At 44.7% G+C, this 141,396-nt stretch overlaps 8 protein-coding genes across 16 annotated transcripts; 3 read left to right on the forward strand and 5 right to left on the reverse strand.

Moving 5' to 3' along the window:
- The first annotated feature begins 21,363 nt into the window (after positions 1 to 21,363).
- Positions 21,364 to 32,733, forward strand: nocta (nocturnin a). Its single transcript, XM_070836591.1, has 3 exons — positions 21,364 to 21,961; positions 30,848 to 31,141; positions 31,565 to 32,733. Exons 1-3 carry the CDS (start codon positions 21,751 to 21,753, stop codon positions 32,431 to 32,433), a joined length of 1,374 nt encoding a protein of 457 aa, XP_070692692.1. The 5' UTR covers positions 21,364 to 21,750; the 3' UTR covers positions 32,434 to 32,733.
- A 2,063-nt stretch (positions 32,734 to 34,796) lies between these two features.
- Positions 34,797 to 43,956, reverse strand: elf2a (E74-like factor 2a (ets domain transcription factor)). 2 transcript variants are annotated; one of them, XM_070837055.1, is made up of 9 exons: positions 43,683 to 43,956; positions 42,319 to 42,402; positions 40,974 to 41,253; positions 39,361 to 39,468; positions 37,071 to 37,184; positions 36,833 to 36,916; positions 36,552 to 36,744; positions 36,206 to 36,460; positions 34,797 to 35,684 (listed from the first exon to the last, which is right to left on the reverse strand). In XM_070837055.1, the coding sequence occupies exons 2-9, from the start codon at positions 42,391 to 42,393 to the stop codon at positions 35,135 to 35,137; spliced, it is 1,659 nt and encodes a 552-aa protein (XP_070693156.1). In that variant the 5' UTR covers positions 42,394 to 42,402; positions 43,683 to 43,956; the 3' UTR covers positions 34,797 to 35,134. The 2 variants fall into 2 exon arrangements, with proteins under 2 accessions (XP_070693156.1, XP_070693155.1); XM_070837054.1 differs by having other exon boundaries at positions 37,071 to 37,187.
- A 1,248-nt stretch (positions 43,957 to 45,204) lies between these two features.
- mgarpa (mitochondria localized glutamic acid rich protein a) lies at positions 45,205 to 60,666 on the reverse strand. 6 transcript variants are annotated; one of them, XR_011585005.1, is made up of 9 exons: positions 60,517 to 60,666; positions 58,272 to 58,372; positions 58,025 to 58,130; positions 56,397 to 56,414; positions 51,140 to 51,532; positions 47,531 to 48,555; positions 47,251 to 47,297; positions 46,611 to 47,057; positions 45,205 to 46,509 (listed from the first exon to the last, which is right to left on the reverse strand). XR_011585005.1 is itself a non-coding variant. In XM_070836287.1 (9 exons), the coding sequence occupies exons 1-8, from the start codon at positions 60,590 to 60,592 to the stop codon at positions 47,262 to 47,264; spliced, it is 1,521 nt and encodes a 506-aa protein (XP_070692388.1). In that variant the 5' UTR covers positions 60,593 to 60,666; the 3' UTR covers positions 45,205 to 47,057; positions 47,251 to 47,261. The 6 variants fall into 6 exon arrangements, 5 of the variants coding, with proteins under 5 accessions (XP_070692388.1, XP_070692387.1, XP_070692385.1 ...); XM_070836287.1 differs by having other exon boundaries at positions 45,205 to 47,057; positions 47,531 to 47,821; positions 48,056 to 48,555; XM_070836286.1 differs by having other exon boundaries at positions 45,205 to 47,057; positions 47,531 to 47,821; positions 48,017 to 48,555.
- A 2,449-nt stretch (positions 60,667 to 63,115) lies between these two features.
- ndufc1 (NADH:ubiquinone oxidoreductase subunit C1) lies at positions 63,116 to 65,156 on the reverse strand. The gene is made up of 4 exons (XM_070837212.1): positions 65,049 to 65,156; positions 64,379 to 64,482; positions 63,397 to 63,464; positions 63,116 to 63,228 (listed from the first exon to the last, which is right to left on the reverse strand). The coding sequence occupies exons 1-3, from the start codon at positions 65,092 to 65,094 to the stop codon at positions 63,405 to 63,407; spliced, it is 210 nt and encodes a 69-aa protein (XP_070693313.1). The 5' UTR covers positions 65,095 to 65,156; the 3' UTR covers positions 63,116 to 63,228; positions 63,397 to 63,404.
- Positions 65,157 to 65,835: 679 nt separating this feature from the next.
- LOC139207060 (N-alpha-acetyltransferase 15, NatA auxiliary subunit-like) lies at positions 65,836 to 79,803 on the forward strand. The gene is made up of 20 exons (XM_070836692.1): positions 65,836 to 66,072; positions 67,241 to 67,325; positions 69,695 to 69,799; positions 70,079 to 70,236; positions 70,425 to 70,559; positions 71,976 to 72,129; positions 72,299 to 72,418; positions 73,026 to 73,121; positions 73,973 to 74,079; positions 74,159 to 74,231; positions 74,383 to 74,552; positions 74,672 to 74,824; positions 75,500 to 75,628; positions 75,727 to 75,940; positions 77,499 to 77,692; positions 77,822 to 77,930; positions 78,017 to 78,115; positions 78,229 to 78,372; positions 78,928 to 79,025; positions 79,155 to 79,803. Exons 1-20 carry the CDS (start codon positions 66,019 to 66,021, stop codon positions 79,362 to 79,364), a joined length of 2,607 nt encoding a protein of 868 aa, XP_070692793.1. The 5' UTR covers positions 65,836 to 66,018; the 3' UTR covers positions 79,365 to 79,803.
- Positions 79,804 to 85,103: 5,300 nt separating this feature from the next.
- ugl (ureidoglycolate lyase) lies at positions 85,104 to 97,602 on the reverse strand. Of its 2 annotated transcripts, none has more exons than XM_070837157.1 (15): positions 97,530 to 97,602; positions 95,900 to 96,028; positions 95,596 to 95,814; positions 94,032 to 94,122; positions 93,806 to 93,882; positions 93,241 to 93,351; positions 92,787 to 92,846; positions 91,964 to 92,120; positions 91,621 to 91,819; positions 89,468 to 89,546; positions 89,294 to 89,386; positions 89,085 to 89,157; positions 88,554 to 88,621; positions 86,888 to 87,012; positions 85,104 to 85,275 (listed from the first exon to the last, which is right to left on the reverse strand). In XM_070837157.1, the coding sequence occupies exons 1-15, from the start codon at positions 97,551 to 97,553 to the stop codon at positions 85,104 to 85,106; spliced, it is 1,677 nt and encodes a 558-aa protein (XP_070693258.1). In that variant the 5' UTR covers positions 97,554 to 97,602. The 2 variants fall into 2 exon arrangements, with proteins under 2 accessions (XP_070693258.1, XP_070693257.1); XM_070837156.1 differs by having other exon boundaries at positions 97,509 to 97,557.
- A 936-nt stretch (positions 97,603 to 98,538) lies between these two features.
- hars (histidyl-tRNA synthetase) lies at positions 98,539 to 110,329 on the forward strand. 2 transcript variants are annotated; one of them, XM_070837110.1, is made up of 14 exons: positions 98,597 to 98,695; positions 100,044 to 100,463; positions 100,605 to 100,694; positions 101,484 to 101,603; positions 103,476 to 103,571; positions 105,803 to 105,928; positions 106,070 to 106,177; positions 106,260 to 106,358; positions 106,736 to 106,829; positions 107,304 to 107,431; positions 107,748 to 108,020; positions 108,173 to 108,289; positions 109,306 to 109,452; positions 109,571 to 110,329. In XM_070837110.1, exons 2-14 carry the CDS (start codon positions 100,353 to 100,355, stop codon positions 109,628 to 109,630), a joined length of 1,569 nt encoding a protein of 522 aa, XP_070693211.1. In that variant the 5' UTR covers positions 98,597 to 98,695; positions 100,044 to 100,352; the 3' UTR covers positions 109,631 to 110,329. The 2 variants fall into 2 exon arrangements, with proteins under 2 accessions (XP_070693212.1, XP_070693211.1); XM_070837111.1 differs by lacking the exon at positions 100,044 to 100,463 and having other exon boundaries at positions 98,539 to 98,695.
- A 3,094-nt stretch (positions 110,330 to 113,423) lies between these two features.
- dnd1 (DND microRNA-mediated repression inhibitor 1) lies at positions 113,424 to 119,305 on the reverse strand. The gene is made up of 5 exons (XM_070836996.1): positions 119,276 to 119,305; positions 117,429 to 117,534; positions 115,642 to 115,967; positions 115,323 to 115,455; positions 113,424 to 113,986 (listed from the first exon to the last, which is right to left on the reverse strand). Exons 1-5 carry the CDS (start codon positions 119,303 to 119,305, stop codon positions 113,424 to 113,426), a joined length of 1,158 nt encoding a protein of 385 aa, XP_070693097.1.
- Positions 119,306 to 141,396: the final 22,091 nt, after the last annotated feature.

Raw genomic sequence — 141,396 nt, forward strand, 5'->3', positions numbered from 1 at the left:
CAGTATCTCAAAGCACCACCAGCCATCCCACAGGGTTCCACTCAATAACCAACGTTCACGTGTGATCTGAAGGAACAAAGACCACAATGTTTGCTCAAGGATCACATCCAGTTTTCATTGTTGCAGTTTGTTTTAGTCCAAGTGAACTGATTGAAGCGCTGGATCACTTACAACTCAACCATGAGCTGCAGTCTCACACACACACACACACACACACACACACACACACACACAGCACCACACACATCAGTTCCAAAGGCATGTAATAACTCCCAAGTCGTGCCAAAGAGAGGACATGGGTGTACTTACCCTAGTGATGGTGGTATGCCCATGTTCCTGAGCAGTAAACTTATCAATTAATTACCTGTCCCACATAAAATAAGAGAATCATAGTCATTTTGTAAAGTTCTTCACTATGTGCAGGTAGATGTTATTGTCCAACAATAATGTTGATAAGGCACTGACTCAGAGAAAACAATGAGACATTCAGAATAAAAGCAAACTGGTGAAGGTGTGAGCAATCATTGTGCTAGTTTGTCGGTCTGGATCTGGAAGTCCCTCAGGATCTTAGCTCGGTCATTCTCAACCACTTTGGGAGGTGTCTTCCATTCTGACCTTGGGACTTCCAGCCCACACTCAGTGTAGATGTTCCTGTACACTGTGCCAGCCACTTGGTCATGGCCTCCAATCTACTCTGTTCCTGCCTGCATCTGACACCCTGATATTATGTGCTGGATTGTTTCAGGAGCATCTTTCCACAGCCTGCACCTGGGGTCCTGTCTGGGGGTCCTGTCTGTAGACCCCAGCCTCTATTGATCTTGTACTAAGTGCCTCCTCTTGTGCTGCCATGATTAGTGCTTCTGTGCTGTCTTTTAATCTTTTCCTTTTCCAGCCACTGGTAGGATTTCTTGATATCAGCCTCCTCTTCTATCTGTTGGTGGTACATGACTTGTAGGGGCTTGTCCCTCCAGGAAGGTTCATCCTTCTCTTCTACTTTATCAGGCTTCTGCTGCCAGTGGTATTCACATAGCAGCTCATCTCCGGGGGCCATCTTCCTGATGTATTTCTGGATCTTGGTTGTTTCATCCTGGACAGTGGCTTTGGCGCTCACCAGTCCTCGGCCTCCCTCGCTCAGCTTAGTGTTCAGTCTCAGGGTGCAGGACTTGGGATGAAACCCTGCATGCATCGTGAGGAGCTTCCTTGTCTTGATATCAGTGGCCTCTGTCTCCTCCTTTGGCCAGCTTATTATACCAGAGGGGTATCTGATGACTGGTGGGGCGTACGTGTTCATGGCTGTGAACCTTTGCTTGTCAGTCTCCAATGCCTCAGGTAGGGCAGTTTGTTGTATTTCCAAGGCACATCTTTCTTCCTCACATCTTTCTGTAGCTCTGAGAGTTGACAAACTTCTCCTTGATTTTTGCTTCCTTTCCATGAGGCCACGCACCTCTAGGATCACTGTTGCTGTGATGTATATCAGCCGATTGGTTATGGGCCTAGTAGGGATAGGCGATAGCACTGCATTCACATCTTCTAGCAGACTTTCAGAGGGTACTTTGTTACTTAGTCTTGGTAATCTGCTTCAGGAGTTACTGATGATCTGCAATCTCAGGTTAAAGAGACAGTCAACCACTTGTGCTCACACTCACACCTATGGACAATTTAGTGTCACCAGTTAACCTAACCTGCATGTCTTTGGACTGTGGGAGGAAGCCAGAGTACCCGCAGAGAACTCATGCAAGCATGAGGAGAACATCCTAACTTTACACAGAAATTGTAAACCACATTTCTGCCTGCCAGCAGGATTGAACCTGGAACCTTCTTCCTGTGAGGCAGTAGTGCTAACTACTGTCAATGGAGTTAATAAAGGCTTTCTCAGTTGATGTCCACTACTCTTCAGTCGCTGCTAAACTATGAAAAACTACACCAATATCACAGTATAATATTTACAGTTACAGGTCAAATGATTTGAGGGTGCAGAAGTTTACTAATAAATATACAGAATAATAGAAGCTTATTATTTGCCGATCTCATGTATTTGCCTATTAAACAGGGTCCAAATGAGAGCATGCTTAATGGCTTAAAGCCACCCCACCAAATATCAGAACTCAAACATGCAATGTCCATGCAAACCTGCAATATTCTAAATGAAATGGGTAAACAGCAGGTGATAATACTGTAAGTGTTAGTTTTCACATGTTGTCCTCCTAGTCACTGATGGCTGGGGGGTGTGGTAGCGTGAAACCACCAGCTTACTGCAGAGTAGCTGCTCAATCTTCCTAATAGTCAGTTAGCTAGCAAACTATGGTGATAGTGCAGGGGAGACTAGGATCCCATGAGGATGGGCTGTGTTTGAAGACTATGTGGGCATATCTAGACTGTGCTTGACTTACATCTGTTGGGCTATCCTATTAGTTTTAATGCACCTGCTCGAGTGGGAGAGGTTGTGTCTTTCTTATTCTAATTGGCTCATAAAGTTTGGTGACCTCACACAATTCCAACATCACTCCGCATAGCTTTAAACTTCTAATTGGCCAGAGTAAGTGACAACACCGGCGTGCAGGACGTCAACTCGACGTCAATGTCAAACTATTCTTTATAGGATGTACACAAACTGGAGTTTATAGCCATGAGAATACGCTGGCTTTGGTGTTTCCCTCTCTTTCTATCTTCAATGATTCATCACTCAATCTCACACACAAAGGGCTGTTTGAAAACAATTCTCAAAAAGCATTAATGTCACATTTGTGTTACTTAACCAAGATTATTCTTGGTTAAGTTTCTTCAAGGGCCATCACTTTGGTTTATGACTAAAAACCTACAAACCTAAGGACACTCCCTTCAGCCACACCTGTGCCTTGTGTGGTATCAGTTTGTTAATTAGGTTGCTAAGATTTTATCAATCATTAATAAGCTGTTGTAAAAAAAAGAGAAACAGTGACCTGTTGCTTGCCAAATAGTGAGCCCATATTTATCTGTACTGTTTAGCCTCAGATCTCATTGCTTACTCAGCTTACTGTGTCTTCTCTATCAGCCAATGTTGAACCTGTCTTTGTCTGATATTTGTTAATGTGTCACTGGCATTTACCATATTCTGCATAAGTTTCATTTGGCAATTTGGCATCAAATTAAGGCTCATCAGATGACCAGATTCATACTCCAAGGCTTTGGCAGTATTGTTTACCTTTCAGCACTCTATGAGCAGCCCTCCTCATTCTACCAGTTATAAATGGTGGTAAGGCACTGATAAATGGTAACATGGAAATGGTATACTTGTACACAATAGAGGTCCCTTTTGCCAGATAGAAATGTCAGTAACTCATTATTAAGATTAACGAGCAGTAATGAGTAAGTGGGTCTTGCCAAATAGTGTGCATCAATGTATGAAAACTGTGTTAACCTAACTAATAAATAAACTATTTAAAACGCTCAGAAATGAGGATTATCTTGTTATAAAGCGGCACCCTCTGTGTTCACTGCTCATTACAAAATGTGATCAGTTCAGTTCAGGTGCTTTATACAATGTAAAGGTAGATTTAAAGGTCAGTTAAAGCAAAACTGAAACAAATCAAAATATGTTGCACTTTCAACACAATGAAGTGATATGATGACTTCCACTTTAGTTGAAAAATGTTCAGCTCGAGTCAAAATGTGTACAGTGTTTACTCCATGTGACTATGACTGTATAAAAAGATGGGAGCAGAATGGAGGTTGTGAAGTAAACAAATAAAAATAGTTTATTTTCCGATCCATTTTCACCTCCAAAGTGTGTGTTGTCACATTTTCATATCTTGTAATACTGTGCGATAGTTTGTTACACCTTTTACAATTTAGTATCAGGCCCTGACGCCTAGGAGAGACAACATCTTTGAAGTGTGCCTTTGTGAAATGTTCTTTTACAGTCTGGACCTCTGAAAATCTAGAAAAATGTAGTGGTTAATTGGAAGGTTGAGTAAAGTTGATCTTTTGTTTGTGATAAAAAGATACACCTTTTTCAGCACCTCTCTTCACACATATCTTACAGACAATGTGAGGAATCCACCTGAGGCCTTTCAGTCCCACACTTTCAGCTACCTGCAGGCTTCAATAAGCAACCAGCTGTGTGTCTCTTCATATAACGTCTCTTATTTAATGTCTATTGTATGTATGTCTCTGATTTGGTTTCTTCTAATTGCCATTTCCCTGAATGCTCTCCCCGCTGCAAGGCCATATTCTATGAGAAGCTGTCGTAGAAGTGGGTATGAGGTAACAATATGGTAAAAGTGTGAGTTTCAGAAATACTTTTTTCAGTATTTCAGTTTATGATTATCAACAACACACTTTACAGATAACTATTTCAATAAATTCTGACTTGCATGCACTGTTTGCTCGTGTGTGATTTTCTTCTATATGTATTTCAGCATGGCTTGGTGCCATGAGTGAAGGGGGGTGTTCCAATAGTTCTGTCAAAGAAGACCTACGTAGACCTACTGGGTTATTTTTTACCTCCAGTCGTGTATATCACTGATGAGAACATGTATCTCCTCCATACAGGTTTATTGTTCTAAAGAGCTACTAATGAGGGTCAGCTAGCTATTAATGGAAAGCTGCTGTGCACTAACCATCCAACACGTCCTCATATGGAAACAACAGAGTAGGCCAATTTCCAATGAATCCCTCACTGACATATAAGTGAGTTTTTTCAGTGCCCTCTATAGGACTGATGGGGTCCAGCCACAAGCAAGTAAATAACTAAGTTATGTTGTGTATGTGACAGAAGTTAACGCTGTTAAACAGTTGCAGCCTGGTTATGTTTAGCCAACAAAACTACTTGGTTAGGTTGAGGAAATAAATATATTAGCTATGGAAGTGAAGTTCCATTACATATGTGATGTAACTTAAGGTAACTTAGATAATGAATGATAAAAGTTGGTAAAAGGTAATGCTCAGTACACAAGACCCAGAGTGAACTGGAACCAGAGACTGCTCTACCAACAGCACACGTTTGATTTACAATGCATGAATTAAAAGTTCCAGAAAAACAACCTCATTCAACAAGGTAACGGCAAACAATGTCAATCAAAGGCCTCAATGCAGACCAATTTGTACCAGATCCAAACTGTTACACTCTAATTTTCTTATTCTCTGCAGGCTAAGGTGACTCGAACCACACAATAGACACACATGCAGGGTAGCTACTCTAATGCCGCGTTTCCACCGGCTCGACTCGGCCCTACTCGACTCGGTACTCCGCCCCCCCCTCCAGCACAACATGAAGCCCCACAAACAAAAGAACACAAGAAATGGCCCATTCAACTTATAACTAGAGAAAAAACAGTGGTAGGCTTTGTCCTTCCTGACCAGACTGGAACAGGTTCACCTCCCCCAGACATGCAGATGAGTGGAAACATGAAACATCCAATCAAGCACCAAACAAAGGCTGACCTCAGCTTTTCCCTCAGGCGCATCCCAGACCAGGAAGAAAGGCCTGGCTGAGCTTCCCACCCCTGGATTGAGTCGTAGCGGTAGACTTCCTGTCACCTTCCCTTCCACATATGATATTACTTAAAATTACTCAACACTGACTTTTGGTTTCACAGAGGACGCAAACAGCAGTCATGTGTATGACCCATTCCTCCATGCCTGCGTTCTCCCAGTGCACCTGAACCCTTAGAAAGAAGAGCCACTGATGGTATGAGGATGGGCTGGATTCTCTTCTATATACAGTATATAGGTGCCATGAGTGAAGGGGGATGTTACAATAGTTCCATCAAAGAAGACCTATGTAGTCAAAGGTGAAATGTATCTCCTGTGTACAGTTCTGTTGTTCTGAAGAGCTACTCATGCAGCTGGTCAAACAGCAGTCAAGGAAAAGCTACTGTATGTTTCTGTATGACTTGAGTTTTCTTTTTGTAGCTCTGACCTTCGGTTCTATCATCTGAGAAACATAGCAGTTTCACTAAGAATAGGTCCAATGAGCTGCAGCCTTTCCATTTTATCTCTTTGTCTGTTTGTCACAAACGTACTAATATGGCTCTACGTCATCCTAAGCATGCAGGAAGTCAGTGGGTTCAGAGCGAGCCTAGAATTTAGCCTTCCAAAACCACGACAGCCTCAAGAAGCCTGAAAAACTTTCTGTGGCTTCATGTGAGCTACTTTCTGTTACAACGTGATCTCCTCTGCTATTTCTGTTTGGACTTTGCTTGAAAGCTTATGTATGACTGTTTCACCAATGAATCACTGATCTGTTTCTGTGTGTTACCTGCATTTAGGACCTTTACCCCGCTGCCTTGCAGACACCCCATGCCAGTGAGTGAATGACATATGAATGCTCATGCATTCACTTTTTAGAATGAGTTACCATGTTGGAACATGGTTTCCACTTCTCTTAACTGAAAGTGAGTATTAGAATGTAAGAATCCCATCTGTGTGTCAAATCATTTGAAAAGGAGGGTTGTATTTTTTATTGCCTCCACTTTATACAAGTTTTCTAATACCGTATACAGTATGCCTGAAATTAGGATCAAGGCCTGGACTATGTTAGTTTTGCCCATAGACCCTCCTCTTCCTCCTGCCAAAAAATGCTGCCGTTGTGCTGTTGATGTCATTTGGCTTGCACAGCAGTGAACGCAACAATATCGATGTCTTGCCCATACATCGTGCCAACTCAATCACAGGTTAGGATTAGCTTGCAATCATGATGTCACACTTCCTTTTTATAACATCAAACATCAAACATCAAATAACTAATTAAAACCCAACATAATTTTTTGGAGGATTTGACATGTACTGTACAGCCTGTGTCTTTGCCTAAAATAATACCTGATTACTGTGTTGCTTTTGTCATTTGTTTGTGCGCAGTGTGCCAATGTTGACACTCATATTGAGTTTATTTAACCATGACTGAATGAGTGAATGAATGAATGAACGAATGAATGAATGAAGTGACTCATCAACAGCCAGACAACAGATGATATAACATCCTCAACCAAATTTTGGCAGACTCAGTGTCTCCAAATGTCATTAAAAAGACATTAACACCACACACCAACTGTGACTCCCCGTTTCAGGAGAGGGCGCAGTTGTGTTTAAACTCCCAGCCCTGACTTTCCATTCCATTTAACTTGATCAGTTCATTAAGAAAATGAGGCATGGGGCCCAATGAGGCCTTGTTAACGAGTGAGATCAAATTGGCTCCACAAGCTCAGTGTTTAATTAGGAAGGGAGAGAGGTCAAGCTGGCAAAGAGAGAGAAACGGGGAGAGAGCAGCGAAATGAACCTTCGAGAAGTCTTTGGTTGAAATACCGATGCCATGGACTTAATTTTTTTAGATCAGTTATTTAACTTGTGTTGGGCGCTGAGAGGAGCAGGTTTGGTTATTAGCAAAGAATAGAATGATTATCAATAAGATCGAACACTTATCAGTGTACTCATTCATATCAGTAGAATTATTCATGGGAATGAATATCGGGGCACCACTCTGGGATCAGGGGATAATAACCAAACTGTGAAGTCAGTCTCAGAAGGGATTCACTTAAAAATGTTGATATTCATACACATTATAAAAGTGAAGAGGAAGGCTTGAATCCCAGCACTGACGATGATGAATGATAAATGATCAGCAATTAATACTTCGTTTGACAAACATCTACTATTCAAATAAGCTACAAGCAGCTATTGGTACAAATTACTAATAAGTCTAAGAGATACAGGCAAGCATACAGCGTGTGTGTGTGTGGGTCGGTGTGTGTCTGCCCCAAATAGACCGATGATCCGTTTCTGGAGATTGTCAATGATTGTGATGTTGGTAGGAACTAAAGAGGTTGGTCCATGATGACTCTGATCTCAGCTTGCTTGATGTTCACAGAAACACAAAAACAGCTTTCTGCTCACTTTGTTATGTTCGAGTTTAACCAGCTGCTGTTTGGCTCGTGTAACACACCAGGTACGTGTTAGCGGTTCATGAATAGATACCCCAGCTACTACAGGTGGATTGTGGAAGGTTTTGCTGAACCGCCCCGCTGCATCAGTTGATGACTGAGCTGGCTGGAAAGAAAAGGCCCAGTGTAGGAAGATGGCATGTTAGACAGTAGATAGGCTTTTCAGTCCTTGCTATGAAGTTGGTGATGAACGAGAAGTTGGGCGAGTATTTGTGGAGTCATTGTGCGGTTTGGACTGACAACAGTCCCTTGAGCCATTTGGACACTGCCAAGCTGGGTCCATTATTGACCAGGCCGCATTTGAAAAAATGCCAGCGCCACTGCAAGTCAGTCAAATGCGGAAGCCCCCCCAGCCCTTAAACAAGTGCTGTCTTTGACGGCCACACCAGCAGCCGTTCAATTTGGCTAATCTCTGAACTCACAGTCATTTCACTCAAGCACTCTTTCTTTAAGACCTACATGGGCATTCATATGTCACTGTTTAATTCATTCCACCAGCGAACAAAGTAAAGCAGAGAACAGTACAGTACAGGTTATAGTGTGCTTGGTGTGCTTCAGCATACAAACCGTTCATTTGTGCTATTAGTCCAGCTTTTTAGAGGACTCCGTTCCATTAGAGAGATGCAGAAGAATAATGAACTCATTGGAGTGCAACTTTTTCTACTTGCACAGTGTAATCCATCTTTCTTTCTTTCTCTTATTTTTCTACTCCTTCATGTATTTTCCAAGCAGTTGGTTGATAAACAGCTTCTCATGCACAGGCTGAGGAGAGGAAGGGAAGGAATGAAAAGGCATGGTGGAACCACGCACACATGCATGGACCAAATGAGAGAGAATTCTCACCTTTTACACCAGGAGAAGTCTGAAGGCTCATATTTCATTAAGTCCTCATTATGAAGCTCTGTTGTCAGCCCAGCAACCTGCTATAATCTGTAAGCCATTACTGGAGCCTAAAAATAACCAAGTTAACACGCACAGCTGCCGAGCAAACCGGCACAATTTTAATAAATGTCATGTAACTGCCGCAACAATCAAATTTAATGGGCCTGAACCGTTGCAACAATGCTTCGCCCCTCAGAGCAGTTTGCATAAAGAAAATGACAAGCAAACCCAATAAGAGCAGAATATTTGTTTCTTTTACATATTTAATTCATAAGGCTGTTGAGCTTACAGAGCTTTACGTTGGGCTCAATAGACCCTTACGCTCCGCAGGTGGAGGCAGGTGGAAAAGTGTTATAGGAGATAAGGGAGGAGACCAATCCCCCCAGGAACACCGCTGGACCATCTGATGATGTGGTTAGGTAGAATTGCAGGTTGTATAATGGCCCCTTCAGCCCCTAATAGCCATTTCAGTAAATTACTTTTATGCCACTGATGTGTGCAGGGACTATGTAGCCATCTATAGTCAGATTGTTATTATTATAGTTAGCATGTGAGGCTAATTAGCTAACCACCTACAGTAGCTACTTGGCATTTCTGCCAAAGTAGTAGCCTTCATAGGATTACATTTTAGTTTACAGTTTTCAATGGATTGCCTCTGACAACATGGACGGCCCAACCAACCAGCATCTGATCCGTGCACAATATAATACTATGCAAACCCTAATCCATGCTGGTTGTGTGTGCGCGTCCTCGCTTCTGGTCCAAAGAAACTTGAGTGACTCAGAGAGACTTGGAAGCTGGCTGAGAACATCCATGACCAAGAAGAGTCTGAACCACGGTTTTCTCATTGAACTGGAGGAAGGGCTGTTTCTTAGAAATTCAAAATACTATCTGGAATTGAAATGTAAAATACAGTACTGAAGATCACTCAAAGCAAAGGTAGTGAAGGACAGAAACAAATGCAATATATATCTATCAGAAACTATCAAGTAAAGAAAACTTTAAAGTGGTGTTAATTCATAAATAATACTGCAAGTTACAGGTACTTTTATTAGACTACTACTAACTTTATTTATGTATTTTGGTCTATTTTTTAAATTTTTGAACAACTGCACTTGAAACCAAGCCTCCACCGCTGATGCACACACATCTGGTGCCACATCTGCAGTAAGACTATTGGGAGGAGAAAGATGAGCATGAGAGGAGGTAAAACAGGGTGAAAACATGCTTGTTATTTCTTTATCTGACATTACCTTGACCTGTTTAATGCTTCTTTTTTTGCAGGAGTGCTTCATTGGAGTGTTTTCTTACTGACTTTGTACTGAATGTGTGCATGTGTGTGTGTGTGTTTGCCTATAGCAAGTATGTTCTGCCCTGCACTTGTAAAATAATCAGCAACCACTTATGAAGGCCAAACAGCTTAGAATGTTATTCTCTGGGGGAATCTAAGTGTTAAATAGCACCACAACCCTGGATGATTGCATTCACCGTCCTCAGCATAACCCCACTCACACACACACAGGCTATTACTGCCCTCCCCTGACACTCCCTGACAGCGCGTCACCCCCACTTCTTCTCCGGCATAAAGGAATCTAAACAGCACCTTGAAATGCATCTTCAAAGCTAATCCACTCGGCACATTGATTTGAGCAGGGTTTGTTGCCACGGGCCCTCGCGGTAGAGGCCAGGTGGAGGGAAGGAGAGGAAGCAGAGGGAGAAAGCAACACAAAAAAATAAATCAAACAATGAATTAAGAGATGTGAAGGGTGGAGAGGTGATGGGTTGAGTCTTACGAGCACCAGCGTCACGCCGGAGTAAATAGCCAATGGAGCACGGAGCAACGCGTGAATCTTATCAGAGGCAAATAGAGGGAAAAAAAACAAGGCCACGAAGGAGCAAATAACTGAGCTGGAGAGCAGTGACATGCAGGTTCACCCCCCCTGTGGCTTCCATGTGACACTTTTAGAGAGCTCAACCTTCATCTGGAGATGTCAAGCGGAAAAAAACCCAGTGATTATAAAACCCTATCAGGGGCCAGAGAGAGTGGCTCCACCACTGGCTTTGTCATGAGAAGACATTGAGCCACACCAGGTCCTCGGAAAAACACACACAGCGCTCCGGTGCTCTTTAACAAGACCACAGTCAGCAGCCCCAGAGAGGAGAAGGGTCCCATCCCATTATCTGTACAGTGCCTGGTCTCAGAGAAACACATTTAAAGCATTTTAAACATTACCTCAAACTGAACTGAGGAGAAAGAAAAATGGCATCTGAGTGTGTAGGTGAGCAGCTCATCAGTTCTGAGGCTATAAATGAGTATGAAAGCTTTGGGACCTCATTCAAACACTGAATTGCCCCAAAAGCCAAAAGAAGTAATTCTTCTTCTTCTGTATTTACGCCTGGATACATTATCTGGATAAGGAAAAGCACATGCATGTTAATGCACTGCTACCAATGTGTTAACATTTTCCTACCGGCCACCATCACCCCAACAAGTTTTTACCAATACCTTTCGCGGCCTCGCTGTTTCGTGGATTTTTTTAGTGCAATTTTGCATGCTTCTTTTTTTACAGTGTATGAACGCGCATTGTGTTCTGCGTCCTGATTGGCTAAGGGACTGTAGACCGATGTCAATCAATCTCCTCCGTGCCGTGTCTCTGTACAGTACAGAATGCGTTCGGCTTGCCAAATTTACATAAATGTTCAATCGCTAGCAGTGTGACTTTTTAAGTGCTGCCTGTTTGTAAGACAAACAAACAAGTCAAACAAGAGATAAATGTGAGAAAATGTTAATGCCTGTCTGAGAAAAGTGTATAAACTGTATGGTGAGGGGTTTTACAGCCTTAAAATATATAGAATAATTGTAAAAAATTAAGCTGACTACTTCGCGGATTTCGCCTATTGCGGGTTATTTTTAGAACGTAACCCCCCCAATAAACGAGGGACCACTGTATATATGTTCAGTGTGTGTGTGTGTGTGTGTGTGTTGCACAAGGAGGGCGAGGGAGTCTCCACTTCCCACTCAAAAAAAGTAGTACGACTAGCACAGTGAAGCCTTACACTTAAATTGAAGCTTTATTGTTCGCTATTGTCACTACTGCATTGCATTGTGGGTGATTTTTGCCAGCGTAGTGTCCAGTGCTGCATACTATGATATGCTGGTAAAGCTCCAGAAACAAAGTAAGTTGAGCTAAGGAAATTAAAAGTCAGAGTTATCCTTTGAAAATGTCCTCAAACAGAGTGATGTTCACATTCGGTGTCGCTCACACAAAGAAAGGACGTGTATCCTCGAGCTCTAACAATTGGGTTTCATGCATTTCCATTGCATTTGCATCCATGTTTGCCAGCTTGCAGTCTTCTTTGCTGCATGTCGTTGTCACGTTGCTACATTTCTTCTTTCGCTGATGTACTGGATCGATCTAAGATGAGAAATGCAAACTGTGACACGCTACAACTGGTCAGGCCCAATCAGTGCATTCGATCATGTAAAAGCATATTAGAATATATTACGGAAAAGTTAATCATGTATGTTTGTGTTTCTCAGATAATCACGATGGAGAGTGTAGGTTGTTTCACTCATGGACGCGTGTGATTTTCACTATGTACACAACAACGGTCTTTTTGTCTTCATGGATATTTTTTGGTTCATTTTCAGTGATTTTTTTCCTGTGCCATTGTTTTTTTTTGATACGAACAAGTAGGCTCACTCCGGTTTGGCCAGTTTGGCTTTCTGCCAATGAGTACTGATAACTGATAACTTAATGGAAGTAAAAGAACAAGAAGCAGACGAAGATCATTTGCAAGCATTCAATCAATCTCAGTCAATCAATCAATCTTTAGTTATAGAGCGCCAATTCACAACAGCGTTATCTCAAGACTCTTTCCATAAAGAGCAGGTCTAGACCAAACTCTTTAATTAGAGAGAGACCCAACGATTCAGGAATTAAACATTAAGGATTCAAGAATCCCCACATGAGCAGCATCAGATATTATATTAGGAAACAGTGGAGGAAGAACTCCCCTTTAACAGGAAGAAACCTGGAACCTGGAAGTGGCTGTAACACAGTGATTCAGGCATAATGTAATATGTATTAAAGAGTGGGTAAAACCTGACCCCCACTCAGTGAGCCCCCTGAGGCCTGTATCTACATTAGTGATACTAATTGCCAGAGTGTTAAAAACAAATTTCCCCACATACAGATGTATGGTGCACCAGGCTGAAAGCAGAGGATTCTCTGTATGTAAAAAAAAAAAAACAGGTTACCCATCTGTGGTCTAACCTTCTTCTGGGGGAAGAAAGGAGCCTATCCATCACTACCACCTGTCTCTGAAGTTTTTTTAGATCAACTCTGAGCCATGAAAGGTTAGGAACATACCCCAGATGCCGGAACAGATGGGTAGAGGGTCTGTTTGAATCCTCCTGCAGGTCAGGGCTGCCTCGTAGCTGCAGGCGGAGTCAGGAGAGCAGGCAGGCAGCCACCTCCACCACTACTATCTGCTTCCCTCTCTATCTTTCACCCTCCTCTTGGCCTCTCCTTTCCCCTTTTTTCTTCATTTTCACTTTTCTTCCACTCCCTCAGGCAACACCTTCAGTCCATCAACACCCCCTCTTCACAGAGAGAGAGAATCAATAGCGCACAGGTCTGAGCAGTGGAGGAGGCATCGATCGCTCGGTCCCGCCGACTGCCCTTTCTATGTCTGTTCAGTAAGCTGGAGGGCAGGAAGTTTTAGAGCTGTTTTCATGTCAGGCGGACATTTATCTAATTTTGGATCTCCAGAGATGCGGCGAGGCAATGTTACACACTCTTTTCTTAATGTTGACTTTATCTACTGGACCACCAGAGACACACGCCGCCCAAAAACAGCAGTGAAATCACACTAAAAGAGTAAAAGTGATTTAAATAAGAACATCTCATGCTGCTAGTTTGCTAATATGGATCGTTGCTGTGTTGTCAGATCATGAGAATGTGTAAAGCAGCAGGTTCATTTGGCTGTAATTTGAGCCCAGTGGAGAAATGGCTAGAGCGGTCAGGATGAAACTGCAGTGCTCTCTGCTCAGGTGGGCGAGTGCCGTCATCACATGTCCTCCTGGAGCTCAGACCAGTGTGTGGAACAGTCACAGTGAACTGCACGACAGATGCCTAATGGTGTGGTCCATTCTTTAAACCGGGCCTCTTTGCAATGTTCTTGTGTAGCAACTAGTCAAAGCCACTACAGTCACACTGGAGCAAACAAATCATTCACACACATTAAAGATTCAAAGCGTTTAGTATCAAGTGTACAGTGCAGAAACGGGTTTCCCTGTACAATGAAAATCTTACTTTGCCATCCACACTGAATGCCAAAGAGCCAAATAAAATATTAATATAAACTACTATTGCTAAATAAACTGCTATTGCTAACATATAAATATATTTACAAAATGTGCAACTTAACATGAGGTAAAGTGAATGTGCAGACTGGCTCCTCTTGGCTGTTAAGGAGCCTGATGGCGGAGGGAAAGAAGGAGTTCCTGAGTCTGGACGTCCTGCGCTTCAGACTCCTGTACCTCCGGCCTGAGGGGAGGAGAGTGAACAGTTTGTGTTGGGGGTGGGTGGGGTCCTTGATGATGGAGGCAGCCCTCCGGTGGACTCTCACATGCACACACTGAGGCGAAAGCAATTTGAGGTTCAGTGTCTTGCCCAAAGGCACTTCAACATGCAGACAGAAACATCATCCCTTGAAGGTGAAGCCTGCTGATTTTCCCCTCTAGCGCCACGCTGAGGTTGACATGGGTTAATCATTCGGTCCGGACATTCGTGGTGCTCAGAGGATGAATCCCAGAGACTTTGGTGATCCCTTGGCCGTCTGGCATCACTAGCAGGTCAAAGTTTTTTTAAAAGTTTGCAGTTTCCAATGCGGAAGCAGGTGCTAACAGGGTATGTACCCTCTGGGAACAGGCTCCATTTCTACTGAGAGTGATGAAAGGAAGTCTGACGGAGTGATTGCAATGAGTCACAGAAGCCAGCGGGGCACAGGCCGACCTGGACCCGATGTCAGGACTTCAGCTCTGTACAGGCGTTTTTCTCTGTGGAGAAAAAGGGAGACCATCTTTCACATAACTCGTCCAGCAATTACTGATTGTTACACGCTCTCATGAATTGCTTGCACACACCAGTTAAGAATTCATAGCTCGCATAAGTTATTCTAGTATGAGGTCCATTGTACATCTAGTTCAGCTGTCAATCAATGTGGCCCACACACTCTGAGGCAAGAGAGTAAAGGAACATTTCTCATATATCCCCGAAGACCTTTTCTTCTTTTTCAATGTTTAAAAATCACTTTGGAATGACTGTATAATTACTGTGCTGTGATGTCAGTAACTCAAGTATCTTTCCAGTTCCGACTTTTTATTGTTTTTTAACAGACAATTAGACACCCAGGTTAAAATATCTGGAAAAGAAAATGAAGGTGAACTGTGAAATTGTTTCCTAATCTAAACATCCCGCACTGTTTACAGACCCAACTCCTGCTTCAGCTTAGTCCAGATAGCTGAACTCTTAAATGTCACGTAAACAAGAGCCCAGAGGGGTGGACTATGAAGAGGGAGTGGTGAGTTTGTGAGGTATGTTAAGCCTAAAGCCAGAGCCGCCTGTCACAAAGGTGGCTCTCTTTTAACACGGTGAGATCACCATGGTAACTGCTGCAGGCTGCGCACCCAACCTGGCCATGTTCAGAGTCTGGGATTATGTTTTTATTCTGATCTTGATGCCTTTATACGGGTCCTGATTGGCTGCCGAGTCCATCTCACACTGTTGGATTTCCACTTCTCCTTCATTACAGGACAGGGTCAGACTTGAATGCACTTCTTGAGTATAAAGTGATGGAATGTTTGCTACGTCAAGTTTAAAGTTTCAGAGCGCTGAATGTGCAGCTGCCATTTTATAAATAAGTGGGAGGCCTGGAGAGTCACTGAGTGGTAAAATAAATATACTAATCTATCCTTCCAGCAGTCCCCTCTCGCCTTATTTGGAGCTACAGTGTTGCTTTTTGCTGTAGTATTTTTTGATGTTATTCATTTCTCATTGGCTCAGAGGTAGAGCGGGTCGGCACGGAAGGTCGGCACTTCGATCCTCCTCCAAGTCTGCGTGTCGAAGTGTCCTTGGGCAAGACGCTGAACTCCAACCTGCTCCTGAAGCAGCTTCGGTGTGTGAAAGAACAGTCTCCTCCTGCTTAGATTCCTCCTGAATGAATGATGAGTGAATGGGTGAATGAGGATGTGATGGAAAAGCTCTTTCAGTAATCGAAATGACTGGAAAGGTGCTGTACAGATACAGATACAGAGCATTTACCATTTACCGTTTACCACCCATTATAACGACCAGTTCCTCTCGACACAAACGCACGGTTTTGTGCTGAAGAGGAATCAGATGATGCACCCGCATCCTCTCCCTCATGGGAACGTGCACAGGGTCACAAAGTGGATAACCACCATCGTGATAAGCTGTTGTCTCATCTTAGGGTTTGACGAATACAAAGAAAGCCTGGATATGTTTAACTTGCTTTGCAGTGCACCCCTCTGTTTTCCGTCATCGAGGTTGGGGGCAAAGACTTCAGTGTTCTGTTTTCCCCCAAAACACTGAATTCTTTGTCATGAAGACCAGGATGCGAACCGCAGACGGACAGAGTAACAGCTGGAGAGAATATTACACTTAGTATAACAGCTGAAACTAACACACAGCGTCCTGTAGAAGTCCACAGGTTAGTTCCCACCTCTGCTCAGGACAAGCTGTGCTCTGTGTGTCTGTCTTTCATTCACACATTTAGAATCAAAGCTTCCATAATCAGGCTGGGGAAGAGGAAGGAGTCTGATAAGTGGCTGATCGTGGTTTGTTACCCTGATGATTTCTGTCTCCCAGATTTCTGTGTTCTAATAACTGATGATATAAAAAGGGAAACGACATGATGACCAAAACCACAGAAACAAGACTGAAGTTGTATTAAACCTGATTTATCCCTCAAAGTGTGACTCCACCCAAAAACGCTTGGCCCCCCTGCTGACTTAAAGCCTGTTAAAAGTTGGCTCCGTCATCCTCCACAGAGAACAGCTGTTGGATTCACTTACTATGGATTCCAAAACATCCACCCGAATCTCTCCAACCTCCTGCAGCATCCTCCACTCGTCTGCTGTCCTTCAGTCCGCTCCATATGTTACACTTTAACACGGGTTCTGCCAACATTCTTAAAAACTCACTAAACACTCTGCTGCTGCTTGTAGCTTTCATTCCTGTATGAGTTGTTGGTTGTAAACACCACCACCCCCTCCCCCAAATCCCATTCCCACCAACATCTGGCATTTCACACTCTCCCAGCGCTCAGCATCTGGATTATACCAGAGCTACATAACCACAAGAGGCTAAAAAAAATCTTCTCTCCTAATAGAGATATGAAGCCTCTTTAAACTGTGGCTTGTTTAGCTCTTCTCTGTGTTCCGCTGTGTGATATGACCCCAGAATACCACAGTCCCTGGTAGATTATCAAACCGTCTGGATGTCTGAATGTGTGAAATGACAGATTTGCATAGGCAAATAAAACCACTATTTGATATGAATGTCATCTGGAGAGGGTTTAAAACTTTGGGGATTTTTCCCCCTGGTCCTTATTAGCATGGGGTTGGCATCCGCAAGCTCCCCTGACCTCTTGAAGACCTGAAGATGAAATAAAGGCAAAGGACACAACGTAAAGATATGAAATATAGTATTTATTCAACTAGAAACATATCCTGATGTGAATGTCTTGCAGTTATTCACGCTGATTGTTGGACTACGGCTCAGTACAGATCAGCATGGAGCTTTAGTGCCACCTAGTGTCCAGACTGAGCCAGGGCACCTTAAACCCACACTAACCAAGGCCTGGATGTGCACCCCCCCCCCCTCTTTACATAAATAACCAGCACTGTTGAACATCATTAATTCATCATGAAATTTCATTGCTATTGCCTTTTTTTAGACAGAGAAGGCCTTTCATTAATTTGAGATTTTGTTTTGCCCTTATTCAAATGAGTGCTAAATTCCCCTGTCTAATCCGTCTTAGCTAATATTAGCACACAAGTCCAAGCACTAAAAGTGTATGCTTGAGGAAACACAGCCTAGATCCCTGCTTAAACTACGTTCAGGAGGATAAAAGCCCTGCTATGGGTAATAAGCCAGAAATATTACTGAGACTGGACAAATTAGCCTCTCGCTAAAAATACACACACACACACACACACAAGCACAAACATTTAGCACACTTGCTTTTGCTTTCTCAGCAAGACTTTGTCAAATGAGGTACAAAAGTGCTGAGGAAATGGTGCGCTGTGTTTCAGGTCTTATCATGGCTCATACATTATATGTCGATGGAAGCAGGAGTCATAACCTTTCCTCCTCACATCTCCGTGGAGTGTGATATCAGCACTGAGCAGCAACTTCTATTTCTGCTCTTCATCACCGAGCCACGTTTGTGCAGCTCTCTGTAAAACCTCCACATTTACACATTATCAACTCGGTATGAAGATTAATTACACCCCCCCCACCCCACCCACCCCCCGCCCTCAGTTACTGGAGAAAGTAGAGTTCATTCAGTACATAGATTAACCCATGTACGGCTGGTTTATTCACTGGAGGAGGCTATAAGATGAATAACAAAACACTTTGACTATTCCAAAGGCAGTTATACTTGTCAATCATCCAGTCTAAAGGCGTCAGTATGTTTCAAATGAACCAGCCACGGTTTTCCATGTGAAAAGCATGTGTCCCGTTATGCATCCGTGGGCCAGGTGTACTGCTGGGACAGTCATTTGAACTTTTTCTACCATGCTCTCTTTTTTCATTCCTCACCGAACTTCCAGATCACTTATTCATGCACACAGACAAACAGACAACGTCGGTGAGAAGAATCCGTTGTTGCCTTGGGCCATTTGGATGCCAACAAGAAAATATAGAATGCCATCAGACCGGTCCTTTAAAAGGAATGTGCATGGGCTGCTGGCAGTGGAGGAAGTATTCAGATTCTTTACTAAGCAGCCACAGAACAATCCAAAAACACTCCATTACGAGTCACCCCAACTCCTATCAGAAAAATGTGTTTGCACTTCTACTCCACTCAAACTTGACAAGAACAAGATCAGACAAGATGAACCTTTATTGATCCCTTGAAGGGAAATTCAGGTGTTACAGCAGCACAAAGAGATAAAATATACAGAGGAATAGAGAAACTTTCAAAGTAGGTCGATAGTATAGGTGTATAAAGTAAAACTAATCATAGAATAAAACACTCTGTACAAGGGGAAGGACACTCGAAACTCCAAATTACACATAGAGTACTCACAACCAGTGTTGTATTTGGATTAACAGTAATTCTGTCTCAAGCAAAATGACATATGACAAATGAGATCAGTAGCTGCAGTCATCAAGCACAGTATATGTAAGAGTAACATGACATTACATCAGAATATTATAGATGATTACGTAGTCATACCTGAAGCTGTCTCTCTGAGATATGATGTAGTGTATTATGTGAAAAACAGTAGCATAAGCTTGGAGCTGGCAAAACAAAATACATGAACAATAAGTACACTGTAACGCTTTATGAGAGGCTGAGATTCCAGCAGCATGTTCTGAGTTCTGCATTGAAGAGACATTAAATAAATGTTCATTTTGCTGGTGATGCCCCAGTAAAATGTGTGAATGCAGGACTTTTACCTTTAACACGGCGCTGTGGTGTCAGGCAGGCTTCCCCAATCCCTAAATCCTCCCCGTTCAGCTGAGTGCACACACACAGCGTGATCAAAGAATGACAAAGGAGCCTGCAGGAATAAAACGATAAAAACAATTTGATTGGTTAAAAAGCTGTCAACTTTTGTAAGCTTAACGTGGAAACCATGCATTTTCATAAGATGGCCACCAGATAGTAGCACAGAGACAGGTACCAAAGACATGGGACTGCATCCCAGCTAAGGGATCATATGGGAGCAGAATGTGTTGATGTGCAAACAGATCACTAAACCAAGCAGAAAGAAATACCCTCAGAAGAAAAGCGATGAGGGGGGGGGGGGGGGGGGGGGGGTTAGATAGTGTATCATTTATTAGACATAATCACTGAATGAAAGACGTGTGTCAGCTCCTGTGTGGTGTACATCACAGAGTGATGTTCGCCAGTCAGCAGCATTTGATAATTGATACACCAATCATATGTGGAGATAATGTCCAGGCCAGGAAAAGGTATTGTGACAGAGAACACGTCTCAGAACAACAGCTTGTGCTTGAATTCATCAGGTACGTCAATTAAATACATCATCGTTTATCAGTGTGGGTGCTGTCTTTCACGTAACAATGGTAATATTAGTATTTGGCCTTAATATCTTCTGCCTGATGCTGAGAGGTTTGCTAATGTGAGCTAGTATTTATTTTAAATTATTCAAAAATAGCTGATCTGATTTTTTTTTAAAAATAATAAAAATGTGATCAATAAAAAGAAAAGGGACACCAGTGAAAAATAAATACAGAGATGTATTTATTTACATAGTATTTTGCAGATGGTGTTTCTGTCCAAAGTAACATTGATAACATTTGTTACCTTTGCTTCTGTTTTCCACAGTTATGACGTACAGTATATTATGTATACCGTGACTTTTTGTACTTTGTTGTTCCAGTTAATTTATAATTAACAGAAGAGATCCTGACACTACTGACCCTTCAGCTGGTTGTGTAACAGCTTCAGAACATTCGCCTGGCCTCAACTCCACATCAGATCGAAAAAGTAAAGCAACGTCACAGTCACAGCTCACAGTCACAGTCACAGCTCCTCCTTGTGTTTCTGTGTGTGTGTGTATGTGTGTGTGTAGCCTGGGTTTTGTTATTATGTCTAACACTCAGTTTTGATGCCTCAGTGGTATTATTGGAAATCTGTAGTTCACAAGAGAGGATGCTGTGCATTTAAATACTTCCTTTGAGTTGAGTATACATTAATTCTTTAATGTTACATTTAAATATCCATCAATACAAACTTCACATCAAATTGTGCAATTAGGTTGGGTTTTTTTTATTGACAGCCCTAATTACATTAAAATATCTAGTAAATTGTTATAAACCGTTTTTGTAAATTCATTTTCATTTGTATAACCACAATGTGAAAACCAAGACCTCATTGGCAGTGTAAATACACAGCTGACACCTGTCCTAAAATACAAATAAAACCTTTGTATGTGGAAAAAAAGAAGATATAATGATGGATTGATCCTGCTTATTCCTTGGGTGGACTAGCTGGCAGCGTGATGGCTGATCTGGGCCAGGCTGTTCTTATGGATTTACAGGACTACTTTTCAGGTGAAGGTGACAGCTTATTGTTTCAGAACACTCTGCGCAGTCAGCGCAGGGAACATGCGTGTGGGGCGTGCTGGTGACGTCACAGCTGTCATTCCTGTCCAACAGGCGCACTGAACGCTGATTGGTTTATTAATGGAAAGTTGACGCCCCACTCCCGCCCCTTCCGTACAAATGTCAGTGCGGCTCGTACCACTGTTGATATGAAGGGATGGAAGCACGTAGCTGTTATTGACTTGGACTTCCATTTTCCTTTGTTAACGAGTACAGCAGTGAGATACACTAACGGGGAGCAACGCGTATTCACTTGTTACAGGGAAAAGTGACGTCTAGCGTACCTTCGTGTCCTCGGTAAAACATAATGGACTAGCCCATCGTTCCCCGACCCCTCCGTAGCCGGTGTTCAGTGACTCACTGGAAAAATGATGTAACTTTTGCCGGCTTTCTGTTAGCTTGAACAGTACAAAGAGAAAAGGAAGTTTGTGCTGTCAGAGCGCGTGTAGGGGAACATTCTCAGGCACCGTGCTGAACAAATGGCCTGGTTTGGTTAGTGGGGGTGAAAAGACAGCCAGTACCTTACAGCTGCTTCTCTCTGGGACTCGGTACAGTGAATAATGAATCCAGCTCGTCGCTGCTCGGCGTTATTGAGCCAGCTGTGTGTGTCCTCGCGGGGGGGACCGGCAGCCGGGAGAGCCTTCTCACCAGCACCAGTGTCAGCCACGGCGGGTGCCCGCTACTGTCACCCCGGTGTCGGAGGAGGGGGAGACGCGGGGACCTGTCCCCAGCTGAAACCGAGAGGAGCACCCACCACTGGGGGGGCAACAGGTACTGTACACAAAAGTTTCTCACCTCAGTATTCACCACCAGTGACAGCAGGTCGAGTTAGCCTACAACCAGACCACGTTCAAAAAACGACCGGTTTACGAGCACTTAGTCACCAGTATCGGTGTCGTCCTCCATGAATCAGCATGTGGTTTGTGAAGTGATATCAGTCACCCGACCATTCATCAGTGTAGTCTACGAGCTAATGGCTACCTCTGTGACACTTTAGTGTGACATGTTTGAGGTAAAGCCATCTGATATTTCATTAAAAACAGCTTTGACCAGATGAAGATACCACTATTTGCTTTTCTTGACAAAAGCCAACGAAGAGTAACTTTTCACTTAAACTACAGACCTGTCATTTAAGTCAGACTAAAACCAGGCTAATGTCTCCTCACTGATGGACAGAATGTTTCTTAAAACTGTTTCCTGATCTGCTAACGTCACCTTCTGAACGAGATCATGGCTCTGTCAAAATGGGGCTGCAACTATGAGTTATGTATTTATTTAACCTGCAGTTCCACAGAGTGGATCTGGTGAAGTCTTTCCCAGAGTACAAGGCATAATATCTGATGCTGATGCTCATGTGGGGATTCTTGAATCCTTAATGTTGAATTCCTGAATCGTTGGGTCTCTCTCTAATTAAAGAGTTTGGTCTAGACCTGCTCTTTATGGAAAGAGTCTTGAGATAACGCTGCTATGAATTGGCGCTGTATAAATAAAGATCGATTGATTGATTGATTGATTGAACATCTTGAGCTGTGTTGTATCATCTGACCAGTAGTCCAGAGCTCAGAGAGAGTTGATAGACTATGAGCGAAAACAGAGGAAAAAAACAGCAAAATCCTCATATTAAAGAAGCTGGAAGCAGCACGTGTTTGGCAAACCTAGAATCAATGAATCCAGTATGGATGATAGATTTGTACCTCACTACAAGTTTCAGACATTCCTGCCAAATGTTGCAAATGTCTGGTGTCGCTTAAAACTGCCAAGATATTCAGCGTGCAGTCAAAGAAAAGCAGCAAATATTCAGTATAGTCAATATTCATATTGAGTGACAGTGACTGAAAAATGACTGAAATATCAATTAATTGTCTATACATGGACTTACCGATGAATCAACTCAGTACTTCCATTCTAATTCAATTTAGAAACCCCAATTCCAACTGACTGTGGGTGAGAGGCAGGGGTCACCCTGGACCGGCCCCCTGCCAATCACACCTACGGACAATTTAGAGTCCCTGAATAACCTAAAAATAAAATCTCAGACCTATTGTCAGTTAGTCTGTTGACCTGTCGCCCGGAGGTTCCACGGCTGATGCTCTATCTGAGGCTCTATTTATTCTGTCTCTGAAACTAAATAGAAAGAACAGGATGTTCTTGATGATCTTGCGTGCAGCTCTTAAGCAGGTACCTCCGTGTAGTAATCTGCCGCTGCACACCATGACACTGCACTTCCTCTGTCACCGCATTTAGTGCTCCACTTAAGTAGCCGACAAATGGGCTGAAGGGAGTGCGTGGAGGACAAGCTGAGATAGGAATGCACAGGATTTGCCTGGTTACTGCTGCAGGTCAGCGCAGCTTTATTGGTAAACCGCCATCAGGCATCACAAAGACATCGTTTTGTCCTCAAGGAAGAGAGAATTTGGATGTTTCTAACCAGCAACAGACACGATAACTGTTCTCTTTTTTTTGTTGAAGGCAGCTGATTTAGGTTAAAGTCAGACGGGGCTTACACGGATTCTTTCTTTCGCCGAAGCCGCTCTTCAAAAAAACACTCCTTTCCAATCCCTCGTCAAATCAAATCCAATTTTCCTTGTGATTTGTGCAAGTAACTGAACTTAGGTTACTTGTACACCATATCTTTCACCAGCTGCTTGATCCAAATACTGGAGAACTCATTCAGAACTACTGAGTTGTTTTAAGCTGCAATAACTGAAGTTTTAATCCAATTAGGGAAAAGTGAAACAAGCACTGAACTCAACATTGACACCTTTTTAAGTTGATGTAGAACTGTGGTTGTTTATTTATTAGAATTTATTTAATAGAATTGAAGTCTCTCTTCATTAAAGAGTTTGCTCTAGACCTGCTCTTTATGGAAAGATAGATAACAGATAACACCGTTATGAATTGGCACTCTATAAATAAAGATTGATTGATTGATTTAAACAACCAGCAGTTATGGAGCAACATTACTTTGAGTGATCTGATGTTTATCATTTGAGTCGGTATAAGCCCCGGTCAAATGATGAGCCTGCTACTTCTGATACATTATCAGACAGGAAACTGAATCAGACATTTGACAGTAATGGCAGTATTTACTGTGAAATGTTCACATGCTATTATGTGACTGCTGTTAAAGGACAACTCTGGTATCTTTAAACCTGGGCCACACTTTTACACATGTTGGTGTAGATCACCTCAGCAGCAGCGATACCAGCTGCCCTGTAATTATTTGGGTCAACTACACCTGATCACAGTGTGTGTGCTTGTTTTAGCCACTGACAGATTCAGTCTGACAACCTTTATGGAAAGGATTCCCACAGAGATGGACCCTATTTGGTTATATTGCCTTCTGAAAAAGCCACCAGACTCCATCGACACGAACACTAATTTCACATCAAAGAACACAATCGGAACATTTGGTTGGATAGTAGACAAACTAACTGATCAAACCCACAATATGTGAAAACCAGGGCCCACGTGTAAAAGTACTGAGGTTATCATTTAAACGTGAGCCAGCCAGGAACCAGCGTTTAGGTCAAAGTCTGGAAGCCGCTCTAACCAGGGTGAAGGTTTCTATTTTAGTATTGTGGCAAAGAAACAGGTCAGCTCTCTGGCTTTGTACCTGCACAAACACATACATGCTCATGCACATTCCCACATGGCGTGGGTCAGCAGCAAAGTGGGGCCTAAAATTAACCACTTTTTAATAGTTCGAGGCCCCTGGAGGCTAAAAGTCTTACTGCGCTCCATCTGTAATGGGATTGGTCAGACCCTGTTACACAACCGGCAGTCGTGCCTATATTAACCTCCGTTCAAAAAGCGAGTCAGCTTGGCAGCGTCAACACGGTGGCACTAAAACGTGAAAGTGATCAGTCAGCTGATAGTGCAGCTGTACTATGTGTTCCATGCAGTTAGCATACTAATCAGATGTGTGAGAGACGTGATGCCTTCTATAATCATTACTAAAAACCAAACAATGGTTGTCGGTATGGTCCTTAGAGTCGGTGTGTGTCCACAGAAGGCTCCGTGTCTGATTACTGTCACATCAGGACAGCCCTTCATTCATTTTTCACCCTGTACCACTTAATCCTATTTGCCACTAGGAAATTCAGTTAATTGTCACGCGGATGCCACAGCGAAGAGGATGACCTGGAATTTGATCTCTCTCTGCGTAACCAGCTGCACTCAGCTTATTATTCAACAGCAGCTTCACTCAGTCGTGGAACTGGCCTCCTGCCACCTCGTGTTCCTTTCTTTGGCACAGAGAAAAAACAGCCTCTGTGTCCGTCCCTGCCGCTGCTTCTACTCCAACCACTAGTGCTCGCACTACCAGTGTGCTAAATCTACTCTCCCAGTGTCTGTTCAGTGGCACTTATATACTGGATGTGTGTGTGTGTGTGGCTGTGTGTGTCACTGAGTTAGCACTGTACGATGCAGCAGGTCTTTCTCAATCCAAGTCTGTCTCTACTCGTATTCCTTTTAGAGAAGTATGCTTCAAATGCCCACAAGAGTTCTTTATCATACCAGCTGATCAGTAGACTGATGCGGGGCTCTCTGTAGATGTGGGCACTAACAGTCTCTGATTTTTTTTTTTTTTTTTTGTTGCTTAGGCAGCCTGAGTCCTGTCCATCCAGCAGATCTTTGCAACTGGACATTAGCTAGAAGCAGCCTCAGGCACTGGGAAGGGGGTGGGTTGCTTTTGAAAGAGAAATGATGCCAGATTTGAAGTCTGATATGTGCTGGTGCTGCTACGTTGATTTGTCTAAAGGTGAAATGCAGGTTCATGTCTTTTAGTGTCAGCTCATTTGGGAGCACAGCACCTCCTCTGTGGCCGCATTTCATTAAGAAAATGACAAATATGTATAATGCTGAACTAAACCATTACGTGTGATTAAAAGCTCTCAAGTTTCTCGACTCCAAGTTCTGACACGTTGCAGTGTGCACTGACAGGCTGCAGACTGAGGCTGTGTCCCAGCAGGATTTCTTCTCTCCAGCATGTTGGGCTTGTTACAGCAGGAGGAGCACAGGTGGCACCAGCAGCACTAGCCATGGTCCCATTTAGGAAATGGCTCCTGCGAACCAGCATGGATAATAGCAGGGCTCTGCAACTGGCACACCTAAACACCTGGAACGTAGATATTATTAATGTCATCAACACCCCCCCCCCCCCCCCCCCCGTGCTTTACCTGCAGGGTGCTCATTAGGGGCCCTCAGGGACACACCTGCTTTAACGTTGACAACCTCATTAAGTCTCTCAGCAGGAGACGGCTCCGTCACAAATGGTCAGCTCAGCTGTTTTTACTATGTTTTTATGCAGACGACACAGTGTCGTACTGCTGTGCTGTACGGTGCAGAGCTGCTCTGTGACATTCACCCACTCTGTCCTGACACATTTGTCCTTTTGGCTCAGAGGGCACAAGACATTTGCTTCCCACTCGGGGGGGGTGGGGGCTGTGCTGCAGCTGCACAAGTAAAAACAACACAGAGGAAATGACATAATTTCTACTTATCATTCATCAACAAATCAAATCACTGATTTTTCTGCATGCCAGACCCACTTGTCGATTGTGCAGGACACAGGACACGGCGTAACCCTGGCTGTAGGCTGAGGCCGAGCGCTCGTCTGTCTCAAGTTATCAAAAGTAACACACGCCATGATGATGTTTAGTCTGTCAGTACTTTGTGACATCCCCGTCTGTCTGTGGCTCTCAGCTGCTCACTGCTCCCTACTGAAGACGTACATTTTTTAAACAGGAGCAGTCATTTCCTGAAACAGCTGGCCACTGTAGTTTCTGTCAGATGTTGTGAAAAATCCAGAGTACGTTATGTACAGTATAATATACAGTGTATTGTCCTGCTGGCTCCTGGCGTTTGTTTTTTGAAGCAGGACACTCTTGCCTTCTCGCCCGCTGCTGCATGGGGGCTGTCTCAGGACATATGCTGAAGTGAATTCTTTGCCAGCCTGACAGTTCATTGTTGACTGTCATTCCAGTTTAGAGAGTTTCCTCTGTGGACTGCCTACGCTGCAGAGCTGTGTGTGTGTGTGTGTGTGTGTGTGTGTGTGTGTGTGACTCTTATGCCTTTGTGTGTGTGTGTGAGAGAGGGAGAAAAGGCATTCTTGAAGGGGCCAGTCAGTGGCTGAGTAACCTCATTCATGTGGAGCAGTCACTGGGATTGTCCCATGACTGTCACACTGTCCTTCCATCCCCACGTCCGGCACGCCGTCTGTCCTCGCTCAGTCCACGCAGGCCTGCTCTGCAGAGAGGGTGAAGGAGGAAGAGCGAGGGATGACCAAGAGGACAGGAAAAAAGGAAGAGCGTTAGGTGGAAAACCAGCAGACACACTGAAGACTGTGTGTGTGTGTGTGTGTGTGTGTGTGTGTGTGTCCGTTTCCTTCATCCACTTTGTTCCATGTAAGTATCTATTGCTCTTGTATGTTTTTATGTGGCCAACAGTTAAGTGTGGTTCAGTCAGAGCCTTCTCGTCTGACAGGACAGGATGATGTTTGACTCATGACAGTGTAGCATTGATCAGCATCCACACACTTGGAATTCACACAATGATGACTGTGAATGAAATGAATGGTCCTGTCATTAAGTAAGATGGAATCATCCCTGACAGGGTTAGGGTTGAGTTTTGGCGTGTAAATGTTCCGGTGTCAGGGCGAAGGGGACACACTCGTCTGGTCATTGTGAGGCCGCCCTTACTGCTGCTGTTTTCTCTGTTTTATTCAGAGGTTCTTAAGCCAAGCTGCTGCCGTGGCTCTGGGGATGGCAGCTTCAGTCGTTTGGTTGAAGGCTCACGGTTCTGGTTGTTAACCAAAATATCTTAACTTATTTTCAAAGTATTGCCATGAAATGTTTTGCAGACTTTTGTGATCCTGAAGATCACCAGGAACTTTTTATGGTCATCGGTTTGTCTAATACTTTGGTCTACGACCTGCAAAAATAGCATTACAACATGTTCTTTGGCATGCTAACATGCTAAACTAAGATAGCATGGATCGCCCATTAATCACAGGGTTGGTGATTAAAGTGGCTCAGAGGGAGAGCGGGTCGTCCATCGATCGGAAGGCTGCTGGTTCGATCCCCGGCTCCTATGAGTCGGCGCGTTGAAGTGTTCTTGGGCAAGACACTGAACCCTCAACCTGCCAACTTGTGAATGTGTGTGAAAGAACAGTCTCCTCCTGCTTAGATTCCTCCTGAATGAATGATGAGTGAGTGAGGATGTGATGTAAAAGTGCTTTGAGTGGTCGAAATGTCTAGAAAGGTGCTGTACAGATACAGAGCATTTAATATTTACCTGGAGCATGATACTGAACCCCAATCATTTCTGACAGTGAGGCCAGTGGTGCGTGTGTGTGTTATAAATAGTTGGGGATAAGCAGCCCTTCCACTGGGTTTGTATGTAGTAAAGATGAATCTCTGTCTCAGAGGCTTTCTTACCTCAAAGCTTTACACACTGCAAGAAACGGTGCGCACTGACCCTAAATCAGATCGGTGAATTAACCAGGTTAACCAGTCTGTGTTTGTGCTACTGACATCACACACTTCCTCTTCCGTCCTTTATCGTCAATTAACCAGTGAACGTGTCTGTGTGTGTGTGTGTGTGTTTGTAATAGCCCTGCCATCTCCACCTGTTGGACAACATGCACATTCTTATCCAAGTCCCACCCATCCACTTAATTAGGCATCATCCTCATCCACACACACACACACACACACTCTGACCATCTTTTCTGTCTTGTTCACCTTCTTCACAGTCACATCTGTCATCACTGTGGCAACCTTGATAATGAGGGATGCTCATTGGTCCCCCTGTCTCTCTCCCCCCCCCCACTCCTCCTCATGTCTGAGACAGGGTCACTGAGGCTCCCGCCTCTCCAGAGGTCATTCTGTCAGTCAGCGAGGCAGACGGGGAGGGGAAGTGATGACTCAGAGACGGGGAGACGAAGGCAGTGGAGGACGAGACGGATAAAGGATGAGTCAGAGCATGGACGGGGAGAGAGGCAGACAGGAGACAGTGGGGGGGAGAGGATAAAGGGGAAGAGGGCAGGAGTGAGTGCCAGAAGGAGAGCTGGATTGTCCCGGTGTTCAGACATAGGAAGAAGAGGGAGGACAGCATTTGACATGGAGGCCGTGGGTAAGACATGTACAGTACTAGTAGGAGGAGTGATCTACCGCTGTGAAGGAGCTACCATAGCTGTAATGTTACTGGCCTTTTATAGTTTAAACACTTTGGATCTGAACTCAGTTTATTTCTTGACGTAGAGACCAGGTGTGGGGGGGCAGAGTGTGTCCAGTGTTTGTTCTATCAGCAGATGAGTACAGATATAAACATTCACTTAGTTAAGGTTCCTTTATCATAGTGATGCTTGTCTTTGGTTGCTTAGTTTTGTTGAATGAACAAAAACTATTTTTAGACAAATAAATCCTCCTGATCTTAATAAAAGTAAGGTATTCTGTGTGTTTTGGTACCAGAGTTAGTTAAAGCAGTCTTCCACTACACCATGTCTTCTCTGATGTTTCCTGTGTAGCTCTGCTCCAGTCTCTCTCTCTCTCTCTCTCTCTCTCTCACACTCACACACACACACACACGCGCGCGCTTTGGCTTTTTCTTGGTCTTTCAATTAGCCGTAAATGTCATTACTGGTCACGTTAACAGATGTTAAATTTGGACTTCTGAAACCTTGTAGTGAGGGTTAGGGGGCCTTCCTAGGCAACCTTTAGTTTGTTTTTCACCTCAGTAATTCTGTGTCTCAGTCTCAAATATTTTAGCAAATTCAATCAGTGCACTCTGCCAGAACTGGAGCCGCTTCACAGAAGTAAAAACCAAGTTTCCCTTAAAGCCTGGAGCAGGATCTCTGTTTGGATGGACTCAAAGTGGTGGGAGCAGGAGAATGCTGCCTCCTCACCACAGTTCTTCTTAAAGTGCTCCAACAGGTCCTGTAGTGGCCCCCCCACTGTATTATCACTTTTCTCCAGTTAGGCCGCCTGCCCTGCCTCTGTTCCACACCTGGACCTCCACCTGTGTCTGGCACACAGGTGGAGGTCCCTCCACCGACAGGCTGCTCCTTAGAGCGCCAACCATTAGTCACTCGTCACAAAGCTGAAGTTTGATAATCAACCAAGACATTTGATGAGGTCACCTCGGGCTCTAGGATGTTATGGCGTGTTATGATTTGTTTCACTAATGTTTCATAGAGCAAAGGATTGATCAAGGAAATAAGTGGCACATTAAAGTCTAAAGTGTTGTTAGATGCAGCCCCACTGGCTTCACATGGCTCAGCTACAGATCCAGAAGCATGTGGTCATACAGCACCTGGAGGACCTTCTTGATAAATCCTCTTTGCTGTCCCTCTGTGCTTTATTGGCAGGGTGACAGAATAAAAACAACACTGAAAAGAGCCAGCCGATGTCTCCAGAAGCTCTGGAGTCATGTGGAAACCCCCGGGCTTAACATGGTTTCATATTCATGATCCCTGTCTTCTTTAGAGAGCAGAAAGCCAACTATGTACATAACTTTTTCTAAAAGAATAATAATTCTAAGTTGAATCCACAGGCACTTGCTGTACCTGCTTTCACGACCGGGTTTGCTGAGTCTGGGTCTGGTGTGACCAGGATCTTATGGTGCCTTTAATGACCACGTTTCTCCCTCCATCAGTGTGTCCAATGGGCAGCGGCAGCAGCAGCAGCAGCAGCAGCAGGCTGTTTGGTACGTTGGCCCAGTCCCTGAACAGCGCCCCCCTGGCCCAGTCAGACCCGTACCTGGAGGAGAGCACGGACGAGGACCTGGTGGAGATTGACCCAGACCAGCTTCTCAGAGAGTGCGAGGAGGCCCTGCAGAGACGCCCGGCCCGGCCACACAGGGATCTGGTTTATCCCAGCGGCGTGGCGCCCCGGCATCGCCAGCACAGCCCCTCCATCCGGGTCATGCAGTGGAATATACTGGCACAAGGTAGAGATGTGTGCATGTGAAAATCTAGGAATAGCTAGGATTAGCTGTGCCAGGGGTGTGTTGGTGAGTCCACCACAGCCTGCCAACCCTCACTGGACACACTGAGAGGAAGTGATGGGGTGAAGTCAGCTGACTTCTCCTCCAGCGCCTGCTGGTTGAGTGGAACGTGTCGACAGCTACCGGACGGATGGATGGATGGTTGTCATCTTGGGTCAGACTTCCATGTTGTTCTCAGGATGACCTTTGACCACTTACACTCTCACACCATCAGCTGTAGTCTGGGTTTAGCGCTACTTAGCACATGTTAGCATGCTAACACACTGAATTGTGAGGTCACCGTTGTGCTGCTAGCATGACTGTGGAGCAGCTGTCCCCTTGTTCTGGTGTTAACGTCTGTCTCTGTGTCTGTGTCCGTCTGTCCAGCTCTTGGCGAGGGGAAGGACGGGTTTATCCGCTGTCCACTGGACGCTCTCAACTGGCAGGAAAGGAAATACCTGATCCTGGAGGAAATCCTCACCTACCGCCCCGACATCCTGTGTCTGCAGGAAGTGGACCACTACTACGACACTTTCCAGCCAATCATGGCCAGCCTGGGTTACCACGGCAGTTTCCTGGCCAAGCCCTGGTCCCCCTGTCTGGATGTAGAGCAGAACAACGGCCCCGATGGCTGCGCTCTGTTTTACCGTCGCTCACGCTTCTCCCTCCTGGCCACGGCTCACCTGCGGCTGTCGGCCATGATGCTGCCCACCAACCAGGTGGCCATCGTCCAGACGCTGAACTGCCAGGTAACGGGCCTGCGGCTGTGCGTGGCCGTCACCCATCTGAAAGCTCGCAGCGGATGGGAGAGGCTGAGGAGCTTGCAGGGTGCCGACCTGCTGCAAAGCTTACGCAGCATAACGTCCCAAAATGGCGGCGGCGGCCAGAGCGAGGCGGCGGCGGCCACCATCCCTTTAGTTGTGTGCGGGGACTTCAACGCCGAACCGTCAGAGGACGTTTACCGGCACTTCAGCTCCTCCCCGCTCGGCCTGGATTCGGCCTACAAGCTGCTGAGCTGTGACGGACAGACGGAGCCGGCCTACACCACGTGGAAGATCCGTCCCTCCGGAGAGAGCTGCAGCACCCTGGACTACATCTGGTACACCCATGATGCTCTGAGCGTGGACTGCCTGTTGGACATTCCCACAGAGGAGGAGATCGGCCCGGACCGCCTCCCCTCCTACCACTACCCCTCTGACCACTTATCGCTGCTCTGTGACATCAGCTTCAGGGAGCAGCCCCACAGGCTGATGTAGGCCTGAGTGACGCACTGCTTGTCCGGTGTTGTTGACTACGTGTCGTGCTTCTGAACTGAGCTGGAGCTGAAATGGCAGCTAAGAGGTTCATCTGCTGAAGTTCCTGGAAACCAACTGCATTTATTTAATGTTTCTACTGCGCACATAAGACTATTATCACTTCATGTTATTAAATTATTCTTTCTACATTCTATCAGCTGGTTATACCAAAAACAGCTTTTCCTGTAGTGTTTTAAAATAACTTATTTTGCATTGAAGTAATCCTGGATGGTTCCTGATATTGTTAATCATGGCCTTGTTAGTGTTGTGACTACACTGAACAAGAACAAATGTTAATAAAGTTATTTTGACTCTTATTGTCTTTTTCTGATTTCCAGATCGGTGCAGTTTATGATGATGAATCATGTGAACTTCTGATTCGCTCTGGTTTGTGGGATATTAAGCTGAAGACTATTTAAGGATTTGTCTGATTTGGACCCTAGAGTTATAATTAAAAGAACATTTGGTATTTTTAAGTCTGAGCTCTCTTTCTTTACATATTTTGGGTTGAAATTAACGGGTAGGAACCAAACCTCTTGGAACTGGTCCAGCCTGCAACAGGATCCTTTGGGACAATCACTGTAGCCTCCGACAGGCTCTGATTGTTCTGTGTGTGTGACAGCGTTAAGAAAGGATCCCTACAGAGAGACCTGGAAGATCCTGCTGTGGCTGGGGGGTGGGGGTAATATATGGTGGGAAGCCAAATCATCGTTTGGCTTCTTTAGAACACAGTGCTGAGTGCCTGTGTTCATTATAGCTGCTCATTTTAAACCGTCAACCTTTGTAGCAGCGTTTCAGCATCCTTTCCCCTGAGGTAGCATTTGGAACATCTCCAGGACGTAGTCAGCACTCCTGCTGTGCTTTAATAGGAAGAGGAAAATGACGGCGTTGCTTTTTAAAAATGCAGCATACTGAGGAACGGATTTACTGTGGAGAGATCAGCACCATGTATATGGGAAAAATGTAAGACTTGTTTTTCAATTTCAAGAATAAATTTGACAATATTTGGACTTTTTTTTTGGGGGGGGGGGGTTCTCTAATCCCCAAAACAGAATCCTCTGATTTATTTTCTGTATGCCTGGAACTATTACTGAAAGTTTGACTTAATTTTCAACTTCAAAATCCAAATCTTTCAGCCTGCCTGTGCTGCAGCACCGCTCTCCTCTACCTTCATCACACCCTTCAAGAAGTGGGCCCCTGGTATCTGAATACCACGGGGACAGAGCTCTAATAAAGTTCTGATAAAAACATTTGCAGTGGAAACTTGACTGACTTAAGCTTTTTGTTTGTCAACCAGAACCTTCAGTCTCTGAAACAAACAGTGGAACGAAGACCAACTTTTTGATTCAGCGTGTCGCACAAGGATACAGCAGGTGGGAGGTGGGAGGGGCCACTGATCTGACAGCGTTTCTGTATTTGCTTGTTTTTTGTATTTCCGGTGGTTTTAATGCCACATGCTTGATGTTTTATAAAAGGAAAGACCTGAGTCACTGCATGTGGTGCATTCAGTGCATCTGAGAGTCTCTACTTTGATAAATGTACTAAACTAGTGTGGTGCTGTGGTTTCCTTTGACATTTTCACAACGATTCCTGTGCCAACAAAACTCGTTCAATACTTCTGAGGGCCACTCAGACACTGTGGAATACTGTGGGACTACTTTTGACCTCAGTCTGCCCTCACCATTTTTCTAATTAGTTTAGAATGTACAGAGCTGCTGAGCAGCACCAGTCCCACTGAGAAGAGAAGCAGCACAGTGCCTCTCTGTGGCCCCCCCCCCGGCTCCATTTACTTAGCACCCATGCAAACTCAGCATTTCTTTTAAAAAAACTGCTAAAATATGTCACTAAATAATGTTTCATTTCTGACGCAAGTGAATCACACAGTTTCATTTTTCATTCACATTTGTCCTTTTTTATAATACATATTTCCGTAAAATCTACTTCAATACACTGATGGTACAAGAAAAAATAGTATATAGTACTTCAGATGAGAGCGCACCATTTAGCTAGCTCATCTCTCGCAGACATACTCTCACTCCCTTTTTATGAACAGTAAAAAAGACAACAAGTGTTGGGAGAATGTGACAGTGCTGTGGAGTAACAAGCGCCTGCGGACAAACCTTAGACTGAGACAGACGAGCAAACAGATGAAGTCAACCTGCGTCTGCACTGAAACACCCGGCGCCAAGTATCAAAAAATGCTTTTTACACTTCTGTTTACAACAAAGTCTAATCTGACTTTTTATATTACATTTGATTACAAAAAGGAGTTTTTTCATTTACAATCTAAGGCTGCCCAAGTCTTCTGAGCTCTGAAGGGTGTGTGTGTGTGTGTGTGTGTGTGTGTGTGTGTGTGTGTGTGTGTGTGTGTGTGTGTGTGTGTGTGTGTGTGTGTGTGTGTGTGTGTGTGTGTGTGTGTGTGTGTGTGTGTGTGTGTGTGTGTTCCTACAACAGGCCCTTTGAACCTTTGTGGGGCTTCAGCAGCTCCATAGTAGGAGCAGGCATCTCCTTGGAGACCAGCATCAGGCTGACAGTCTGAGCCAATCACAGAGCAGCCTTGCTTTGTGAAAGGGGGGTGGGATGTGTCCTGCACTTCAGCAGCAGTGTCTACAGTCACTTCCTGTACTCCCCTCCCCTGGCGGCCCCCCTCAGGGCAGAGCTCTCAGGATGATGGCGTTTCTGCTGATGCTGCTGGAGGGCTGGAGGGGGGCGGAGCCTCAACCACTGCCTCTGATTGCGCTGCCTCAGGATGACCGCTGGGGGGCTTTGGGGGCTGGCTGGGGGCTTTGGGTGGGGCGGTTTGAGGCTGGCCGACATGGACAGAGAGCTGCGGCAGCTGCTGGGCCACGGCCGCTGGCTTGGCCAGGATGAGCTGTGGCGCGGGCCGACCTGCCGTCAGCTGGACCGTGGGGGCCGCGGTGGTGGCTTTGGCCGAGGTCTGGATGAGCTGCGTTATGTGACCAGACGGGTTGGCCTGCATGAGCGTGGCCAGCTGGTTGGCCGGGATGGTGATGATGGTGATCTTCTCTCCTGCTTTGGAACCGGCAGGCAGCATGGTGGGCAGAGCCTGGATGACCAGTTTGGGTGGGGCGCTAGCCGAGGCGCTGCCTACCGTTACTGGGACTCCTGTGGCGCTGGTGAGGATGGGGGAGGAGTTTAACGTTACCTGACCTAGTGAGTTGGTCATGACCACTGGCATGGCTCGGATGGGCCTATGAGAGAGAGAGAAGGAGAGAGAGAAAGAGAGCACAGGGGTGAGCACTGATGGAAGCAAAACTTATTTTGCCGCTGATTCCTTCATTATTGACCAAGTGCAAAGGTCGTTTGTCTCCTCCTCTCACACTGAATCCAAAAAGATTTGTTTTCATCCACATCATCACTGATCAAGCACAGAACTCTAAAGTCAGGTCGAGCACAAGCGCAGCAGGACAACACATGAAGGACAACTCCAGTATTTCTAAACCTTTTGTCTGTGTTAGATCCAGCAGATCGTCTCAGCTGACACTTATGAAACAGGCTGCAACGTGATCCTTTGGGACAACTGCACCTGATCACTGTAGCATGCAAGTTCATTTAATGCTCCCAGACATGATCAAGACAGGATGAAATAAAAGGAACTAGTTCATTTAAAAACAGACCAATTCAGGTTCAGCTTCGGAGACTATCAGCGGGTACATTTCACTGTCTGAACTCAGTCTGATCATGAATCCCAACCATCGGCAGCGGTGAATACCTGGTGGTGGCGTTGCTGGGGATGACGGTGACGTAGGTCTGCTGTGGCTGGGTGGTGGCAGAGGAATTGGTGCCCAGGATGGCAGGGCCCTGTTGGTGAGCAGGGTGCTGGCCAGCTATCACGGCCTCTCCATCCTCCACCTCGTCCCCGTCCTCCTCATCATCAATCACCCGGATGTTCTTGGGCATGTCTTTAAACTGGTAGGCAAGCCGCTGACCCTCCACTTTGGCCAGTATGCCACGCTGGTAGTAATACCTGCACACACGGCACAGAGAAGCCGGGTTATTACACGTTCAGAAAGGACTACAGGGGAGTAGGGTTAGGGTTAGGGGGGGGGGCAGCTGACCTCAGGGCTCGGCCCATGGTCTCGTAGTTCATGTCGGGTTTATTCTTGTGCTTTCCCCACAGTTTGGACACGGCCTTGGAGTCAACCAGCTTGAAGATCCCCTTCTCCCTCTGCATCCACTTGATGTACCTGGGACAGGTGTTTTTATCCTGCAGCAGCTCCAGCAGGAACTCCCACAGATAGGTAGTGTTGCCTTCGGGAGACACAGCACAGCATCAGCTCAGCACCCTATAGTTACCTTCACCGTGACGGGACTGCTAGGCTTCAGAGCTGGGACAGACCTTTGCCCTCCCTCGGTCTCTTCTTTATCCCCAGGTCGAAGGAGCCGTTGGAAGCAGGCTGGTGCGTCTTGGGCTTACGTCCACCTGCACTTAACACACGCACGCATGCACGCACAAACACACACATCAGGTCATGTTCATGCAGAAAAATGACCCCCGTGTGAATTTCAATACTTCGCCACGAGCAGGTCTGTAAGTAGAGCTCTCTGTGACGTCACATGGCTGTAGTGACACTGACCTCCTCTCTTCTTTTTGGCAGTGGGTTCACAGTCAGGGGGGATGGGAAAGGACTCCTCCTCTATGGGTCCACACTCCGTAGACACCTCCACCACAGTCTCCATCATCACATCCTCTGCTGGGGACAGACAAACCACAGCATTCATACTGCTCTGTGAGCCACAGCCGCAGTCTGCAGCCTGCAAACTGCCAAAAAGGCATTGTTGAATACTGATGCAGGGTCATAAGTGTGTATATATATATGTGTGTGTGTGTGTGTGTGTGAGAGAGAGAGAGAGAGAGAGACCCGTTAGCATGCAGACAGCTCACATCAAATATCATCACTAGTCGTACTCTTGCAACTACAAGCTGGTTCCTCACAGGAAGAACAACACAGCTGAAGTGCAGCCTCCAGAACAAACCCCCCGCTCTGTGTAAGGACGACTACGGCACACATCTGATCTGTTCCATCTAGTCTAGCTATGGCCACAACTACATTGTCATTACAGGTTAATATGGTTACTTAGATTAATCATTTAAATGCACTATAAATGTTCAAAATAAGATGACAATGACAAATACACCAGATCCATATGGGACATCTTCAAACAGCAGTATCTTTGTATATGCACAGTTATTATCAAAACAAAACCTGTCTTCTTCCTGAAACAGGAAATGTTTCAGGAAGTTTTTCATCATTGAAAAAATTACCTCACAATTGGGATTCCAAAACCCTACTTAAGCAATGTTAATAACTAACTAACTAATTAACTTAACAGGCCACTGATTTCACCGGCTCATGGCTGGTGAGCCTGGTGAGCCATTCGTCTGGTTAAATGCAGCCTGAGTTTGAACTTTGATTGTGCCTGTTGTGGTGTGTTCTTCTACTCTTTGTCGTACTGTCTTTGTGTTTTCTTTTGTTAACCTGTCTGGTTTTGGAACACTGGGTGTGGATCCCACACAGGTCAAAATATTCTGGCCTATAATTTGGCTCTGGACAGCGGCGTCAGGAGCTTCTCCCCGTTTGTAGCCCGTCCGGCTCTGATCACGGGCGTGTAACTGCTTTGGTGGTTGGTGGACGGCTACAGGAGGGTCTGTCTGGCAGTCCCATATAGCCACAGCGGTTTGGACAGCCGCGTAGGTAATTCACCACTGTCCGGCCCTCCTCGTCTGTCCGTCTATCATCTGGAGCGATGCTTAGTTAGTGTTAGGAAAAACAGAACTAGCTCATACGTAAGGACAGACAGGTGCTTACACTAAGCTGCTTTCTGATGTTTCCGTCCTGAGAAGGAGCTTCTTCAGAGAGCTTGTTCGATGTAAAGTGTGCTAAAAGCACACTACACTAATCTAGACTACTGTGAAGGTGGTGTTATCAGAGTGAGTCTACCAGTGCACTGCTAATGCATGACACAGTACACACTCAGAGATGTTCAAGGTCCCATATCCTGCTCATCTTCAAGTTACTGCTTGTATTTAGAGGTTTCCACGGTTTAATGTTCAGTAAACATGTGTTTCTCCTACCAGACGTGGCTGATGCACCTGCTTTCAGCCTCGGTCTGATCGCACTGAGGAACACAACAACCTGCTGCTTCGCTCCACAGCTTTTTGTTACAGGGAAAAACAAAAGGTGGACAGCAGGGGGGATTCAGGAGGTTTTCAGTGGGCAGGGACAGTTGACCTGCTGAAGGGCTGGAGGAGGTCACATGATCAACAATTCCCTTGTGACAGGGTAAGGGCAGTGTTTTCACACACATTTACTGAAAGACGGAGCAGGGTTAAAGGAAAGAGGACGGTCTTTGCTCAGTGTGGCAGCCCGTAGGCACACGAGGGACATGATTTATGTTGGGATGAATTTTTCCTAATATGGGACCTATCACAGCATCCGACACTATCCGATACCAGCATCAGGGACGGTGCATCCCTATTTCACAATAGAGAGTAAAAGCATAAAAACTATTGAACTTAAAATCACTAAGCTCCCCTCCCTTCAACGTCCAATACCAACGGTGTACAACTTTTACCTCTGACAGAGTGACATTCATTTCATAACGCATGTAATGAAGGTTTCCCACTGTTTAAACACATGCTTATGACACATAACACTAACCTTCAGGGGGAAAGAGAACAGAAATGAAACATATCTCATGAGTCTGGTTGTGGCTCATCAGCTGAAAGCTTTAGGACATGGGTGACTAAACCACTGTAACCACCTGATGCTGTAACCACCTCATATCAACTAGCAGGTCACCGTACACGTGGCTCATAGAGTGTTGTGTCTACCAAACAGAAGACAGTGTTCGGACAGTGTTTACCTGTGTTGCGTTCATTGTGCAGTCCTCCAGGAGACTCCATGTGGAGAAGAGCTTCGGCCGCTTCAAACGTCTTGTCAAAACAAACCATGTCGTGACCCGACATCTCCACTGAGAAGAAAAGCACAGAGGAGGCGGTCAGTGCACGGGCCTCTGCAAACAACACATGCTCTCTGAGGAGGGTGGACAACACAACGAAGGGCTAAGTTCACAGCAGTACAGCGGTGCGACCTCAACTATTTTGAAATAGTGACTTCCTTGTTTGAGCTTTGGGGAAGCGGTCTGCTCCTCCCTTCCGCTTTCCTCTGATCTGATCTAAACAGTTAAGATGCCGTTCCTGCCAGCAGAGGGCGGTCACACGCATCAACAGCAGCCCGGTGGCAAACAGAGCTATCCTCTCTAATGAACGGGTACCGCTGAGCCCCGAAGAAAACACAGACCAGTGTGAATGATGAGGCGTGTACAGATTTCAGAGAGTCAAAAAACAGATAGAAGAGACAAAGTTTGACATTGAGCTTAATAGACTGATCTGGGTTCAGAAGAAACTACATGACTGAGAACTCAGTGTTTTCCTTACATATCCCAACTGTTGTGCACCGCCACAGAATCCTAAATAATGAAAGTTAAATCAGCCAACAAGGTTGAGAAACAGCCCTGCTGTCACAGATAGAGGGCAGCTTAACAACACCAACAGGGTTGGAACCACCAATAAGTTTGTGTCTACATCCTCTCTGAATCAGGTCAAGTACAGTTGATGATAATTACACTCATAGTTGAGGACAGTTTGTTTTATCCCATGTAAAATGGCAGCAGGTGGCTCTAACAGACGACACATCACATCAGGTACAGGGAGCCAGAAATCTCTGCAGAAAGCTTTAGCTCAAATAACAAAAGTCCATTAGCTGGCAGCCTTCGGTTCTCCTCACGGCTGTTCCAGGTTTTGAATGTATTCATATAGGCTTCAGATTAAGGCAGTCAGACACTGTGCTCTTTAATTAGACTTTGGGTAAACTCACATTACACATTTTAAATCAACCTTTCTGAACACTCACACTCTATGGTGGACATGGGCACTCGCACTAACCATGAACATTAGACCCTGATAGTTTTATTTCTATCACAGTCAAGTCTTAGAACTGCTGAAAGGTAACTAATCAGGTGCTGCTACACCCCTGAACTCAACGTCTAGCCACACATGGAGTATAACAATGTTTTTCCACACAAAATTCACTTCTCTTTTATGTGTCCGCTTGGATTTCCGAATTCTTTGGCCTCTGTGATCGTGACAAAAAAGATAAGACTTTGGGAACTGTGTAGTACGTTGACAGTTAGCATGTAATGAAATAAATCAACACAGGGGCACAGGATTAGCACAGGTGTGTCTGTGGATGGCTTCAGTGTGGCTCAGCTTCACAGATTTCAGCGGCAACCACAACACTAATGTTGTGCACGCATGTTGTGGAGCATAGCATGCTTTAATAATATAATATGATTAATAACTGGGCAAGGAGGAGAAATTAAACATGTGCTCCACAGGGAAGTACAATCTTTGACCAGCCTACGTAGCCTCCCCCATTTTATAAGTCAGACCTGTTATTCAGAGAACTCGGCCTCACCTGTCTCAGCCACCTCTGTGACCACCTCCTGCTCCTCAGCCACATCCTGCATCAGGTACGTCTCATCATCGTAGACCAGGACCTGGGCCGAGTAGCACTCCTCCACCTGGGCACTGGGCACCTCCTCCACGATCACCGCCGGACAGCTCTCCTCCTGCAGCACCACGCTCTCCTCTTCAACATCTTCCTCCACCTCCTCCCCAACCCCCATGATCACTGCCTCTGCTTCCTGCTGAACAACTTCTTCCTCCTCCTCTTCCTCAGCTGGCTGCTGCTCACACTGAACACAGTTTGAAAGATGAGAAAAGGGAGTGATTTTTAGTGATGCGCTGTGCTCCCAGATCACATGTCGTATGATGATGTCAGGTCTGAGCTAAAACATGTGCACTGTATACCCCCCCAACACTGAGCCTGGGCTCTCGTGCAGCTCTCTGGACTGACTGCGTTCAGTGGATGAGCACCAGCACAGAAGCATGGATGAGGAGTGAACGCACATACCTGGCGACCAATCACTGACCTCTGAAGAGCTTGTTCACCTTTGTGAAAATGCTGTAAATAGCTACATAATAATCAATTGGCACATGATGTCATCCATCAGCTCTGTGGGCAGACTTCAGCTGCTTTCCATTGAAAACAATTGACAACAATGATTTCTAAAGAAAACTCTCCATCTATCACCTGTCTTCTCAGCATGCCGCTGGGACTTTTTGTGCTCATAGTGGCTTGTGTGACATTTTAACGATTACCAATCATTTCCGTGGTGGTTTATGGTAATACACACGCTGATGTTTCTGTTTTGCAAATGTTCAGTTTCCACAATGAGAGGAAAAAGACCAATACTACAATATAACTGACGGTGCTTTTATGATTTTCACATCTTATTATGTGGCAAAATAATAGAAGACACTCACACGAGATCAAATTGGTCTTAATGAACGGACTTCCCAATTCTGTTTTGTTGTCACATCACCATTTCCTTGAAATATATCACCTACCACTAACAATCACCTATAGCCTCTTATGGAAAGTGTGAAGCATTTAATATTAACTGTTTATTCCATTGGCGGTAACCTACTGCATATAGCCTATACATCAGCTTAAATACCAAACTACTCAATGCTACCGACCAAAGCCGACGGATGGATTGTGTAACTCCAGGCTTAATGGCATCAGACACATTTCTCAATTTGAAATATTTCACCAGGGGAAAAAGACAGCATATAATTGAGCAAAGCTGAACTCACTCCACTGTGTTCTTTTACCACCGCCACAGCCTCTAGTATCTTTTTCAGCACAGGGCTTTGTGGACCTCCATGAAAGCAGTTGTGGGGATGCACAGGCTTACCTGCTGGGGCTCCTCCACCACAGTGACATACTCCACTATGTTCCCTCCACCGTCTGACACTACCACAGAGGTCATCACTCATTCCTGCCAAAATCAAAGTACAGAGGGTCAGGACAAAGGTACTGCAAAGTCTCATTTAGTCATTATTAGTCATCTCATTTCTAAGCAAGTTTGTGTGTGTGTGTGCAGGGGGGGGGTCATGTGAATACGCCACGGGCAACAGCACTCCTCATGACTCAGTGCCAGTAATGTTGTGATCATTGTTGTGAGGGAAAAAAACACACCAACTCTTCTGGTGATTCCTGTCTGATGCTTAAGGCAGCTTGTAAGCGATCCACTGAATGGATTCAAAAACGCAACCTATAGGTCATAAAGCTTTATGCTACATCCACAGGTTACAATTACCATCAAAGGAGGAATCGACTGAGTAACCCCGTCACTGATCCATGCAAAGAAATGACAACAACAGTGGGTTCGTGCATAATGATGTCGATGCTTCCTATTTAAACCTGGGGCCGACAGTGTGTGGGTACTCATCACACTCTTTTGCAATACTGAAAACTGCACATTTTCCAATGCACCTGTCTGCATGTGACATTAGATGTTTTAAACACATTCAAATGTCTTCCCACACTATTCACAGTAGTAATTAAAGCATAGTGGTTTAACGCTGATCACATAGTGACACCTGGTCATAAAGTCTGCACTATAATCCACGGTGTTTGTAAGGCTTGGTACACACTGAAGCTTTCTCATGCAAACACTAAACGGCTAAAAGGCAAGTGCCCTGAACTATTTCAACTGGAGGGCGCAGAGGAGGAACCAGTGCCGTTGGATCTCCGCCCGCACGACTCATCTAAAGCAGTGAGTGAGTGGAGAAGACACCGGCAGCCCCCCGTGGGTTCGCCGGTGGAGGTGGGAGGCACTGGTCGCTCCCAGCCCACAGACAGGCTAATGTTTACTTTCTGAGCGGGTCTGTGCGTCCGTGTGTGCGGCTGCAGCTCTCCGCTCTCCGGCTAACTGGCTAAGTACAGCGCTCCTGCCTCTCACCGAACAGGGCTGAAACTACGTAGCTGCTAATATTATGTACTTTGCTCCGTAACATCACATATTCAGCGCCTTGAATACAGATTACCGCCGCCTTCTCCATTTAAACAGAGACCACCCAAACCACAATAACTTAGCAATGGCTAGCATTAAGGTCAGTAAGTGAGCTCCAAACAGATAGCGGATAGCTGGTTAACATTATATTTATATATATAACGCTGAGGGAGTACAAGAGAGCCAATGGAGACGCTGGTATTGAGAGTTGTGATCTATCCGAGCCTGCGGATATGTTCGTGCAATGAGTTTCCTCTCCTTACCTTGTTTTGCTTTTTGCTAGCGAAAAGTAAGCTCCACGGCTAGCACTAGCTGGGCCTAACGTTAGCCAAGTTGACAAGGCCGAAACGCTCACTTCGTTCGCATAAACACTTGTTTGCAAGTCCTTCGTCCCAAAATAATCACTTTGCGTACACCTATCGACGTCCCGACTTGAAATATGAAGGGTGGACGCGGATGCGGGCCCTGGAGCGGTGTTTTGACCACGGCTCGTCTCTTGCTATCCTGTAGCTTTCCGGCGCGCCGCCTCTCCGCCACAACGATCCAGCGGGTCAGAGCGCAGCCCGGGGTGACGTCACGAGGACAAACCCCGTATGTTGTTTCTGGATCAATAACACACACAGTTACTGTGAAGCATCGGTCAGGGGCATCATCACACACACACACACACACACAGCAACAGGCTCACTCAGGAAGAAATGTGAGGAGCATGTGTGATTGTATGCACTTGTATGCTTATATTAATTTGATTACTGTAATTATTACAGGATAAGTTCACAGGTATTGCAGGGCCCAGATAAGCACTAAAACAGCCTTCCTAATGCACTTGACGTGGGGCACAAACCACAGCCTTTATTCCAAGCAAAAATACATCCCAATATTTATCTTAATACAAATCTGAGCTAATTAAATCAAGTGGCACAACTTCTAAAGATACAGTCTTGAGGATGGTTCCTGTTTTGAAAAGTAGTTTTAAGACTATTTTTATTTCTGTTGATAATGTGCTCACTGAGGTGTGTCCCGGGGGAGGGTGGGGTGTCACAGGGTTATTAAGGTCCCTGCAGTTCATTTTTGCCCTTGTAGGCAAATCATGCCGGGCAGAGAAGCACGTTTGTTTCTTCTGTAGTCATATTCATAATGGTGACAGCTTGGTGGCATTTGCATTTTTATGACAATGACAGTACATTTTTCTATTCAATACTTATTTTCATTTCATTCATTTTATATACTTTTATATTTTTGATATTTTCAGTGTAGGATTTTTACTTGCAATGGAACATCATCGTGCCGTAGGCCTATACTGTTACTTTTACTTTCACTTTGCTCTTGAGATGTTCAAAAATAGTTTTTCATCGTTTTAAACAGCACAAACTACATTCACCTCAGTAAAAGGTTCAGAGGCAAAAGTGTTGAGTTTTGCTTACATTATGTGGCATTACGTGTCTGAACTCAGGGAGGCTATGAACGTTCTACATTCTAGAGGGAAACTGACATTGCTCCTTTTAGTCTTCCCCTAATACCTGAAGGAAATGGAGACAGTAATAACAAAATTTTAAAAAACTAATGTAGTATTTCTATTCTAATTATGTGGAAACAAAAGTCCATTTTATTTTAACTTGTAACTAACTGGGCTCACAAATCCAAACTCAAGTCCTTCCCTCTTAATGACCTTGTTACGTATTCAAAAAAGGTTTGAAAACTTTATTTTATGATTTTGCAGCATGCTCTGTGATGCCAACGTTTAAACATTTAAGTGGTCTTGGTTAAAAAGACGACAGACAAAAATGACATTTCTTCCCTTTATTTTGCAAAAAACAGTAATGTGTGAAACAGTCACAGTTTGTCCATTTCCACTTTTCAAATACATAAACTCAAGTTCAATTCTTCCCTCACTGATCCCAGATCTGTTTCAAATGCTGTGCGCCAAACTAAAAGCCAGGAATTCTATATTAGAGGTGAGAAAATCAAGGAAGAGAGCCGTCAAAGCATTTCACACTTTTCTTCAGACGTACTGCAACACTTCGCAAAACACACATTTCATGTAGCACAAGCACATCCACACCTGCTGCAAGCCTTTAGATTACTCATGCTGCTCTCAGGACAGAAAAGGAAAAGGTTGAAGAACAGATGCTGCTCATCTCTTACCTTCTCCAACCAACAGCGTTTCCTCCCAGCACCATGACAGAGTTACACTTAAATGTACACTTTAAAAATCTGCTTCTTTCGTGAATCTTTATCGATGGCGCAGGAGGAGTGGTAAATAAACTGGAAGACTTTTCTACTTTGACACTAACTGAATATAGATTGTGCAAAAGAGATTGCAACTCATTGTCAGGAAGATAACACCTTGTACATTCACTGTATATTTATTAGATTGTCCACCGAAACTAAGGAGGAACAAACTCACCTAGAGAGGAAACTCAACACTGAATACAGGCCTATAGAGGAAAACACCTGCTGCGTTGCTCTCTTTGGCGTTCACCATCAGCTGTCAGGGCAAAATACCTGCTGTGACATCACCAAATGGGTGTGGCCAGACATGAAGCATGTTTTAGAGTCTGAACCCAATGTGAGCAGTGCAGCAGCAGTTTTAACTGTTAAACTGCCCTTTAGAAAGGAAGAAAAGTAAAAGGAAATCAACAAATGCCTGCTTTAGTTAGTTTCTTTTCCTATAATCTCTGTAAAATAAGACTGTGCTTATTGAAGTTATTAGTTTAGCAACCGGGGAACCCATCAGCTATCTTCTGATGACAATTTAGCCTCTGAGGGCAGGTGCCAGCGAATCTCCAGATAACTGGTATCCAGGCCAAGACCTGCTGCTCCATGATCCCGTCAGTGTTTGACCTATCAGTTGATAGCCAGTGGGTTCTGAGATTCCATTTCAACCAGTGCTCTCCTCACCAACTGTTTACCGGGATGCACCCAAAGACGTGATTGGCCAAACTTGAACCGCAAACGGAAACCACAATGCGTCTGGTGCCAAGATCCTGTCCCTTGCAGACAGATTCTGCATTCATATCGCTGTAACACTGTGATAAGCATCGAGACGAGACTGAAAACACGAGGAAAACTGAGGTAACCAGGTAGCTACTTTACGTGGGGCGTTGAGCCAGTGTGCTCAAAGCATTTTCTTCAAAGTAGAAAGAAAAACGTGAGGTCAAATACTGTGAGGAATGCTGGCGGGTCAAAACACCCCTTTAAAGAAGTATGTTCACATCACAAGTGGGCGAGCAGCGATTGGGTAAACAGGACGTAGAGTATTTAGGGTGTAACGCTGGAGTGAGTCTTGAGGAAGTAAAAAAAAAAGGTGACTGAATGGCTCAGTGTCCACAGCAGTAAGAAGGTTTTCAGGTATTTCACTAATGTTACAAGAACTGTTATTGAGGCTACTAAGATACACCAGAGATGAGTTTAATGTTTGTCACATTAGTGGGTTACATGGCCACCACTAATATGTTTGGATGACTATTCCATAAAGCAGGCATTGATCTGAACACTGTGGATTGCGTGTATCTTTACACTGGAACTACACATCAGTTCCTTGTGTTTTTAGGGATAAAAGGAGGCAGGGAAAGTGTTAGAGAAAGGCACATCCTCTTCTTCTGCAGGAAAGGGAGTCATCATTCAGGAGCAGTTTACTGTTATGGAGGACAGGAACACAAAAGTCAATAATGTGCATTGTCTATGTGAATACAATCAGTTTTTCTACGTCACTACCGTGCATTTAAATCTGAATTATAGGAATGAGGATGTGAAGGGGAGGGGTGCTCAGTTTTAATCACAATCGCACTATGTCCACTACCACGGTAGAAATAATAAAAGGCTCAGTACCTTAGGTGGAACTACTGCATTTGCATCCTAAGAAGATGTCGCCTACCCTGAATAGCAGAGTTTAAAATCCATGTTAGAGGGATTTCTGGTTAAGCTAAGCAGGAGTGAATATCATTACATGTCTAGTTACACTAAAGAACCCTTATAATAAAAATGTGTCTTTTCAAGTCTCTCTCAAAACACTGTTACACTCAACAACCTGGCTGAGAAACAGAAGAAATGTGCTCGTCACTTACTAACCAACATTTATATATGGAGTCAAAACAAAGTTTTCTGGTACCTCAGAAGCAGGGGCATCGTCGTCTGGTCCGGGGATGATTCTGCCAGTCATGGGCCCCACTCCGAGCACCATGGGCCGTTTTTCTGCTTTAGGTGCTCCCTCCAGGACCACAACAATGTACTCCCTCTGGGGACTCTCAGCCAGGGCTTCTTCCATCACAGGGCTGGCTACGTCTGCAGGAGGGGCTGCTGCAACTTCTTCCGTGACAGTGGTAGTGTCTGGTTCTTCAACTGCAGCTGTGGTAACATCTGCCAGGGCCACTGGTGCTGAGGCTTCTTCTACTGGTGCAACCTCCACTGGTGCAGGGGCCTCTTCCACAACTGGTGCAACCTCCACTGGTGCAGGGGCCTCCTCCACAACTGGTGCAACCTCCACTGGTGCAGGGGCCTCCTCCACAACTGGTGCAACCTCCACTGGTGCAGGGGCCTCCTCCACAACTGGTGCAACCTCCACTGGTGCAGGGGCCTCCTCCACAACTGGTGCAACCTCCACTGGTGCAGGGGCCTCCTCCACAACTGGTGCAACCTCCACTGGTGCAGGGGCCTCCTCCACAACTGGTGCAGGGGCCTCCTCCACAACTGGTGCAGGGGCCTCTTCCACAACTGGTGCAACTTCAACTGGTGCAGGGGCCTCCTCTACAACTGGTGCAACTTCAACTGGTGCAGGGGCCTCCTCTACAACTGGTGCAACCTCCACTACTGGTGCAGGGGCCTCCTCCACAACTGGTGCAACTTCAACTGGTGCAGGGGCCTCTTCCACAACTGGTGCAACCTCCACTGGTGCAGGGGCCTCCTCCACAACTGGTGCAACCTCCACTGGTGCAGGGGCCTCCTCCACAACTGGTGCAACCTCCACTGGTGCAGGGGCCTCCTCCACAACTGGTGCAGGCTCTTCTACTGGTGCCACTTCTTCAACAGGCTTTTCCTCTACTGGTGCCGTCGTCTCTTCCTCTTTGATGTCTTCAGTGCTGGGTGCCTGTATTTCTATCTTCGGTACCTCTGGAATAGAGGCAGCTGCCAGCAGCACTGCAACACAAAATCCAGCCATCCAAACATCACTGATGTTGAAGTCATATTTTCCTACATTTAGCCGACACACAACTGGAGGTGCTTAGCCAAAGTAACATGTATTTGGGAGACCCTTCTAGGGACAGAGGAGATCTATCTGGTGGACTGTGACAACATGCATGTGGAAAGTCAACACCCTGCAGTGGAGGAAGCTTAAGAGAAACAAAAGCATTACAGGAAAACTGTGTTAGTCAGCTGGGGAGTCTATGTAGTGCCACAAACCAAATAAGTATTTACACATAACAGGAAAGATGCAAAGCCTGCCACAGAAACTCCACAGACAAACACAAACCAAGAGCACACTCAGTGGGTCATTGTGGTGTTTGGAAGCAGAGTAGTAGGCTAAGTCAACAGACATCAGTGGATACCCATGGTTGCTTTGTGTACCTGAAACACCGCTGGATTAGAATTTGTCTACATATGGTTCGCACTGCTAGGTCTGAGTTTACAGCTTAACTGGGCACTGCCACAGCACCACATTGGACTGTAGAGGCATCTGCTGTGCCCAGTATCATGTGGTCAATCTTAGCGTCCACAGAACTAGACAGGTCTTGGACCATTTTATTTAAATAAAATAAGTTTGCTACACGTCGTCAGAATGTTCTTCTCTGGTGATTAGGTCTTTGTCAATAATGTGTCAAAACCAGACTAGTTGCCCGGCATGCACGTTTGAGCATTTGGAGTAGTTCTCGTGAGGACAGATATTTAGTAATAGGCATGTTGTATGGACATGTGTGACCTTACAGTGTGTCACTTGAGTTTTAAGGCTGATGGATAAATATTTGAAATTTAAAAAATATGATATATATCAGCCAATATTTGTTTTTGAACATGAAAAGATTATAAATCTCTTAATTCTGCTCATTAAAGAAGCATTGACCAGATACAGGATGTTCTAAAGGGACATTTTATAGTTGAAGTTTACTGGTCAGCCCTCTCAGGTGGACTAACTGCAATTCCTATAGATCAAAATGTTCAGCAGTACTGATATGTAGTCTGATGGGGTAAAAACTCATACACCGGTCAAGCTCTGTTCAAGATTTGAAAAGAAGCATACCACCATTCACACAGCATGCAGCCCCCATCTCACATGTGCCCCTACAAAGTATATCACCATACAAGACACAAAGGATGCGTCTTGATGAATGCAGTCATCCGATAAATGTACGGTACAGTGGAGCAAAGACAAGTTGGGTGCAGAGTGGTGAGAAGCAGGTGCAGTGAAGAGTTAAAATTCTCACTTGATAAACGGAAAGAGCAGGCTTGTGTCCAAGTTCACTTAAGACAAAAACTGAACGTCTTGTCAACAGAAAATAGTACATTTGTGAAGAAAAAAAAAAAAAAGAGAGAAAAGGTAATGTAACGTAGTGTAAAAGAATGTAATTGTTGAGTTGGAATGAATAACTAGAAACGCTCTCATCTTAAAGCTCCAGTACAAATTATGGTAGACAGACCAATTCAGACAAATTAAAGACGGCAATAAACCTTTGCGGTTTGATAAAAGCTTTATTGTTTGGCTCGATGAATTAGCGCAAACTGTTCACAGTACTCATTATCCAGTTAGAAGCAAAATAAAACTATGATCACATATGATTTGAACCACCCCGTAACCTAATTATTTCGTCGACAGTTTCTCTGACCTTATCATTTGACAGTTTCACATTACATTTAAGAAAAATAACACTGCAGCAATTACAGAACTCGTACACAGTCTCAGAGCCTTATCTTGATGCAGGGTATACATAAGTGTACGACAGTTTTAAAAGGATCAGCAGGTGTCGACCTGCTCTGTGGTAAAGTAGCACAACATTACAGAGGTTTATATCAAAGAAACACTTTTGTTGGATCTCATTATATAGGGGCTTCATAACAAAATACCCACGATACCACAGCAGTTATAGGGTGTTCCTGCTTGTTTTCTTAGCACGTCTATTTGGTTGTGTGTGGTTGGCTCACAGGGGAATGAGCAGGGTTTTAAATACATGTTAACTGGCCAATCTGCATGAGTCATGTTTGGATTCAGAATGATCACATTTATTTCGTCCATAACTGCCAATGAGTGTCGCACAAAGACCTCATTCCCACTTTGGAAATGTCTCATCGTGGTAACAAGGAGCCTGCTGAGGAGACTGCCTGGTTTTTACCATCTCTAGACCGCACAATTTGAACAAATATAGACATCCTTCAGTCATCTACGGTGCACACCAGAAAAATTTCAAGTCATCCTTATAATAGGAAACGTTTCATTCGCACGCAGTGCTGCCCTTAATACCCTTCCAATAAATAAGAGATAATATACAGTTTTAGGACGACATAAGAGAATGATCAATAAGAGGTGTGACCAGGCACCTGCGGAGAAGCAGCTAACCTCTGGTGCTCCTAGATAGTGACTAGATTACCGTTTCTATTGTTTCTGGTGTTGTGATGGAGGTTTAGAGACGGTGAAGTATGTGTCTGGTAGTGTGTGTGTCTCCCTGTAGTGAATGTGTGGAACCTTAAGCCTCAGAGGCAGCTGCCTCCTCGTCAGATGAAGAAGTCGTACCGTTGCTTTCCGGCTCCTCGGCAGCAACGGGTTCTGCAACAGCCTGGGCAGTCTCTTCGACAGCTTCGGCCACCTGGGCTACTTCTTCTGCCACCGTCTCCACTTCCTGCGCAGCCTCAACGACCACCTCGGCAGCCTCGGCGACCACCTCCGCTGCCTCAACGACCACCTCAGCAGCCTCGGCGACAACCTCAGCGACCTCAGTGACCACGTCATTGGCCTCAGCGACCACCTCAGCAACCGCCTCGGCAGCCTCTGCGACCACCTCAGCGGCTGCCTCCACTACAGTTTCTGTCTCGTCGCCAGCAGGTGCAGTAGCCTCCTCTTCGCCAACCTCAGCCTCTCCACTGGCTTCCTCAGCTGCTGCTGCTACTGCTGCCTCCTCCTCTCCGCCTGGAACACGAGAATCACAGGGACTGTGTTATCCAGAGCATCGGTCCGACTCACAGGGCGAATACATTCTGTTGTCTCCTATAGTGAGCAACGACTGGTCTTGATGTTCACTCTACTACACTCCCATCCTAAACAACGTTCATGACTGGTGAAGACACTGTACTTTCTACTACACATGCAGTTTGAAGATGCTAATCAAAATCTCACATTTGAGAAAAATAATCAGTATCTGCAAAGCAGCATTATACAAAATCATTATGTTATCAGTAGCTGGGTTTCCATTCAAAGGTGCAAACAGCCAAAAGGCCGAAAAAGAAGATCCATTGTGTTCCATTAATACCGACAAAATCTTCTTTATGCACACTCAAATGTAGCAGGGCTGTCACTTTTTTTGAAAATTCAAAGAACCAGTACAACATAACTGGTTTCATCAGAGATCAAAGACACCTTGTGCCTTGGATGAAAGAGGAACTTCCTAAAATACTCCGTCACTCTTATCTATTGCATGCTCCAGTTCCTGACAGCACTACAGAGCAAAACTAAAACAGCTTAGAGCCCGTTTACACCTGGTTTTAAAATGCATCTTGGCTTACAAGTGGACAGAGCTAAATATTAACCATTACTACTAGAATAAAAAGTGTGAAGGACCACAGCAAGACAAATAGTCTGAAAAGTGTCCTGACACAGCCCCAACAAAGAATTAACAGCATAAAGCATTGATTGCATCTTTTCCTAAGCCACTGCCTTTATAACATTCTTCTGTTTTTGTCTCGTCCTGGGCTCTTCTGCAAATTGCAGACAAAGCCGACTTTGTCCTGCCAATTCCCAGCGGGAAGAGGCTGCACACGCAAGGTAGGAACCAAGTCTGGTGCTTTGCCTGCAACACGCCGACTGTGCACGTGGACCTTTGACCTTCCAGTGGAAGTAACATTGGCAGTGATGAAGTCTAAAGGCAGGAGATTAGCTGGACACAGGTGTGATTGGCCATGTGGCTTGGCTGTCCACTTGTTCAGATGCACATTTTAAAAGCCAAGAATAAACATACTGTGAGTGTCTACAGTGTTTGGATCCTACTGTAAGAAGGTCTCACTGGAAATCATTTGAAATTACATTAGTTGTTACATTAGTTGTCATTTGTACTTGATTTTTGGAGAAAAAAGTGACAGCTCTGTAGATGACAGAAATTAATTTATGAATCACGTGTCAGATATTAGATGCTTTCAGAGCGGTTGCTGCTGCTGCCTGCATTGTTTGATGCATACATAATGAATATCAAGGGTAGAACAGCTGTGTGAAAAGGAGATAGATTTTTGGATGGAAACAGCTACAAACAGCATGTTTTCCAGCAGGTTGATCCAGAAGTACTACTTCTAGAGACATTCCAGTCCAAAGCTTACCACTGCCTCTCTGCAGTCTGGTGAAAAGCCCCAGTGGCAATACATTTATTACACAAACTGCATGCAAACTCAAAGATAGGGGGGAGCACGACAAAGAGAGGGAGGGAGGGGGGGGGGGGGGGGGGGTAGGGTAGAGGGGTGTGGGGTCAGGTGCAGGGTAGAGGGGGGGTGAAGTTGAATATTGGTTCTTACCATCCAATTAACAAGCTATCAGTTATCTGGAACTCTGAAAGTGACTGACAGTGAGACAGATACTGAGACAGCCCAGGTAGGTTGTGCGTCTTTAATCTTTAACTGAGAGATACCTCCACCATTTGTTCTACACAAACCATTAACAAACACACACCAAGTAGTGGGAGAATAGCACCAGGGTCACGAGTGATCCCCGGGCCAAACACTTGAGCACTGACTATTGGGAGTGATAACAGCCTGCTGGGACGTTGGCATCTCGTGATGGTGGGCTCGATGCCAACACATTAGTTCTGAGAGGTGTCTTTTCATGATACCTCAGATACTCTTCAGAATAAAAGCACACAAGTCTCCTGGACAAAGCAAACAGGCTATAGATTTATGTTAGACTGTCAGGTGGAATTATTTCTTTCTTTTGAGAGATGTTTTCGTGGCGATTAGCTGTGGCAGAAGTCTGCCACAGCTAATCGATACAAAAACCGTGACACACAAGTGAGCTGTAGCAAAGTCAAAACGCTTCACTGTTGCCACTGGTATGCCATGGTTGCTTAAGTGACGCTGCTGAATGTATTATCAGGTTTCCAAAAAGAATTAACTTTAGCTTCTGCTGCTAGAAGGACATGTGACAGAATTTTAAACCCAGTTCTTGGATGTCAACAACCCCAATACACTTTGAGGTGACCAACGTCCACCTTTATCTTTTTGATTCTTAAAATTTGTTCATTAATACTATTCCAATCCATTTCTTTGCATTACCATTACACTCATATTGTAGATTGATACATACATCTTATATACTGTAATGTGATTCAGCCCCCCCCCTCCAATAGATAAAGTATTTCTGATTCAATGCTTGCCTTGGCGGTCTTCTTTAAAGAGGATTTAAAAAGGAAAAAAGGTCCATGTTCGTAGAATTTACTTAACAGCATCTATACAGACAATGAGCAGGACTTTTACTTTGAGGACAACAGAAATCATTTCTCCCACTTTGGAAAAACAAGACAGTCAAACAGCCAAACAGCCGGGGATGTCCATCATTTGCAATGGCCAGTAGAGGACGCTCCGGTGTGCCACTATTTAAATTTGTATATGAATTATTTTTGTGGCCTTTTGACTGCAAACACAGTAGGTCAGAAGAGCCACATGCAGCCACATTTACATGGAGCTCAGGGGGGGGGGGGGGCAGAACAGAGCATAGTATCACTTACAATAGCGCATGCTAATGTGTCAGCACGACAGCCAAGTTGACCAACTGGCTAATATCCCACAAAAACAAAGCTAATTTTCTAACAATGAAGTTGAACAATCATTTAGTCAATTGACAAAAGAAAAATCAGTCAAAACTGGTTTGTGGATATTTCTTTCAAGTCCATTTATCATCTTCAGTCAAATTAACATTTAGCAAGAGGAAAAGAAAATGACAGCACAAAATCAATATCCGTCAAAGAATCGTCCATGGGTTTTAGGCTGAGTAGAGGACTCTCTTAGCAGTACAGGAGTGGAGGAAAGAGGGGGTTTGTTTTCCACTTCAGATCCAAAGAGTCCAGTTCTAGGACGAATATCCATGCGGCCACAGAGGACCTTAGCTTTACCATTACTCTGAAAAGAGTAAAGACACAAGGAGTTAGAGAGGCGGGAAGAAGGATTTTTGCTCTTTAAAAAAAAGCTATGTTCAATTAACACATCAATGTCACTGTCAATCTAAATTCTATCACAGAGGCCACGTATGTAACAAAACATGGATATGGGCTGCCAGCAAGATGCACAGGTGATGCTAATGGCTGCTAGGTGCTCAATAGGAAGAAGGCTTAGCCAGGGAGCCAGTCACCAGTTTGACTCACTGGGAGCAGAGAGGTCTCCAAATGACCCAAATTTGGAAGAAAAATGCGACATTTTACGTCAAGCCAAGCCTAGATCTGCTGACAGCAGAGAGGTGGGAAACACAGTGAAGAGAGGGAGGGAGAGAGGAGGGAGCGAGTAGTTTCAAAGGAGGGGCTGATTTGGCAGACCAAGTCTTTGGGCCGGAAGGGTAAAAATCAGGAGAGGTGAGACTGAGGTCACACGGGAGGACACATCAAAATCGATTGTCAAAAACCGCACTGGCCAATTAGAACCAGGCTCTCTGAACAATGTGAATGGTTACATGTGAAATGTTAACGCATGTTCCCAAACTGGCAGCGCTGCAGATGAAATGTACAGCTACAGAGGAGGCTGAGCTGCTCCAACAGACTCTGAGGCAACAACATGTAGAGCGTCATGTGGAACGCATGTGTGATGGTTTGTGTTTCTGTTCCACTCTCACACAGTTGGTATTCTCTCATTCTGGTTTACTTTCTAATCTTGCTTTGCCCTATTTTTTCCAAATATTGTACACAGTCTTTCCAACACAAATTGCTGTGTTTATGTGCTGGTTCATGTTAACAGTGCAAGCACACCTCTAAGCTTCTGTACTGCGTGGCCCTCCATTCAGTCTGGAGTGGTTTGGGGATTTTTTAGCCCATTATTTTACAAATAATCTGAGGAACATCCCAACTTCAATCCAAACTTCAATCTTGTGTACAAAGCTGACCCCCCCCTCCCCAGGGTGTCTAGATGAAAACTCCTTCCAGTGGTTTTTCTGGTGCACTATTCCAACTTGTGGTCCTTGGCACCGACTCTCCTGTATGATGAACAGTCGAGGCCCAGATCACTAAAGCTCCCTGTTGAGACTGACCAGAGCTCTCTAACCTAATGACCAAGTCCCTTACCCCTCCTAATCTTTTCATCCAAACAAGTCCCCTCTTCATTATCACACCCAGACACAGGCCAGGGGCTGCTCAGTGTCCAGGAGTGCACGTATGGCAGCGGCTTTTCTTCATACACCTGTGATTATTAATTTTGAATTTATATTCAAGCTACAGTTATTCAATTATGAAACTGTTTTCATCTTTATTATCCCCCCAATTTGTGTTGCATTTATTACATTGTTTTGTCTGTGTGGGATGTGACCTCATTTCCATTTTAAGTGCAGATATCTTACTCTGTGTACATCATTGGGTTCATTTCCGTCCCACTGCCGGCTGTCTAATCTTGGAACCATAGTGGTAGAAATGCGCAGTGGTTAGTGTGATCATGAGCCTTCATTGCAACTTGTGTCGGAATCATGAAAGTGAACTCATTACAAGCACAATCAAGTCCATGCTAACATTTGCTTGAACGCAGGGCAACATTTCAGTGAAGCATTCAGAAAGTTCAGGCAATGACAGTGAATGAAAGCTGAAGAACTGGTGACAACTTACCCTCTTCTTCGTCCCTGCCTGCAAGCAAACAAAAACATCAGTGTAAGTCTCACACAGAAACAAGCCACAGCAACAGTGAGGGATTAACTATGGTTTGTTCGGGTTTCAGGTAGAGATTACATTTTACTAATTCCTACAACAGTTTACACTCTGTTACTGATAAAAAAAACAAAAAAAAAAAACAGTGCTTTAATACCCATTTCAATCCATTTGTTTCCATTTAACACACTGGTCATGCTGTCCACCTTTGTAGAGGACTTATTCCCAGAGAATGTTAACACGGAAATGGAGGTTCAACTTGAAAATCCACATTATTTGCCCATTCATCAAACGAAATGGAAAACGTGGTTTGATGGTTGGCTGATTATACCTGATCCTTGCTTCCAAGAAGATGAATCCTGATGGTTTTTTAGGAATAAAGCCCTCAGAATTTAGTCGATTTTCCAGTGCTCAGCAGTGAGTTTACATAGTGGGCTTCTCTCCTTCCATGCACCAGTGACTGGACACGCTGATGGTATCAGAACCTCAGCTCAACCCATCTCACTCGAGCACAAACTAATGTCATCGTATCGACAACAGAGCACGGCCAATTAAGAGTCAGTTAGCCAAACAAAAAACAGTCAAACACTGGCGGCTGACAGAATACACAGCCGTGCGCTGGACCAGGGGATGTTTGTGTTCAGAGGAAATGTGTTTCCCGTGAAGCAGGACCGTCACCAGTCGGACCCAGATGCTCATCAAAAACAAAGTGTTACATTCAACAGCTGCTGTTATTTCAATGTGCCTAATTCATATACAAGGATCAGATCAGACTGAACAGGACCAACAACTAACGGATTCATCGTTGTAACCTCGCTAATCAGGATGCGGCCGACTCAAGCTACACTTACTAGTTTTACCTGAGCTTTCAAGCACATCTCAGTTTTTCCAATCAGAGGGTGGAAACTGCTAGTTGCCACGGAGATCTCATGCCAACTGAGCAAACTCCACCCCCTAATGAAGACCATGAGATGTGGCCCGCGCCCCTTAAGGATAACCAGTATGGATAATGATGATGGATGTGTGAGCTGTCCATAGTATCGCTCTGTTCTCCACATGGAGGAACTGATATTAGATGATATCTGTGTCCTTGGGAATTTAACTTGGCTGTAGAGTTCTTCTATCTGGAGTCAGTCGTTTTATAAAGTTTGAGAATTATCCCATTAAAAAAAAAAACTATAATTCTGATTTCTTTTGGGGAACTAAATTACAGCATCCCATTTGCCACACCTGTGCTAAATGGTTTGATAGTAGTGTTGCATACAACTAGAGACGGCTCAATACCGCCTCTTCTATCAAAGCTGTTAAGCTGTTCACATGTCGCTTGCTTTAATGCTTTAATACTCAAACATTTCATCTTCAATGAACGAAAGCAAAAGGGCAAGCGTTAGTAATGGAAAGAGACACGTGTAGAAGTTCCAGTCCAGAAATGACAGGTAGAAATATTGCTAAAGATTCTTGTGCATCATGCAACACAATCAGCTAGATCTTTCACTATTAAAAAAAGATACCACCCCCCCACAAAAAAAAGGAAACTGATATGTCTAGGATCACCACTCGACTACGGTAGGCAGGTGAGAAATACTTACTCTTAGGAGGCCATGGTTTAGGTACCCACTCTGCCCTGGATCCAGAGAAAAGTTCTGTGATGCGCTTGTTGTACCTGATGTTGTCGGAGACCACAGAGGTGTACGCCTGTTCAGAGGGCAAAACATCTGAATCCCATACTTCCAATGAGAAGATTCAAATTTCAGAAATCATGTTATTTTACAGAGTTAGCTCATGTGTTGGACTTTGAACCCTTTGTTGAAGAAGTGACAGAAACGATGCACTTACATATGTGACACTGCCGACAAAGGCTCCTCCAAGCAGCAGGGCGCACATTATGCTCTCCCCAGACCCACCAGAGAACGAGGACATTGGCCGCTGCTGCACAACTGGAAAGGGTTAGAGGTCACATGTTAGACCCTCCTCCAGCCCCTCAACCACCATTTGATTTCTCCTTAGATTTTCCCCAAAGCCTTTACGATGTGTTCCTCCACGCATACTAGGAGGTGCGAGGAGGGATTCTATTAAGAATAGTGACACAGCATGGATGGCTCAAGTCCCTGGAGGCTTTGAAAAGATCCTACAGGATAGAAATAACATGGTGCTTAAGTTCATAAGCTTCAGCTCTCTCACTGTGAAAGGGATTGTCACGAAAGCACCCTAAGGTGCTCTACTGGCTCACGATGCTTCCCACTGATTGAATTTAGCCAAAAATATGACTCTCACCTCTCGTCTGACACTTGCACGGTCCAAGGCCTGAGGCACATGAAGGACATGAAGCCAATAAAGCTTTATTTACCATGAAAACCGTGGACCAGACGCAGCACCTCCTACCAGCACACTGTTCAGCAGCTTCCATTTGAACCCTTTGCAAACACCAAGAGTCCCACTTCCAACACACAATGCGTGGCTGAACTGTTTGGTGGGGAGAACCTGGTTGTCCACATGAACAAAATCAGAAAAGGGTACTCTAAGTCCTCCCCTGGAATAAATAAGGGAAAGTAAAGTGAAGCTTTCTAAATGCTTCGGCTGACTTAATGAGGTGAACGCTGTCCAATTATCTACAAGCTGTTCTTGTGGATCTTAAGGCCGCTGGAGCTCCGTCATGTCCAGTGTTGAGGGTATTAAACTCTTCTACTCAGGAGCTAATCCATTGTCTGTGGCTCTGACACCACCACCCCCCCCACAACCACGCTGTTATTTATACCGTCTAATCAGCTCAGGTCTAACTGGCACGAGTTGGGGTGGGGGTTAGGTGGTGAAAATCAGTAAAAAGGAAGAAAGTCAGGAAAGCACAGGATTACAGCGTGGTTCAGTGGGACCGCTGGAGTGGAGGGGAGCAGTATCACGGTGGGGGCCTCGTCATCACTGCCAGGGTTTGAGGTTTCTCTCACGTTCACTTTTTAAAGGCTTCCTCACAACGCTGGAGCCAGAGAGAGTTTCCTCAGGCAGTGAGGACACAAGGACAGCATGGCATCACAGTGACCGTTCAGGGGCTCCTTCAGCCAACCATGAGCACACCATCATGTACTTATCACACAGTTCTTCCTCCAGTTTAGGATTATGTCCAAAACCTAATCATAGCCCCGCCGTGGGGGGGGGGGGGTTAGCTGGGTTTAACGACATGAGCCGACAGCAGGTTCCCTTTGGGTGTCAAGTATTAGACCCCAGAGTGACGCAGCGCAGTGACAAGTGGAATCTGTCCTCTTCGCTCCCATAACATAAAGCCCACAGTTCCGTGTTTCCACGGGTTAAACAGACAGTGCGGACACCCACTAGCTCGTGACGTCATCTCCCCACAGCGGCGGAGGTTCCGCTCTGCTCGCGCCGCCGCTCTCTCTCCGTCACGTACACACACACACCACGTGACTGGCAGCGGCCACCATGTTTCCACAAAATGGTGAAGTGAAGGTCACATACCCATGTACAAAAGCTCTTAAGTGTTCGTGTTTCTCACTGCGAGGACATGTCAGTGTCTCGGAGAACCCGCGGGCCTCGTTCACTTCTGTCCGCGGGCCCGGTCCCGCCTGAAGGGCTCGGGTCAGAATGGGACACATCATGTCTCCAGTGTGGAAACAAGAGGGCGAGCGGCGGATTACAGACTGGATCTGCCGGCGCTCTGACCCGCATAACACTCCGCCACAGGGAACACACGTGTTTGTTCTCCAAAAGCAGGGCTCAAAGTATCACCTGCGTGAGGAGTCACCTACACGGAAGGTCAAACCAGCCACTCCACTCCACACACACACACACACACACACACACACACACACGGGGCGAACATGCACCACACTCGGCCAAACTTCAGCCATAAGGCCAAGCTGACCTTCACACGGGCGGCCATTACCGTCCTCCTGCGTGGGGATGCAGCTATGCAGAGAAATTCTCGGGGACAGCATGTACTAGTGCGCTGCCTCCAGCCGGAGCACACAGACAGCAGACACACGCCACATTCACGGACAGAGCCCGCGGAGGAAGGGTCCGGGTAACCGTGCCCTGCTGTCGGGCCTGTCGGCTGGCGGAGGAAACTCACCGTCCCCGGGCAGCCTGTAGGCTGCTCTCCGAGCCAAAGGCCCGCACCTCTGCCAGGCCGCTCTGCAGGACAACATCGCTGCTCTCCGAAGGGCTTCGACGGGAATGCTGCCGCTTCAGCGAAAGCTGGAGGAATGGCGCCGAGCGTGAGGGGGGGCGGGGGGTGAAGCCCGCCCTTAGCTACGCAATACGTATGTTGTCGTGTGTATGGGGAGGGGCAAATGCCACGAGGAAGCAGGAAAGTGGCATGTATGTGGAGTCGTTAACACCCCGGAAGAGAAGTACAGCAGAAGTATGAGAGTAACAATGATGATACTGGTTAAAGCCTCACACATACAATGGGAATAACCATAATAATATAATAATAAGTGGGAATAATCAGCCCTCTGGACACCCCCTGTCCAGAGGGCTGATTATTTCCACAGGAAAAGGGCTTGTAAGAACTCTTTAGGTTGTCTCTAAGGGTTGTCACATTGGAATGCAGGATGAGGTCTATGTCAGGGAATTTATTAGCAGACAGACGATCGTGGCTGTTCTGCACTGATTCCATAATGTATGTGTTCAAAGTTCCTGGACAGCTCACAACGGTGCCTGCATGACACCAAGGTATGGTTCTCCAGCTTACACTAAAACTGTTTGGGATTCAGGAGGGTCTCCTGTCAGAAATGGAATCTAACAATCAGAATTATGGGGCAGCTCCAGGTGTCGAGGCGTTGTGCAGAGTTCATATGAGAAAGTGGCTTTAGTGACGACGGGAAATCGGAAGTCATTTTTCAATTCAGTTACTTCATAGAACACACCCATTTTGTTCCAAATCAGCTCACGGGTTAAAAAGTGGCTCTGCAAGGTCTAACAGTGGGGGTGCAGCCGGTCTGTGTGCTCAGGCACCTATACTCATGACTGCCTCTATGATCCTCCACACCTCCAACACAACACCGACTGAAAACCTAGTTAAAATGACTGTGTATTGTACAATTGGCACAAGAAACATTTGACACTATATCCACTTTTACGCTTCGCTTCATGCTTGTCTTTTTAAATCCACCCCAAAGCGTGACAGCTGACACCGTGTCTCCCCCCCATTGTCTTCACCAACCGTACGGTTGTATGGAAGTCAAGGAGAAAATGAGTCTACTTCTCACTTGATTTATTACCTCATTGTGCTGACTGGTTTATGGCCTCGGTCGTGAGTTTCAGGTCTTCTTCCACACAGCGTGATGCTCATTAAGTACATGACGGTCCTATTCAGAGGAAACTAGACAATAAAGCAGGGACAATAAAGTGGGACTATCTTGAGATTAACTAATCTGACATGGTTTTAGATATCAAGATAGTAAAGCCAAACTGCAAATCGAAGGGTGACATCACGGTGGTCACGTCCACTTCTTTACAGCCAGTCTGTGCTTGTCTGTCGTGGCACTGACCGCCCTCCATACAGCAGGGTGACTTTCATTCTCCCCACCCTGTGCTCCAAAGGTCACAGTCAACACATGGAGAAAGTGATGATCTGGTACATTTAAACTTTTTGAATTCTCTCGCTGGTGCTAGTTCATACCTGTGTTTCTCCCTGCTTGTACAGGCCTAAAACAATGCTGCTGCTGCTGCTGCTGCTGCTGCTGTGGGTTTGTGATAGTGTACTAACTCAGATAACCGCTGTCCTCAGTGTTAGACACAGCTCTCTATATCATCTCTCGCTTGGCAATGCCTCACAGAATTTATTCTACATTTATACACTAAAAATGCACAGCAGTCATCACAAACTGGGCAGGTTGCACATAGAGGGCAGCAGGTAGTTTCTCAGGAATACATTATGGAAGAGAGTTCACGTGTGGTTGAACTGCCAGTGATCTGTGTGCAATTTAACCTGTAACAGAGGACCGGTGATGTTGATGGTATTTGATGGCTACACTGACAAGAAGCCCGTCATGATGTATCTCAAGGGCAGAGACTAACTTAAGTGATCCAACCAAGGTTCTATACTGATATTTAGGACCCGCTGTTTGAAACAGCAAACATACTGTGTATCTGCTACATTTGGTTGATTAATAAAGAAGTAGGTCATCTATAACTACTTGTTGGGGTTCCCACAGCTTCTCTACTGAAGCACCTTTCAAGGTGCATTTTCAGGCTTTTCCAGAGGTAAATCACACGTACTCGAATCACCGAGGTCCAACTCATTTATCTAAAGTGAACTATTCAGTCATTAAGTTGTTTGTCATATCAAATGGGATTAGAATTTCAAGTAGTTTCAAGCACTTCATTCAAAATCCAAATACTTTTCAAACCTTGAAAACACTCCATGTGTGCAGCTGTGGCTCAGAGGCAGAGTGGGTCAAGACACGGAGCTCCTGGAGCAGCTTCAGTGTGTGTGTGTGACAGAACAGATTCCTCTAGGAATGATTTTTGAATGGGTAAACGAGGATGTAAATGTCGAAGCGCTTCGAGTAGTTGAAAATGATCAAAAAGGCGCTATGCAAATACAGACAGACAATTCACATTAGCATTCAAGCCTTATCAAGGACTTCCATACAACCCTAACCCTGTCTATCGATGTCAATACCACAGTTAGTGTGAATCTGCGGACAGATGGCTCGTGCACGTTTCACATGATACATTTTTATTTTACACAGGAATCAGAGTGAGGAATCAGGAAGAGCGGGAACAGAAGCGAGCACACAAGCGGGTGCCTCCATAGACGGGACTCGATGACCTCCTGCACAGGACAAGAAATGACAGAGCATCACGTTTCAGTTCTTCATCCATTAATAGATCTGATATCCCCACACAAGGTGGCAGAATACCAGTGGTAATATGTGGCGATACAAGTGTCAGATCACAAAATGATGCTATACGTTGATGTGTGTAACAAGCAGACACTCACATAGCAGCTTAATTCAGGCCGTTCCTCACTTTGTACTCGTGTACATCTGTGCTGTGCTGCCTGAAGAGCTGTGGGTGGAAGATGTGCACCATGAGCCATTTAAACGTACCACCTGCTTATATTAGAACATCCTTCATATTCAGCTACATCCCATAATAGTGTGGAAGCCCCCACTGCCTTCCAGATCTACGACAAATGTGAGTTTATCTTGTGAGTGTAGCTGCTGATTTCAAACGGATTCATCTAGCACTGTGTGAGTTTTATTGCCACCTGGAACTGAATAAAAAAAATAAAGAGCCAAACTGCAACACGCAAATTGCAATGAGACGTCTCTTTAAAAGAACTACTCCATAGTTGGAATCGGGGAAACTTGGAGAAACCCAAAGACTTCTCCTTTCTCAATGAGAACATCACACCAAATACCGTTCAAAGTCCGGCCTCTCATCATGGTTTTGTCTCTAAAAGATGAGTCTACTGTAAAAGGTACTTTCAGAATTATTACATTGGTGTGCTTGAAATGCAGCAGCGTCTTGTGTCCTAACCTGAAAAATAAAAATTGCGTGCTGCTCACCGATGCCCTCTCATAGGGGGGGAATTAGTGCTCCACACTTTGAGATACAGTGGCTGCTACATGGTGGACCAAGCGAAGTGTGCTCAAACTTTACTGAAGTGCTATGTGACTCGGACAAAGGTCTTTTCAATTTTGTATTTCAATATTTTGTATTGTTGTGACGACCTCTGTATCGCACTCTGGCACAACAATTTCCTCCGGGATAAATAAAGTCGGTCTTATTCTTATTCTTATTTATTGTGCTGCAAGAGGTACATTTCTTGATAAATTAAGCAATGCTGTAAATGACATGGTTGGTGCATGGACAGTGTTTAGTTCCCATACCAATCAGAGAAACCCCCTCAGTGCACTAACAACTTCTTAAAGCTTATATGTTATGGACACTCTGTGCCAGACACTGTGGTCATTTACCAGGCCCCAAAGAAAAGCAGACGATCCAAAGGCGAGACCCACGCGCAGCCAGTTGGGGTTAACAGTGTCATGCTTGGCGCTTGTAAAAGCAGATCTGGATCCAACTGAAAAACACCAAGAGAACGAGAAAAAAAACAGTGTTTTCAATTAAAGAAATGAGTCTTGTCTTGGCAATGGAAATCAGTATCAGTGTAAGATGAATGAGCCCTTACAAACCCACCGGAAGACAATGAGACCATTTATAAAACCAAATCATCCCACTGGACGTATTCCATTTCAATAATATTCTATTTTAATGGCATTTCAATTCAATACATCTCTACTCCCCACTGTTTGTTTAGGTGGAAGACGGCTGGAAGATGAGTGGAGACAATCTGGTCATTGGAAACACTACACAGTTCACATTAAGCTCGACTTTACATGTGGGCTTTCCAATAAGCAGAAGCTTTAAACTGCACACGTTCTTCAGGATAATTGGCGTAAATAGCCCTTTAAAGGGGGAAGACCGCCTGTATGGCAGCGATGCTACAAGAACGCTAAGCTAAGCTAAGCTAAGCTAAGCTAAGGTCAGGCTTCACAACAGACACGTTCACGATGTAAATATCTGGTCAAAACGCGCGTCCTTCAAAATCAGAATGATGAGTTCGTCACCGCTGTGTTACCACCGTACCTTTGCTGAGGTGAACAGCTCTACACAACAGGCGGTTGAAAGTCATTTTTGCCCACAGTCCGGCTCCCAGCAGCCGATTAGCGATCCTGTCACACGGCGGTCGATTAAACTTCCTGGCAGGAATGAGTTGATGAACCCGGCGTCATCGATAAGTCGCTCCAAAACTTGGCATCGTTCGCGCTACAGAATTAAACTTGCTTTGTTTGCTGCACCAAAAATAACTACTAAATGAATTATTTTTATGCATGGCTTTCTGGCAAATGCCAACGATGCAGACGTATTTAGGCACGTGTTAAGAACATTTTAAATCTTTTAACGTTAGTTCATATTAAACAAACCAAAAGTCCAGTTTTTTTTCTCTCTTTAAAAAAAAAACACCTTCCATCCCCTCTGCCGCTTTTCACCAACTACACTTCTTGGATGATGCTACGAGGAATAGATATTCTAAAAACACGTGATTCTGGTGAATAAGAGTTGTCTATGTACCCACTTAAACAACCTATCCAAAATAATCAGTGAACTAGTTTTCACTCCTCCAAGTCTGATCATTCAGACATTTCGAAATGAGATGAATGTCGGTGGAATTTGGGTTGAACGGGTTTCGAGTCCAGCAGCCGGGTGTGAGGCATCCTGTGCGCACAGGCATCCAACATGCTCCTTATTTTTTCTGTTTAATGCTGTGACACGTTCGGCTTCCTTTCATTGACTGCACCGCTCAGTGCCATCCTTCCCACAGGAACCATCTACTCCCCGCTACATCTCCGCTGCGCTCGCCCGTGTTCCGACACGCAGACTCAATCGGCACGGTCTGACCCGGAGGAGAAGCACGTCGGCCATTTTGCTCGGAAGGGGGCCTCCGCTTCAACACGTGAGAGAGAGGAGCCTGAAGAGACCGAACCAGCCCGGGATCTCGGACTCCAAGAGGATATTATTCATGTGTGAACCGACAGAGGCATAGGAAGCCAGCACAATGCCCACTATCACCCTACCGCCGAAGGAGAACGCTCTCTTTAAGAGAATATTGGTAGGCTGCGTGTCTGAGATAACGTTAGCTTACTAGCCGATGCTAGTTTATCAAGTAGCTGTCAGCAGTGGCAGTCAGAGCAAGTAGCCAGAGAGTTACTAGTGCTTTAACTAACGGATTTAGCACGTTTAAGCCAGTGTAATTATCAAATCTCTTTTCTTGGCTTCTACTAGTTGTAAGAGTGCAGCTAAGGTAGCGGCTGAGTTGGCCGGTGAGCAGTCATGTGGTGCCTAGCTGTGGTTTGGCCTTGCTACACATCCCAAGTGTATCACTGGCAAAGCTGCTTGACACATGACAGCTACACACAACTTAGGAGCACGGTTTAGTGAGCTCTCGGCTCAGTGGTTGCAGGCTGGAAACTTATTTGGCTGCACTTTCAATAAAGTTTGTCTCAAGTTTGCGCCTTTAAAAAAAAAAAAAAAAAAGTTAGCGTTAGCTTAGTTTGAGGAATTGTGCTCAGCTGCTAGCGTTCACTTGGAGCTAGCCCCCCCGGTACCTGCCGGGTACTTCTCCGGAACAAATCCCTTCACAGCTGTGGTCATTTAGCATACAACATAGTATGAACTGAATCATGTGAGGCCATGTTTAAATTCGGCATATATATCAAACATGCAAAAAAAACAAAAACAGCTAAAGTCAGTTGTTTCTTGAATTGCTAGCGGCCGTCTCCAGTATAATAATGGTGTAGTTGCTACTCTAATACTCCTCCTGGTATCGGGGGTGGCTGTCCCGTCAGTCAGGGACTGGAGTGCATATATTGTAGTAGGAATTCCACTGGCGGGGCTCTGAGCCCCCGGTGTCTACTCTGAGCCAGGCACCTCCATCTGGCCACCGATCATCACTGACGATTACATCTCATGAACAGACGTCCATCATCAAGGGTGCTGTTTCTAACATTTCTGTCAGGGCTGTAATCTCAGGCTGCACGCACTGCCTCAGAGGTGATGTGTAGTGCATGTGGTACTTGCTCACTCCTATCAGTAATTCCCAGTTATTTCCACAGGTTGCCGGGTCATGGTGTTTTGAAGGATTCAGCGCACTTGCAATAATGTCCTTTTCAGACACTTTGACAAGGCTTTTTGAGGATTCTAGCAGCAGCGGAGGAGGATGATGGCAGGGCGCTGGCCTCAGATGCCTGATGTAAAATCTGCTCTGTGTTTTGTTACAGAGATGCTACGAGCACAAGCAGTACAGAAACGGCCTCAAGTTTTGCAAGCAGATCCTGGGCAACCCGAAGTTTGCTGAGCATGGAGGTAAGGCACAAGCACAAGCAAGCCTGACTTTGTAGGAAGCTGTGAGAAACATTGTGTTTCACCGTCTCCTTGTTTCTGCTTTGTGAACATACTAGTTGTTACACAAGATTTGTGGATGGATCACTGTGATATTTGTCCTGTGTGTTTACTTAAAAAGCAAAATCAGTAGGTGTCATTAAGGGTCTTTTAAGAAGCATTCACAGAATGTGGACTTTGAAGCAAAAAATTCTCAATTTGCAGGAAAGACTGATTTTATAGTGAACAATATTTGTGACTCTGCAATGACGACACCAATAACATTGAATGCCACAGCAGGTAATATGTTACACAGTGAGCAAAACCAAAGTTGAGGAATAAAAGAAGAGGAGGAAACTGAGGAAAGTAACATTTCACTTTTAAAGAGGCCGACACTCATAAATTCAATAAAAGCTATACGTTTTATTCTAATATACTGTTTCATAATATCAGATGATGTTCAATCTAAGATGGTGAAAAGTTTTAAGCATACATAGAGTCTGAAATGGAGTAGAGGTGTGGGGAGAGTCGGTTTTTCCATGGCACACCTCCTGTTTCCATTTCTGCCTAAACAAAAAAAAGTTAATTGGTGTGACTGAGCAGTGAACATGGACTATAGAGGGAATATTTAAGGAATGATGAGAAAATAATTTTGAGTTGTAGTTCTTGCTCCAAACGTTATAAAACCTGAGTGTTGAATGTAGATCTGTGCATGTGAGATCCACTTCTGAGGAATTTGCCATAGTGGGAATAATATCGACACTAGGAAAATGTTTCTGAGGTTTGCCACAGATGGCTTATGTATATCAAAGGGGCAAAGGCCAGTTTGAGAAAATAGTAGAAAACACAAACTGACAGCACCTGCTTTCTCTCAGCATATTTCCATCAGCCTCCAAAACCTCAAAATGAACTGCCCAAATTCCTCCAGATAAACAACTTTCTCAATTCTTCAGTTTACTGCTTGGTTTTACCAGAAACGGATCAGTTATGTGCATAATGGAACAGTAGCTTTTGCACATATAAGATGTTGATTGTTATCATGGCTGGTAGAGTTTGATTTGATATCTTATTTAGCAGAACTGAAAGCATACATTTGGTCTAAAAGTGTAAGGTTCAACATCTGTTGAAAATGGTTTTGGAAAGAGAGTTTCACCAATCACATGCTGCTGTACTTTTCATGGCCGTCTACATACTTCTGGCCATATCGTGTTGATCAGTCCACACCTGGCATCAGTTGTTTTTCAGCAGTGGTCAGTGAGGCCACCCTGACCTGCGGTGTTCCCCAAGGCTCCATCCTTGGCCCCCTGTTGTTCTGTGCTTACATGCTGCCACTGGGACATATATAAACACAATATTCAGTACCATTGTTCTGCCCAAAATACAAATTTTTGTTTCATTTAAAAAATTTATTATCTTGTCTGTGAGAAATAAAGTGCTGGATCTCACAAAACTGTCTCTAGCTAAATCTCTCTCTCCAGCTAAACAAAGCTGAAATCGTTATTTTTGATCTTCCAAAGTCCATCTAAATTTTCTAATGCCAAACCTGCAGCCAGGGAGTAACATTCGACAGTGATCTTTCATTTGAAAAACAAATTACAGAATGAGATGATATTCATCCTGTTTCAGCCTCTCTTGTCCTCACTGATCATCAGTAAGTTTTAGACTTGATTTTGATTGATTTTGCTGGTTGCTGGTTCTCATTGAGTCAGAGCCTTCGGCAGGCCTCTTCTGGCTCTTCATATATCCCTGCTCAAGACTTCAGTTCACTGGGCTTTTCAGTCAGGGCCACCCAGCTCTGAGCTCCCTGCCTGAGATCTTGGGCTGCAGAATTAGTGACATCTTTCAAATCACTTCTCAAAAGTTAGATTAAGAAAAGCTCTTTCTTTATGCTAGCATTTCATGATTCATATTTTTTTATCATTCATATTCTATTCCATTTTTTCGTATTATTTCTAATTGAAAGATTTTATTTGCCTCAGTCCTGAAATGTTTTATCCTGGTCCAACCATAAATCATGTAGTAACTTTGTTTTGAAAAGTTCTATTCTATTTTAGTTACTGCTTCAGACTTCTTGTGCAAAGGTAATGGTTGCTAAAATGTGGCGCTAATGGTGGATGATTTGTGGTGTGAAACAGAATGGTGAAGCAAAAACATCCTTAAAGAACTGAAATATTGAAACAGTGGGTAGTTAGAGTTATTTCATTTTCGGTTGTTCACAGGCTGTTGTTCAATGGCACAGCAGCGTTTTATAATTTAAAAAAATGCAATACAGATGTATCGACAGTGTTGTTCTTAACAAATCGTGACCCTGAATGTGTCACTCCTCTTCTCCCCACCCCTGCTTTGTGCTCCAGAGACGCTGGCCATGAAAGGGTTAACCCTCAACTGTTTGGGCAAGAAGGAGGAGGCCTACGAGCTGGTGAGACGAGGCCTACGCAACGACCTCAAGAGCCATGTCTGTATCCTTCCACCAGCCCCTTGGGCTTCCCAGATGCCACCTCACACACAACGCTCAGACATTGGAATTCAGTTAAACAGTACAGCTGCTGAATTCACTGTCACTCTGGACAACTTGCTCTTTAACATACTTTCTGCTTGGCTGCTTTTTGTTGGTGGCGCAACCGGTCTTTGAATTCATTCAGTCCTGTAATTTATGTGTTCGTTCCATTGGGAAGCGCATATAAACATCTGTATACAGCATCTGTGCATTTGCTTCCTGAACTCGACCCCTCCTCTAGGCTGGCATGTGTACGGACTGCTGCAGCGCTCGGATAAAAAGTATGACGAGGCCATCAAATGTTACCGCAACGCTCTGAAGTGGGACAAAGATAACCTGCAGATCCTGAGGGACCTCTCCCTGCTGCAGATCCAGATGAGAGACCTGGAGGGATACAGGGTGAGGGGCACCAGGGAGAAGTGGATGGGTGGAGGGGAAGGAAGGTGAAATGGATGAACGGGGTTGGGGGCAGGTTGTGCAGGGTCAGACAGTAACTCATCCTGCTGCACAGGAAGTCAGTGGTGGACACGATAATCAAATCAATAATGATGCTCACAGTTGCGTGTGCTGGTCTTCACCTTCTCCAGGAGACACGGTACCAGCTGCTGCAGCTCCGTCCAGCCCAGCGGGCCTCGTGGATCGGGTATGCTGTAGCCTATCACCTATTAGAGGATTTTGAGATGGCTGCCAAGATTGTTGAGGAGTTCCGCAAAACGCAACAGGTAGGCCGAAGCCGTCGACGAGTCAGCACAACCGTGAAGGTTTCTTTAAAGGCAAATGTAAGATCCACTAACAAGACTAGAGCCCCAGATGGACAGGATTCACATTACGGGTGTAGGTGGGGAGCCATGGGGAAACTTGTGGACATAGTCTGTAATAGAAATGGACATTCAGCAGGATCAGGTCATCATCAGCTTTTAAATAACAGAAATAATTCCGGTCATGAGACATTTTATGTATTTCTGATGATGCAAAACGACCATGACTGATAAGTGTTGAGCTACTGATTGTTATAGAGGCAGTTGTGAATGAGCAAATGAGTGATTTTGGACACATTTTCAATTCAATTCAATTCAATTTTATTTGTATAGCCCAATATCACAACAGAGTGTCTCATAGTGCTTTACAAAGTTCACTGGGAGATGGTAAAAGTTGATGTCTAAACTTTCGATATTTAAAGTAAGTAAATGTAATTGGTCATTGGTTGGTCTCAATTGAATGGCAGATGTTCAAACTTTTTAAAAATATGAACAGGGCTCAGCACAGCAGCCTAATGGAAGGTTTTATAGTGTCAGTAAATGTAGTTCTGGGTTTGGATCCACTGGAAGAATGAGCCGCAGAGATGTGAGACATTGAATCTTTATCTTGTCACAATCCTTCCTTTTGAAGAGGCATATTTTAAGATCAGATCAGAATGATGCTTTATTGATTCCCAGAGGGGAAATTCAGGTGTTCCAAAGACAGAAATAAGTACAGATGAATAGAGCAACTTCAAAGTATATAGATAATTGAATAAAAGTAAGAATAGAATAGAAGTTATACACTCAAAACTCCACGCTTCCTCCAGAATGATAGGCAGTAACAGTACACATGCAGTACACACAGCAAGTGTTGTGCTCACACTTAGAGAGTGATGCTGTCAAAGTTGGTTAACCGTAGTAGTTAATTTATCCAGTTCTAGCATGGTGCACATTATGCATATATTCACTACTGTGCTGTCAGAACCAATAGAAATGAAGGACAAGAGTAGAGAGTAAGACACAAGTAGCAATCAAGTGGAATTATCCTTTTAATAAGGTTTTCCAGGTACTTCACATGTGTGTTGATTGAAGCTCACTGAGGATGTTTTCCACTTTCTACTAGTGTTGATGCAGTGAATGGGAGATGATTTATTAATCTCAGAATAGGAAAAGAGATGCAAACAAAAAAACTCTGACCGGAATGTAATGATATATAGAACGTTACAGTTGTTACACTGATCTAACATACTCACAAGGTTTATCGGATGTAGGAGAAACAGAGTATGGCATCATAGAAGCTCAAAGTATAGTTGTCTAGTTTATAGATGTCATATATAACCAGCGTTCAAACAGGCACAGCCAAGCTTTTACCTCTTTCTCTCCCGTGTGTTTCTCCAGACGTCTCCAGACAAGGTGGACTATGAGTACAGTGAACTGCTGCTGTATCAGAACCAGGTTCTGAGGGAGGCCGGCCTGCATAAGGAGGCCCTCGATCACCTCAACAACTATGAGAAACAGATCTGTGACAAACTGGCTGTGGAGGAGACCAGAGGTGGGTCAGTGCTGCTGTTCAGTCAGTGCTGCTTCGTAGTTTACACTGAAGTACCTTTTATTATGCAGACATTAGGATTAGCTGGTGTTGGAGGTGTCACCCCGCAGAAACGCAAATAAGATGTAGTGGCACTGCTAATGTGTGTGTGTGTGTGTGTGTGCACGAGCAGGAGAGCTGATGCTGAAGCTCGAGAGGCCTGAGGAGGCTTCTGAGGTCTACGGGAAACTCCAGGAGAGGAACCCTGAGAACTGGGCCTACTACCAGGGCTTGGAAAATGCCTTAAAGCCAGGTGAACACTATCCTCAGAGCCACACCTGTGTGCTCCACGTGACAGGATATTATTGGGGCTCTGCCAGAATCACAGTTCTCTTGCCAGTTGCCAGTTAAAGGGCAGTATTTCGTGTTGTGCTTGTGGGTCCTACATTCTCTTATCTATTGATTTTCACATTTGCTTTCATTTTTCCCTGTTCATACTGGCCATTAGAAATCTGCCCTCCGCACATCATTTGAATGGCAGAGACTGGTGACAAAATCCACAGTCCTCATTCTGTGCAAAAAATGTATTTTGACATTTATCTTAAGACATGAGGAATATTAATCCAGTGGGTATCCTCCACAAATGCAGCCTTCTCGTACAGAATGTTCTGCTCTGACGGACAGTAAAGGACGGTAGCACAGAGTGGGAATGTTGTACAAAAAAGATGGAGCTCCCAACTTCATTTGGCTAACTCAGCCTGCTGAGTCCTCATATTATCTTCAGCTAAAGGTTAAAGGTATTAAGTGTCGTACTGAGTGGGGGTAACCGCATCATTGGAGGGGGGGGGTGATGTGTGTACTGTCACTTTGTCTCCTTACACTGTGTGTGTGTGTGTGTGTGTGTGTGTGTGTTTCTTCAGGAAGTATAGAGGAGCGTCTGAAGATTTATGAGGACTCCTGGGTAAAGTTCCCTAAAGGCCTGGTTCCCCGCAGACTGCCTCTGAATTTCCTCACAGGTAAACACAGTGCAGCCTGCAGCAGCACCATAGTCGGTGACATTTCTGATCCATCACAACTCTTTTTTTAGTCTGTGGTCATGGGCACATGTCTGAATAAACAGTATCCCATGGGCTTCAGCAGCAGATGGAGTTTGCTCATTGAACAAATGTCATCACCCCACGTGCTACAGCCCTGGAAAATGGCTAACACGAACATGCTCCTTCTGCTGATGAACACCGTGAAATGTGGCTCACACAACAAGATCCACTTGCTCGTTTTCTCTGGAGCTTTCAAAGTGTTTCCAAGGGCAAGAGTGGAAATCTTTTGGCAACTGAACTATGACGGAAACTTCTGAAAGGGCTATTTCCCACCTGGTTTGAAATAGGAAGTCCTTTTTAAATGTCATTCATTGATTCAGATGTATAATCGGTTTTCTGCACTAGCATGGTCTTATCAGGTAATATGTGCGAAGCCACCTCTGACATAATCCCTAGGAATTATTGTACTCATCATGAGAGTAAAGCTCACGCACTTCTGCAAAAATCTTCCCATAATCCCACTAGAATGATTGAGACTGACCATCAAAACCAAATGTCATTTTTCTTTATTGCAACCAAGCTTTTTTTTTTTCCAAATCCAATAATGTTGTAGCTTTTAGATGAAAGAGTAGCGTGTAAAAGCTTCATACAAGGGAAGACACGTAATGTAACATCTAAAAGACCTGCGCACATCCTGTCAGTCCACCCATCTGTTTTATAAAGGGCATTTTTCTGTGAGGCAATCGCCACCAAACCCAATACATCCCTGTCATTGTGCGCCGCGTGGCAGTACAAAGCTCACTTTCCTGTACCTTTACTGTGCCGGCCAGGGGAGAAGTTTCGTGGATGTCTGGACAGCTACCTGAGGATGAACTTCAGTAAAGGCTGCCCCCCCGTCTTCACTACCCTCAAATCCCTCTACACTGACAAAGCAAAGGTGAGCAGGGAGGCCTCTGAGATACCCGCTTCCACAGTGAAATAAACCAGCCGTGTAACTTGTCTTTTCCCTCGTGCAGGTTACAATCATTGAAGAATTAGTAGTCGGCTATGAAACCTGTCTGAAAAGCTGTCGAATGTTTAGTGAAAACGGTGAGTGTTAAAATGACTGTTTCCTTGTCGTTGGCCTCTATGTACTTGTTTGTTTCTGATTCATTTGTGAGTCCGAACCATCTAAATCATGTGTAATAGATTAAGGCAGAATCCCCACGCTCGTTGTGACTTGTGTAAAACGCGTGTACAGATGATGGGAAAGAGGAGCCCCCTACCACCCTGTTGTGGGTCCAGTTTTTCCTGGCGCAGCACTTTGACTTCATAGACCAGCCCAGCGTGGCTCTGGACTACATCAACACCGCCATCGACAGCACGCCCACGCTTATCGAGCTCTTCCTGATCAAGGCCAAAATCTACAAGGTCCAGTTTAAACTCTGCACATAAAGAGGAAACACATTTGCATGATGTTCGTAGCTTGGGCTGAAGTTGTCTCCGCTGTATTGTGACTGTTTCCTCTCTCCCTGTCCTTGGCCCTGCAGCACGCGGGCAACATCAAGGAGGCCGCTCGGTGGATGGACGAGGCCCAGGCCCTGGACACTGCCGACCGCTTCATCAACTCCAAGTGTGCCAAGTACATGCTGAAGGCCAGCCTCATCAAAGAAGCAGAGGAGATGTGCTCCAAGTTCACACGGGTGAGACCCGCAGTGAAAGAACAGAAAAGGAACGAATGAATTTCGAGTTAAAGTACTTTACTGAAGTGAACTACAGTAGAGAATAAGATGAAACTTGTATCAATTTCCTCTAGTTAAGGGTAACAGATACTCAAAAATAAGGGTATGTTGCATAAAGCTGGACCCGTAGATTATTTACCTGGGATATGAAGGCTGTTGTCCCTTAAACGGATAGTTTGAAGTGTGGTTTTATAAGGCCCCTATCCATAGTCCCTGTATTACCTACAGTAGAAGGCTGTCAGCACGCCCCCAGTTTGGGGAAGCGGGCAGCAGCACAGATGCTGGGACTGCTGCTGTAGTGGTCGGTCACCAGTCCCATACTGAAGTATTGTGCTGTGCTGCCAGGGCCACTGAAGGTCCACTCTATTCAGGGGGCGAGCTCCATCTGTAGCAGCAGCTACAGATCCACATCGTGCTAATTTAGCTTCTGTTAATTAGCCCTGCACTTTTGCTGCTTTACATTGTGTGTGTGTGTACTTTGTTCAAGTGTATTATATTCTAAAACTGTTTCACTGATGGCATTATGTTCTTATTGTTGGTTAAAAGTGAAGTAGTGACTTATGACCACCCGTGGTACCTCCTCCACTGTGTATCGTCACCTTTAAAGGAATGTCTTGTGTTGTTGTGTGCTTTCAGGAGGGGACGTCTGCAGTAGAGAACCTGAATGAAATGCAGTGCATGTGGTTCCAGACGGAGTGTGCCTTGGCCTACAAAGGCATGAACAAGTTGGGAGAGGCCCTGAAAAAGTGCCACGAGATCGAGAGGGTGAGCTTCTGCCATGATCATCACCACCATGACACCAACCTCAGCCGATGTAGACGCTGGCTCATTCTCCTCTTCCCTCCCTCCCACCCCTACATTAGCATTTTGTGGAGATCACAGACGACCAGTTTGACTTCCACACTTACTGCATGCGGAAGATGACGCTGCGCTCCTACGTGGACCTGCTGAAGCTGGAGGACGTCCTGCGGCAGCATCCGTTCTACTACAAAGCTGCTCGAACCGCCATCCAGATCTACTTGACCCTGCACGACAAACCTCTGACCGACGACAACAAGGAGAGCCAGGCAGACACCGGTCAGTGTGTGTGTGTGTGTGTGTTACAAACAGTAGTATTTTAGCGAAATCAATTTGCCAAAAGTTTGCAGAATGTGTGAAATGAGCCTAGACAGTATCTGCATGCAATGGTAGTTTCTTCATCTTAAACAATTTATTGAAAGAAAATCAAACAACAGTGGAGGGTAAACGAGGGTAAACGTAAAATTGGGATGTGGCCAAAGGACGTCCACTCCTCTCCTTTCTGTGACTCTTCCAGTCTCTGGATCTCTGTTCCAACCTCCTGATGACACTCTGTGACCCTCTAAGCTCAGTGGACACTTCTGTCTGAGGACCTGTTTGAAGCCTCCAGTGTTGAGGTGCTGCTGATCAATAGTTAGGTGTCGTCTTGGTCTCATGATGTCAGAATGTGAACAGCATGATGAGGAGGACTGTTAAAATACCAATTCTAACTGAAGCAGGAAATGTATTGGTGGTGGTTCATCCTGAAATTTCACCTGAAAGCTGAATATCCCTAACTTTTTGTGAGGTAGCATGTAGTTTTCATTTTATTTCCCCCGTTAATACTTGTGTTTGTCTTGTGTACAACTCGTGAATAACCTGTCTCCAATTACACACCGTCTACTGTTTGCAACCTTTCCAGGGACGTGGGACCCATTCAGGTACCCTGGAACCTGAAATGCATTTGGACTGAAAGAAGCAGGGACTAAATGTAGTTTACCAAAAGAACCAGAGCATTTTACTCACTCACAGCTTCACTCACAACATGAGGACACACTGGGTCCACTAGTATCAATATTAGGACGACGGGGTTTTCAAGATACAACAGTCATTTATTGTCATTCTACAACAAGGGGGCGTCGCACTATGAGAATCTGTTTAGTCTGCTACTACAGAGTAATGTTTATATTTGGCGGTGGGGGGAGGAGGATGAACGCAGTGGTCTGACATCCTGAGGACAGAGGCTGTGTGACCGTACCACAACGCACACATCTATATCTCTTTCCAGACGGCAGCAGGTTGAGCAGGTGGTGGCTGGGGTGGGTAGGTTTTGGTATCAGTGGAGCTCTTGCGCAGGCATTTCACCTCGCACATATCAATGATGCGCGTTAGGGGGGGGGGGTACCAATGATGCACTGAGCCGCTTTTATTGACGTTAAACACAAAGTTAGGTTGTTGACCTCCTCACTACTCTTTAAAGAGCTAAACAAAACTCTGTTTACTCTGTGCATCCATTCACACATTAGTCATGTGATAGTAATTGTAATGAATTCTGCTGTCGTGTCGTTTCCTGGTGTGTGAAAACACTACCATCTTTTTTTTTTCTCATTGTACAGCACTTTATGGCTTTATTGGATAGGAAACAAGCGGTGAGGCAGAGATGGGAAACAGCCCTGATGGCTTCATGGCTCTTCAGATGCAGAGGAAGAGAAATGCACAAAAGGGACCTCTTAGTTCCTAGAACAGTTTAATCCAGAAAGAGTTTTGAAAACACAAGCAGTTTGGTGACCGTCCGTCTGAAGAGTATCGATCTCATTAGAAAAACATCCTAAATACCATTTCCTGTTTTGCTCTGTAGAGAATCTAACAGACAAGGAGCTGAAGAAACTGCGCAACAAACAGCGAAGAGCCCAGAAGAAAGCGCAGCTAGAAGAGGAAAAGAAGAACGCAGAGAAGGAGAAACAGCTAAAGAACCAGAAGAAGAAGAAGGAGGACGATGACGAGGAGATAGGAGGGCCAAAAGAGGAGCTAGTACCAGACAAACTGGCCAAGGTGGGCTCGTGTTTCCCCCCTCTGTCAGCATGTCCGGAGGCTTTGGAGCTGCGCAGGGTGAGCTCAGTGTGCCCGATGGGTAGACTTATTCCAGATTAATAATGTCACGTGGTTCGCTTCTTTTACCAGCCGGAGAATCCTCTGGAAGAGGCGGTGAAGTTTCTGATCCCTCTGAAGAACCTGGTGCGCAACCAGATCGAGACTCACCTCCTGGCCTTTGAGATCTACTTCAGGAAAGGTCAGACAGATGCCTGCGGTCTGCACGCGAGCAAGTTTCTCACACTCACCTCCCCAGTCTCATCTGCTCTCCTTCCTCCCTTCCAGAGAAGTACCTGCTGATGCTGCAGTCCATAAAGAGGGCTGTGGCCATAGAGCCTTCCAACCCATGGCTGCACCAGTGTCTAGTGCGCTTCTTCAAAGGAAGTCAGTGTAACCCACACCGGGCCACACATCGCCCCCCCCCAATAGACACACCTCGGTTTGTGTTGAGAGTTTTAAATCTTCATAACTGTGTTCTTCTGTGTGTGTGTGTGTAGTGAGCGAGAGCGTGGACCTGGCCGAGGCGGTGAGGACCGTGTTGAAGCAGGAGATCTCCAGGCTGTTTGGGGAGAACAATCCTCAGAGCTTCAACAAGAACTACCTGAGCCAACACTCCAACTCCATCCCACACCGAGTGGCTGGTACGCAGCACGCACACACACACACACACACACACACACACCCAGGGGCCTTCAGTGTGTCCGGAAATATCGAGAGCAGGCTGCAGGCTTCAGGGTACATTAGCTGTTACTGACCTAACACGCCTGAATCGTTGCACGGTTGGTAAATCAGGCTCCAGCTTTTGACAAGAGAATGTGTAGAATCAAAAAGATATCATCTCTGGTTCTGTTGCTTTGATATTCTCCAACTGTCCCTCTTGAGTCTGACAGTGTTGTAGGAGCTCAGGCCCTGATGGGGGGGTAGGGGGTTATTTTCTCTTAGTGTGTGTCACTGAGTGTATTTAACCATGTGCTGCCTCCTTAACATTTACATGACAGACTTGACTGTTTGTGCAGCGCTGAAGGCGTTACACAAATGTAAACCGCCTGACCTCATAAGATCGCCGCTGTGACTTTCATGTGAAAGTGAGCAGCCACAAGGCCGACATGTTCAATTGATCATCAGATTTGCATCAGATCACGAGCCGTCTGACGTCTGGGACAACCTGTAATCCGTTCGTCCTCTTGTGCTCTCAGCTGCTAAGATGATGGTCTACCTAGAGCCTTCCTCTGAGAAGATGGCCTGTGAGATCGCCACGGCCCTGGATGAGTCCCTGTCTGGAAAGAGCATCCAGGTATGTGGTGGTTTACCATCAGCTCCAGCACCAGACACACACACCTGCTGCCTCTGCTTCAGAACATGTCCACAATCATTCAGGTACACTGATGGTGTGTGTGTGTATGTGTGTGTGTGCGCGCTGCAGATCTGTACTAAGGTGCTGGAGGCCTTGCGTGACGGGCAGCTGGGGGACAGCCAGCAGAAGGCAGCCGAGGCTTACCGAGCCGCCTGCCATAAGATCTACCCCTACAGCCTGGCCTTCATGCCTCCTGGTTACCAGGACAACAGCTCCACAATCAGTGCTAATGGCGACCTGTCGGCAGGAGAGCACGACGACATGGCGAACGAAATGTGACCTCTGAGAAAAGGGAAGAGGAGGAGGAGCGAACACGCCGTCAGACGCCCTAGACCGCCAACACCCCCACTCCCCCGGTCTCTGGGCAGTGGCTGCTGTGAGTCGCCCCCACATTGCACTGATCTGGATGGACTGAGCGCCACAGGAAAGGGAGCTGGCACACAGAGGAAGACGATGCCCATTTAACTTTTTTAAACCATAAAAAGGCCCTGTCCACAGTTGTTCTGTAACTGAAAAAATGCAGTCTGGGGAGGCAAAAGAGGATTCTGGGAAAAGTGGACATTGGCTGGCTAAAGATGGCTTCTGTAAACACAGTCTAGGTTTTTTTAACTCCTGTGTTTTCACGCCATGTCCTTCTTGAAGGTGCATCTGCTTCTCACATTTTTAAAAGTAATTTATATATTACAAACTGACAAAAGGATTAATAAAACAATGTTTGCAAAACCAAATGGTACCATTGTGATGGTGGTGGTGATGTTGGAGGTGTTCAGAATGTGAGCTGTGGATGTTCCAGGGAAGTAGTCGTAAACAGCCTCCAGAGGCTGAGAGGGCAGGAAGGAGCTGAGTGACACACAAACGACAAAGACTTCACACCGGGTGGGAAAAGGCCTGATGGTATCCCATGGAAACCACTTGTTTCCAGCATTTGTAAGTCGGGCCAAGTCGAGCACGCCGTCAACCTGCTCCTGGTTATCAACCATCAAACTAGGCTGAATAAATCTGGTATTCTAAGAGTCATTTGAATTGAGATCCACATAAAACAGGCAAGACTTTATATAATGTTACAGTGCTGTGCGTTCATCAGTCAGTGAGGTTAACCGCTGCAGCAGCAGCATCATCATCATCATCATCATCATCTCCATAGAGCGCTGAGCAGAGAGGACACAGTCTGAGTCCTGAGAAAGGTGTGGTCCTGATTCAGGTAGGTGGTGATGAACTCTGGGAAATGTCTTTCATCTCAAACAGGAAAAGAAAAACCATCCATCATCTATAACTCTTATCCTTAAGGGTGGGGGGCTGGAGCCAATCTCAGCTGACTGGGTGAGCAGCATGGTCCACCCTGCTGGACTGGCTGCCATCCAATCACAGGACCAACAGACAGACACTCTTGCTTACACTCGACATGCAAACTCCACACAGAGAGGCTTCAGGCTCAAAGTGCAAAGCAGCAGGTTAGAACCTGGAACCTTCTTGCTCTTCTCTTACTGCACCACTGTGCTGGAGAACAGACATAAATAGTCGTTCATAGTAAATCAACCTCACGAGACACTAAGTCCAAGTTCTGATATATCACAACAACAAACAACATTCTGCCTCACTTGAATGAGTTCTATCTGACTTTTACCTCTATCTCATACACTACTCACAAAAAGTTAGGGATATTCGGCTTTCAGGTGAAATATATGGAAAATGTAAAAAGTGAATGCTACAGTGATATTATATCATGAAAGTAGGGCATTTAAGTAGAAGCATGCAATGGTCATTTCTTCATCTTAAACAATTTATTGAAAGAAAAGTTAACAACAGTGGTAGGTATACCACAACAAAAAATGTTCAGTGTCTCAATAAATTGGGATGTGGCCAAAGGACGTCCACTCCTCTCCTTTCTGTGACTCTTCCAGTCTCTGTATCACTGTTACAACCTCCTGATGACACTCTGTGACCCTCTAAGCTCAGTGAACACCTCCGTCTGAGGACTTCCTGTTTGAAGCCTCCAGTGTTGAGGTGCTGCTGATCAACTGTTAGGTGTCGTCTTGGTCTCATGATGTCAGAATGTGAACAGCACGACGAGGAGGACTGTTTAAATACCAATTCTAACTGAAGCAGGAAATGTATTGGTGGATTCATGGATCAAACCTGTTGTGAATGTTGCTGTTAAGCTTCTTGTTAGAGAACAGCAACTTGTGCATAAAGTACTGAGACACTGAACAGTTGGACATGTGCATTCAAAAGTTTAGAGAAGGTCACATTAAGTTCACCTGGAAAGGTTAGAATGCATTTTAGGTTCATCCTGAAATTTCACCTGAAAGCCGAATATCCCTAACTTTTTGTGAGTAGTGTAGTTGTGACTTACAAGAACTCAAATCAAAAGTGGAAGATAGGATGAAACCTGTCGGACCAAGGGGCCGACGAAAAGTTTATTTCATTCAGTGAAACTTAATACTGGACATCATAGCATTTACAAATGTAGAACTGATGGGACGGCTTTAGATAAAGAAACAGTGGAGTGAATTCTATTTTGTTGAAGTCCTCATAGACCAGGTCCCCGGCCAGTGTCCATATTTACAGGCCAACAGCATACAGATCCACACGTCGACTGCAGAGCTGAATGCATATTCACGCAGAGGTGTCAGCTACAGACCGATGACGTTATCATCCTGTATGTCTGTGCTGAGTTACAGAACACCATATGATAACAGTGTCTCTGCACTGTCTGACCCCAATGTTCCTGTGAGCCGTGGGTCCCAGAGGAGAACGTACGAATCCTCTGGACTCAGGAAGCAGCCGTTCCTGTTCCTGTTCACATCTCACACTGGTCCGATCTTCAGACCAACACACATGGGTCTGATGTGAGGCCTGAGTAAGACGGGTGCTCACAGTGTTCCAGGCTCCTCCCACACCCCGACACTAACACCTGTCTGATGTGTAGTGTCTGATATGTGCCTTTAGTGAGTATAATTATGTATGTAGTGTCTGATATGTGCCTTTAGGGCATATGGTGTTAGTAGTGTTCATTGTTTCTATGTTTCTGATCTGTGATCGATTATCTGGAGACAGACAGACTGGGAACTGCCTGACCTAGGCAGGGGAGATCTGACCTTTGCTCCCCCCCCTCTAGATACCGGGGGATGGTGTCCTTCTGATATATCATTTTACCTGTAAAAAACAAAGAACAGAGCTGTGATATGGATGAAAGCCAGATGTCGAGCTAGGTGGTCAAAGGGGTATAAAGAAGTGACCAGCCGTCAAAGTCCTGACGTGTGGCTGAACAGACGTCAGCTTTAGGTGCAGATCAGTTTATTCCTGGGCTTTGTCTTTAGAAGCCCAGTCTCACACAGGTGTGTGGTATCACACCAGGCTGTCCTGCTCCCCAGAGCTGATGCTCCTCCGTCTGGACAGCTTGTTTGTGTTCTGCTAGCAAGCTGCTCCAACATCTTCAGCCTCACTCTCAGTGTTGTCGGACAAAGAAATCACGTTCAGTTGTGTAGCTGCTTTCTCACCAACCATCACTCCATCACATCCATCACTTTGGCAGCAGCTAAAATCAGATCCTCCCTGGTGGCGCGTGGCTTCCTGGTTTTTGTGATTAGCTTTGCTACTCGGTCGGCCATTTGTGCTTTTCTTTGGCGTTTTCACTCCTGGTTCCGGTGTTGCACCACATTTTGATTCTGTGCCTCACCCTGACATCCTCACCCTGACATCCTCCCCCTGACATCCTCACCCTGACATCCTCACCCTGACATCCTCCCCCTGACATCCTCACCCTGACATCCTCCCCCTGACATCCTCACCCTGGCATCCTCCCCCTGACACCCTCCCCCTGACACCCTCCCCCTGACATCCTCCCCCTGACACCCTCCCCCTGACATCCTCACCCTGACATCCTCCCCCTGACACCCTCACCCTGACACCCTGGCATCCTCACCCTGACATCCTCCCCCTGTCATCCTCCCCCTGACAACCTCAACCTGGCATCCTCACCCTGACATCCTCCCCCTGACACCCTCCCCCTGACACTCTCCCCCTGACATCCTCCCCCTGACACCCTCCCCCTGACATCCTCCCCCTGACACCCTCCCCCTGACATCCTCACCCTGACATCCTCCCCCTGACACCCTCACCCTGACACCCTGGCATCCTCACCCTGACATCCTCCCCCTGACACCCTCCCCCTGACACCCTCCCCCTGACATCCTCCCCCTGGCATCCTCACCCTGACACCCTCCCCCTGACATCCTCACCCTGACATCCTCCCCCTGACATCCACACCCTGACATCCTCACCCTGACATCCTCCCCCTGACATCCACACCCTGACATCCTCACCCTGGCATCCTCACCCTGACACCCTCCCCTTGACATCCTCCCCCTGACATCCTCACCCTGGCATCCTCACCCTGACATCCTCACCCTGGCATCCTCCCCCTGACATCACCCTTTCACTCCTTCTGCTGACAAACCTAACCTACACTGTCACGGTCACAGACTCCGATGGGTAACCAAATATGACGCGACACCTTCCAAAAATAAGTCCGATAAATAAAGAATAGCACTTAAACACTTCCCTATGGCTGTGTTTTATTAGGGTCTGAGCCATCCAGCGAGGCCCTATTGCAATAATAACAAGAAGAAGAATTCTTATTGTTGTTACATTTATTGGGACTCTTCACAGGGGAAAACGAGGTGCAAGGGATGCTCAACAAGTCATGATGTGTTAGTAGAAAAACTGAACAGAGGAGCTGACAGATGTTTTCTAAACCACTTGCTCTGGAAGTGACAAATCAAATTGAGAATCCCTCAGATCTCCAGTCCTCCTTCTGCTCTCCTCCTTCTTCCATCATTAACAAAAAGAGGGATAGACAAACCTTCAGGTCTCTCTGGGGCCACATCTCTTTGGACCTAGAATTGACCTACAGTAGTTTTCTGAACTAGGAGGAAGATGTGGCTGCTCAGGCTTTGTTCAACAGGGATATTAAACTTCAGTGGCTTTATATATTTATATATATATATAAACATTTTTGGGCTTAAGATCTGAAGCTTCTGAATTTCTAGCTGTGTGACTGTTATCTCTCTGTTGAAAACTGTTGAGCCTTGAATATCTGGACTGTGTGAAATATTTTAAAACGTTTGCATTTATGTTGTTTGAATAATTTGTTTGATCTAATACTAATCTAATATTGGAACTCGTGATGCTTGGCTGTGGTTCTCACTCATAATTTCTTGTAGAGACCCTTTAAATAAACACAAACCTTCAAAATAAATGTTATAGTCTATGCTTAAATGTGAAATGGGCCTCCAAGTTTCGATCTTTGTCTGGTTTAGCAATGAAGACCTTGTTCCATGGTTGTTGTGTCTCCTTTCTATCCATGCATTCTTTAAACATAAAAACAGAGATAAAGCTCTACTGAGAGAGAGACCATCACTTCTGGGTGATTCCTTTAACTCCACTGAGTGGACAGCATCACTGACCTCTGAACATAAAGGACTAAACAGTTATGTCAGTTTGCCAGCAGGACTTCAGATCAACTGGTTCATGAGGTTACGTGTGACGGATTCCCAGAAACACAAAGTTCAGCAGGTTAGAATGTTGCTCAGTTTATCTACTCACATGTTCATACATGAAACAGAAAACAGAGGTAGAAAATATTACATGTGCAATTTATTTTACAGTTTGAGTGTGACCTACAGTAACATTACTTATTAATGCTAACTCCACATTTGTCTTCCTTGCTACCTGCTGGTGCTGCAGCCACAGAGCCTTCACCCCCCCCCCCCCCCCCCCCAGTGTCTGGTCTGCTTCCACAAAGGAGGAGAGTGTAACCAACAATGGACCACTTTCATATATGGACCTGGGGCTTATTTTTATCATCAGACCTTCTGATGTTCTTCAACTAACTGATCAAATCTAGAAAGGATCAAAAATGTCTGAGTGCTAATTGCGACTTTGAAACTTCCTCGAAGTGTGTTTTGTATAGAGAGCGCTGAGGAGAGAGGAGGACGCGGTCTTCCAGCCGGACCTTCACAGTCTGGGTCGGGGCACGCCTGAGTCCACGGCCTCCACCCGTCCAGAGCTCTGGGAGCTGAGAAAGGTGTGGTCCTGATTCAGGTAGGTGGTGATGAACTCTGGGAAATGTCTCTTTAGGACCAGCTCCAGGAACATGTCTGCTGCTGTGTGTAACCTCTGTTTATGTCTGGAAAAGACAGAGAGACAGAAGACGTGAACCTCTGAGCCACCGTGCAGACAGACGACTACAGAGGCTCATCGCAAACAGGAACAGAAAAACCAAAAACTTTCCTCTGGTGGGCCTTTCATCAACTCTCAAACCTCAAATCTATGCATGTGATCCCACCAGAAGCCCCCTTCACGTGATTTGGAGACTGAATCCAGAAGTAGTAGATGTTGGAGAGAAATAACCTGTTGGCCCGCTGTGTTTGTGGCCGCTCTGTGAGAACTGTCTGTTTCTTCTTTTTGGTCTGGTTCTTTTAATGTGTGGAAGCACAACTCTGAACATTAGATCTGACACAGTTCACCATTTTGACAGCTTTTTAAGTGTTGATCAACGTGTCCAGACACTCACAACAGCAAACACCAATAATGGAACTGTGTCCATAGGCATATGTAACGGGACAGTCTGAGAGCCCAGGCCCACCATCCACCCTGCTCACTATCTTATTTGCAAGTGTCTAGTCCATAGACAAGCCCAAGGTGGATGCGGATTATGGAACTGTAACAGTCTTGCTGACTGCAACATGGCCACCCCCCGGGTACTATCAGAGCTCTATGTTTTCCACATGGACAGGAGAGCAGTGCTGGAGTCTATTTCCACAGGTACAATCATTTGTTGTTAGGTGGAGGACTGGAGGCACCTTTCAACAACTGACCTCAGCTGGCTTCACTTTATTTAGATATAATAAAATAAAATTAGATAAATAGATGCAGACAAAAATTGAAGTCCCCCCCCCCCCGCTCTTCTGCTCATGCTTCTCTCACTCTCCCTGGTGTCTCAGGCCAGCCTATGCTAGATAAGACCTCTCCCTCCCCCCCTGGGTAAGCTGATCATTAAGGTGACGTTAGGTTATAAGTTATTTTATTATTAACTGACACACTGAGGTCCTTGATGATGTTGCCTGCCACTGAACGCAGAGGTGCCATTACTGAGGCGAGCACCAGGAAAAGCTGTCACCATCACACCTGAGAGGAAGCAACTTAACGGTGAGTCTCTATTACCCCCCCCCCCCACACACCCCCTTTTCCCTCTGTTAGTCACCATTAGGTTTTACTGGACACTTCAGTGCTTGCCGAGCTGGGCCCTCAGGAACATTTAATGGCACTGCTTCAGTTACTCCACACTGACCTGTTGTGTTGTTTCCTTCGATACAACAGCTGAGTAATCAATGAGTCCATTTTCTACTGCTGTGTGTCGCTGTTTCCTCCTCTGTGAAGTGTCTTAGTTCAGTGATAATGCATCACACTACAGGTCATTTAAGTCAAGCAACGTTACATCTGACACTAAAGTTATGTTGAAGTCAAAGACAGGGTATATTTTGCTGTAACTGGCCCTTGCTCATCTTGAATTAAAAGCCCAGAACAGGGATGGTAACCCTGAAATTCCACCAGGAATGTCTGCAACGTTATCAGCTGCTATCAGCTGGTATCTACACAGATCGAGAGCGCAGTGAAAACATGAAGAATATCAAACATTTTTCTCAAAAGAGAGCATGGGGCATATCATTTAGAGAAAAATACAATGCTGCTAGAGTCAGTGATCCAGCAGGGACACATGTTCAGGAGTGTCTGCTTACCTGACAGAGGGACACAGAGCACTGAGCTCCAGCATGACCTCTCCGGTGAGCTCAGTCACCAGCCGCCTGCTCACTACTCTGCTGTCATCCTCCAGCTGAGTCTGATGACGGATCCACTGCCACACCTGCCACACACACACACACACACACACACACACACACACACACACACACAGTATTATGTCAAGTTATTCATACATCTTTTTGGCTTCACAATGCTGGTTAACAAACTATCCCAAGTGTGTAAAAAGCAGGTTCCAACTTAATGTTTACATTTAATAATAACTGTTTGGTTTGTGGATTTATGAGACAAACTGTTAAAATCCAAGAAAACCAGCATCTTCATCAGCATCTTCCTCTGAGCAATTATGTCCTACATGAGCACACCGTTAACCCAAAGTTAGAAAACTTTGGGTTATTTCATGTTTCTGTCTCTTCTCACTGATATGAAGTGGGCAGGATTAAGTTTGAAGACATCCCCAACTCCATTAGCAGAAGTGCAGTCCCAAACTTGCAGAGAACCTCCACCAGCTTCACTGTTGCCTGCAGACACTCATTATTGTACCGGGAACAAACTGCCTTCTGCTACAGCCACATATTTACCATTTAGCTTCATCAGTCCATTTTCCTGCTCCCCAGTTCCTGTGTGTTGATGCACAGTTGAGTCTCTTGGTCATGTTTCCACGTCAGTGGTTTGGCTTTTTGGCCACAATACTTCCATGAAGACCACTTCTGACCAGACTTCTCTGGACAGTAGATGGTGTTCCTGGGTCCCGCTGGTTACTGCTGGTTCAGAGCTGATGACACTGCTGGACATCTTCTGATCTCAAAGGGAAGTAAACACAATGTGTCCTTCATCTGCTGCACTAAGTTTCCTTGGCTGACCGCGCTGATGCAGCAGAACCACCTGGAGTCTTGTTGCTGTGCTCAGTCTGAACATGATGACCTGTGACATCAAACTGTCTTCACCAACCTTGGTAGCAGAGTTTGGATGTTCCTCCCCCAGTTTTAATCCTCCAACAGCTGTTTCTGTTTCACTTCATGTTTCAACCTACATATGAAACTGATGGTCATCAGCACCTGTTTGGTATAACTGGTTCATCATACACCTGAAAATGATCCTACAAAATCACTGACTCTGTGCAGGTGTACTTAGAAGAAGGCTGGTCACACCACATACTGATTTGGTTTAGATTTTTCTTCTGTTTGCTCACATTGTATTTTGTAAATCCATAAAAATAAACTATTAAGTTTTATATTTCTGAAAGCATTCTTACTTTACAGCATGACTTTTTGCACAGTACTGTAGTTTTCATTTCGCCTCCACAGCATGAAATAAGCGTTGTTTTTATTTATTGATTCATTGATTTCCCCACCCGCTGTAGCAGGTGGAGGGAATCTGCTGCAATAAGCCTCAAAGCGAGACCGGGGGCCTTGATCACTCAGCACAGATGCCAATAATACGCTCAGAGCATATAACCAGCTGGACATGTGTGTGATTTAAAAAGCTGTCTGGGAAGATTACCCTTCTCCTTCTGAGAGTCGAGTGAGTGACAGACATCAGAAACACTAAAGTGATGCCCGTGTGGATTGGCCTTTACTGTTGTATCCAAAACATTTTCTTCACCACAGAGTGCAAAGTTGAATCATTTAATCCTAATCCCACCTGTGATCTGGAAATCTCTGCTGTGGCTGAATCTTCGACCTGGCCTACGTAGAAAAAGTGGCCATGACCTAGGAAACAGAGCATGGTTTTAACAGTCTACACAATCGCCATGTTTCTGTCTAATGTCAAGTGAACTTTTGGCAAACTTCTGAAATGTTGCAAAAAAAAAGCATAGTTTGGTCAAACGTCGCACGACTGTAATAGAAGAGTAGAAGAGATGGATGAGACCGCACACACCTGTTCTTGCTACTAGCAGCCATGTTTTTGGACGTTATGGGAGAAAACGCTGACCAGTAAGTTCAGTATTGTCTTCATCAGAACTTATTCGACAGAGCTGTTCGCATCTTCCATTTTCTTCTTTTTCCAAAAAGTCAAGAACTACGTCGAGCGAGTGCTCTAACTTCAGTCTCATCTAATGCGATACTTCAAACTGCACACGAAACACGACTAATGAGACACTTCCTGCCCTGCCTAACTACATCCTGTCTGCTCCTAAAGATGAAGACGACACGTATATGTGAATGTACATACCTGACAGCCAAGCATTAATAAAGAGGACACCGACTGCTATGTTATACTTCAAACCATAAAGGGTGACTCCTCCCTGAGGAAAAACAAGAACATCAGAATAGACTTTTTGATGAGAGACTAATATAATGGATGGATTTGTAACCAAAGGTTGAATTTAACAGCTTTGCAAGGTATCTTCTGTTACATTTTGGGACAACTGGACTACTGACCGAGGGCATGGACAGCAGGTCATCAGGAGTCACAGTGACATCATTTCGGAGCTGGTGAAGCTGGTTATCACCTTCAGTGTGGAGCTCAAAGAGCTGGAAGAGGTGAGGAGAACTGTCACTAGCAGAAGTCGTTATGTACAGGCAGCTCTGTTTGTCTCTCTATCCAGTGCTTACTTTCTGCATGGGCTCAATCAAACTCAGGTCATAGACCATGAAACCGTCCACACCTGCCTTGATCTCCAGCAACTTCAGTCTAAGAGATGGGAGAAAAAGGGTATCACATGCGTCTGAAAACACAGGCTGTGAGGAGCAGAGTGACAAAGACACTCAAAGTCCTCTTTAAGGAGTTAAAAGTAAAGGTGGTGCATTTGAAATACCACTTCAACAAAATGAAAGAAGTGTTATTATAGTCTGTATAAAACAAGTGGATGGAGCCACTACGACGTCACCCACAGCCCCGGGGAATCGAACCAGCAACCTTCTGATTGAAAGATGACTCACTCTACCTCTGAGCCCCTTATCTTAACTACTTTACTGAGTTTATTTTAGAGGTTTACAGCTGGGGGGTTAAGACCCTCCAAAAGAGTCACAAGATAAATGTGGTGCTTGTGAGGTAATTGATAGAATAAGATGGAAGCAAAAAAGTTCTGCTATTCGAATTCATATCATTGTTGCTGAATCATCTTTAATCTTTGTCTATTATAATGCATACACTTTCCTTGTTGGACCCCTTGCAGTTATCTAGTATAGTATAAAAGGGGAAGTGTGTTTTACAGCCAGGGCTGGCTGAGTTACTAAATACAAATTACATGGCGATTTTTGTAATTAGTAAAAAAAAATAAACTGGATTATAAAAAATGTAATCGAATCTGAATACTGAATACTTAAAAATCAAACAATAAAAATATCATACTTGATACGAAAAAGTTCCATAAATATTTTTTTCAATGCTAATAAAATACTTTTTGCATATTCAGCTACCACTCTGGCCAACAAGTGACAATTAAGGTATCATGGCAAATGCCTGAATGTAACATGAGAGCAGCACAAGCAAAGAATAGGCTAACCCTGTGAGGCTAACACCCTCTGAATCATGCCGTAATGGGAACTTTCCTGGCTTGAACTTTGTAATTTGGTACTAATTACAGGGAAATATGAAGAAAAGCTCATTTACACCCAAATAAATATTCATTCATTATTCATGAAGTATTCTTGCCTTCTTCTCGATATGTTCTTGCATTTGGATTTTCTCTGTTGCGATCAGTGTCATTATATTTTACCTGCTTTTATTGTGTTAAAGTTTATTGATCAAAATGAGCATTTATCAGTATTACTTATGAATTGTACTCCACATGTGTTTGTGTGTGAACAAGCTGCTGCAAACAACCTGCCCCTAGTAAGGTTAATAAAGCTGTCTGTATTGTGTTGTACTCATTTACTGTCGGAAACTTTCCATATAAGTTCAGTTCCATCCTTGCTTGTAGACAAGTTTCACTTTGTGCTGTGCCTACATCATTTTGCAAGTAATTGGACTTCAGTGATTAGAAGTGCATTAACAAAGAACTGTCCATATTTTCCCTATAATTAGTGCCAAATGACTTGCATCAAAACTGAGAAGTCATTCGGAAAGACTGAATTCTTTGTCTGTGAGACACAGTTACTGGTTCAGTGACAGAAAGCACAGCCCCAGCAAATTCAGCTCTGGGTTTACATTTCCTGAACTGCACTGCTTCGACTCTCTCATCTCTCAGGTTCCTGTGGATCCTGGTCCTGGTCCTGGTCCTGCTGATGTGGTTCTCTGCTTCATGAATCACTGCTGAGGATCGTCGTCCACTCGTCATGTTTTTCAATAATATCATACTGCTGATCTTTTAGTCACACTCCTATTGTTAGTGCTATAGTCACTGCTAGTATGTTGGTTGCTGTTTGTGTTCTCTCTCTCTCTCTCTGTCTCTCTGTCTCTCTCTCTCTCTCTCTCTCTGTCCAACCTCCACCCAACACAGACCCCTACAGAAGCCATCCACATTGAGCCTGGTTCTGTTCCAGGTTTCTTCCTGTTAAAGGGGAGTTCTTCCTCCACTGTTTCCTAATATAATATCTGATGCTGCTCATGTGGGGATTCTTGAATCCTTAATGTTGAATTCCTGAATCGTTGGGTCTCTCTCTAATTAAAGAGTTTGCTCTAGACCTGCTCTTTATGGAAAGAGTCTTGAGATAACACTGTTGTGAATTGGCGCTATATAAATAAAGATTGATTGATTGATTGATTGATTGATTGACCATTCACTTTTACAAACGTGCATGTGTGTGAGCAGTGATGTTCCTACCTGGTGACAGTAGCCAGTGCCACCCTGTGGGAGTCACTGAGTCGGTCCTGTGGGAGCAGCAGGGCGGCCATGCCTCCTGTGGCCAGCGCCCCCCTGCGATGACACGTCTGAACCAACAGGTCCATGTAGCTGCGCAGGAAACGCTTCTCCATGTTGACATATTTACTGCGGTCAGGAAGCAGGAAGGCCTGTCGGTGACCTGGTGGACAGAGAGTGGCCTTTTTTCACCATAGCTTACCGACTTATTAATGATAACAGATATACTCAGGCGAACACTAATTCTTCCCTGGACCCTCCCTCAACCAGTGGCTGGGTTCAGAGGTCGTCAGAATGTCCCGCTCACCAAACTTATTGACAAAGGAGGCCGAATAATCCCAGATGCCACAATTGAGTCCTGCTGAATGGTCTCGCAGCTCGTACAGAATCTCCTCCATCTCAAATGCTGCCAACACATTTTCAATCAGCACCGTCGCCTTGATGCAGCCCAGTGGCAGGCCCAGCTACACACACACACACACACACACACACACACACACACACACACACACACACATTCACGTATATTCAAAATGTTGAAAAGAAATAAACGAAGAATTAGAGCTTGAAAATTTGAAAGTGAGATTTCTTCATTAAGCCTGCTGTGTTTGGCCTAAAGGGTGCTGGATGGGCTAAAAAACTCCATTAACACCAGGGAGGTCTGCGTTGCTAAGTCTATCCTGTGATCAAGCTCAGGTATGATTAAGTCTGACCGAGCAGCAGGGACACAGGAGAATAAAGTGGCAGTATTTTGAATGTTTTCTGTGGTTACTTGATTTCTTGTGTTCGTGTGTCTTGTGTTGTAACTTTCCATTAACAGGTGCACAGCAAGCTAAATCCCACCTGTGATGTATGATGCTGAATGTGAGTATATGTGTGTATATATATACTGTATTATATAATTTATCTAACAATGGCTGAACTGGACAACTTCTGCTGGCAGACGGTAAAACAGTCAGTACTCAACCAGAGAAAATATGTTTTGTCTGCTCATTTAAAGCAAAATCTGGGATTTTTGTTGAAAACCAATATCAAATAAAAATGACAAGGTGCAAACATCCTAAGAATATAATAAGATATAAATAAAAGACTGCTGTGTGCATTAACGCCGACACATGCAGACTGTAGACCTTTTGTTGTGTCCAGACAAAGATCTTGTTCCACAGTCTGGCCTCCATGAAGCTCTCCACCTGCAGAGCGAGGAGAAACAGACTATGTTCACATCCCACACATCATCTGACTGGGTTTGACTTCAGTCACTTTTAGGGACACACACCAGACTTAAGACCAGTTGATTGGGGGTGGCTTATGCAAGTGGGGACAAAAAAGCCATGAAACGTGCAGATTTGAGGAAATAAACTGAACGATGAAATGAAAAAGAATCAGAAGTAAAACAAAAAAGTATTTGTTGAGGCACTTGTATTAAAGAAAGGTGAATGTCAGCCATCATGCCATAACACATTCATTAGACTGCATCTACTGGCCAGTGCCCACCCAGGGAGAGAGATCCCTGAGCAGGACACACTTCAAATCTCCCACAGGTTAAGGAGAGAGTGTGTGTGTGTGTGTGTGTGTGTGTGTTACTTTTGAGAGGTAGAAAAAGGGTCCGCTCTTGTTTTCCAACAGTGTCTTTCCACAGTGAAACATGAGGAGTCCAAAGTCAAAGAGAGGACCGGGAGCCTCCTTCCCCCCCACCTGAAGAGCAGAGGGTGTCCTCTTCATGACACTCGTACACTCATTCATTTACAAAATGTCAAAAATCCTAAAAAGTTACCACAACACCAAAGTCACACTGGTAAAGCTGCTTCTTTTCACTTATTCTGATGGTATTTAATGTACATTCATATCAATATGAGAGAACTAGAACCAGTATGTGCTTGGTATTTCTACTGATTACTCAATTATTAGAATGTCTCTGATTAATTCTCTTGTCACTGAGTGAACAGTGACATGTAAGCATATGAGTTTAAGAATACTAACAGAGTAATACAATAGAATAATAAGAATAGAATGATAGAAGGATTTCTCCGGCCACTGAACAAGTGAGAACAATCTCCACACTACCAGCAATACATCATTACTGGTGATTACTGTTATTGTGGATAAATAAAGTAACTGAACAAAGTGAAGTGAGACGATGCTACACTACCATCAGGTTGTGCTCCACCATGTTCCAGGCACGAGGACGCAGCATCAGCACTGGAGCCTGAGATATGTGTGGAACATCTGTGAACACATGGAGAGAGGAGGATGGATGGTGCAGTCCATGAGAAGAGCCTGACATAAACTCCACACCTGGAATGTCCACACAGATAATCTGGTCCACGTACAGCGGTGCAGCTGAACCAGCACGAGCAGTAAAGTAAAACACTTACTAGGGAACTGGTTGTGAACCGCCTGAAGAACATTATGGATGCCTTTGATCTGGTTGTAATATGTCGGGCAGTTCCCGTCATCAAAGTCAACCTGCCCAAACCAGAGAGGGTTTCAACTTAGTCAACAGTGGGACAACAGAAAAGCCAGCTGTGGTTAAAAGCGATGGAAGAAATGGCAGCAGCTTTTTCACAGTCAAAGATGATGTCCCAATGAACAAGACTGGAGCTGTGTCCAAAATCAGTCCCTCATCGTCGTCATTCTGTGCCATCACCGGTGCTTCGTATGGACACTAGCCTACTTTTTTGTGTCACTGTGGACTTTGTGAGGGCAGTTTAGTATGGAGTCAAAGGATCTCCATATAAAAGAATAGATAACTAAAAGAATAAGAAAAGAAAAAATATAAAGAGGAATAAACACAAGAAGTTGGAAGTAAATAAAAATGTGGACTATTCAGAGAAATGATTACGAGTAAACGTGGAAATACAGAGAGTTTTAGTGCAGACAACAGAAAGTAGAGGAGACCACCATGTTAAAAAACACGTGTTGGACGCCTCTCCTGTACTCTGCTTTTGTCATGATGTCTCTTTCCCTGTCGTCTGTGCTGAAGAGCTGAAAAAAGGACTTGCGTCAAAATAAACTACAGTGTTTATTGTACTGTTGTGGTGTTTTGCGATGATCTCAAGGTGTTAAGTTCATTTATGAAGATCATATAAAATCTAAGGTGATGGTGCTGTGTAATTCTCACATCGCCACAGTCCAACTGGAAACAAAGAGTATCAGAAGTTCACCCGAACAGAGTACGGTCACTTCAAAATGATTTCTACATTTGCAGTTATATATTATATACAGGGTTCACAAAAAGTTAGGGATATTCAACTTTCAGGTGAAATTTATGGCATTTAAGGCATTTAAGTATCAGCATGCAATGGTAGTTTCTTCATCTTAAACAATTTATTGAAAGAAAATCTAACAACAGTGGAGGGTAAATGAGGGTAAACGTAAAATTGGGACATGGCCAAAGGACGTCCACTCCTCTCCTTTCTGTGACTCTTCCAGTCTCTGGATCTCTGTTCCAACCTGCTGATGACACTCTGTGACCCTCTAAGCTCAGTGGACACTTCTGTCTGAGGACCTGTTTGAAGCCTCCAGTGTTGAGGTGCTGCTGATCAACTGTTAGGTGTCGTCTTGGTCTCATGATGTCAGAATGTGAACAGCATGATGAGGAGGACTGTTTAAATACCAATTCTAACTGAAGCAGGAAATGTATTGGTCGATTCATGGATCAAACCTGTTGTGAATGTTGCTGTTAAGCTTCTTGTTAGAGAACAGCAACTTGTAAAAAAAGTACTGAAACACTGAACAGTTGGACATGTGCATTCAAAAGTTTAGAGAAGGTCACATTAAGTTCACCTGGAAAGGTTAGAATGCATTTTAGGTTCATCCTGAAATTTCACCTGAAAGCCGAATATCCCTAACTTTTTGTGAGTAGTGTACTATATAAGGCATTTCACAGCCAAAACAGAGCTGACCTTCTGGGTCACAGATAAAAGATAGAGGTGGCACCTGTATGCCTTGTGCTGATGAAAGCAAAGCTTTAATGAAGCGCTCGCTATTGCAGGGAGCCAGATCCCCGATGTCCACATGCCTCCTCTGGAGCCTCGGGGGTACAGGGAGCACCCTCCACGCTGGGTCTCTCCTGATATCTGTGGTGCTTTCCAGAAAGCTTGGCAGGTCACCAGAAAGGTCCAAGTGGGCCTTTCTGGACACTCGTAACTGCAGGACCTGAACAGAGCAGAGCAGACGTCTTATCCTGCCTTCAACGAGATGTCCATGCATTAAATAAAAAGGTCTTTTCCAGCCGTCCTACCTGATCCACCTCCGCATCAAATGTAGAGATGAGCTCATGCAGGAAGAGCAGGGAGTTGGGGGTGAAAAGCGCGTCATGCTCTGCTTCCAGACCTGAGGGAGGGGGAGACAGCTCCATGCTGACTGGACGCTGTGGACCAAAAGTGTCATGATATCACAGTTCACCATCAGTGTATTTACAGAAAGGGGCTGATTTTAGGGCACCCAAAAAGACACAAGACCCATAACAACAAGAGCACACACGTGGACTCATGAATGCCAACACTCAAACGCTCAAAGTGGAAGAGTTGAGAACATTATGACTCCAAGTGCCAAATAGCAGCACTCATTCTCTGCTTCTTCCAGGAAACTGCCCCACAGCTCTACTCCATAACTCTTTGACATATCATCATCTCACAGTACACTGTAAAGGTGTTAAAGTGCGCGTAAAGAGCTTCTTCTTTATGTATCCAAACTAAAACAAGACCACGTCAACAGCGGTAACAGTGGCCTCTGCTGCCCACGAGCGGTACTCACAGGATGCTGGCCCCTTTTCGTTCTGCTGATGTCTGAGTGAAGAATGCTATCGTGCCACTCTAATGACAGACAAAGTATTCTAACAACGCTCGACACAAGACCAGGCCGGAGAGAGCAAAGGAAAACCATCAGCACCCACAGACCCTGTTAAACCCACGGGGTGTGACGTAGGGCCATCAAGTGTTACACACTTCTCATGGGAGGCCATGCCCAAGTAACACATTACAAGAACAGGTGTTCGGGGTGCAAGGGTGGGGATGAGAGAGACACCATTCTCGCCATCACAAGTTATTTTAAGGTAAAATAGTTACATCGTTGTTTTAAATGGAAAACAGAGAAAAAAAGGAATATGTTTGAATTAGTTGTGAAGGAGTCCTGTTAGAATTATGAAAGTATTGTGCAGAACAATTTTTTGTTTGTCATTTTGTCAACTGATTGTTAGTACAAAGTTAGTGAGTAGTGCAGCTTTTAACAGAATGGAGGAAAAACTGATCATGATGTTCGATGACTTCCCACATCTTTACAGTAAGCCCCAGTCACAGGTTAGTACGGAAATTACAACACAAACACACCAGAAAACCCACACCCAAAGTCATGTCTCCAGATATCTTATTTTTGTGTGCGACACAGTCCACGACATGGAGATTGTTTGGAATTTAGCTATAAAATGATTTAAACAATTATTTGATTATCAAAAATAGCTGTAGATTAAAATGTCTGCTGCTCAGCTATTGGATTCTTTGAGTTTCAGCAAAAGCTTGCAGCTTTTTAGTCAGTTTGTGTGAATGTGGAGCAAGCATCGGTGCTGAGCAGTGCTCTCTCGGAGGGTTGAAAACTCCCAGCTACCCCTCTGCCAGTGCAGAGATTCTTCAATTCAAGCAGCTAAACATTTTGTACCCGTGATCAGTATTTTATTTGGATCGCTTTCATGCACAGGCAGCTCCTAAGGTTTGTCAAAGTGAAGCAGCATTCAGCACTTTAGAAACTAAAGCTAACGTACCGACTCTGAAGCTCAAAGTCCATCAAGCAGCACACCGTTAACACCCCCCCCCCCCCCACACACACACACACACACACACACACATTGCACTTACTGGTTTCTTTCCATCTCTCACCATGTGGCATTCTTTACGGTCCATAATGTTTATTCATCTGCAAAATCAGGTGCTATGGTGCTGCTCACAGACACGTTGGCCTCGGTTCATTCGGCACAGGTGGACTTTGGATTAGGACTTTCTTTGGTCGCTGTTTGAACAGGAAGATGTTTATTTGCAGAGTTAAAGTCCTCTATGTGTCCGTTCTTTGACATAGTTCAACACTGTAACCCCTGTGTTAGCAAACTGGACAAATTAATAATGATGGAGATATGCACGATTTGAGAGATGTTTGTGATTTTATTTGATTGCAAATGTAACTGGAGATCTCTAACTTGGACAAACCACTCCTCGCTATGTTTTTTCCACTCTGCTATAGCCCAGTGTTCATCTTTCTTAAAACTCAAGCAAACACCTGTTGGAATCCTTTAGCCAAGGTAAACTAAGAACTGAACAACACTGCGACCCCTCATCATCTGTGTGGTAATGGGGTTTTCCGTCTTGAACTTGTCTCATCTGAATCATTTTTATAGGCCTGGAGAGCTGAGAGTCCAAGAAACCAGCTTTTACAATAACCACTGCACCAGGAATTCTGAATAAACACCTTTTTTTTTTGTCTCATGAATAAATTAAATTTGGTATTCTATTTTTATGTAAGTCTTGCATACCTCTTGTTATTCATTCTTTTATTTTCTATATTTATCTAAACTTATTTTGGTCTTTGTGCTGCTGCAGACTTATTTTCCTCAGTGGGAATAAATTAAGGATTCACTCACTTAAAATGAATTCAGAAACAATATCAAACAATTAACAGTAGAAAATACCACACTAGTAACCAAAACCAACCCATTAAGCATCACTGATGTCTCACATGTTGGCTAGTGTAGAGCTGACTCTCTGTGCTCCACTGAGGATGTCTGTTTGAACCGTGCAGAGCTCCAGCCTTGCAGTCCACACTGCAACATCAGCTCTCTTACTTAGAAAATATCAAACGGAACTGTGACGTGTTTCCGTATCCGCTTTACGCCGCCATAGTCTTGACAGGTGCAGGGTCCCGGGAGGCGTGAGTAGCGGTGGAAATACATTCATGAAAAGTCATGGAAGACAAGGCACAGATACAAGAAGCGATTAAAATCCAAGGGGAGGTCGTTCGAAAACTAAAATGTGAGAAGGCGAGCAAAGAGCAGGTCAGTACTCACGTGTCGGTGTGATGGCAGGGCTCCTTCTGTCCATGCACAGCATGTCCGTTTGGCAGAGAACGAAACAGAAATCCACAGACTTTATGTCAAATTAATATTATTGCGGCTTTTAGTTCATCTTGTTGCCCACAACTGACCCAGCACTGTCGGGTCTATTCTGACTCATGTCTTCTAGCGACATACATGACTACTACATGACATCCACTGATGGTCACGTATTGAAATGCATCACCTAAAAATCTGTCTTCTGACATTTTCCCTCTGTTATTCATATGACTGGAAGACATCAAGAATTCAGAATGGTGTCCCGTTGTATTGTGCGATGAGGGTTCAATGATCACCGAGCCATCATTAAAATGCTCTACATTTGAATGATATTTGGAGCAGACCTGAGTACGGCAGAGCCGCTAACTTAGCTTCACACGGCGGCTACACGCCATTTGGCCTGCTGTCACCTCGGCTGCATATTATTACATATTAATACATAATACAGGGGACAGCTGTCACTTTGTTTCTACCGGTGTTTTCATTTTAGCTCAACCGGCTAACAGCTACTGAACTAGCTTTAACCTAGCTTAGCGCTACTTTAAATGGAGCGCTCAACTAGCCCGGCTTCGCTGTGTCCAGCTAGCTAGCTAGCTCCGTCCAGTTAGCTAGCTCTGTCCAGTTAGCTAGCTCTGTCCAGTTAGCTAGCTAGAGCTAACAGTGGTCTATGGCAGGGAGGGGAAAGTAGCCTAAAGCTGGAAATAGTCTGTTTTATCTGCAAATGGACGTTTTTAGACAACTTTGTCACATGAACGTTAAGAAAGTCTTTTAAAAATGTTTTAGAATGGCTGACGCAATAACTGGCTTCGTTAGCACAGATGGCTCTCACTGTGACAGGAGGAGTATGTAGCTCATCAGGTTTGTGCAGGCGCCACCTGTGGATGGATTCTACATCCAAGATGCCATCTCTACATTGCAGAGTCCGCTGTCTGATAAGGACAGGAGGATGACACATGAAATACCACATACACAGTCTGACCTGTCATGCTGTCCTGATGCCAATCATTATCTCAGCATTCATTCCATTCAAGTGTCAAATTAGCTCGTGGTTCCTCTGTGCCACTCCTTTCTCTTGCTGAACAGCTGACAGATTAAACAGAAAAAAATAGAAATATAAGGAGACCTTAAAATGCAATAGAAATATCCAGTCCACGGTCAGAGCAGGACTTTGTGTGTGTATGTGTGTGGGCTGCTTTGATTGACTTGGTACATCTCATGTTCTATCCTCCATGCTGTGATGATGATGATGATGATGATGATGCGTCATGCGTCATGCCCCGCCCTCCCCTAGTGCTAGGGTTGCTTACCACTTTTCTCCTGTTCTTCCTGCCCGAACCTGGATGACCTCGGCCTGCCTCATCCTTCATCATCACCGTCATCTACCTCGCTGTCTGTGGAATCCAACCCTCTCGGACATCATTTCTAAACTCGCGCCCTGGCTCTACTCACTCTGTGATTGGCTCCCGTGGCTGACCGTGGACAATACCACTGGACATTGCTCCTCCCATGATGCACTCCTGAACTTTTGCTTGACCAATTTCTGGACTTGTTTTTTTTTTTTTTTTTTACCCTTATATTTTTGTATCCCCTGTGCTGTGGCATGAACGTGCTGGGCATGTTTTGTGCTCGTGCTTGCTCTGGTCTGGTGGGCTGCCGGACTGCAACACGTGCCCGATATCTGCATTCTTTCCCTGGGATCACTGTGGCCCAGGTAGGCCTCTGGTCCTCTGTGTTTCCTGTAGTAACGTCTGCACTTTCTCTTTTGTTCACCTTGACCTTGAGCATGACACTAATGTCAAAAGTCTATAGTAAGTTTTCACTCATTTCTTATCTGCTTGTGTGTCTGTTGCAGATTGATGAAGAGGTAGCCAAACTGCTGGAGCTGAAGGCTCAAATAGGAGGAGATGATGGCAAACATCAGTTTGTTCTCAAGACAGCAAAGGTAAGGCTACAGTGTTTCTGGATTCAAACACACATGCCTTTACCGTTTACTGTACATACAGAGCTCTGCTGGAATAGAAAATAAATGACCAAGGTGTTGGTGTTGTCACCAGCGTCTTCTCTGGCAACCGGTCATATATTAGGTGGTGAAACTCGCCCTGGTAACCAAGGAAATAGAGGAAAAGCCTGTTCTGACCAGACATTATCGCAACGGAGACAAAAAAAAAAAGAGCCCATTTTTGGGAGCACTGAGCTGCTCAGCCTGACGCTGAACTCCACTGTGCTGTTTGTATTCACTGTTGTATTGTATTCACGATGTCTCAGATGGATTGTGCACCCACATTGCTCTACAGCTGTCTGAGCTGTGAATCTTATCTGGACAAAGTATGAGGGCAAACATCCTCTGGTTGGTGCTCATAGTGAAAAAAGTGTCAAACAAATGGATAGAAAAGGTTAATAAAAAACAAAGGAGTGATGCTGGCCTATCATACAATGGCAGCGGTGAGGTGTTGTCATAGAAACAAAACCCTCATGCAGTGTTTTTTTCGCTTACCACAAAAGCGGGCCCTAACCCCACTTCTGCTGTCTCAACCTGCCTGTCAAAAAGCTGCAGGTCACGGCTGCCTTGTGCTTAAGGCCCATGTTATACACTACCATCAGGACATGCAGATTCTTAAAACTCTTAATTCTTCACTACAACCCTGCGGGTGGATGCACACCTAATTCACATGATTTTTGAAACCTTTCAAAAGTCCACTCGATTCATGCAGAAAATATCTTTCCTTGTCAGGGAACGAGGGACTACAACCCCAAGCAGATGGCAATCAGAGAAAAAGTCTTCAACACCATCATCGGCTGCTTCAAACGTCACGGAGCAGAGACCATCGACACACCTGTTTTTGAACTAAAGGTAAACCCTCACACAAGCTTCAACACGATTTAAAGGATAACTCGTGACATTTTTAAACCTCGGCCTTGGTTTTACATATTTTGGGGTTGGAAATGAGAGGTAGGTCCAAAAACATTTGGAAATGGTCCAGTAGACTGACTCAGCCAGCAGCCACACGTCTTACCGACAATGAAACATTACTCTTCTTGTCAACAGAGTGTGATGGCTCTAAGGAGAGCCGTAATCACAGCTGTTTCTGGTTAAACCAAGTCTGTCTCTGTAGGGATCCTTTCCATGAATTCCTAAATTTGTGTGTGTACCTCAGGCTGTGACATGTTGATGCATTATGGGTACTATACTGTACATACATATACTGTACATACTATTAGTATGATTTTTAATGTGGACTGTTCCTTAAGCTCTTTGAAATCAGAGATCATGGTGGTGAATTAGTAAAGTAAATGTTCCTTGTTGTGTTGAATGTTTTACATTGTAGAAGGAAGTACATCTCTGTCTCAGCCTCGCCTGTCCACCAGTGCCCACACATTCTGTCTCCTCCTCGTCCTGCTTCGACGTTCAGTTTGTGGTCACTGAGCCAGCACTTTGTGAGGATCTGTCTCTGCTCTCCGTCTCTGTCTATCAGGACACTATCTGTCATGGCAGACACATTAGAATCTCACATTTTGATCTCCTTTATAAAATCTTTGTTTCTTATCACTCCATGGAAGAGGACGAGGGCCTAAACCTGCCACAACTGTCTCAGGAAGCGCTCCTGTTCTCAGGTTGTTTGTGGAAACGTGAGGCACACGGTAGACAAGCGAGTAATTTTTTCAAGAAGTTGAGGTTAACTTCACTTTGTGCTAACTTAGTGCTAAGCTATCGGCTGTTCATGGTACCTTGCCGTTTCCCCATTTTCGGCTTATCCACCGCTTCACTTCACCAAGTGGCCGCCACCAGACCCTCTGTCAGTCATGCCCCCACTCACCTCACCATCCGGATGTGAGAGCTGTGTCCGTCTAGCTCAAACTATCTGAGTTGGAAGGTAGAATATCCATCCTGGATCAAATTATGGATGAAGAAGGGATCCTGGACTCCCTGGTCACCTTGGGACCAGCTGTCACTACATCAACGACATCTACTGGAGAACTGGTCTCCACTGTCTCATGTACGGATTCCGCTGCTGCCGTGCTGCTGACCACTGGACCCAGCGGGGAGCTAAGCCCTGGTTAGCTCCACTCTGCTACGAGCTTAGAAATATTGGTGTTATATTCAATCATGCCATGTTTTTTGATCAACACATCAGATCATTGACCAGGATCTGCGTCTTTCATTTAAGAAACATTGCTAAACTTAGGCCCATTGTCTCACATTCTGAGCTTCAGATGCTTATTTACGCTTTTATATCATCCCGGTTGGACTATTGGAACTCCCTTTTCACCTGCCTCAGCACCTGGCCTCCCATCATATATAGAGCCCTGCATGGTCAGGCACCAGCATACATCTCTGAGCTGCTTCATCATCACCAGTAGGTCCCTCAGACCCTCTGACCAGGGTTTAATGTCAGTCCCTGGCACTTGTGGTGGCTCCGACATTGTGGAACAGCTTCCTGTAGACATTCGATCTGTAGTCTCTGTTGATGCTTTTAAACTGGCCTTTTTCTCACCTCCTGCTGTCTAATGTTTATGGGTCATGCTGATTGTTTTTTTTTTTTTATTGTTTATGATCTTATTTATTATTTTATTTAATAATAAATAATAATTATTTTATTTATTTATTTATTTTTCATATTTTTTGTTTTTATGTATTTAATTACTCCTGTGAAGCACTCTGTGACTTTGTTCTGTGAAAAGTGCTATACTAAATAAACTTCATTCTCTCTTTGTTGGCGTGTAGGAAACCTTGACGGGGAAGTATGGAGAAGATTCCAAGCTCATCTATGACCTCAAAGACCAAGGAGGAGAGCTGTTGTCCCTGAGATATGACCTCACAGTATCCTTCAAGCACACTCAGCCATGAGCGCTGTTCATTCATATCTCCATGGTTCAACTGCATCTCAACCAGCCATCTGCACTAAGTGGGCAGTAAAAAAATGGAGTAGTTTATCTAACTGTCATCTTGTTTTAGAAATACAGTACTGTTCAAAAGTCTGTCAGGTGTGAAGAAAAGCTGTAAGTAGTAGTAAGAATGCTTTCAAAAATATAAAATTTTATTGTTCATTTTTAAAAATCTAAATGAAATCAGTATCTGCTGTGACCAGCCTTTGCCTTCAAACCAGCATCTTCTAAGTACACCTGCACACAGTTTCTGAAGGAACTCAATAGGGAGGTTGTTCCCGACATGTTGGAGAACTAACCACAGATTTTCTGTGGATGTATTCTGCCTCAGATCCTTCTGTCTCTTCATTTGATCCCAGACAGACTGGATGATGTTGAGATCAGGGCTCTGTGGGGGCCACACCATCACTTCCAGGACTCCTTATTCTTCTTTACGCTGAAGATAGTTCCTAATGACACTGGCTGTGTGTTTGGGGTCGTTGTCCTGCTGCAGAATAAATTTGGGGCCAATCAGAACCTCCCTGATGGTATTACATGATGGATTAGTATCTGCCTGTGTTTCTCAGCATTGCGGACATCATTAACTCTGACAAAATCCCCAACTCTATTTGCAGAAGTGCAGTCCCAAACTTGCAGAGAACCTCCACCAGCTTCACTGTTGCCTGCAGACACTCATTATTGTACCGGGAACAAACTGCCTTCTGCTACAGCCACATATTTACCATTTAGCTTCATCAGTCCATTTCCCTGCTCCCCAGTTCCTGTGTGTTGATGCACAGTTGAGTCTCTTGGTCATGTTTCCACATCAGAGGTTTGGCTTTTTGGCCACAGTACTTCCATGAAGACCACTTCTGACCAGACTTCTCTGGACAGTAGATGGTGTTCCTGGGTCCCGCTGGTTACTGCTGGTTCAGAGCTGATGACACTGCTGGACATCTTCTGATCTCAAAGGGAAGTAAACACAATGTGTCCTTCATCTGCTGCACTAAGTTTCCTTGGCTGACCGCTGTGTCTACGGTCCTCAGCGTCGCCCGTTTCTTTATGTAAATTTGGCAAGCCGAACGCATTCTGTTCTGGAGATTGATTGACATTGGTCTACAGTCCCTTAGCCAATTAGGACGCAAAACACAATGCGTGTTCATACACGGAAAAAAAAAAGCATGCAAAATTGCACTAAAAAAATCCGCGAAACAGCGAGGCTGCGAAAGGTGAACCGCGTTATAGCGAGGGACTACTGTAATTGCCTAAGCATTTTGAGTTGTCACCATCTTTTTTGTGGACAGTCACTATGGCTACAGGTGCCACTCTCATTTGTGAGGTTGGAGCCAAAAAAAAACCCCAAAACAGTTGTTGACAGGTCAAGAAGCCAAATTGGCTACTGAACAAGAGGTATTTATGGGCAGTGGAGGGAACTGTTTTGCTAATAAATACTAATAAACACTGTTAAGTTCGATTGTCTCGTGAAAATCTACTCCTTCTCCCTAATTAAAAATCCAAAACCCATAAATATAAGTTGATCCTTTGGACACAGGTGTTTCCTTCACGGCACTGACTTCACTGCAAAGTCTGTTTACAGTGTCTGAAGCTTCAAGCTTCCACACACAAGGTAAATATTGGCCAGGATGGCCTTCCAAACTATGTGTGATGTCACAAATGTAAGCCCGCCCCTTAAAGTAGGATTTTCAGTGAGCAAATATAAACTTTCTACTTTCAGAAGATGAATGTGAAAATAGCCATCTAGTGTTGAACTCTGCATAAACACCCTGCTGTAGCACGAAGCTCCAGCATTCAACAGAAACCAAAACACTTGGGTGGAGAGGAACTTTGATTAGTTTGGTTAGGGTCTGTCACAGCATGTCGAAGTATCCTCAACTAGACACTGAACTCCAAGTAGCTGCTAAAGCTGCTCTTTTGTGTGTGAGTGTGAATGATGTGTGAATGCAGTGTTTCAGTTAAAGTCTGGCTAACTTTTACTCATAGATAAAATATGGAAGTACGTTTCATTGTAGTTCTCATTTTTTCAAAGGTGACTTTTCTAGTTTTACTCCTGTTTTTGTTGGGGGAAAAAAAGGCCGTGGACAAATGCTGCTACACTCCCCCCCCCCAAATGTTGTTTGCCTCCATTGAAGCAAAGAGCGCTGTCGTCCTTGACCTGCCCTCTCTCAGGTGCCCTTCGCCCGCTACCTGGCCATGAACAAGATCACCAACATCAAGCGCTACCATATTGCTAAGGTGTACCGCCGTGATAACCCAGCCATGACCCGCGGACGCTACCGAGAGTTTTACCAATGTGTGAGTCGTCCTCGTGCATGTTTCCATTCCTGCCAGGGACCACGGACCAAGTGGTTGGATGACTTGTTTGATCTTTTGCAAACTGATGTGGCTTAATCACCTTTGGCAGGGACAACTGGGTAATATGCTTGTGTGTTTCAGGATTTTGACATCGCAGGGCAGTACGACGCTATGATTCCAGATGCCGAGTGTCTGAAGATCGTCCACGAAATCCTCAGCGAGCTGGACATCGGAGACTTCCGCATCAAGGTTTGTTACGTCCATCCACAAGTCACATTTACAGCTGCAACTTCAACCATGTAACCACCACGCCCCCCCCCCCCGTTTCCAGGTCAACGACAGACGCATTCTCGACGGGATGTTTGCCGTTTGTGGCGTTCCAGATGACAAGTTCCGCACCATTTGTTCAACGGTGGATAAACTGGACAAGGTAGGAGACTTACTGCTGTGCACATACTCAGACAGACAGACATGAAAGTCCATCATTAATGAAAATAATGGCTTAGCATCTTGAAACAATGACTTTATGTCTTATCTTTATTTTGAGAAAGTTTCTTACTCTGAGATATTAAATCATTATTTCCAGAACGTTTCTCATTATAACGACTGGTTGGCATGGTTTTTTTTTTTCATCACACTGGTGGAAATGGGCTTCCATACACAGAAGCTCAGGTAAATGGTAGATGGTGCGCCACAGAGTCTACTATTGTTATGAAGGCCAGACTTTCAGACTAAAGCCTGTTTGCACACTACTCCATACCACCCGTTGACCCATCTCTTCATGGCATTTCTCCTGTCCAACCGTAGATGCCCTGGGAGGACGTGAAGAAGGAGATGGTGAATGAGAAGGGCCTGTCAGAGGAGGCTGCTGACCAGATTGGGCAGTATGTCAGTATGCAGGGTGAGACCTTCTGCTAATTCACCCCAGATGTGAGCCACACAGCGACATGTTAGTCTGTCGGAGTAGTACATTTACTAAGTACTGTACTTAAGTACAGTTTGGACTTACTGGGACTTTAATTGTGTAGCTCATCTTCATGTAACTTTATACTTCAATAGATTTCAGACGTAAATGTTGCACTTTTTACTCCACTACATTTATTTGACAGCTATAGTTACTAGTTACTTGCTAATTTTTAATAGAAAACAAATCATGAGATGATAAACTACAATGCTGTGCAACAGATAAAGCAGTTAACGGACCTTAATTGATCATTGACATGATTAATAAGCTCACAGCATAGAAACAGTAGTGGATTTGTGGGATTTGAATGTCAGCCTGTAGAGAGGAGTCGTCAACAATAATAATACTGTGACTGTAACGGAGAGCTAAGGCTGCTGTGAGTGCTGGATGTGAAGCCTGTTGATGTCGCAGGTGGGATGGACTTGGCAGAGCTCCTCCTTCAGGACCAGAAAATGTCTCAGAGCAAGCAGGCCGTTGCCGGCCTGTCCGACATAAAGCTGCTCTTCAGCTACCTGCAGCTCTTCCAGGTCACAGACAAGGTGAGGCATGATGTTATCCACGTTATCCACATCTCGAAATAGCTTTTCAACAACAACAACGATCAGATGATATATTATACAGTACTGTGCAGCTGGGAAGAAATGGTGTTCTGAAGGCAAAGGCTGGTCACAGCAAATACTTGATTTAGATTTTTCTTTCTCGATTAAAAATAAACAATTACATTTTAGATTTTTTAAGCATTCTGACTTTATATACTATATATAGACTTTTGACCCTCTACTGTTGTCCCACTGGGAACTGCCTGTTGTCTCTGGTGCCTTTTCTGTCTTACCTGTCTCACTCCGTCATCTCCAGGTGGTGTTTGACCTCAGTCTGGCCCGGGGTCTGGACTATTACACAGGTATCATATATGAGGCGCTGCTGACCCAGGCAGGCATGGCCCCGGCGTCCACTGATGCCCAGAATGGTGCACCTGTGGAGGAGAGCGTCAGCGTGGGCAGCGTGGCTGGCGGGGGGCGGTACGACGGCCTGGTGGGCATGTTTGACCCCAAGGGCAGGAAGGTACCGTGTGTGGGGGTCAGCATCGGCATCGAGAGGATCTTCTCCATCATGGAGCAGAAGGCTGAGGTAATGTGTCAATTACTCGCAAACCAATTTGCCTGTTTTCTGCCAAGTATTCATTTCATTTTAAAAATGTGACCTGTCTGACTGGTGTTCCTCACATCTAAATGTCATGTTGATAATAAATGTCTACACTGTAACCGTGCTGTGTTGTTCAGACCTCAGCAGAGAGGGTTCGCACCACAGAGGTTCAGGTCATGGTGGCGTCTGCTCAGAAGAACCTGCTGGAAGAGAAACTCAAGCTGGTCACTCTGCTCTGGAATGCTGGCATTAAGGTGTGTGTCTATATTCAGTATTGACCTCATACAGCATAACTGGACCACAGACATCAGATTATAAAAGACAACCTTTTGCACAAAGTTAATAACTTAAAGCAGGACTCTGTTTTTCTATTTTATTTTTACATATTTTGGGTTTTAAATGACCAGTAGTCCATGGTCCAGTAGATCACCTCACCTGGCTGCTCCACTTAGCTGCAATGTGATCCTTTGGGGCAACTGCACCTGATCACAGTAGGTCCACTAAAAGTGCTTGTTTGATCCAGTGTGTGACAGCATTATGGGAAGGATCCCTACAGAGTACCTACCTGTCATTTTAGCAGGCACAACACAGGAGGTGATGTCTACCGCTGCTTCAACTGGTCGGTTTGTGTTATTGAGTGTTAAACACATAGCGTGTTAGATCCAAACTAACTCTTTAAAACACAGAAGTCACAAAATAACTAACTAACTGAGTGAGGCAGCTGTAGACCAACAACTCCTGTGTTCTGAGAAGTATAATTCTTAGTGTTTTAGTGAATGGAGTCTGGTGTGTGTGTCAGAGAGCGATATAACGGCTGTTTGTGGTTAAACCAGAAGGATCTTCCAGGTCTCTCTCTGTAGGGATCCTTTCCATGATGCTGTCACACACTTAGAATAACACTCTGAGCCTGTCAGTGGATCAAACAAGCACTTTTAGTGGACCTGCTGTGATCAGGTGCAGTTGTCCCAAAGGATCACGTCGCAGCCTGTTTCCCAGCTGCCAGCTGAGACGATGTGCTCGACCAATTGCCCACCAGTCATTTCAAAGGTAAAATAGGGTCCAGGTTTAAAAATGCCGGCGCTCTCCTTAAAATTATTAACATTATTTGCAGTTGCCACGAACAATCACTAGACCCCACTGAGGTTTGCTTTGTTGGTCTGGAATCCCACTTGATCCTAAGATGCTGTCATTTAATAAAGATATTAAAGTCCAGTCAGCTGAATCGTGTGTGTGTCTGTGTGTGTCTGTGTGTCTGTCTGTCTCTCTCCAGGCAGAGGTGATGTACAAGAAAAACCCCAAACTGCTGAGTCAGCTGCAGCACTGTGAGGAGTCAGGGATCCCACTGGTGGCGATACTGGGAGAACAGGAGCTGAAAGATGGAGTGGTCAAGCTCCGTGTAGTGGCCACCAGAGAGGAGGTATCCAGACAGCGCACACACTCCTTCTGCCTAATGCTGGAGTCACACTGACACCAGTGTGCTTGACGTGTCGTAATTAGAACTTGGTTGCAGGACTAACCGCCGTCTCCCTTCGCAGGTGGATATTTCCAGAGCAGATCTTATAGATGAGATCAGGAGGAGGACCTCTGAGGCCTAGCATCTCCCTTCTGTTCAGCCACGCCCCCTCGCTCATCCCCCGGTCGCTTCATACACAGACACTGAGCAGACTCTCATCTCGTCCTCCGTGGAGCATGTTGGACCTCATGCAGCCTTGAAAGCACACAGCCAGCCTCACTTTCATAGTCGCCATGTAGACTGGTATTATGTTGCACTCATGCCACTGTAACAGAGCAGGTAGCCAAGAGCAGAGATGCTAACTGGTGTGTATTTAATATGTGTGCTACTTAAAAGGGAACACAGTCATTAGAGCATCCAGGAAATGTATTGCAGTTTACATGGAATGAAAGGAAAGGGTTTTTTTTGGAAAGACATGTACCTGCTTTCAGTGTCAGCATGGTATAATTGAGTGCTCTGAGGACCAGATCTTTCATTCAAGTCCCATAAGTCAGTTTCTTATTCTCTATAAAGCCGCTGGATATCTAAAAAAGGATTTTTGAGATGAAGATTCTTTTCTAGAGCCAAATTCCTTCAGAAATGCTCTGTCTTTATCATCTAAGGATGACAAACTGTCAGACATGTTTCGCCTCCAGCCTGAACCCATCAGATGATTTGCTGCTGTTCAATCTAACAACTTCAACTCGTACCAAAACAAAGGCTTGTTTGTACCTGTATCAAACATGGCTGTGCTGTCAAGTGTCTGAAATAAACATATTCACCATTTTGCTCAATACTAAAATCCAGCTGCTGTGTTGACTGTGATGAGTTTGTGTGTGTGTGTGTGTGTGTGCTTAGTGTTGTGTGAAGTTACAGTGAAAAGGCCAAATTCCAGATGTGATTGTCAATGAGCTTTACAGGTGTCCACACATAGACAGCTGTGGTTTTATTCATTTGTATACTTTTATTTATTTCAGACATGGATATCGTAAAAATCTCTGGCTGATTTCTCTAAATGGGCATAACCCAAAATATGTCGGGCGTGACATCACAAAACTCTCCCAGTCAGCAAGGTGATGCCACATGAGCACTGTGGCAAGGCTGTGCTCTCTGAACCAGCTGTACTGTGGGTAACTTCCAATGCTCAGGCTTGGAAATGGTGACAGTGAACATCAGCAACAGTTTTAGTTTTTCCAGTTACTCTTCTGATGTAGAGCAGATTCTTTTTTCTAAACTACACAGCCTGTATTATCATGCATAACAAGTTTTACAACAAAAGGAGGCTCATCACCAAAGTGTAATCCCCATATCAAGTGTTGGAAGAAGTATTTATTCAATTCAATTCAATTCAATTTAGATCCTTTTACTTAATAGTAGTGGTTAAGACTCCCGTTTAATCTGGCAAGATAGTCTTAAAACCTATAGAAAGGCCCGCTGTAATGCCAGAGCCGCCTACTACTCCTCATTAATAGAAGAAAATAAAAGCAACCCTAGATTTCTTTTTAGCACAATAGCTAGGCTGACAAGGAGCCAGACCTCTGTTGTTCCCTTAGAGCTCAGCAGTAACGACTTCATGAGCTTCTTTAATGATAAAATTCTAACTATTAGAGACAAAATTCAGCACCTCCTGCCCTCAACAGGCTCTGATCCAACTTCAAACCTAGGAACCATAGAAACAGCTGTTACACCTGATGTGTACTTGGACTGTTTTTCTCCTCATCTAGACCGTCAACATGTCTCCTAGACCCCATTCCTACTGGACTACTTAAGGAGGTCCTGCCCCTAATTAACACGTCCTTACTGGATATGACAAATCAGTCTTTACTAACAGGCATGTACCACAGTCCTTCAAAGTAGCAGTAATTAAACCTCTCCTGAAAAAGCCCACTCTTGATTCAGGTGTATTAGCCAACTATAGACCTATATCCAACCTTCTGCTGCTAAATTCAGATAAAACTGAAGTTATTCTGCTTGGCCCAAACACCTCAAAGACATCTTTTCTACCAACATAACTGCTCTGGATGGCATTACTCTGGCCTCCAGCTCCACTGTGAGGAATCTGGGAGTCTTATTTGATCAAGATTTGTCCTTTAACTCCCACATTAAACAGATTTCTAGAACTGCTTTTTCCATCTACGTAATATTACTAAAATCAGGCCCATCATATCCATAGATGATACAGAAAAATTTGTGCACAACTTGTCACTTCTAGGTTGGACTATTGTAACTCCTTATTATCAGGCTGCTCCAATAAGTCCTTAAAGACTCTCCAGCTGGTCCAGAACGCTGCTGCTCGTTCTGATGAGAACTAAAAGAAGAGACCATATCTGAGCCTGGTTCTGTTCCAGGTTTCTTCCTGTTAAAGGGGAGTTCTTCCTCCACTGTTTCCTAATATAATATCTGACGCTGCTCATGTGGGGATTCTTGAATCCTTAATGTTGAATTCCTGAATCGTTGGGTCTCTCTCTAATTAAAGAGTTTGGTCTAGACCTGCTCTTTATGGAAAGAGTCTTGAGATAACGCTGTTATGAATTGGTGCTATATAAATAAAGATTGATTGATAGTACCAGTACTACATAAATACACTATTACACGTAAAAAAGTCCTGAATTCAATATCCTACTTAAGTATATTACTGTTATCAGAAAAATGCCCTTAAAGTATCAAAAGTAGAAGTATTGGTTCTGCAGTAAAATGTCTCCTATAACTGATGCATTATATGTGATATGTGTGACTTTAGACTTGAAATGAAAGAGGCCAAATGAGTGACTCTTGCTGGTTTAATATACTGTACACTGGTACTTTTTTATGTACAGTGTTCTGTAACTACTACTGACTCTAGGTTAAATAATTGTACCAGATTTGCTAGTGGATAAATCTAGTGATGTAGAAAGTTACATAAAATGGAATTGTATTTATGCAGAGCTCTTCAGTAAATCTACATAGGTATTTTACACCACCACTGATTTTAGATATTCAACATGATTTGAATGAAATCCAAAGGATTCTATGAAGTGTTTCAAAAATGTTTAGCAATATCATGAACAGCAGCCTCAACAGTGAAGTCAACTGCTCTCTGAGTCATCCTCAACACAAAGCATCAGCTTCCTGAAGGTACATTAGTGTATTATGTGTAGAATGTAGTTTGGTGTACCTAATAAACTTTAGATCATTTGTAATACATGAACTAGTTGTAATAGGATCACACCAACAGACCTTAACGGGGGACAGGTTTATTCACTCACTGCCATCACTGAGAACATCTGCTTAACGGTGATCAAAGTGCTGACACTGTGGAGCGCACACAGTAAAGGCCATGATCATCGTGAATACTGATCACAGTTTCAACTTTGTACACATTTTTTGCTCATTTCAAAATAGGAGTGCTCTGATATTCATGATAAACTGAAACTCAAGTTGCTTTCAAAGAACCAAATGAGGTGGATGGAAATTATCAGGATTATTTTAGCCTGATAAACATGGTAGTCTGGATTAATTGAGCCTCGTCTGAAGAGCAGGGCCCTAGAATGAAGCGGAAATATACTGTGGCACACTCCCCGTCGGCAATGCCCGCATTCTGTCAGTGGTTATTAATCAATCATCTTTCCATTGGTCCTTCATGCTGTACATTTATATCATGTAGCAACACAATCACATTCTTTTCAAATCTTATTTAATTAAAATGAGGAACCAATCCAACAGTAACGCACACTAAAAAACATGCATAAAACAAACCCCAGAAGTTCAAACAAGACAAATCAGTCTACTACTCTAATAAAAGCATGCATAAATCAACAAACTACATGTAAGATCGAACATCTTTTCTGGACACTGACAAAACAAACAGGCAGAACCAGTGCTGTGAAGTATGTACTGTAGGCTCTGTGATGAGCTTGTCAGTGGGTGAGCTGGGACACCTTCTGCAGGACCTGCTGGGCTGCAGCCCGCCGAGCTTCCTCCGGCATGGTGGCAGCAGAGGGTCCTGGCAAGATCATAACCAGCCCTTCAAAGGCTGTGGTTATCCCGGGGATACACACCTTATAGGTGAAGTAGAGGAATCCATCAGGCCCGGCGTGGCTGTAGTACAACTCATAGAGCGGCTGGCCGACCCCGGTCACCTCACACAGCTTCTGAAGGAGCATCACGGGGGACGCTGTGGACACTCGGTGTCCCTGGGAGGTAGACAGGGTGGTCGAGGCAGAGCTGGGAGAGGAAGGGTGCAAGGGGGCAGTGGGTCCTCCCACTGCTCTGCAGAACCCTGGGGGGATGGGTGGAGGGTGGGCCAGGCGTGGGGGCAGGACAGAGCGCTGCGGAGAATTCAGGACATGGCGTGGCGGTGTCAGGGGTGGCGGTAGGAGGCTCAGTGAAGGTTTCTGTTGAGGCAGCGGCTCGTCCACGCTCTGCCTCACCGTTGACTGCCACTTGATTGAGACGGCCAATGCAAACCGCCTTTTAAATGCTGGAGACAAAAGAGGAAAGTACAGTAGTAACGGAGAATGGCAGCAATTACCTTTTCATCTTTTTATCTCAAGCACGTACAAGCATCCTCTTATTACAAAAGATAATAAAGTCGTATTCTCACTGACCAGAAATCAACCTTTTGTTTAAGATCATGAGATATTTAAGTAATTAACACAAGAAAACACCTCTAAGAGGACATTTTTTAAAAAGGTAGAGCTGAGGGTCTGGTTATGCTTAACAAGGATGATTTGTCATTAATCGACATAACATCCAGTCAAAAGTGGCTCGAGTGTCAGCTGTTACACACGGCTGCACTCTGAAGGTGAAAAAATATCCTGCCCATAGAGAGCGGAGGGATGTGATATTTTAGTTTAAATACGGGGAGAAGGGTGGCTCCTTTCTCACCACACTGTCCGATTGTCCGTTTCGGAAAATCACAGAAATTGACATTTTTAAGTTCACAGAACCAAGTCAAGTCTCAAGTCTTTTGGACCCACATGACTTTCACACATCTCTTATTGTCACATTAAGGTGACCTTGCTGTCCAACCACCTTTACTTTAGCTTTTCAGCAAAAGCTATAATAATTAGGCAGCGTAGAGCACAATGGATCGAACTTGACACTGCTTTGCTTATGAAAGAATAAGCATCAAGTTCATCAAGGATCCTGGTCCTGGTCCTGCTGATGTGGTTCTCTGGTTCCTATGGATCCTGGTCCTGGTCCCGCTGATGTGGTTCTCCATCAGCCAATGGATGTGCGTCTGTCCAAGGCTACAGCCTGTCCGTCCTTGGGAGCTGGATCTCTCCTTCATTGTGGTGCTCCTGGAGGTTTCTCTTTTCCCACTGGGTTTTTTGAGTTTTTCTTCCCGAAGAAGGAGGGTGATGCCTCGGACTGATCCATCGGACCAATCCATTGGTCTCATCGACTGCTGGACTCTTTATTAGATTGTTTGTTCGCTTACACTTCTTGTTTATTTCAGTGAACTTTGTAAAGCACTGTGAGACAACTCTGTTGTGATATTGGGCTATACAAAATAAATTGAATTGAATTGAAGTTAAGCTTGAACACTGAACTTAGGTTTAAGTTCTGCTGACTCACTATGTTCATCTTTTATGAACCGTTCAGTATCAGTCCAGTCGAGCAGAGCCCCAGCAGAGTGATGTCCGTGATGATGTCCCTCACCTGAATTAAGGGTTTTCTCCTTTGAGTAGCCCTACTGGTCGTCTCGAGAGTACTTTCAAAAATGTTCAACCTTAAACTTACATATTTCTTTGACCACAGCAACACACTGATCCCATGTGTCAGTCCATCTCCACCGACGGGAGCTCACCTACCTTCCACCAGCACCTTCTTCGCCATAGACGCAGTGTGGTGGGATGAGAAGGCGATTATAGCGGACACCCCCTCTATGCCGGGCCCTGCCTTCAGAGACACTCTCTCCACCCCCTCTGTCAATGCACGCAGCGCCTGGGCACACATGGTAGTCTTTACATAACATTTATTCACAGTACGCTAACATTTTCAAACTATTTCAATGGTAAACAATGGGGACTATAACACAACTTCATTTCAGTGACCATGGACGAGACACTTATTAACTGTATTAATAAAAAAACACACACTCCTATCAGATGAACTACACGACAGCTGTACCTGCAGCAGCTCCTCTGGCTTCGTGGCGGCCGGCAGGTCTCCCAGACAGAGGTGTCTCTTCTCCGTGCTACGGCGGACACTGAGGCGCAGGCCGGGCTCCAGCATGTGACCGTGCAGCAGGCGGATGGCATCGGTAGCGACGACTGGCGAGCCGTATTTGGCATAAGCGAAGCCACGGTTCTGGCCACTGAAGTTCATCATGAGGCGGAACTCCCACAGGGGCCCCACGGAGCTGAAGAGGGGGATCAACTGATCCTCATAGACGTCCCGTGAGATCTGGCTGATGAAGACCTCGCAGCGAGCTCCTGGGGCAGGGCCGACCCACACTGACGAGAGAACGGAGAGGAGAGCGAGCAGGTCATGTCCTCTGAATGTGTGCTACGTTTATAACATGGTCTCATACATACACAGTGCCAGTCAAAGGTTTGGACATACCTTGTCATGACAAAAAGAATGAAAAACCATTGAAGGAGAAGATGTGTCCAAACTTTTGACTGGTACTGTCTTTACACTGCTCAAAAAAAAAGTAAGGGAACACTTAATCATCACAGTATAACACCAAGTTAATTAATTCTTCAGGGATATCAGTCTGTCCAGTTAGGAAAACATAAGCGATTGTGAACCAGTTTCACTTGTTTTGATGCACATGAAAGACAACAGGTGCACCGGAGAGGCAACAGCAAGACGACCCCCAAGGGGAACGGTTTAGCAGGTGGTGGCTACAGACAATCACTTTCTCCTTGTTCTTCCTGACTGATTCTTCTCGAGTTTTGGTTTGATAGTGTCCTTGTCACTACTGGCAGCTGCAGTACCTGCAGCCCGTTCAGGCAGCACAGGTAGTCCAGCTCCTCCAGGATGGAACATCCATACGTTTGCTGTTGTAAGAAGGTTTGCTGTGTCTCCCAGCACAGTCTCCAGAGCATGGAGGAGATACCAGGAGACAGACCGTTACACGAGGAGAGCTGGACAGGGCCGTAAAAGGGCATCAACCCAGCAGCAGGACCGGTATCTGCTCCTCTGAGTGAGGAGGAACAGGATGACCCCCAGCAGGCTACAGGTGTGCATGTTTCTGATCAAACTGTCAGAAACAGACTCCATGAGGGGCGGCATGAGGGCTCGATGTCCTCTAGTGGGACCTGTGCTCACAGCCCAGCAGCTCGATTGGCATTCACCAGAGAACACCAGAATTGGCCGGGTCCACCATTGGCACCCAGTTCTCTTCACAGATGAGAGCAGGTTCACACTGAGCACATGTGACAGACGTGACAGAGTCTGGAGATGCTGTGGTGAGCGTTATGCTGCCTGCAACATCATCCAGCATGAGGTCACAAAAGACCTCCACGTGCTAACCTACGGTACCCTGACTGCTGTTAGGTACCAGGATGAAAATTCCCAGAGCTGGTGCAGGGGGCCCTGGTTCTTCCTGGTGCAGGGCAATGCTCGGCCTCATGTGGCCAGAGTGTGTAGGCAGCTCCCGGATGACGAAGGCATTGATGCCACTGACTGGCACTCATGTTCCCCAGAATTTAATCCCATTGAGAACCTCTGGGATTTTATGTATCGGTGCATCCGGTGCCGCCAAGTAGCACCACAGACTGTCCAGGAGCTCACTGAAGCCCTGATCCAGGTCTGGGAGGAGATCCCCCTAGGACACCATCCACCATCTCATCAGGAGCCCAGACACTATCAGAGTGCATACAGGCTCGTGGGAGCCATACACACCACTGAGTATGTGTGTGTGTGTGTGTGTGTGTGTGTGTGTGTGTGTGAGCTGAGAAGCTTCTCACCCTCAGGTGGTCCTCCATACTTCCTCTGACCGTTAACTTGAGTCAGTTTTGTGTTCGTTGTTTTCAGCCACGTTTCCAGCTCCTGCACCCGCTCAAGGTTCAGCACCTGAAGGGGAAACCAAGTGGGAACAATTCCTCAGCGACAGCCCCTGTCCAGCTAACGGCAAAGACCGGCCCTTCTCAACAGGATCAGTGTTACACTGGGAACACAGATCAAAACTTCAGAAATGCAGATATCATCTTTTTTTATTCTACACGCTTTTTCCTTTTTTCCCCCCCACCATGCAACTCCACCACCAACGCTCTGGTTGGAGACTGGAGTGTGCTCAAAAGTATTCAACCACCCTCTGATGTGTAAAACAGGCGGAGGTCTGCTTTGGGGCTGTAGTGTGCAGGCGTGTGCTCCACAGTTTGACGCTGACCCAGTGAACGTAGCTGGTACCGTGACTCCTGCAGTGTCCACAGAAAACAGTGATCTAATAATAAACGGGCCAATTCGTTATACATCTCTTCATTTTAATACTTTACGTACGATGTTGTTAAGAATAGTGAACTAAATAATGCTCCATGATGAATATGGGGCTTCAAACAGACCCTGTGATTGGCATCAGCTGTTACTGCTTCCAGTGATTAGTGACCGGCCCGAACATCCAGGGGGGTGCATACGTTGATGACTAAATGTTGCAGCCACTGCTGGGTGGTTTTGTTGTATGTTATTTTTTTCCAAATCACCGTCATCTTTGTTCCTGCTTTTAAAATATCACCATGAATATGGTAGCGTGGAGTTTTTAAACATCAAGTGTGTTTTTCACACTGTTGCATCCCTGAAGGAGACGTGTTGCAGCACTGGCTCTAAGCCCTCAGTGCTGTGTTAATGCACGTCTACGGTTCAGATGATTGCAGGGCTACTATATAAGGAAGTGTATTAGTATCAGTATTCTCTAAAAACACTTCAACTTATTTCCCAAGCCCTGATATTGTATTAAACTTTTTGAATGTGTTATTCATGCATAACTGTGAAATGTGTTGCTGCTGAGGTAACTCTCCTGCCCTCTACATGATGCTACAGGGGCGCCAGGACCCACGCTGCCAGGCTGAGGTTCAGCTTTAACACCAGAACAATACATGATATACAGATCTGCCAACACACCACTGAATTAAGAGTACAGATTCAGACAGACGTGTTGCACCCATAGTTTGTCCAGTGTAAGGAAGCAAATGGCAGGAATCATGTGGAGCTGTGACCTGACCTGCATCTACTAATTGAACATCACATAATTTACTCATTGCCATTAAGTCACAACTCCATACACACCTCAGCTCAGTCTCACCTCCAGACTGTGATGCACAGACACTTCCTTTTCCATCCCCAATTTATCCATTTGACCTCACTTTTATACTTGATGCTTATATTTACATCAGTGTCCTCTGGTGCTTGACGCACGCACGCTGAGAATAAACCGTGTGCACACACACACACACACACACACACAGCAATAAGGTCACCGTTCCGTTTCACACTATGGAATGGACGGAACACAAGGCCTCCAGGAGTTGGAGAATGGTTCGAATGTCTGGAAGAGCAGGCTGTCTGTGCGTCATTCCCAGGAGAACAATGTTAACAATGGGGCTGAACCCAGCGGGCACAGAGCCAGGACAGACAGCGGGAGGAAACGGACACGGACACAATGTAGCCAAAAGCGGCAGCTCGATACAAACTAACGCGCCCCTCAGACCGAGGCTGCTGCTGCTGCTGCCCTGGCCCCAGGCTGCTGCTGCCCTCTTCCCGTCCACTTTCCCCAGCTTTACTGACTGCACGCCAGCACGGTGGCAGTCAGAGAAGTTACCTGGCTCTGCTGGCCCTCCATCATCTCCATGGCTCGTACGGTTTCGCGGACTGTGACGCCACCCTGTAGCCCGTGGCCTCACCTGGAGCTCCTCACGATTGGCCAGCAACCCCCTCCTCCTCTGGAGCTGGGGGGGGGGGCTCCACTGCTTAATGACAATAAATCACGTCACATTTTTGACTCGATTGTCTGTTTGCTTTGAACTGTTTATTTTCTTGTCTTCACTTTTTGTTTTAATTTTTATTTCAAATGCGATTTGCATTGTGTTGTGGCATCTCCGTTGTTTGTTGTTCCTGAATGTGTCCTAATAAGTTGAGCTAGGCATGTGATTGGCTGAGAGTAGGAGGAGGGCGGGGCGAGTGTATGTGCATGAGTGGTGTGTGTGCGCGTGACGTGTGTCGCTCTGTCGGGGAGCAGCCAAGTTCTTTCGGTACCTGTATTATTTGATTATGTTGGCATGGTTACGGCCGACAGTAACCGAAGTTTAGTAATAAAGCCACATTACTAACAACTTGGGTCATTATTCCATCGTCCTGCCGGACGCTATATTGGTGTCAGAAGTAAAACACTGGACTTTTTGATCTCGGCTAGCCGCGACCCGGACCCACTAACTCTGCTCGACCTGCGGTGGCGATGGCGGCGCAGCGGGAGGTGACCGGTACTGGTCCTAAAGTCAAGGTTGAAGCAGTGGACAGTGAGTACGATGTCGCACCGGGACTTGAGGGTGGCTTTGACCGTGCTGCGGAGCACAGGGCCCGCCTCAGACAGACGGCCAGGAGGCTAGCAGCCGACGCCGCAAGCGCAGGAAAACCCGCCAAAGACGACACGGGGCCATGTCTGAACAAAGATGGCGGCCTGACTGAGTAGGCCTTGGCATGCTTGCTGCTGCTCAGCCCGGCCGATAGGGGGGACTACGGGGCTTTAGTTGGAGCCCTGCAGCGGAGGTTTGGACAGTGTAGCCAGCCCGGTGTCCTGCGGGCGGAGCTGTCCAACAGACAGAGAGGGCCTGGGGAGCCGCTCCGTGTGCTGGCTAATGACATTGAGACCCTGGCAAGGAGAGCATATTCCCACAATGAGCTGGCCAGAGACCAGTTAGTCACCCCGAGAGAGCTGCGCATACAGACACAGCTTGTGCACCCCCGCAGTCTGCAGGAAGCACTGGAGCTGGCCGTGGAGAGAGAGGCAGTAGGGGCTACTGCAGAGAATAACCACAGTGGGAGGAGTGTGGAGCTGGAGGGCCTGGGCCAGGAGAAGCCAGCCTGGGCTGCTGAATTGACTGAACTGATTCCCGCTGTGTCACTACAATCGACACGCAGCAGCGCCCGTCCTCGCCGAGGCCCCCCTGTGTGCTGGACATGTGGCCAGCCTGGTCACATCAGCGTGCGGTGCCCGAAGCAGGCTGGTGTTCAGGGAAACGCCTCAGGGCCTGCATAGAAGGGATGACACAGGCCCCCTCTTCTGTATCCCAGCCTGTCCCGTTTCCAGTGGATGGAGCCCGACTGAACAGCCGGGCTCTGCTCCCCCCAGAAGCTGATGACGGCATTGAGTCCACAAGGGTGGTGGGGTGGACCCATGCAGGAAGCTTTTGCCATGTCCCCATCACCCTGGTGGGGGCTTCATGCCCAGCCCTTGTTGACACTGGCTCCACTGCAACACTGGTGAGACCTGACGTGGTTCCAGCAGGGACAAAGTTGGAACCTACTGTGGAGACCCCTGCATATTGGGTCTGGACTTCCTGCGTGCCACACAGTGTGTGTTAGACCTGGGGAAGAACACACTGGCTTTTCCTGGGGGCCCCACAGTTGAAGTGGTGCTCCCCACACAGGCCATCATGGGTCCGTGCAACGCCCCGGCCACAATTGAACGGCTGATGGAGAAGGTGCTGGCTGACGTTCCCCGACAGGAACGTCTAGTTTACCTGGATGACATCCTGGTCCACGGAAGCTCCTTCAAGGCGGCTTTGGCGTCCCTGCGGCGGACTCTGCAGAGGATAGCGGCGGCAGGTCTGAAGCTCCACCCGGATAAGTGCTGCTTCATGAGAAAGGAACTGGAATTCCTGGGACATAAGGTTGGAGGCGAGGGCAGCCAAGTTCATTGGTACCTGTATTTTATTATGTTGGTGTGGTTACGGCCGACAGTAACCGAAGTTTAGTAATAAAGCCACATTACTGACAACTTGGTCATTATTCCATCGTCCTGCCGGACGCTACAGTATTTTGCCTTTCTTTTTTTAATTTGACCAGTGTATTATTTAAAATATATTTCTGTGCTCCTTGAAGCACTCTGACTTGCCTCTGTGACGTTGCATATACACTGCTCACAAAAAGTTAGGGATATTCGGCTTTCAGGTGAAATTTCAGGATGAACCTAAAATGCATTCTAACCTTTCCAGGTGAACTTAATGTGACCTTCTCTAAACTTTTGAATGCACATGTCCAACTGTTCAGTGTTTCAGTACTTTTTGCACAAGTTGCTGTTCTCTAACAAGAAGCTTAACAGCAACATTCACAACAGGTTTGATCCATGAATCCACCAATACATTTCCTGCTTCAGTTAGAATTGGTATTTAAACAGTCCTCCTCATCATGCTGTTCACATTCTGACATCATGAGACCAAGACGACACCTAACAGTTGATCAGCAGCACCTCAACACTGGAGGCTTCAAACAGGAAGTCCTCAGACGGAGGTGTTCACTGAGTTTAGAGGGTCACAGAGTGTCATCAGGAGGTTGTAACAGTGATACAGAGACTGGAAGAGTCACAGAAAGGAGAGGAGTGGACGTCCTTTGGCCACGTCCCAATTTATTGAGACACTGAAAATGTTTTGTTGTGGTATACCTACCACTGTTGTTAGATTTTCTTTCAATAAATTGTTTAAGATGAAGAAATGACCATTGCATGCTTCTACTTAAATGCCCTCCTTTCATGATATAATATCACTGTAGCATTCACTTTTTACATTTTCCATATATTTCACCTGAAAGTCGAATATCCCTAACTTTTTGTGAGTAGTGTAATTAGGCTGAACTTGCCCTGTCTTTAACAGACAGACTAGTCAGTGGCCCCTGGATGGTGTGTGGAGGGCCAGTTTCAAACTGACTTTGTGAGCATGCGTGGTGCAGGAACACTGAGCAGGCTCACCACCCAGTTATTTGGAGAAAGTCTCAGCTAGTTCTCTTCTTTCTTCTGCAACTGAGTGCACTCTCTTTGACAAAGTTAACTCAAATATGTTATTTGAGATGATACCTAGCTTGATAGTCTTTAGTGTCCAGGAAGGACGATCTCATCTAGACCAGTGTTCCATCTTTAGAGGCAGCTTGGTAATACTTCATCCTGTTTATTCTCATCCAGCTGATTTGGTTGTTGAAGGACTGACTGATTCCAGTGATGGTGAACAGTGCATTCTTACTTTGGAATAAAGGCAAAATGAGCCAAGAGCTGCAGCCATGGGCAGTATTCAGTATATGATGCATATCTAACATGCACTGGGACACAAGTATCACTTCCTGTGTCTTCCTGCAGTGTTCCTGCTGTTCCCACACTTAAATTACTGTGAAATATTCAGCAGTCCTGTTGCCCCTGCCCCTGCCCCTGCCCCTGCCCCTGCCCCTGCCCCGGTGTCTACTGCTCCTGTGTCTTCCTGTGTTCTCGGCCATACACAACCACACCCTTCCTAAATCTAGCAGATTACACAGATCCCACAACCCACCTGGTTAATCGACCATTGTCCTCAGGAGCTCATGAGGGATACTAGAGTGAGGGGAGGCCACAGCTACGATTTTTCTGTAGTCTATGAGTCATAGGTGATTTCAATCATGTGGATCATACAAGTGACTCCAGAGCCGCTGAGCTGTATGGATTTTATTCAACATATTAATGACTGACTTCCAAGAATAAAGTGCAACCGCTTCACTTCACTTCGGAGCAGACACACACTGAGAGAGAGACTGCATGCTGTCATCACCAGCAGGCTTAATCACTCTACTCCACTTTGTGGTCAGCCTGAGAAAGCTATAAATGAGGTATGGATCAAGCAGAATGCATCATGGCACATGTCGTGTGTGTTCTCACCAAGACCAGAAGAACAGCACACACTGCACACGTCCTGACGTTCCTTCGATGGTTTCAGAGCCGATTTTTAACATTCTTTTATTGGTGTTCAAACCACTGAATGGACTGGCGCCTGAATGCTTATCAAATATTTAATATATGCTCCCTCTAGATCCCCCCCCCCCAATCCTCTGGCCTTTTAGTTGTTCCTTGGGTGAGGACAAAGAACTTCAGCTGCAACAGGTGGCAAACCCACGATTCTTTATCTGCGTTCATGATATGTAAGTTTCCTTTTGTTTAAAGTGAATATATGATTATTAGCTAGAAGTTGTTCCGTTAGATTACAGATTAAGATTACACAGTAATTGTTTTGAAGATGAACTGCCTTTGTTGATTTAATAATTATTGCTATTACAAATTTCCTTTGTTATACTTTTTCCTCAGACAAAACCTCAGCTTATTCAAACCTCCTCTATGGCCTGCTTCGGTCCTCAGCAGAGTTGGCGGCTGACGAGAGAAGAGATGGGGAATACTCTTCACATCGACCTTCTCACCAGTCTTCACACTGACTTCATGTCTTTTGGTTGACTTGTAGCTCATCGTGGAACTCCCTTTGAGGTCACCAGCTTTGTTGGAGGAACGACTAGTGAAATACAAGGTTCACTTCTTCTCCTCTGCACAGTAATCACTTTAGAGGAACCTTGGAAAGGGAGGTGTCTGCACTCCCCTGGGAGATCAAACTGTCACAGAGGAGGTTTTAAGAACTGTGCTAATTGTGGTGGAGGAAATCCTGACCTCTTAGATATTTATCATCGGACATACAGTGCTGTGAAAAAGTATTTGCCCCCTTACAGATTTCTTCTGTTTTTGCTTTTTTGTCACACTTACATGTTTCAGATCATCAAAAAAGCAGTTTTTAAATGGTGATTTCATTTATTAAGGGACAAAAGCTATCCAAACCGACCTGGCCCTATGTGAAAAAGTAATTGCCCCCCCTTGTTAAATCATGAATTAACTGTGATTAACCACATGTTTGAAAGATGAGTTCAATTTCACTTGCCACACCCAGGCCTGATTACTGCCAGAGCTGTAGAATCAAGAAATCACTTAAATAGACAACATGAAGTAGGCTGAAAGATCTCAAAATGCAACACATCATGCCCCGATCTAAAGCAGTTCAAGAACAGACAAGAAACAAAGTTATTGACATCTATCAGTCTGGAAAGGGTTAAAAAGCCATTTCTAAGGCTTTGGGACTCCAGCAAACATCAGTGAGAGCCATTATCCCCGAATGGAGAAAACATGGAACAGTGGTGAACCTTCCCAGGGGTGGCCGGCCTACCAAAATGACTCCAAGAGTGCATCAATGTCTCATTCAGGAGGTCACAAAAGAACCCTGAACAACATCTAAAGCACTGCAGGCCTCACTTGCCTCAGTTAAGGTCAGTGTCCATGATTCAACAATAAGAAATAGACTGGGCAAAAATGGCTTCCATGGGAGAGTTCCAAGGTGAAAACCACTGCTGACCAAAAAGAACACAAAGGCACATCTCACTCTTGCTAAAAAACATCTTGATGATCCCCCGTACACTTTTGGGAAAATATTCTGTGGACTGACGAGACAAAAGTGGAACCTTTTGGAAGGTGTGTGTCCCGTTACATCTGGCGTAAAACTAACACAGCATTTCGGAGAAAGAACATCATACCGTCAGTCAAACATGGTGGTGGTAGTGTGATGGTCTGGGGTTGCTTTGCTGCTTCAGGACCTGGACAACTTGCCGTAACTGATGGAACCATGAATTCAGCTCTCTACCAGAAAATCCTGAAGGAGAATGTCCGGCCATCAGTTCGTGACCTTAAGTTCAAGTGCACTTGGGTTGTGCAGCAGGACAATGATCCGAAGCACACCAGCAAGTCCACCTCTGAATAGCTCAAAAAAAACAAAATGAAGGTTTTGGAGTGACCTAGTCAAAGTCCAGACTTAAATCCGATTGAGATGCTGTGGCATGACCTTAAACAGGCCGTTCATGCTCGAAAACCCTCCAATGTGGCTGAATTAAGACAATTCTGCAAAGAAGAATGGGCCAAAATTCCCCCACAGCGATGTGAAAGACTCATCGCCAGTTACTGCAAACACTTGATTGCAGTTGTTGTCACCAAGGGTGGCACAACCAGTTATTAGGTTTAGGGGGCAATTACTTTTTCACATAGGGCCAGGTTGGTTTGGATAGCTTTTGTCCCTTAATAAATAAAATCATCATTTAAAAACTGCTTTTTGTATTTACTCAGGTTATCTTTGTGTGATATTAAAATTTGTTTGATGATCTGAAACATGTAAGTGTGACAAAAAAAGCAAAAACAGAAGAAATCTGTAAGGGGGCAAATACTTTTTCACAGCACTGTATCTAATCCTGACCCAGTTAATCCCAGCCTCAGGCTGTATATACCCACCCTGAGCTTCAGGGTACAAGGACAAGGCAACAAATTCAAGTGCTCACTGATAAATTCTGGGGCAAGCTTTGTGAAACATCATCTATCAACACTACAACCACAACAAAAATGGAAAGTGGATAACCCAAATCTCACCTTAAATGCTATAGTTATGGTTATGGATGCCAATCTGCCCTTTGCATCGTGGGCAATAGAAAAGTTGAGAACCAGAGTGGAGATACTGATAAAAGGGAAAACCTATGCTGTTAGTCGGCTGGTCGCTCTCACTGAGATCAAGGATGATTCAGAGCCTCTTTGTACATGAGGAGTGAGACATGGCCCACATATTTGAGGGGTGGCTGTGGAAAATCTCCTCCTATTCCAATCTTCCTCCACTTGCCTTACTGCTTCCTGAATAGGTGGAGCCTTTGAATCTACGTAGGCTGCCAGCTCACCAGTGGCAAAGCTGGCCTCGCAGGGATTCTTCATCCATCTGATAGTTTATCTGTGTTCAGGATATGAACGTTTCCTTTAGTTAAGAATGAATATATGGCAGATTTGGTAGTTCGTGATTCGTTTGTTGTACTAATTCTGATTTAGAAGTGGTAAAGATATTTCTTTATTCCTACGTTTACACAGTAATTATTTTAAAGATAACTTGTTTTTGGTGGATTATTAATTAGCAGAAACTGAATATAACAGGCCTATAGATAAAGTCAGATATGAAATCTGACCTGAGTTCCAGAAAGATGATTCCAGTTCCGAACACACTCATGGCAACCTTTAAAGCCATCAACACTGAAAATATGACATTACACGATTCTGACTGGCTGCAGGGTGCCAAATAAATGTGATATAGGACGAAGTAGTTCCAGTTAAACTGTCCATTCACCATTCTAAATGTATGTCCTGACTACATTAAATGAGTTACCATAGCGACAAAGATGCAGTCAAAACCTCTGTGTGCGATTTAATGCAACATGTTAACAAGCAAACTTATTTCCAACAGCGATGAGTGTCCTCCTTCATCCTCATCCCGTGAGCGCCGTGGAGAGTAGAACACAGCAGCTGCAGGAAGAACACTGCCAGCTGGGTTAGGGTTAACTCACTGCTTTAGGCTGCGGCTGCAGAAAACATAGCCTGGCACTACTACTATTCGCTAGTCTGGTGGTTAAACATCCTGTCAAACTATACTTATTGTTTAGAAAGCGTACATAGTGTTTGACTCTGAATCAGCGTAACGTTAGCTCTCTGCCACACAGGTGAGTGGACTAGACATGTCCCCCACCGCCCAGTCGTATCAAAGGTTTTTCCACGGCACTGGAACATTATGGGAAGGTAATGAGGTGTTACCATGAAACTGCTGTGGCTTGTGAAAAACTTAAAATGTTGATGTGCAAAACAGACTCACAAAACACAGTTGAATTTTTGTACATCTGGTTATTTGGCCTCTACATGAGGAAGCCAAATAGCCAGATGTACGTGTGTTATCGTGACGATACAGAACGAGTGGCATGATTAATGACTTAAGACACTTAAGCCTTTGTCATTACCTGCACATTGGTGCTGTAAAAAGATTTCCTATTCACATGATCTTTTTGATTCATGTGATCTCTTGGAGTTGGAGCTTTAAGAGGAATCTGTGCTTCCTCCACACCATCAGATCATTGTTCAAACAGCTCAGTGTCTAAATCCTTTGTATTGATTGTTCCATAAGATGAACAGACCTGTAATTCTGTCTTTGATAACCCTTACATACTGCTTTTGCTCTGTGGTGAAGAAAGAGCTTCAGTGCAAGGCACACTTCTTGGACGGATCCGCACGCTGTTGTTTTCCAAATGTGTTCCAACATCTCCGCTGTAATATAGAAAGGTGCCACTGGCAACAAAAAGAAATGGGCAATGCACAGAGTTTGGAACAAAATGAGGACAAATCCACAATGAGTGACGCTCGAGATGTGAGGTGCTTGACATTATTATGGATCATGATGATAATGTTTGCACAGAAACTCCTCTGAAATTGTTTCTACCTCATCCTGTTCACACATCCACACAGTGTTCACTGTCAGAGCCTGACATGGGGGGTATTATGCCGACACTGTTAGCACTAGTCAATGTCCTTATAGCAGCACTGTGACTGATAATGGGTTTCTGTATTTCTGCTGTGTGGTGAAGGGGATATACAGCAGCTCAGAGTAGAACTTCACACCAGTTGAGCAAGTGTGAAATAAAACAGAGGGGGTTCAAAATTCAAAAACTGATCATTCATGAGCCCGAAACTGCAACAACTTGTGCCGGCGTGGAGTTGGACAGAAGTGAGCAGAGCAGACCTGTGCAGCCGGCTGCAGGCTGCAGGCTGCAGGTTACATTAGTTACTGACACAACACACCTGGTCGAGTTGCACTGGTGCTAATGTAGAAAGTAGATTTTAACAAGGAAGAATAAAGTGTGGAATAAACAGTGTGTCTGGTTCTCCTGCATCAGTGTTGCTGTCCGTGATGAGCCATGATGAACTAAACAAAAAGAAAATTAAGGAGTCAGGCATGTTGTCAAAATGTTTTACGCTGAGGGTCCGTACAGAAGTTCACTCGTACACTGGATTTTGTTTTTTAATTGCTCCAAAAAGCTTAATGCATGTGGGGCCTCTAGTGCAAGATGCATACGAAGCACTTTGCACGATCAAATCATCAAAACTGTCACATGTAATACGTGTTAAATACCACAAGGTGTCAGTGTTGGATCATGTCTGCTCTCCCTGCAGAAGGGAACCTGCTGAGAGACGGGCAGAAGTGCATGAAAAACGTGTGATATGTCTTGTAATATCACCGAATAACAACATTGGAAGTCCATTCATGTCATTAAGGTTATTGCTGTTTAATGAATTATGGATAAATGTTGAGAATGAACCATCTCACTATGAGTACATCGTGTGAGAGAGCCGTCCAATGTAGAAAACACATCCCAACTTCAGTAACACAGGGTGTCAGCAGCATGTCTCACTGTATCACCCCCATCGCATGAGCATACATGCGTTTATGTTTAGAAGGTATATACATACATATATATATTTATAAAATAACTATTATTGTCTCGGCTCAGATTGTTGTAGACTGACACTTTAGCAGACTCCATTTTTAAAAATGCAAAACATAAAAGCATCCATCATCCACTTCATTGTTATCTATCAACATTTTATTCCAATTCTGGGTCAATCAATATAAAACAGACAAATGAATAAAAGCAGCTTATGTTACTATATATTCACTGTTGCTCATGTTTTTTCTGCTTTTGATCATTTGTGATAATGCTGTTGTTTTTGTTTTATAATAAAAGTACCTGAAAACGTCCACTCGTCCATCCGCAAGGTCACAGGGGACTGGAAGTTATCCCAGCATGAGCATAAAAAACAGATGTTGCAATCTATCCACAGATAAAGATCACGAGATGTGGTTAAAAGCTGGGAGGGGAACTTTGAGCTGAGATTACTTTGCCCAGTATTTCAGTGTGCATCAGGCAGATGGAAACATGGAGGATCTCAGAGGAGGAGGCGCTGGTTGGCCAGCTGACTTTAGGATTAAAGTTGTAAATCAGTGATTCTGGAGGTCGTTGAACTCGACGCACAAACAAATACGCCTCATGCCACTGCTTCTTTTGATGCTTGACGCCATGGCGATAACAACACAGCCGTTCGAGTTGTTTCAGTCAGTTTAGTTTGGAATGAAATTCAAACGGCGAAACTGTTTGAAAGTAAATGGAAGAGAAAAGCACAGTGCTCAAAGACAGTAGATCCCGAAGGATCATTTTGTCCAGAAAACAAACAAATCAGATTACAAGGCCAGCTTTGAGACCGACGCTGTTTGTCAGAGTAGCGTTATCAGTGTGTGCGGATGCCCAGAACAGCTTTCTGTCCGAGCGCCACGTCACGGCTGCACCTGATACCTTATCAGTTATACATTTGTTTTTGACTGAGTGAGAAAATTGCAAAGCTAATGTTAACATGTAGAGAGGTGGGGGGGAGGGGGGGCACAGGCTCCACGGGCTCCACAGGCTTCAGACAGCGATACTCACAACTCTCCTGCTAGTAGCTACCCATAGCTCAACTCACTGCAGCAGACAAACCAGTACTGAGCCACTGGTCCTGTGAAACAGGGAAAAACTGATTTTACCCACCTGTCAAAAGCTGTCAGTCCAAACACAGCAGCCCCCACCTCCTTCAGGCTTTTCAAATGTCAAAGGTCTCCGTGAGGTTGACACGGCTCCTCACCCTTGCCTGGTCGCAGCCCTCCGTTTTTCAGCTTTTTATTCCTCTGACCTTCACCTGTTCTCCTCTTGGCCATTTCTCCTTTATGACAGTGTGTTTGCTGATTAGCAGCTGTTTCTGTTTGCTGTCTGCTGCTTTCCGTTACCGCTACCATTAGCTGCTCCTGGTAACGACTACTGACTGCTGCTGAATAGGAAGCTTCGGGATGAGTTGAAAAATCAAAGTTGCAGACTATTTTAGCGCCCGCTGCCATTAGCTGCTGCGGTGCTGCTGATTGGCTGGAGTTAGTCTGAGCGAGCTCTCAGGAAGTGGGAAAGGCTTTGACAAAGTCTCCAAACCATGTGATTACCACCATGACATCTGACACATGATGCCATCGGGCCCGGAATGACTTCGTCCATCGACTTAAATTTTTAAAGAGATGTCTGTAAATCAGTGGATCCATTTTTTTTGAAAGTCACAATCCACACAATGATTAGAATGTTAGCCATTCAGTCTGATAACATTAAGAAAGTCTAGAATAGCCGCATGATTCAATTATTTCATCCCCTTTCAAGTTACCAGAGGGCTAACTGGACAGGCCCACGATGCTCTATGGGCCCGACACTGGGCACAGTGTGATGCGCCAGTGAGCAGCTCTCATCAGAGCGAACGGGGCCTCGCCTCCAATGCTGTATCCCGTTCTCTTTATACATCAATAGGTCTGGGACACTTTGATTGTTTTCACTTTACAGAGTCAAGGCTGTGCAGAGACACCGTGCACACACAGAAGAGACAACCAGCAGACCATGAATTTTTCTCTGAATTGTACAAGAAGTGCTTTGGATTAGGATGGCTGACTGTACCTTTAATTCGGGATCTTTTGGTTTTAAAATGACAGCTTGAGTTCGAGTTCATGGAAATCTATTATACTGGAAATACTGTAAAGTGTTTGCTGCACAGTACAAGCAGCATCACGACTTTGCTTTAAGCCCTTGTTGCCTGTTGGCGCGAATTCGCCTCAAACCTCTTCCGGTCTTGATGCAGCTGAGGTGGCCTCTGTATCCCCTTAATGCCGGTTGATGCATATTCTATGTATATATTATATATATATAGATGCAGACATACATAAATAAATATATATATATTCTATGCGTATATACATATATATTTTATTATACTATTATTATATTGTACTATTCTCTGCTATATTCAAATGAACAATCTCCGCTTAATTTAGCATCTGCTTGAATGCAAAAACACAAATCATTCATTTTTTCATAGAATTGTAAATAAATTCAGGCAGTAAGGGGTTAAGCCTGTTTAGACATGAATAAAGGAATAACAGACTGATGTGCTCGTTCCATCACTAACTCTAATGATGAGGATATAAAATGTTTAAGCACACAGAAACAAAACAGTAGACTTTCTTTAAAAAGGGAAGTCTGTCTGCACAAAACATTTCAACGTTCAGGTATGTATAGCCACACCCTCAGTGTGCCCAGACACACCTGTCTTCAAGATTTGTTTTAATTTGACATGATGTGCAGTATTCCCTCCTCATCATCAGCAGCAGTGTTACTTCTATAACTGACCAGGGGAGGAAACTCACTCCAGTTATTGTGAAAATGTGGATGTTACATGTGATCGGCTGTTAGCTACAAGCTGAGCCTTTGAAATGTCTACATGCTCAGAACCGGATCCTTGTCCTGCAGTCAGAAGAACCACTCGGTACCCGTAGCCCTCTCACAGCTCTCTTTTAACAGGTGAGAGCAGCCATCAGCGGCCCAAGGCTTACTGTCACTGCCAGCGTTAAAGTATGAAGAAAAAAAAACCTCCCCAACAGAAAACATTTCAGATATCAGCACTAAGCGCTGCGTCACCCCTCCTCCACAGAAACCCTGTCTTAGAAAAGCAATAAATACCGAACATCATTCACTTCATTGCCTCTTTGATACGATGTTTGCCCTGTGCTGTGAGCCCAACCACGGCTCTTCTCATGTATGATCACAACTCTGAATGCAATTCCGATATAGAAAGTGTTTTAGAATGCATATGACTGTATTCATTTTTTGGTCTGCACGTATAATACTGGCAGCCAGGTCTCACAACATGCCGTATGTGAGTAGCATTTTAATGTCTTAATTCATTTTGCATGCTTATACAATGCATGTTCTGCTTTTGCACTTCTTTTAACCCTCAGCATCATCTTCTCCTAAAACTAAGCATGTAGCGTGAGTGAAACCTGAAATGTCTCCCAGCAAAGTTTTACTTTGAACGTCTAACTGGAGGCTGAATATTCATTGTTGCTTGACGATACTTGGGTGTGGCAAACAGCCTTAAATGGCACGCCAAAAGTTTCAAATGTATTTACACGATACGCAAAATGTCTTTAAAAGTGGCATGCTGTTCAGACACCATTCCTGAGATCAGGTTGTGACCTAATGAAGACCTCGCAGGTAAAAATGTCGCATCATTTCATTCTTGGGATGGTAATTCAACGTGCAGATTCCCTTTCCATTTGCTCTGTACATCATGCTGCTCCTTTTACACAACATCCACCTGTGCCACAAGCTGTCCACTCACAGATCTGCTTAAGATCTACCAACCAACGAAAGCCTTCTTTCGCAACACAGGACCAAAGGATCAAGTCACCAGGGTGTCATACAGACTGAGGCATTAAGCCAAATAATCGCGCTACATGCTGCCGTGTGCGTCGTGCTGCCTGCTGCAGGATGAAGTACAGGTGTCTGGCATGGATGGAGGACCGCTGCTTTGTCAGCGACACAAACGTTTTCAAACAGCAAACTGCTGCATTATACAGCAGCTTAGACGGAAACCAAAATGCTGCCTTACCGCTGCCTTTGATTTTCAGCTGAGCTATTTGTTTTAGTTACAAGCCCTCTCTGTCCACTCTGTCAGTGTGTGTGTGTGTGTGTGTGGCTTTCACACTCTCCTGCACACACACACACACACACACACACACAGTAAATCAAATGTCTGACTTGATGGGTACATGTCTGGGCTGTCTGTCTGTCTGTGTGAGTGCTGTCTTGCAGTGGCCACGTGTGGTGAGACAGGCAGCATTATCTGAGCGTCGGCTCTGAGAGAGAAAGGTCTCCCGCTGTTCATTCGACTCCCCGTCACATCTGCACATCAAGGCGCACACCGCTCTCGCAGCCCAGCTTCAGCTGGTAGAGAAGTCACTTTACTCATGTCTCACATGTTTTATTCAGTAACAACCGTCTGTGCTCGACAGTTTGTGTATGTGTGCCTCCTTGGTTTTCCATCCTTGTGAGACGCAGTTTGAAAACATTTTGGACACTCCTCACTTCTTAAAGGGTTTAGTTCAGGATTAGGCCTTGGATTTAGACTTGGGATTAGGGGATAAATCTGAAATTAGTTTAACATTAGGATTTGAGTTTAGGGTTAGGTAAAAAAAATTGGAATGCACTGGTTAAATTCTTATCATCATCTAACTAGAATGGTCAAAATCAAAACCGGCATAAAGAGAAGATCAGAGCCAGGTATTAAGAGATCCAGTGAACACATGTTCTTTGATTACACTTTTCATTATTTGTACTATTAAAACACCATAGAAAAAAGCATTCACTGAAAAACTAGACACATACATGCAAGAACAAAAGGAAGACGTGGGGGCCCATACAAGATTCTAATTTTAAAACCATCTAGTATAATGGTTCTATTTAATGCCGAGTAAAGATTCCAAAATTTCCTCTGAGCTCACTGCTGATGTTCTGAAACTCAGTACAGTTCACTGGCTGCCTGGATGTTATTAAGCTAAAAACATATGGTACAGTTTGGAGAATTGTTGGCAGTAAGTAGGTCATTTATAGTTGATTGGCAAAAAACTCCTGCAGACTGTGGTTGGCCCAGCCAGTGCAGGTAGAACTTCTGATGTGTTAACACCAAGGCTGGACAACCCGAGCACATCACTATCTTTCATCACTATCTTTTGAGTCTTTGCAATATTTTTGTATACATATTTTAGGTTTGAGACGACAAAGGTGAAATAATGTTTGTAGCTGGCAGCCGAGGGACTGGAAAGCCACCAGACTTCATTTTTTATTTCTTCTAGCTATTTGGGATTAGTAGGACCTGATAAGTATGTACACTACACATGATCTTTGAGCAGGAAATAGTTTTTGAAAAAAAAGTATGTCCTCATATGGGGACAATGGGCTTCTTTTACTGTATAACACAACAAAGTCACCGGTATGTCATGAAGTAGAAAACTGTTTATTTCATTGCCTGAACATGGCTGTGCAAAAGTATATTATAAAACTGCAAACAATACAACATTTTGAATGCATGTATTATGAATTTTCCTTGCTCCATACTCCAAACTAGGAACCTCGACCTATTGGCCTGTGTTGCATTCAGCTGTAAACAAAGTCGCCAGTGTGCCACCAAGTATAAACTGTTCATTGTTCCTGTTCAAGTCTAAAACTATTCAAAACTGTTCATTTCACTGCCTGAACATGGCTGTGGAAAAAGCAAAATTGTAAACAATGCAACATGTTTTCAATATTGTGTAACATTTTGATTTTTTCCTTGCTCCATACTCCAAACTAGGAATGTCATTTTTATCTATAGGAACAGTCTGTCACACCTGTTGGCCTGTGTGAAATGCTTGCGTTCAGTTTGCAAGCATTCAGTTTGCAAGCAAAGTCGCCAGTGTGCCACCAAGTATAAACTGTTCATTGTTCCTGTTCAAGTCTAAAACTATTCAAAACTGTTCATTTCACTGCCTGAACATGGCTGTGGAAAAAGCAAAATTGTAAACAATGCAACATGTTTTCAATATTGTGTAACATTTTGATTTTTTCCTTGCTCCATACTCCAAACTAGGAATGTAATTTTTATCTATAGGAACAGTCTGTCACACCTGTTGGCCTGTGTGAAATGCTTGCGTTCAGTTTGCAAGCATAGGAGCACATCACGTCACGCACCGCACACAAGATTTTACCAGAGATTTTTATCATACTGTTAATCTTTTAGTCACATTCCTATTGCTAGTTCTATAGTCACTGCTAGTACTTTGGTTGCTGTTTGTGCTGTCTGTCTCTCTCTCTATCTCTGTCCAACCTCCTCCCAACACGGACCCCAACAGAAGCCGCCCACATTGAGCCTGGGTCTGTTCAAGGTTTCTTCCTGTTAAAGGGGAGTTCTTCCTCCACTGTGTCTTAATATAATATCTGATGCTGCTCATGTGGGGATTCTTGAATCCTTAATGTTGAATTCCTGAATCGTTGGGTCTCTCTCTAATTAAAGAGTTTGGTCTAGACCTGCTCTTTATGGAAAGAGTTGTGAATTGGCGCTATATAAATAAAGATTGATTGATTGATTGATTGACCAGAGCAGCTTTTGTCCCACAGCAGGGGTTTTTCAGGTTGACCATCTCTGGCAGATGTGCAGCACAAGTTGTGCGGACTAAATTCCCAATGTCCTCAAATGAGTACTTCCTAATTAGCAGCGTTCTACCTTGTTACTATCGCTAAAATGTGGCAAGAGTGTATCCCACCACTAGACGGCAGAAAAAAGTGTCTACAAATGAGGTCAATGGGCCTTTGTAAAGCAAAATGATGTATAAGGTGCAGTAGACCTATGTATGAGGACGCAGGGTCGCAGGAGGGTAGACCAGCAACTCTGGTGTTCTCCTGTGGGTAGACCTGCAGGGTTTATGTGTATCGGCAGATCATTTCAACCTTACCTTGGCAAGGTCATGGCCAGTAATGGATGAAATATTACCTCAGGTATTAGGGTGGGGTTCCCCAGTATGTGTCAAGTGCCAAAAACGTTGCATCCTCCAGTTCCCACTGATAACCTCTTTCCTGAAATCCTTCTTGCCTAGTAAACGCCCACGTCTCCCGTGTTAAACATTTCCTGTGTCCAAACCCAAGCTCCTCCACCATTACCTTTGTCCAAACAAGAAATAAACTGCACTCCAATGGTTTTCCTTGTCAATTCATTTCTTAAATGCACGTTGTTTTTAAATTGTAACTCTATTAAGCTGCTAAAATGGAGGAGACGCGTTAAAAAACACTGACAGTCTGTTTGTGTTAAGTGAAGCAGATACTGACGCAGGTTTTAAGGGCGCTTTTAAGTGCTTTCACCTGCTGACAGGTGCTTCTCTGTGCAGTTTGGTATTTGTCACAGTTAAGCCTTTTAAGCAGATACCCGTTAGACTTTATGGAGAACATGAACACATTCATGTGGCCTTGAAGAGGCTGCAGAAGGTGGAAACACTGACAAAATGGTCCCTGTGGGGCCGTGTCTGAGCAGCTTGTAGCTCCTCAGGTGATCATTGTTAGTGATGTAAGTGTTTGGATGCTCTGCTGTTAAAACATGTAATGTGCGTGTGTGTGTGTGTGTGTGTGTGCTGTCGTTAAAAGAATAGTTCAGATTTTTTGCATAGTAAGGACAGTATTTTTATCTACGGGAACATAGTTGCTGGTCTGTTTCTGCCTTGATTGGTTAGTATGTTTGTGTTTTATTGTGTTAGTTCAGATTCAACCTAAGGTGTTAGCTCATTGACTGAGGCAGCAGTAGACTAGCAACTCTTTTCTTAGTATTTTATTCTGTGAGGTAGAATTGGCTTAGTGGCTTTGAAGTGAGTGAAGAGAGGGAGAGAACGGATGCAAAGGGAAATGAGAAAGTATTCTGCATATACGCATATATGGGGGGGCTTTTTTTAGGTGTTTTTCTGCTGCCCTTATCCACAACAGTCCATTGCTTAGCGTCTGTGCAGCCTGCTTCTCTGGGGCCGTGCTGATCATCTGTCCATCTCCTGTAGGTAACACACTGACTGTGGCTAAGGACCTCACAAGTCCACACTTCAAATAATCTCTTTAAAGTTGACATAATTGATTTTTACAATAACAATGAATCAAATGACAACTTGACAACAACGTGAGAATGTGGAAGGGGTGGTTGTGATGCAGTAGCGAACCTACAGAGAATCATCAGCTTTATACAGTTTCAGCACATTGAGTAGCTGTCCAGTTGCAACTTTACTGTTGTACTTCCTGCGCTCCTCTCTCATAGCATCACTTTCAGAGAAAAAGCTCCAAAAACTAACTGCACACCACCTGCTCAGCAGAGAACAGCAGACAAACCCAAAACTGAGCTACAATAAAAGACAAAGAATGTTGAACTTATTCTTTGGAGTTTCTGATCTCCTGATGAACAGGTCTTATCATGTTTACCATATGAATTAAAGGTGATAGTACTGTTTGTGATGGTTGTGTTCAAAACTTGTTTCCGCTTCCCCAAACTAGCTAAAAAACATTTACTGCAGGTTTAAGTACAATTTTGAGGTAGTTTACTTGAGTGTTTCCATATTATGTTACTGTTCTCTGGCTGGAGTTCGCTGGTTACATTGCAGATTGAGATTCTACATTTTAAAAACACGATGAGTTTATAAAATAAGAGCCTAAAGATTCCAACCATTGAAGCTTGTGATCCCTGGCACAGAGGCCGTGTCTGGTTAGGGCCTCTTGTCCTGTTTCAAATGTCTTATAAGCTGTTTCACACAAGTAACATCTGCTCCAAACATCACAACACAAAGTCACTAGCCAGTTTCAGCATGTGTAAAGAGGTTAAAGACTCTGAAAACATACTAAATCAATCACTTACTTAACCAAGCACTAGAAGCGATGAGATCCCACATAACAACAGGTTTTCATCACGTGTGAGATCTTTGTGTTCTTCTCTGTTCTCTGCTGTACTGGGGGTAATGCGTTACTTTTGGAAGGCTTGACAGTAATACATCACTTTTAGGAGTAACAAATGAATAAAAATGTATTTCTAATATGATTTAATTAGGATGCATTAAGTAATTATCGCCACCTGAGATGCTGCTTATGCAATAATGCATCAAATATCCAATAATGTCATATATAATATCAGTCACAGTGGCCATTTGTGCCCTCTAACCCTCGGCATTTACTTTAATAAGTACATTTTGTGAACAAAACCATACTTTTACTTTAAGTTGAATTGTGAATGAAGGACTTTTACTTAGTAGTTTTACATTGTTATATTGGCGTTTGAACACTTGTTCTGTCCTCACTAATGCAACGAGCAGCAAACCCAAACTGCTGTTAATGAATGCTTTTTTCTTTTGGAAGGACAGAATGAAAAACAAGCTGCAAGAGACCTGAGCCACTGACTGTAGTCAGATCCAAGAGCTGACTGCCAGCTGCCAGCAAGTGTGTGTGTGTGTGTGTGTGTCTGAGGGCATAGCATTGGCATTGCTCTGAAGGTTTACTGATCAACTGACCACCTTTCTCTCTCTTTGACTGGAGGAGGAGGAGGAGGGGGGGGGGGGGGGGGGGGGGGGGGGGCATAGCTCGCTGAAGCAGCGGGATCAGAAATGAAAAACAACAAAAACACTGATGACTTTTATGGATTTTTCTTTAGATAATGCTTTTGCTGCAGGATGTGGTCCGCTTAGTTCATTGTGCCAGAAAAAGAAGGATGGAAAGTTGCAGATGAGAAGGAAGAGGAGGTAGAAGGGAAAGAAGAGAGTCAGGGAGTTCGTCGGTGAAACAAGGGACGGTATTTTAGAAAGGCGACAGAGAGGAACTTAGATGGAAAGATAGACGAGAAGGAGAGGGGAAGGAGGGAGGGAGAGGGGGAGGGTTGAGGGGGAGGATATTGAGTTGGGAATACGGTGTTTCCTCCTGCCATGTCTGTCTTGTTGTTGTTGTGTTCCCAGCAGAGGAGTTTATCTGAAGTATCTGGGATCTAAGTGAATTACTGTAGCCTATCTCCACGCAGCAGATAAGCAGCCCGGGCCGCTTTCAGGACAATCAGATCTGCATCAAGGTCTCGGGGCGTTTTTATTGACCATCTGAGGGTCCCCATGGAGTAAATATAGAGGTTGGATTTACGTGGCCCTGTGTGTGTGTGTGGCATTTAATTCCTGCTCTTTTCAGGTTGTTGCTAAGTTACTCTGTCACAGGTTCACTTCAACACTTTTTTATTGGCACAAGCAAGCGCACACACACACACACACACACACACAGACAAACACAGGTCCATTGTATGTCGGCATTGTAATTTCCCACAAGAGCTGGGCGAGTGTTGGGTAGTTGATGAGTGGATGTGGCATTCTCGTGTGGATGACCCTGTGAATGTGCGTCTTTGGATGAAGTTCTTTTTACAGGCCTTGGTGCCTCACAGAGCAACGAGGACTGAAACTTATAGCTGCTCTGCAAAGCGATGCAAATGGGTCTGACTGTGTCGACTGTTTGCTAATGAGCAGGAGGTAAAGTGGTGATCTTTCTCTCGGAACCTATTATTTTTATAAAGTGTCTCTCTGTCTTTAGTGTGAAGCACTCTTAGCTGCTGAGTTTTTGAAGTCACTTTTATCTTGTTCACACATTCAATTACAGAATGTAGCTGTTAAAATTGGAATTTTTTAGATGTAATTTTCAACGGTTTGATCACCACAAATGAATTTCCCCGACGCCTCCGGGAGACAGAAATATAGATACATGTTTCACCACCTGGAAGAATCAAACCAAACCTACCCACACAGCTAGATCCCTCCTGTATCACGAGAGAAATACTAACCAATAATTCAAGTGTGGCAGAGGAATCCCTAAATGCAAATACTTTATCTCTGTGTTCTATCTTTTCAAAATCACAACATCCAAAGTGAACTATGATCTATTGAAACTGAAGTGCTTTAGAATGTTGTGCACATGGTCCTGCAGCAACTTTTCAGAGCTTCTGGGACTGTGCACAATGGTTAAAGTGAAATAGGTCTTACATTCATGAACCTACAAACAATTATCATCAACTCTGCAGCTCTACCCAGCATTTTGGCCTCTTTTAGCTCATTGCTTTGCTTTTATGGTACCCAGCATTAAACAGCCGACAGACACAATCAGAGAACATCTGGTGAACTTAGACATATTCTCCTCAAGAGTTGGTGGAGACCAAAAACCGAGTTGAAAGAGAACGAATATTGGACTGTCATTTATCAGGGGACACAAACACAACTTCTGATGAATGATAAGTTTGCTCTGTGTCTGCTGGATATGTAAGAGGCAGCTGTTAGCTACAACCATGAAGATCTCTGTTAGAAGTGGTAATGGCAGGTGTAGTTTTCTGGGCCTCACTCCAACAGAAATCCAAACAGTGTTGCCTGTGTGACATCAGTGAGTTGGTTAGTCTTGTTTTAGAAGTTTCATCATCTGTAGTTATCAGTCTTTTCTTTCTTTGTTTGGCCATAGTAACATGTTGTCCTTTTTCTGGCTGCTCCCTTCCAGGGTCGCCACAGCGGATGATCCGCTTGTAGATTTTGGCGTTAGTCTTTTTTACACCAGATGCCCTTCCTGACGCAACCCTCGCCCATTTTTGGTAGCCGAGACTGGGAGGGAGTCGAACCCAGGTTCCCCACGCCGATGGCATGCGCAATTATCCACTGCGCTACCGGCCGGGTGTGTGGCAATAGTAACATACACCTCTTAATTCAGCAGAGAGCACAAAACAGTACCCTGTCCACACACAAGTGAGTTGAGTCACGTTAGATCTGCCTACCCTCTCTGGCTGACCAACTACTCCTGGGTTAAAGAAAATGCATCACTAAGTGTGTGGCACTTGTGATTTTTAATGGGAATGTTGCCACCAACACCCAGTTTGTATTGCTGTAAACATAAGGGATTCCGTCAGTGGGCAGGTGGTGGTGACAATATTTAATTGAACATCTTCGAAATCATTTCTTTAAGAAATAACATTACTGAACAACATTGCGAACTTTTCCCATCAGCTATTAGCTACCTACAGTGAACTGCATTGGCTCACTAACTGGTTTGGTTCATTTGGTCAAAGAATGATAAGGTTCATATAAACATACAGTCCAAAGTTCTTCACAGAGCAAAATAACACTAAAACACTTCAATGTTGAAAATAAATAAGTGCTTTGTCCTGAGATACAAAAAAGTCTTTCATTTCCTTTTGAAAATATATAGTGTGTCTGCCATTCTAATATCCAGTGGCAGTCACTTCTACAGCCAGGGCCATAAAAACAGCAGGCACCCCCACTGGTACTTTTATGGAACACATAAGGAGCATTTAAGAGAAAAACGGTGTAGTACCTTAAAGGTCTGGTTGGAGCATCTATCAATTGTCTAGACCGCTTATTTTGGGTTACAAATAAACGTGCATGTCTTTGCACCGTGGGAGGAATCAATCAATCAATCAATCAATAAATCTTTATTTATATAGCGCCAATTCATAACAGCATTATCTCAAGACTCTTTCCATAAAGAGCAGGTCTAGACCAAACTCTTTAATTAGAGAGAGACCCAACGATTCAGGAATTCAACATTAAGGATTCAAGAATCCCCACATGAGCAGCATCAGAG

The sequence above is a fragment of the Pempheris klunzingeri genome, chromosome 9, assembly GCF_042242105.1.
Source record: "Pempheris klunzingeri isolate RE-2024b chromosome 9, fPemKlu1.hap1, whole genome shotgun sequence".
NCBI classification, from domain to species: Eukaryota; Metazoa; Chordata; class Actinopteri; order Acropomatiformes; family Pempheridae; genus Pempheris; species Pempheris klunzingeri.

What these genes read in the sequence shown, in the direction of transcription:
- nocta (XM_070836591.1), top strand. Translation starts at nt 21,751, where the DNA reads ATGAATCCAGCTCGTCGCTGCTCGGCGTTATTGAGCCAGCTGTGTGTG. An exon ending in CACCACTGGGGGGGCAACAG is followed by an intron (nt 21,962 to 30,847) that starts GTACTGTACACA and finishes TCCCTCCATCAG; the next exon opens with TGTGTCCAATGGGCAGCGGC. An exon ending in GTGGAATATACTGGCACAAG is followed by an intron (nt 31,142 to 31,564) that starts GTAGAGATGTGT and finishes CCGTCTGTCCAG; the next exon opens with CTCTTGGCGAGGGGAAGGAC.
- elf2a (XM_070837054.1), bottom strand. Translation starts at nt 42,393, where the DNA reads ATGACCTCTGTGGTAGTGTCAGACGGTGGAGGGAACATAGTGGAGTAT. An exon ending in GCACAATGAACGCAACACAG is followed by an intron (nt 37,188 to 39,360) that starts GTAAACACTGTC and finishes GTCTGTCCCCAG; the next exon opens with CAGAGGATGTGATGATGGAG. An exon ending in GAGACCGAGGGAGGGCAAAG is followed by an intron (nt 36,745 to 36,832) that starts GTCTGTCCCAGC and finishes TGTCTCCCGAAG; the next exon opens with GCAACACTACCTATCTGTGG.
- mgarpa (XM_070836284.1), bottom strand. Translation starts at nt 60,592, where the DNA reads ATGTTGTCCTGCAGAGCGGCCTGGCAGAGGTGCGGGCCTTTGGCTCGG. An exon ending in CTACAGGCTGCCCGGGGACG is followed by an intron (nt 58,373 to 60,516) that starts GTGAGTTTCCTC and finishes AACCCTTTCCAG; the next exon opens with TTGTGCAGCAGCGGCCAATG. An exon ending in CGAGGAGCCGGAAAGCAACG is followed by an intron (nt 48,556 to 51,139) that starts GTACGACTTCTT and finishes TTTGTGTTGCAG; the next exon opens with TGCTGCTGGCAGCTGCCTCT.
- ndufc1 (XM_070837212.1), bottom strand. Translation starts at nt 65,094, where the DNA reads ATGACTTTCAACCGCCTGTTGTGTAGAGCTGTTCACCTCAGCAAAG. An exon ending in AGCTGTTCACCTCAGCAAAG is followed by an intron (nt 64,483 to 65,048) that starts GTACGGTGGTAA and finishes GGTGTTTTTCAG; the next exon opens with TTGGATCCAGATCTGCTTTT. An exon ending in CTGCTTTTCTTTGGGGCCTG is followed by an intron (nt 63,465 to 64,378) that starts GTAAATGACCAC and finishes TTCCACCCACAG; the next exon opens with CTCTTCAGGCAGCACAGCAC.
- LOC139207060 (XM_070836692.1), top strand. Translation starts at nt 66,019, where the DNA reads ATGCCCACTATCACCCTACCGCCGAAGGAGAACGCTCTCTTTAAGAGA. An exon ending in CTCTCTTTAAGAGAATATTG is followed by an intron (nt 66,073 to 67,240) that starts GTAGGCTGCGTG and finishes GTTTTGTTACAG; the next exon opens with AGATGCTACGAGCACAAGCA. An exon ending in TGTCTGGAAAGAGCATCCAG is followed by an intron (nt 79,026 to 79,154) that starts GTATGTGGTGGT and finishes TGCGCGCTGCAG; the next exon opens with ATCTGTACTAAGGTGCTGGA.
- ugl (XM_070837156.1), bottom strand. Translation starts at nt 97,553, where the DNA reads ATGGACCGTAAAGAATGCCACATGGTGAGAGATGGAAAGAAACCA. An exon ending in TTGATGCGGAGGTGGATCAG is followed by an intron (nt 95,815 to 95,899) that starts GTAGGACGGCTG and finishes TGCTCTGTTCAG; the next exon opens with GTCCTGCAGTTACGAGTGTC. An exon ending in TGATTGAGCCCATGCAGAAA is followed by an intron (nt 89,387 to 89,467) that starts GTAAGCACTGGA and finishes CACCTCTTCCAG; the next exon opens with CTCTTTGAGCTCCACACTGA.
- hars (XM_070837110.1), top strand. Translation starts at nt 100,353, where the DNA reads ATGAACGTGCTGGGCATGTTTTGTGCTCGTGCTTGCTCTGGTCTGGTG. An exon ending in TCGGAGACTTCCGCATCAAG is followed by an intron (nt 106,178 to 106,259) that starts GTTTGTTACGTC and finishes CCCCGTTTCCAG; the next exon opens with GTCAACGACAGACGCATTCT. An exon ending in TAGTGGCCACCAGAGAGGAG is followed by an intron (nt 109,453 to 109,570) that starts GTATCCAGACAG and finishes CTCCCTTCGCAG; the next exon opens with GTGGATATTTCCAGAGCAGA.
- dnd1 (XM_070836996.1), bottom strand. Translation starts at nt 119,305, where the DNA reads ATGGAGATGATGGAGGGCCAGCAGAGCCAG. An exon ending in TGGAGGGCCAGCAGAGCCAG is followed by an intron (nt 117,535 to 119,275) that starts GTAACTTCTCTG and finishes TTTCCCCTTCAG; the next exon opens with GTGCTGAACCTTGAGCGGGT. An exon ending in GAAGAAGGTGCTGGTGGAAG is followed by an intron (nt 113,987 to 115,322) that starts GTAGGTGAGCTC and finishes TTTTGTCTCCAG; the next exon opens with CATTTAAAAGGCGGTTTGCA.